The 120693-nt window shown below is 41.5% G+C and overlaps 5 protein-coding genes and 1 non-coding gene across 22 annotated transcripts; 2 read left to right on the top strand and 4 right to left on the bottom strand.

Moving 5' to 3' along the window:
• Positions 1–525: 525 nt before the first annotated feature.
• On the bottom strand, positions 526–14183 carry oga (O-GlcNAcase). 8 transcript variants are annotated; one of them, XM_040138867.1, is made up of 19 exons: positions 13081–14183; positions 12228–12279; positions 12019–12116; positions 11689–11819; positions 11392–11563; positions 11194–11292; positions 10789–11073; positions 10471–10629; positions 10121–10311; positions 9480–9755; positions 9186–9389; positions 8502–8676; positions 6873–6926; positions 5242–5327; positions 4044–4148; positions 3532–3623; positions 3225–3417; positions 2954–3113; positions 526–2547 (listed from the first exon to the last, which is right to left on the bottom strand). In XM_040138867.1, exons 1-19 carry the CDS (start codon positions 13244–13246, stop codon positions 2411–2413), a joined length of 2835 nt encoding a protein of 944 aa, XP_039994801.1. In that variant the 5' UTR covers positions 13247–14183; the 3' UTR covers positions 526–2410. The 8 variants fall into 8 exon arrangements, with proteins under 8 accessions (XP_039994801.1, XP_039994802.1, XP_039994807.1 ...); XM_040138868.1 differs by having other exon boundaries at positions 9495–9755; XM_040138873.1 differs by lacking the exon at positions 13081–14183 and adding an exon at positions 12869–12971.
• A 552-nt stretch (positions 14184–14735) lies between these two features.
• On the bottom strand, positions 14736–26013 carry pprc1 (PPARG related coactivator 1). Its single transcript, XM_040138482.1, has 14 exons — positions 25775–26013; positions 23336–23431; positions 23049–23198; positions 22721–22801; positions 20537–22628; positions 19868–19921; positions 18847–18907; positions 18371–18438; positions 17331–18060; positions 17019–17222; positions 16804–16882; positions 16595–16716; positions 16108–16259; positions 14736–15219 (listed from the first exon to the last, which is right to left on the bottom strand). The coding sequence occupies exons 1-14, from the start codon at positions 25853–25855 to the stop codon at positions 15119–15121; spliced, it is 4071 nt and encodes a 1356-aa protein (XP_039994416.1). The 5' UTR covers positions 25856–26013; the 3' UTR covers positions 14736–15118.
• LOC120796972 lies at positions 16350–16485 on the bottom strand. Its single transcript, XR_005708446.1, has one exon. It is a non-coding gene; the product is annotated as a small nucleolar RNA SNORA50 (small nucleolar RNA).
• Positions 26014–30573: 4560 nt separating the features above from the next.
• ldb1a (LIM domain binding 1a) lies at positions 30574–51052 on the top strand. 8 transcript variants are annotated; one of them, XM_040138484.1, is made up of 12 exons: positions 30574–30618; positions 33427–33527; positions 43610–43712; positions 44427–44471; positions 44674–44749; positions 45881–45983; positions 46377–46549; positions 46635–46757; positions 46855–46932; positions 47084–47207; positions 47418–47566; positions 48606–48830. In XM_040138484.1, exons 2-12 carry the CDS (start codon positions 33500–33502, stop codon positions 48828–48830), a joined length of 1227 nt encoding a protein of 408 aa, XP_039994418.1. In that variant the 5' UTR covers positions 30574–30618; positions 33427–33499. The 8 variants fall into 8 exon arrangements, with proteins under 8 accessions (XP_039994418.1, XP_039994419.1, XP_039994424.1 ...); XM_040138485.1 differs by having other exon boundaries at positions 30575–30618; positions 47418–47560; positions 48606–49484; XM_040138490.1 differs by lacking the exon at positions 48606–48830 and adding an exon at positions 49495–51052 and having other exon boundaries at positions 30583–30618.
• A 3645-nt stretch (positions 51053–54697) lies between these two features.
• Positions 54698–67712, top strand: prom2 (prominin 2). 3 transcript variants are annotated; one of them, XM_040140183.1, is made up of 24 exons: positions 54698–54836; positions 55743–56103; positions 58176–58240; positions 58559–58764; positions 59083–59203; positions 59697–59760; positions 59881–59970; positions 60969–61165; positions 61821–61895; positions 62198–62261; positions 62370–62526; positions 62610–62762; positions 62901–63024; positions 63116–63198; positions 63360–63444; positions 63562–63705; positions 63818–63886; positions 64050–64142; positions 64233–64286; positions 64374–64454; positions 65949–66017; positions 66140–66229; positions 66383–66495; positions 66648–67712. In XM_040140183.1, the coding sequence occupies exons 2-24, from the start codon at positions 55860–55862 to the stop codon at positions 66697–66699; spliced, it is 2493 nt and encodes an 830-aa protein (XP_039996117.1). In that variant the 5' UTR covers positions 54698–54836; positions 55743–55859; the 3' UTR covers positions 66700–67712. The 3 variants fall into 3 exon arrangements, with proteins under 3 accessions (XP_039996117.1, XP_039996119.1, XP_039996118.1); XM_040140184.1 differs by lacking the exons at positions 54698–54836; positions 55743–56103 and adding an exon at positions 56131–57024; XM_040140185.1 differs by lacking the exons at positions 65949–66017; positions 66140–66229; positions 66383–66495; positions 66648–67712 and having other exon boundaries at positions 64210–64286; positions 64374–64403.
• A 1975-nt stretch (positions 67713–69687) lies between these two features.
• LOC120796697 (Hermansky-Pudlak syndrome 6 protein) lies at positions 69688–74935 on the bottom strand. Its single transcript, XM_040139736.1, has one exon. It carries the CDS (start codon positions 74630–74632, stop codon positions 71834–71836), a length of 2799 nt encoding a protein of 932 aa, XP_039995670.1. The 5' UTR covers positions 74633–74935; the 3' UTR covers positions 69688–71833.
• Between the last annotated feature and the right edge of the window lie 45758 nt (positions 74936–120693).

The following is a 120693-nucleotide window of genomic DNA, read 5'->3' as shown; positions in this document are numbered from 1 at the left end:
AGCCCATTTCTATCAAACCCGGTTGGCAGGGGAGAAAGCTCAAGCATGGGCAAACTGCAAAATGAACCATTTAAAAAAAAAAAAGTGTGAAAATTCCGTTGTTTCAGGAGATGAACAGCAGATCTGTTGGTGAGTTTCACACCTTGCTCAAAAACAGCCAGGTAGGACGGCTGTATAGGTCAGGGCATTGTAACAAGGCCAGCGTTTTATTTTTCCTTAAAGAAAAATTAAATGTTAGCCAAAATCTTAATAAGGATATACAAAATGATGAAATTTTTATGATTGACAGTGTTAACAGACTGTCTACATACTACAGTATTATGCTCATAGAGTTGAGTGGCATGCTTATTCCTCTTTGTAGCATAAGATGAGGTTACTCTAATGTATGCCACAGCAAATCCAATACACCTCATGCACACTATGAATGTACACAGTATCAAAACATCACATTGGCAGGCAGCTACTGAAGAGCAACTGATGATCCTCATGTAACCAACAGAACACTCCTATCTATAGTCAAAGTGCTTTTTTTTTTTTTTTTTTTTTTTTTTTAAATCAACTATATAGATTTACAAAAACAAATGGGAAATGTCCAGAATATCAAACATTCAACGGGCACATAGTAAAAGGCCTAGGAATTTCTGCTTCAAACTCCCACAACTACAGTTGGTGACATTTGGTGACTGGATTTAACAACCTCGGCGATCCATAAGAGTGCTCGCCAAGCTTTAACGGAGAGGACATTCATTTGAGAGTGTGCAATGTTGAAAACAAAGCAGGGAGCGGAGGGAGATGACAGCACAACTGAAACTGCAGCCCAGGTTATTTGTTGATTTACAAGCTAGGTCATGAATTAGTGGTTATGAACTGAGCAGCTTTATGACATTGGGAGCTTGGTGCGTCTGTGTTTTTTGGATTCTTCATCATTTCACCTCATGTAATTCCAGTGTGAATGTTGAAAAATGTTTTTCTATAGCAGATCAGAATATCGGGATTTTGGTTCCACTGGGTACTGACTAATTGTGAAATGTTGATTTTGGTTTTCATTCTTCCAAAGAGCCACTGTGTATAAAGGTAAACTTGACACTTTCACTACTTATACAAACTTCCGAAAGACAAAACTTGAATTTTCCATAACATTTAGTAAATGTATAATTTTACATAAATTATCTAGATTGAGCTATTCTGAGCTTTCTCTGACAGCGTATTCCTGTCAGTCAGTTTAAGTTTACCGAAGGATGTCTGTGCTGGAGTTTCGGATCTGGTAGGGCAAAACTAAGAAATATACAATGTCAGGCTGTCTCTGGAATTTGAGCAACAACAAGGCCAATCTCCAAAATCAACCCTCTCTAGTTTTATTTTACACGTGGGGTCTGCAATATAAACCTAAAAACCAAAGGCAATGAACCAAAAGGCAACAGCTCAAAGGGGAAATAAGCAAAAAAAAATAAAAAATCTGCAAAATTATAAAAAAGAAAAAATGGCCAAAAGCAAAGCGCTGAACAGGAATAGACTGAGAACCATTTTTGTAAACTTGTGGAAGCTTTTCTATTGCTTTCCAAATGTCTACTACTACTTGAACAGTAATTCATAGGGTTTCCCGGTTGAGTCTTCAGCAGTCTCAACAAATAATTTGCTGGTCTGTGATGATCCGTTATCAAGGGTTTCACAAACCCCAAAAGCTACAATTTTCCACCCTTCATGTTTGCAGACTCAGCATTTCACATCACATTTTGTTAGAAATACGCCACTTGAAAGGCTTCTTTCTCCAGTTCTGTTGTGGAGGAACTGGAAATACCATGTTGTGATGGTGAAAGGCAAACTCTCACATAGCACCTCACATCCTGTATAAAAGGTGTCCTACTTATGTCGACAGCTGTGCTATTCTATACGTCAAAGCTGGGAAAGCAGGATGTGGGGGTAGTGCAACACTACCTGAGATGCAGACCGCCCTCATTTCACAGCTCTGCCTCCATTTCAGATACAGACACTTTGCGTTAGGGCATACGAGGAATATCCGTATAATGGCTACTGGATTAAATCAGAAAAAGGCTTATGGAGTTATCGCTTCCTGCCTCCTGGAGGTATATGAGTAGTGGGACCCCAGAAATCAATGCTGGAGTGCCGCTCTTCCATGTTGGCTCAAATCATCTGACTACAGATCACTCCTCGGCCTTTTAGCTTCAGATCTGCTGAATCCAACAGAGCCATAGCATCTAACGGCAGCACAGGGACGCTGTGTGTGCGACTGCTGTGCTACTATACACAAATCCTAAAAAGAGGTCTCCTGGGGGTAGCCCAGATGGTAATGTAGTATAAAATCATCATGGAAGTTTTTTTTATGAAGGTAGCAAACATGTTTAAGCCGCTTTGAGTCGCTCTCTGTCTTTTATTGTAGCAGGATGTTTCTTCATAGGCTGCGTCCCATAATGATGACATCTTTGGGAAAGCCTTCCATTTTGGCCACTTCAAAGCATCCCAGCTTACTATAGAAGTCCAACATTCTCTTATCAGTCTGACGAACCTTACAGAATGCACCAAGGGACCCTGGAAATGAAGACAAAAATGAAGTCAGAAAAAAAAATCCTAAAAATGATCTTTCCTGACAACCAGTTTGGCCAAATATGGTGTTTTCACTGACAATAATCTTCTACTGTGACCCCGACCGGTACTAAACCAGTTCAAGGGAGGAGGAGAAGATTATTTCAACCGCTGCTTTGATAGTTTCAGGTGCATTTTGTAGTTTGGTCTAAATTAGTTGCTAAATGGACATTAGAATAGGCAAAAGAACTTCACGATACAAACAGAACGTCTACACACAAGGTCAAATTCAATATTCTATTACCCTGTTACTAACATGACTAATAACACTAATAAAATATGTTCATTCTGTAGTTAGTGCAAGTAGTAGCAATTAACATTCTTGTCATATCTGAGGATGTCTGCAACCTACCGTTGGCCTTAAGAGAAGATAAAAGACATCCCATCATGCTTTTGGCCACACTGGGGTCAGTGACCTTGGCGTGAATGTCAACCTTGATGAGAGAGGGGAAGTTCGAGAGGAAAGAGTCTGGAAGACCCTCCTCCTCTTCATGGAAACTCAGCATCATCTTCTACAGGGAGGACAGACAGAGAGGGTAAGGTAAAATTCAACAATAGGAGACATAATCCTATGCTACCTGATATGGACTTACAATAGTAAGAGAAACAGATTAAGGTCCTACCTCAGCCTCTGTGAGGTCCTTTTGGCAGTCAGGTTTGTGGTATTTCTCTTGCATGAAGGGAATCCAGTTCAACTTGCATTTCTTGATGAAGGGCTTGACATCAACAGTACCAAGTGCATAACCGCAGATCCCTTCATCATCCTCTAGCACAAACCCATAGTCTGAGCTAAGTGTCAGGAGACCTCCAACTAACCTGTGAACAAACAGTAAGGATTTTGTTAGCATGTTGATTTGCATTGCAGGGGGGAAACCACAGTCCAGTCTTTAGTCTGGGCTGATTGTAAAAAAATTCATCTTCATGTTTTACCTGTCTCCTATGAGGTCAGGATCGTCATCAGAGAAAGGTACTTCCTCCATTCCTTCACAGTACATTTCTTTGCAGATTTTATAAACTGCAACCTGCAAGAAGAAGGACCGATACAGCTTTTATTGTGGTGGATGAGTTGAAACATGCAGGATAACCAATATCCTTTAACACTGGATATAAAAGTCAAATATAAGCCAGGAGTTTCAACCAACCAATTCAATGTGCATAAAGAAAATTTTGAAATACTCAGTCTGAAGCTGCCTTTACATTCAGCAAATATATTTGCTGATATACAGAGCAGGTGAGGATAGCATTGTGGAACAAAGCATCCCCAGCTTAAACTAGGCCAGGTCTACTAGGAATACTTGCAACTGGCCAAAAGTTCTTTCTACAATGATACTTTTATAAACATTGTTAATGTGTAGTAACTGTTGGTACTTAAGGACAAAATACCTGAGTTCTGGTAAAAATTATGGTGCAGAAGGGCATGACTAAACACAAAATCATCTTACCTCATCTTTGGGAAAGTATGGCCTTATGGAATAGATTTTGGAGGTTGGCATTGAAGGTGGAGGTTGGTAGAAAAGATCGTTTGCCCCATCTATTGGCAACAATCTCTGTGGGTATCAAAAGAAACAGGTTCAGTTTCACTGGGACCAGGCGGTGTGCTGCTTTGGCTGACTGCCTCACTGTGCATTTGCTAGAGCTGAGCCACTATCAAACCAAAAGGAACTTAGAGCAGAGAGCAAAGTGCTTTGGAATGACAAATGTTTTAAAAAATATATAAATATATAAATTGATGTGCCTTGTTGATCTGACAGTGGGCAACAAGAGCAAACATCACATCTTTCTCATTTTTGCTAAAGGAACATAGTACAACAAGCACATACTTATTTGCCTTTCAAATATAATAAAACAAGGGTGGTAATTTGGTCTGACTAAGGTTTTACTGGCTGAAGGAGATGCTCCTTTCCCTTTTGTAAGGCATCGCAATATTTCGCTGCGCAGGACCCTCCTGTTGAGAAAAATAATGATGCTGGCGCAGAGAGACAGAGAGAACTCCAGGAAAAAAACCAAAGAGGCAAATTAAATATGAGCTAACTGAGTCGTTCAATAGCATATCAGTTGCCGTAATGAGTCTTGCTACTCTCCAAGAATGGAGATACTACTTTGAGGCTGGACAGCTGTTTTTGATCATGGAGTTTTCCCATTGCAAACATGCTTGCGTACTCGCTGGCGCTGCGATGCTTGTGCGTGCGCTTGCAAAGAGTTGGCTTGGTAATTTGTGCGCTGTGCTTTCCTGCAAAGAAATGAGATGTCATGAAAATAAAACCTAGCCATGCTCGCTTGCGCTGCGTGCGCTAGGGAAAAGCAGCATCTCCTTGGGCAGTTGCTGAAAGAAATTGGAATTAATCAATCAGAAAATACCATGCCAAACACTGGCTGTAACCTATTTTGTCAGGATGGGTTTCAGGTCACCCATTCCCCTCACACAGACTGACAATATCCCAAACTAATACAAGGACACAAACTTCTTTGGAGAAGAAGTGAAGGGGATGGAACCTGGATGTTATGAAGCCTGACCCATTCCAATCAGCTCACCTTCGACAGACCAAAGCCCTTCATACCTACGCACAAATTACCATTGTCTTCTTTGCTCACAACACTCTTTTTTCCATTTGATTGCTGTAAATTCAGTGCATTAGATACCTGGAACTCTCCTGCTAGACCTCCCCTAAAGGCCCAGGGCTCTTGGTCTCCTCTAAGGAATTGTGCTGAGGACTGACTACGACACCCTGTTAGGAGCAGAGCCAAGCGGACATTGTTACCACAGGATGGGGCTCTCTGACACAGATGAAGGGAGTGGGGAGATGGGGAGGAAGGGGGTCATATGTATCTAATAGCATAATCCATATAAATAAATTTATTTTGTTTTAATCATTAAAAAAACAAAAAGGACCTAATTTTGAATGGATTAATGATATTAAGAGGAAATGTTTTATTATAAAATGGGGCTCAAGCAACTAAAGCTTACGTGTTTGCAAGACGGAATCAGGTCCAAGATATAAATTATTTAAAAAACAAACAAACGAAAAAACCTTCTCTGTGTCAATACAATGTCAAACTGGTCAACATAACGTGGTATGCAGGCCTTTAGTGACATTTCCTTTATTGCAGTGGAACGCACGCGCTCCAAAAACTGAAGGGAGAACAGAATCAAGTGCAGTTCAGGCCCCTTGATGTTTTTAGTGAGGGTAATACTCATTTGAAAAGCTGACACACTACATAATTATTGTACTGACCACCAGAACCAAAACCCATACTGCCTATGGACTACAAAAGTAAGCTTTAGCTGCCGTCACCCCACTGATCTTAGCACCCCGTGTGAAGTCACATTGTCATCTTATCTGCCTTGTCACATGACTGGGGAGCATGAATCATCAAACCAGGAAGACAGAATGAGAGGGAGAGGTAGTATGAGCAGTTAAAGGGCCTCTCAGCTTTCTGTTAAAAACCACAATCAGACAAACCGATGATGAAATAAATAGTAGGGACAAAGCATATAAAGAGGAGTATATATCTAGGACACAGGGGCTCTTAGAGTTTGTATACAGTAGTGTCGCTGCTAAAAAAGTCTAACCCTGGTTGACAAGGAGCCCTGTCATGTGACCAGACAAATGCAGCGCGCAGGCAGGACACCTAACACTGCCTTACATATGAACCTCACCCTGATACCTTAAACAATTCCTCTGATGAGCTGACAGAACACAGCACACAGATGCACCCACGGGAAGGAACTCTGAACTTGCTTACCCCCAAATTACAAACCACGAAATGGACAAAAGAATGATCTCTTAGTGGTTTGCTCCTACCTGAATTACCTATTGAGACTGCAATGTCTTAACACGATCACAGTTCTGCAGAAAACACGCAACTCTTGCTCTTGCATGGTCCAACCAACGTGTATGTGAACACTGATTGTAACTACGCAGGCAGAAATATATGCCTGAGTAGGATGAGGATCATGTGCCATGGTTAAATTTCAAAGCCAAGCGTAAATTCCCTTGAGTAAGTGCATCAGGCTGGTCTGAGCCATTTCTATAGGCCTACTGACAGAAACAAAAAAAACAAGTTAGAGAGAAGCTGCCAAAGAGAAAAATTTGGAAGTTAACACTTAGGATTCAAAACTAAATCGCTGCCCAAAATGTGACTTCATCCGGAGGGCTGCTTCCTTTCCTCCAAACCAATCTCTTACATTTATAGATCTAGTTTAAGAAAAAAATTACATAAATCCATTTCAAACATGAACAAAAGAGAGACAACGTCTGCACTGTGCATACATCGGCCACTGTCGATCCAATAGCAGTAGAAACTTGTACTGTGGATTCTTCCATCTGTACATAGTGAAGGGAGAAAACAGTAGAAAATAGTTATTACTAAGAGTTCTCAGTACAATAACCAGGGAGGTTGTGACTAAGTGCCGGCTGCACAGCCTCTATTAAGGGGAAAACATGGGGACTGATTTAAAAACCTGCTAATAGCAGAAGTCAACAGTTAGGCACTTAAAAATGGAGCAGTTACTAAGAATAATATTCAAAGATAACTATATTTATACACTCGATTTCCACAATGTTGCTAGAGTGGTCACAATTATTTACAAATTGGATTTTTGATGTGGTTTTGCCAGTGCGGGTATGCTGCCTGCTGTGTACTGTGGGCTAAAGTCCTCAGCTTTACCATATAGCCGGACAGGACAGAAACCTGTGAATGAAACTGGGTTACAGGGAGTAACCTACAGGCCATGCTGGTGCTTCAGACTATTCAAAAGAACACTCCGAAAAAGTTGGAGATGTTATCACAAGGCTGAATGTCACTCAAACTGCATCACAGTGCACCATCTAAAAGAATGAAAGAAAGTGGGAGGTGAAGGGAGAGGGACGGAGTGGGAGAGAAAGAGGGAAAGAATATCCTTGCTTTTGCAAGGTGATGGATACCACCCTGATACAGATTGAGCAAATGATCTATGATAAAATCCATCAACAGCCTCATTTTAGAGACTACTCAGTGAGGCAACAACACAAACCTTCCTGTAATACATTCATGGGGTTCATTTTAAAACCAGCTGAAAAAAAACAAGAGAGCAATTCAGACACTTCTGATTCAGTTTATGCACCAGAATGGCCTTCCACAGTCAGTCAGTCAACTTGCTCTCCAAGCTCGCGTGCGCGCTAGGGCATGGAGGTGGGAGGGGGGGATGGGGACGTCCCCCTGGCGCCCATCCCCACATACAGAGAGATGGAAGCAAGTGTGTCTGTGTGGGAATGCAGCAGTGATGTTACTGGATACACAGCAAGCAGCAGTAACCCAGCTGGGACGTTGGCCACAGGTACCCAATTTAGATATCACCAAGATGGAGCAGCTCTTAATGGAATAAATAAGGACGATGCTAGTAGTGCAAGCGGCAGTCAGTCAGACAAAACAAAAAAAAAGAAGAAAAAAAAGAAAAAGAAAACAATAGACATGTTTGAAACAAGCACACTTCATAGAATCTTAACTATTAAGAGGAGATGCATCTGGCCTGATCTGTGCTAATGTAACAGCCACTACTTGGATTCTCACCCTGTATACAGGTGTTAGCCAAGATCTCAAGTCTTTGATCAGTAATACTACCATCTGTTAAGCAAACGGTGCATGTATGCATTAAATAAATAAATAAAATAAATAAAAATAAAATAAATTTGCCTCACTAAACTACATAATCAATGCAGCTAAATAATCAATCATAAAAATATTTTTTCTTTATATAACCATCAAAACAAAACAAAACAAAACAAAACAAAACAAACAAAAACAATGTGTGTGTAAAAGTGTTCTGAAAATTGTAAAATTCAGGATTTCCAGACTTGATAAGACTACAGCTATGCCACTGCGCTTTAAGTAAAGCACCTTATGGTTCCCCTCATACATACCTAGCCACTGGACAAAAGATTTGACCATAGAAATGATGCTCTTGATGTCCCAGATGTAAGGGTAGAGGTCATACAGGATGGTGCGATTGGCTGAATTGGACAGCCGTGTGAACATGTGGATGACTGAGCAGCACATCTCCTCAAACTTCTCTGCCCTCAATTGCCATTCTGCTACCTGCCACACAGTGATTGGAAATAAGAACACATTAAGCTGAGAAAGTACAGCACTAAACCATTTCGGCTTTGCATAGGCCTTTTTTTTATAGCAGACATTTTGACTTGTCAGAGGAGAAAAGGCACAGGTGTGACTTATAACATTAGCAATGCTTCTGTCTTATTGAAGTGTCCCACTAAGCCATGACAATTTTGACATGACATCACTAATTTAATTATTTACAACTTAACTTTTCTGACTGTGACAAGAGAATTTGTCCTCTGAGAAAAGAATGATGGTTTAATAAGGGAAGCACAGAACACAGTGCTTTGTGGTGTAATCACACCCTATCTCCTGTCATAACCACACCACCCAAAGGGCAGGATGGGTAGTACACATCCACCATTTTGTTTTCAGCAACCAACACTTTCACAAGCAAGTTCAGTTAATGATGAACTAGCTTTCTCAGATAGACCTCTTACTCTCACCTCTTAATCACTTAATGTGTTTACCTCAATGCACTGACCCACCTTTTCAGTTTCCTTTCTTTTGCAGTTGACGCTGACGACGCTGCTGTTGGCTCGTAGCCAGTTGAACTCCTTTAACATCTGCATGGCCTTGGGTCCATGTTCGTAGGGCAAGTAGAAGAGCTCTGCCAGCAAGCTCAGGTCCTCCAGTGTGAGGGGCTCTGCTGTGAACAGGGGCTTCTCGTTTGGCCCAGGCACAAACACATCCTGAGGACACAAACCAACATTAATGTAACTTTGTAGGGAATTTTAAGTTGTTTTTGTCTTCAATTTCAGACATAAGGGAAAAAAACTCACAAATGTTTGCAGCACCTGTTTCAGCTGATCATCTGTCTGCATAGGGGCAATATCACTCCCAGAGTCCTCCTGGAGAGACTCTTCAGGGGACTTTGACTCTGCCAGACTCTCCTTGTCTGTGTCCATGGGCTTCAGGTCCTCAGCCATCTTGTCAGCTAAGATAGGACCAACATGCTTCTCTTCTGTGTCACCTTCAGCTTCTGGCTCTGGCTCATCCTGCTTCTCAACCACCATCTCCATGGGCTCCTCATCTGAATCCTTCTTCTCCACCTCCACCTGCACAGGTGCAATATAAAAATACTTGTAGAACCATACACAGGTGCTTTCCTCTCGAATAAACAAATGTTAAAGAAAGAGAGTGAACTTTCCGTATTGTACCAAACCACGTGGTAAAAAAAACTACGGCCAACAACTTGATCAGAAAGAATTAAAAAGAACTGATGGGTGTGCATGAATACTAATAGTCATTATGTAGTCATTAAGTAGTTGTTTAGTAAATCACAGCCTAATAAGTAAGTTTAATTGTATAAATGACAATATATTGACATAAATAGAAAGCCTGATACCTAGAAGAAGCATGCAGTACTCATTCGGGTCATTGAAGTGCTATAATTTTGTCTGATGGTGACAATAAACCTCACCTCCTCCACCTCCTGAGGTCTTTTTGTCATGGGGTGTGACAGTGGATCCAGACAGAGAGATGGCATGGCTGGAGACATGATGGGCTGCTGGAACACAGTTGTGACTGTTGTAGAGGAGCAGAGAGAGGGAGCGGCCATGGATGTCACGTCTATGGCTGTGCTTTTGGCACCACTCTGTGGCACCTGGCGGCCTGAAAGACAGAGTACAGTACCACTGCATTGTGTTCTTCAGTCCGACATAAGAATATCATTTTAGGCTATCAATACCAATATTATGAGCATATTCCAAGTTATACTGCTAGAAAAACCCTTAACATAGAGATGTGATTTAATATTGGGACTGTTCATACTGTTGTATTGATGAGGCACACCAAATTCCCCAAGCCATTCTGTGAGAGCCAGTTTTAGAGCAAGCTGTGGGCTGTAGAGCATGTCTGTCTCCAGTTCTTCATCACTGCCCTCATTTTCTAACTTGATCTGGATGGACACTGTGCTTTCCTCACCATCCGCTGGTAAAGGGCAAGATGGAGAATCAAACACAGCAAAAACAGCAGTGATGAATGACCTTCATTCTGGTACCACATGACAGAGTATAACGCCATACAGAAAGATCAGACAGTACCCAAACCAAAACATTACAAATTAGTAAATTTTAGGATCACACTTACTCATTACCACGTCCTTGCGCACCCCATTCATATTAGACTTGTACCAGGTGGCCAGAGTGTGGATCGCTACAAAGTTGGACTCAAACTCGCAGTTTGGATTTGTGAGGACTCCCTTCAGTCTCGGGATGAGCTCTGTGGAGCGGCCCTTGTATGGACCCAAGAAAAGCCTCTTCTGGTCATAATCATTGGCGTGAATGTTGTCCCAGATTACAGGGGCCCTCTTTAGGATTTTTGACACCTCCTCAATTGATTCCACTGTAATATCTTTGGACACGACCTTGGGGCCTGCAGAAAAGAAAACAGATCCCAGTTAAATCATTTTATCTACTACTCTGACATGTATGAAAGTTTGCCTAACAGTAGTAATGGTGTTAGTCAGTTGACAGGAAACTGTATTAGATTCACCTGTCCATAGCACATCAATGCTAGGTAGTAGTTTCTCTCCTACTGTGTGGAGGTAGGGGGACTGAGAGACATTTGGGTAGCAGAAAGTTCCACAGTACTCTGTATTTCAAGGCAGGAAAACCGTCAGATAATGAATAAATAAGCGGATCAAACAATTGTGTAAAATGTGCAAAGGATTCAAACATGGAACTGCGGTACCTGTGGGACAGAAGAGAAAGGTTTCAGGCTCTCCCAGATACTGGTAGATTTCGTTGGTAATGGAAACCTGAGCATGTGCAAATGAGCTGAACACCTCTTTGTCAGCAGGGCACATGTTGTGGTCAATATCGTCAAAAAGTAAGGCAAATGATTTGCAGCCGAAGTGAGACACCTGAGGGGGAAAGCAAAAAGGATTTGAAATTATAATAGAGGGTAAGATGCGCTGAGCTTTTGAAGATATGTATACAGAGTTTTAACACATTGTTCGTACTGCTGTCATACAAAATGTTGCAATACCTGATCAAGTTTCCTCTTGAGTGCAGAAACTTCTTTCTGATTGGAGAAGGTGATGTCCAGACCAGGTGAAATGGCATAGATGAACTCTATCCCATGCTCCTTAGCAGCACCAATTAAAGTCATGAGTTGCTCTAGGAGAAAAATGGGGAAAATCCCTCACTGAATGCATTCCTGTGCTTTATAAAAAAACGTATCTAAAAGCCCCCGCCCCAACTTTAACCCCTGTTAAAAACTGGAATATGCAGACTGTCCTTTAACTTAGATAACCAGGCATTATTCAGTTTCCTTGCCCCAAGACAGCTGATCCCAAGATTTGTTCTGAATAGTCACCTGCTTCTTCCACTGAGTAGAGCTCTCTCCAGAACATTCTGTGTTTGTAGTCGTCTTTGGGTGCATAAAGGTATGTATTCAGTCCCCATTTCTGCTGCCTGTGAAATGCAGAGTTGTACAAACTCATTATAGCAAATCAGATCATCTAGATATAATGCGGTTAATGTTATTAACATGTGTGCTTAAAGAATTGACATAGTTCATCATACCTTCTGAACAACTCTTTCCTCTGTTCCATTGTCCATGGTCGACCATAAAAGCCTGCATCAGTGAACAATACATTCAGTTTCCATGCAGTCTGCAGTGCTGATAATCAACTACATTTCCTGTACATATTGACCTGCTTTACTGCTACAACTAACGATTTGCCCCTAGGTGCAGGCTGAAGTTCAATTAGACTTGCAATTTTCACTTATTTTTAGTGTTACAGCGTTTCTGTGTTTACGATTTTGTCCAGGAGTTATCAAAGAGTATGGAAAATTGCCATCTTAAGTTCATTTCAAAGAGACCAAGGGTGTATCTTAAATTTTCTCATTACGTCTGACCAGAAGCCAAACCACAGAAAATACTCAATTTCTAAAATGACGCCAACAAAAGCAAATAATTATTTGCCTTACTGAAGGTGTAACCAACCAACCAACGTTAGGTATTTTTATTAAATAAATGCCTATCAAAATGAATCCGACATCAGCACTGGAATTACTCTGGATCACCTCAATACCTGTCCACCTTTAAATATGAATTCAACGATCTGCCCGTGACCGAGGTCTCACAATTTTGAATTATAACCTGCAAACATGATTAATTTGATATACGTAACATGATTTTTTGTTTGTTTTGTTTAACCGACCCTTGTCTTTATAGTCAATTCACAATTGATTTCTGACGATTGATTTCCAAATGTTATCTAATTGCACACTATTTCCAGCTGATACCAATAATCCTCTCCCCCAAGAGACAGGGTTGCTGCAGCTCTTTGGTGCCCTATTTATGACTATATGCAGGCGACAAGAGCATCAAATGTCGGATTTGGTTGTGTTAACTTTATATATTCGATGTTACCTTCCACGACTCCGCTTATGAATTTTCTGTGGCCCGTCGGCTCGACTCCAATGCCGGACTCTTCCACCGGGCCAGGGGCCTCGGCACAAGCCTCTCCGGAGACTGGGCTGGGGCTCGGCTCACCGTCCACTTGAGGCGCCTCAAGCGTCTTTTCTTTCTGAACCATTGTTAGAGATTTCCCTCAGTGTACAGCCACCAAACGCAGAAGAATGCTGAGAGCACCGAGTTTTGTTGTTGTTTTTTTTTAAATGTCGTTTAGCAGCAAATTCGCCAAACAAAACCTGGAGGAAATAAATCGCGTCACTGTCTGTCTAACGTTAGCTAGCGTACGGTATTAGCGAGTCTATCAAAACTGTTCGAAAATTCAGCAAACTGCTTCTACAAGATGTCATCGAAATTGCTATCAGGTTGTAGAGGACACCATTTATGGCAGTTAATATTTAAAGACGAACAATACGTTCGTTCGTTTTTGTCCGATCATTTTCTTCTCGTTATGGTAGATTTGCCCTGGTTTTAGTCGTTTCTTCCTGTTTACACCGAGTGCGCATGCTCCTGGGACTAGATTAAACCAGTCAAAACTAGATCTCCGTGACAAAACACTGCAAAGATGTCACCATGGCAAAAAAGATAGATGACATTTATATTCCGAAACTCGAAAACATCAGCACGTAACTAACATCATAAAAGGTAAAAATACGTTTTTGTAACCGTACATATGCCGCTAACGGACGAGTGATTGATAAGGTAAAATGACAGAATTGGCATTTGTACAAAATATCTTGATTACGGTAAATGGTGACAAAAATGATCAAGTAAAAGTACGAATCTTGATTTATTCGTGGTTACTAGGAGTCGTTATAGTCTAACTGGGTCATCAAGAAGGCAGGTTGAAAATTGTTCGTAGATCTCCAAAACTTGCTACACGAGTTCAGGCAACGTTGACATCTTTGACTTGCTCTGTGCGGACTGTGTTGAATATCTCAACGGCTCTCTAATATCTTGAGATTCCAGTCCATATTAAATACGCAGCTGAGCTCCAGCACCACATTCAAACAGAGGGGAGGTGCTGTTCATTTGTTGTGACCTGAGCCTGTGTGTCCTGTGTCAGCAAAGTACACGCGCTTTGTTCTAAATCACCAGCATATATCCAATTATACCTTCGCATAATTACCCGGAACTTCTAATACAGCAATTAACTCCCAAAGGGAACCGAAGTTTGTATTAGTTAAAAGCTGGTGCATTGTGTGACAGGTCTTTTACACGAGACATTTGGACTTGTCACAGCAGGAAAAGCACAGGGGAAATTAATCCGTTTGATAACGAGTGCATTCCACTTAGGTGAGCTAGTCCCAGGGCCATGGTATTTTGCATGGTGGCTGTCGTGGCTTACTGGGACACTCAAAGGAACTGAGCCGTCGTCAACGATGGCTCTGTCGTTACCTATATTTGTTTCACTTGTACTTTTCCTGCTATGACGAGTCCAAAAGTTTGCCACTCTGTTATTTACTCCTTTGCTTTTCATGTGACATTTCAAAATGTCTTGTGCGAAAAAGACCTTTGACAAATAACTTCCCTTATGTTTTCAAAGATCCGACCAAACATTGACAAATGCAAAGACACAGGTGAGTTTGAATGAAAGAAAAAACAAAAAAGAAAACGTTTCAGTTTCTCTCTTTTTTAATTTAGGTTTGTAGTACATTTAAATGTGTTACATCCTCTCCCAAGATTTAGGGAGCTCCTTTCCACATATTTTCCCAGCTTTTTAAAAATGATTCTCTCCATACAAGTCAAATTTGATTTTACATTTAAATAAACTTTTAAAAAATTATTTTATTTCACTTATTCCTTTTTTTTGACTTCTTTTACTACTTTCATTACAAATCTTCACTTCAATAGAAGGTGTTAGCTTGCAGAAACAAAACAAAACAAACAAAAAAAAACTAATGCAACAACTAAAATGTAAAGACAGTGTTGCAGGTGAGGAGCCAGCTGTTGGCTCTGAGGTAAGTGTCAGCTGCTTCCTGCTGCAGGCCTCCTGTTACCTCTTCAGATTCTGCTGGGCCTGCTTTAATAAAGTGTCGAAGTCTAGTGCATGAAACTTGCCTTTCACAGGCAATGGATCGTACTCTCTACTTGAATCTGAAAAGAGAAGGAGAGGAAGTCAGCATCAGATACAAAGAAAGGGGCGAGGAAAGCGGTACAATCTTCATTTGGGTCAAACTATTTCCACAGATTGACGCGACTCTCAAAACCATGGTTGTAGCCAGGATTTTATGTCGTGATGTAAAGAGTGATTTTCCCTACAGCACAACCCATCCCAAACTTCTGACTAATCACAGAGAAAAAAAATAATAAAAATAAAAAGTCTTTTGACTTCACATCCATATTTTTTATTTTAAGCAAATTTTATCTCCTTATATGATTATCTAAGTCCAAAAAAACCATTTGACTGACAAGTCAAAAACATCAGAATCAACATTTAAATACCCATCATTTATAATGTAAAATGTCATTAAAACTGGTCTGGTCAATAAAACCTCAACATTCACAAAATCAATACATGACCTGGGTCTCTTCAATGATAGCTATAGCACTGCTAGCAACTTAAAAGCCATGACTTGGTGGTGACTGTGTGTGAAAGCCAAAGAGTTGTTAAATGTTCAACATTCTATATCTTAATGTATAATTCTAATGATTGAAAATGATGCCTTTTCCCCTTTTAAACATGCACACAGCACATTAAAAGGAGAGAATGCTCAAACAACAGTTTGCCTTCCTCCTGCCGTGCGATCATCCTTTCAACAGTTGCCAGGTGATCTGCCAACTTTTGTAGTTATTGGCAGCACTTCACAAAGTACAATGGCTCGCTGTGGCATTTAGGTTCTGGTGAACACACTGTATCAGGATGAACTGCAGCCAATATCTTCAATCTTTTGCAAACCACATCAATACCCTTTAAATAGATTAACAGCACTCTGGTTAAGAGTTACAGGAACTTTTGTTTTGTCAATTTAAAGCCATGCCTACCCAAATCAGAATAGCCGGTCTGGCAGAACTGTCTCCTTCCACCAAAACAGAGATCAAACGGCAGCTCATCAGGCTTGCGCAGCTTGCTTCCATTTTCAATGGCCGTGAAAGCATCCTTGGTGTCGTAATAAGTCACAAAGCCATAGTTGTCCCTGTGAAAGACAAACAAAATATCAGCCTGTATTCGTATACAGTTTGACAGAGGTGTAGTGAAGGTCGTAAGGAGGTCTTGTAATGTTTTGAGCTGTGACTTGGTTTTAAAAGGGCAACCTGGGGATGTTGCCAGGAGGCCCCAGTTATGAACAAGCCGTTGCTTTAGCACTGTAGCTTGGCCTAAGAGGTCACAGACAAGACCAAAAAGGTTCAAAGACAGTGCAATTTGCTCATATTATAGCCTTATTAAAATTTCAACCGTAATCCTTTATTACAAAAGCAAGCAACGGAGAGAAATGTATGCATGTATAATCCTCTCTGTTTATGTACTTACCCATGGTCTCTAAAGTGCAAGGTGCAGTCTTCAATCTCGCCAAATAAAGAGAAGCGCTCTTTAAGCTCTTTTTGGGTCATCGTACCCCGAATTCGACCAACGTAAACAACCCGGCGCTCCTCCTGAGAGAGGAAAGTAGTCATCCAATTGATTTAACCTTATAATACTGTAATTTTCTTAGAACTGTGTACTCACTAAAATGAACTTACAATGGCTTTTCCCTTGCGTCTCTTCACCTCTTCCACATTTGTCTTTGCACTGTTACCATAGCCATGTTTATATGAGGGGCTGGTGAAGACAAAATGAAGCGTAGTCATTTTTTTTTTAAAACTGTGTGTCAAAGTATTTGTAATGCAGAAGTGAAACAGCTGTGAAAATCCACGTAATGACTACCACACAGATGAGCATGATTCATAAACTGTACCTGTACAATGTTCTGCTTCTACTCCACTGTGCTTGTCTCTGAGGGGATTGAGACCGCGACCTGGAGCGACTCCACGAGCCAGAACGAGAGGAGGAATACGAGTAATTCCTCCTCCTGGGAGGGGAGCGGGACACAGATGGAGAGGACCGAGATGAGGAACGGGATGAAGAGCTGGAACTGCTCTCAGAGTGACGAGGACGATACCTAGAGAAGAAAAGGAAGGAGTGCCGATAAGGAACAAGGAAAATCATACCCTCTAGAAATCAGTATTAAGATGCCGCATCAACCAGATGTTTTGAGAGAGGGCCAAACCTTTTCTTAGATGGAGCGCGTGATCTAGACCGAGATCTAGAGGAATGGGAGTCTGACTCTGAACCACTGGTCATAGGGCTGGGAGAATGGTGGGATCTTCTCTTTCTAGACCGGCCTCCAGTCCTCTCTTTGGGGCTAGATCTGGGGCTGGGTGAGCGAGAAGCAGCATGTCGACGGTAGGCCCTCCCAAAAGGCCCTCTCCTGGGGCTTCCTTCTTTAACAGTGGAATCAGTCTCCTGTCGAGCAGGAGAAGCATCGGGAGTCTCCAGAACAGAGCTTCTCTCCACCCCATCTGTCCTGTGATCCAGGGGCTCTGTCAGTGGAAAACCTTGTATTTTGGTTTTAACTGCAGGGTTTGTAGTAGACGGGACAGACAACGCTAGGGCAGCTGGGGGTGTCTGTGTGGCGGGTGTAGCGGGTTGCTTGATGGGTTTAATAGTGATAAAAGATTGCTGTTTGACATTCCAGCGCTTGCCTGACTCTCCAGTGGAAGTGCCTTTGTTGGGGAGGCAGTAGTCATGGTCCATGCATGCCAGGTCAGGGTCTACAGCGACGGTGGCAGGAGTGGGTTTACTGCGGGACTTGACTGAGGGCAGTGGCCGAGCTTCTATCTGGATAACCTTGGAGGTGCTCGGCTTGAAGGCCTCAGTGGCCTTGCTCTTCCCCAGCAGGGCCACTGGGGCCAGAGGTTTCCACATCTGGTGGGGAGGAGTGGCTGGAGGAGTCAGAGCTGGAGCAGAGAAAGAAAGTGCACCACAATTATACTCAACATTCAAGAGCACATGGCCATCTGTGTTGCAAGGTAGCAAATTTGCTGATCGCAATGTACTACTCTTAACCATTTCTAATGACTGTTTTAATGCAGTAAGCAGTGACAGCACAGAAGCCATAAAAGGGCAGAATAAAAAAGAAACACTTCTATTTAGCCCCTTTATAATGATAAAAATCTAAAAAAGTCCCTTTTAGTGCATATGTTTTTCTATTTTAATGATTTAACTTAATGGAGTCATTCAGAAGCCAAGTATAACATGCTGAATTACCTGCAGTACTTGAGAGGTCATTAGCTCTCACACGCTCCACAACTGTTTTCTCTGGAGCCAACTCAAAACTGCAGAGTAAGCACAGGAGTGTGTTAGTATATCACCGGTAAATAGTGTAGCGCTCACCTCAGTGTGTCTTTGGGTTAGAGTGCAGCCAAGTCTAGACAAAAAAACCATTAAACCACATTGCAAATTCACACCTGAGAAGGCCATCGCTGTGGCCAGACAACAGCAGGGTTTACGGTAGGTCTTGGCAAAAGGTGGACGCGTCTCACCTCCACACACACACACACACACACACACACACACACACACACACACACACACACACACACACACACACACACACACACACACACACACACACACACACACACACACACACACACAAAGGTTTCACTCGCCCAGGGTTCATCCAGAGAAACCTTTGCTCCATCACTCACACAGAGCAGCTTGAGGGCTGTAGGGTAACTCACCTTGAGTTTCCTACAGCTGCTGCTCTACCAGAGACCTCCGGCACACATTGCTCCTCTTTGGCTGAGGAGAAAAGGGACAGGGGAATAATTGCATCAGCAGAGACAGAGGAACACTAAAAATTTAGAAATTTAATGTTTTGTGGATAAAACTGTCTTTATGCTGGTTATTATTAGTTCAGTATATTTTGCACAGAAATTCACCATATAGTCAGCAGCTACATCAGCCATAGCACACAGTATGTTGGTTCAATAACACATGCACCAACATGAGTAGCGGCACATACAGTTCAAGCACTTGTTAGAGCTGGGGCTTGTACATCCGCCCAAACAAAGACAGCAGGGCGAGAGTTAAATGGATTTGCGGACGGGGCAAAATTCCAGCAGCTGAGCAGGCAAGAGCACAAAGCAGCTTCTCTGCCCCCCCACAGCACCCATCTCTTAAAGGGGAATGTTTCGGTAGGAAAAAAAACAAATCCTGAAATTCTGAACAGTCAGAACTCCCCTAAAATCTTTGAATGTTACACACACTTCTCCAGTAGGATCAGATAAGCTTCAATTTCATATGAATAGGCCAATGATATCTTTGTTCTTTGTCGAACTCTGAGATACACCCTGTATATGCTCTGTTGGTCAAAATATTAGGGAATGGTCATCTAACTTCCCTGCACAACAGCAGTGAATGTCTCTAAGTAGGCACTCGCTATCCTTTGAAGTCTTAGTCAAAGTCCTTCTACCCACTAACCCACCACTGTAAACCAAGGATGGAGCTGCAATGTTGAATGCCAATTCCCACCATTATGAAACCAGGAAAACTGATACTCTTACTACATTTAGCTTGGCACTAAACTATGTGACCCGCTAAGATGCTTCAACCATCCTACGGTCAGAAATTAAGCATGACAAAAAATACTCTGGATTGAGTAACACTATCAAACATGGAATGAACCAAGCAATTTTTTCAGACACAATCGACACACTCAAAAAAAAAAAAAAAAAAAAAGCATCAGCCATTATTGATTACCTTGGGTTTCCTCAAACTGTTCCAGCAAGCTGGTCAGATCAGCAGCTTCAATACCTACAAAAAGACAAAACAATATGTACTGGATTTTACCAAAACATAACAGAACTGTACTTATTTAACCATTATTTATACAGGGTAGGGTGGCTAAACCCACATGCTCTTATACACAAATGTTGTGTTTACAGTTACACTGAAACAGAACAAGAACACAGATGTAAATACGACACAGACAATCAACAGGATCAAGGCTCAATTAAAGTGTCGACAGAAAGGTGTAGGATGATTATAGAAAATAGTCTTGATGTACAGACGGGTTCAATTGTTCGATTTTTACAGTGACACTACATTTTATTTGATTGCACTAACAGCAGAATAAATTATTTCTGATATGCGGTTCCAGTACATCAGCTAATACTGGAGCAGATTAAGCATGGGTTAGAGGCTCTAGAGAAGCAGAGATGAGACACTGACATGGCAATTTTCCAAAAAGGGCTTTGTAAATAGATACCAGTAGCTAGTATGAGACAATCAATTGTTTAAATGTGTTTTTGTTGACAATAAAAACAGGCTTCAATCAAAAAAAGAAGGTATGGAAATAAGCCTTCATGAATAAAAACTAAAGTTTTTATTTTTTTAGCAATAAAAATTGGCAATCATCCTTAAGCTCACCTATCTCACTGGTGAAGGCCTCAATCAGCACCTGTGTGGGGCTCTTTGCCTTTTGGGGCTTCTCTGCTGTGGTGAGGTTCTCTTTAGTTTCAAGCACAACAGGTTCTGCTTTTAGACTATGGGAGTCTGGGGGATGAGCAGCTGAAGAAGAACTGAGCTGGGTACCATTGGCTGTGGGTTTGGAGGACTTGCTATCAGCTGTGATGGGGTTAATTAACGTGGTAGCAGCAGTGACCTCAGGCACCTTTTGGGAAACAACAGTGGTCTTCTGGGGGGCACTGAGTGCAGACGAAGTAGCAGCATTGGATTTGATCGACTCTGTAGTGGTTTTAGGACAGGTTTTAGTGAGCTCTATGGACTTAAAAGACACAGGCTGAGCCTGGGGCCTATCATCAACTCTGCACTTTCCTCCTGATAGCGCAGGTGAACCCCTCCCATCTGCTGACAACATGACCTGAGTGGCGTGTTTTAAAGCAGCTGGAGACTCAGGGCTCTGAGGCACAGAAGGTACTGCAGGCTGAGCAATGGTTTGTTGATGTGAGGGTAAATCCATCACTGAATTAGGGGCAAAAGCTGAGGGGTTTTGGGGTAGAGAAGGTTTGGAAGGTTCAGGTGTTTGCTGGGGTTTAGGAATAGAAGTAGCAGCTGAAACTTTGCTGGATGAAGCAACCATGTAGGCTGGTGGCACCAGCAGTGCCTCAGGCGTGGGTGGTGCAGTTGGTCCCCTTGGCTGCCAGGCAGGTCTGACCTCATCCACTTCCTTCTTTGTTGCCTGGGGGTTGGGGCGTCGTGGATCCCTGGGGCTGGGGTCAGGCAGGCAGGGAATCGGAGGAAGTTCTTTAGGAAGCTCTGGAAGGCTGGGCCACTTGGTGCTGTTCTTGTCTTGTTTTTCCACTGGTGCTGGCTTTTTCTGCTGTCGGAGCCGACGGTACTCCTCTAGACTGAGTGATTTGGGTTTGGGCTCTGGGACTGCAGTGGCCACAGGGGGGAGGGCCTCACAAACAGGTTGTGTCATCTGGGGTGTTAGGGGGCTATCAGCAGCTGCAGGGCTCTCTGAAGACAGCGGGGCAAGGACAGCAGAGGGAGCTGCTGATGAATCTTGTAGCTTCTCGGGGGCTGGGCCTGGCTGTTTCGGGGTTTCACCAGGCTGGCCGGCCCTCACTGCTGTGGGTGAACAGCTAGGCTGACTCTGCTCAGAGCTATCTTTTAGCAGAGCAGCGTCCTGTCTGGGTGGCACAAATGTGGCAATTTGCACATTCATTTCAGGCAATAGTGTTGTAGTGGCTATTTCTGTTTCAGTTTGGCATTGATTTTGTTTCTTAGGTTTTAAAGACGAAGAAGTTGGAGTCAAGGCAAGAGGAACTTTTGGGACTTTGTGTTTCTTCACTTCTTTGACTGACCCTTTTTCAGGCTTTCTTGCTGCGTTCTGCGCCATCTTTCTTACTTTGCCACTCCTAAGGACCCTTGCCTCCACAGGTTCTGGTTGGCACTGTTCCTTGTATTTCTTTTTCTTTTTCCTCCAGGAGGGGCTTTTCTCTTTAATCTCTTCCTTTTGTCTCTTGATCATTGCATCTTTCATTTCTGAACATAGGTCTGATGTTGCAGGGGCTGTAAGTTTAACTGGAGCCTCGCTGACTGTTACGTCTTCATCATCAATGACTATATGCTCCAAACTGTCAGAGGCTTCATCTCTAAGTTTCTGCTCATTTTCTGAAGACTGCTCTTTAAGTGGCAGAGAGACTGGGAGATCTATGTCTGGGATGGCCAGGATGGGTTCTCCGTTCTCCCCCCGGTCCACAACCTCGAGTAAGATGCCTCCTTCGGGCAACATCTGTTCCCCATCGTCATTCTCTACACAAATGGCCATACAGTACGGGTGCATATGCCTGACAAAGTCCCCCAGGCTAACTGAAACACCATCTTCACCCTCCTGCTCAAAGGTGACAGGAAGCGGTAGGGTCGGACCTTCCCAGTCTAACAGGTCATTGTCGGGAGATGAATCGTGCCTCACTGGGCTAAGAGTGAGGGAGCCATCATCTTCTTCCTCCCCATCACTCCTCTGAAGAGAGTCTGCCTGTATCCTGGGGAGGCTCTGGGTGCAGACAAGGAAAGAAATATCCAGTCATACTCTGAAATCTGTCAGCTGTTTAATTTACATACACAGTAATTATGAGCAAAAGCTACCTTTCCAGTTGATATGGGTCTTGTGCTACATAGTATGTCTTTCTCGGGAGGGGAACGCGACAGACACAGCAATCTCCGGAGCTGGAGAGGGAAAGATAAACAAAAGCACGAGGATATTAATACTTATCCACTTCAGAGATAAATTTTACTTTTACAAACTTCTAAAACAATGAACATGAAGTATATTCATAACCGGAAGTTGGCAGGTTGCCCTTCCAACTCCTTGCCCTTTCACTCTCTCTGCCCCAAACTCAAAGGCCACATGGGGGAAGTCGAGAGCAGGAATCTGAGACACTTTGAGAGTTATGTATGACAGCTGAGCACTAACCGGAGAGTGTTCCCTGCCCTTCTGACCTGACAGCAGGTCTGAGTCAGGCAGTGTGTCGAACGGGGACAGGTTCTCATCATCCACATTGTCAAGGATCTCTGTCAGGGCAGTTAGCAGCGTGGCTTCGCTCTCTTCATCTAGTCCCTTAGTCTAAATAAACACATGGTAGTTTGGTCAAAGCATGCACTACAGGAAGTGTAAACAAACAACTGTACAAGGCTTATACATCATAGATCTCTCTTAGGTTACTGTAATACTTAAGTTCAACCATGTAAAATAAGTCTTGCCTCTATTGTTGGTGCTTCCTCAAATATAGAAAGGATGGATGGGTCTAAGCAGCTTTGAAGGGCCTCCAGAGTTTCTCCAGAGCTCAGCCCAACAGTCTAGAGAGGAGAAAAACCATTAAATATTTTTGGGCAAAAATGAAAACATAATTTAGGCAAAACCTATCTGCCAGCAGCGACCCACAAATACATAACTGTTGCTACTAGAGTTCGATTACCATGTTGCTAGTGGATTAAGACAGCAAACAAATTTTTACACAAGTGCCTCAAATCTGACAAACATCCACTTCTTCAGTCATGTGAACATTTAAAAAAAATCCTATATTAAGCAAATACTTAAAAGCTTAACTTCTTATTTTGTGTTAGCAGTAGCTTTATTTCAGTAGAAAGTGTAATGTCTTTAATGCATGCTAGCCTTGTAGTATCATATATGGACCACTGGGCTGCATTTCCTTTATAACTGGACTTGTCGACTTTTGTTTTATATCCTCTCTTTAAAAGCAAGTCCAGGTGATTTTGACTTATATTTCTAGGTTTAAAGAGCCTTACATCAATGAATAAATGTAAACAAAATCAGTCTCGAACATCTGTTTGGGTAGAGTTGGATTCCTGTTTCACAGTGGCCATATATTTTTATTAGAAACTGCCATTTAATAAATGAAGGCCAGTCTGTGGGTCAGACAATGAAATAGGGCAAAATAGCTTATTTATCTGGTGGTTGGAACTGAGAATAAGCCTAAACTCAAGTCAGGCATTTGAAAACGAGAATCTGAAAAGGAAACCCCACAGGGGAAGGGAGGGCACGTGCTTTTAGTTCCAGCTTGAGGAAGAGAACAAAACAAAATACCAGAGGCATTTTCCCATGATCAGAAATATACAAAAATATAAGACCACATACCTATTGGACATGCAGAATTCCAACATGCACTTAAATTATCAATAGAAGTTATAACTTTATATACAACTTCAACATAAAATATAACTTAAATACCTTCAAACAATCTGTCCAAAAGAAAGACAAAGTGCAATGAAAAATATTGGTAACTATAACATGCTTACATTTTAAACAAAAGTTGAATAAATAAATATGAAATTTAAGAAATAGCTGTAGTAGTAGAAGGCTCACTTTGAGTACAACAACTTTACAGATTTGAGTCATATGCATAACACTATGTCCAGCATACAGGTCCATCGATGAAAGCAAACGTAACTGATAACATTTTGCATTTTTTCATCTGAAAAAATGCACTAGTCTCTTACAGTGATCCACGTGTTTCTGTCCATGCAGACATGTTTGATCCTGGCCTCACCCCGTCCGAAGGGAGGCTACCCTACCCACGTGTTGTACTACAACAAACCCGAGCAGGCCCCTCATCTCCACTCTCGTCTCATATTTTAACAACTGCAAACTGATAGGCCTAATTTCAGTACACAATAATGCACTACACATTAGAAAACTGCATGTAGTTATCTATAAACTCTATGAAAGGGTGTGTGCAGAGATTAGACTGGCTGACCCTCCTGCGCATGCGTGAAGGAATCCAACATGTGATCAACCACGACTAAAACCACATGTGGGTATACACATACAGGTTTTGGATGAAACGTGGCATGGTGCTGCCGTGTGAGAGTGGATAATCACACAGGTGTGCGCAGCTGTCCCGACTGCCCCCAGTTGTCTTAATATACAGGCGCTTCACTGTGTGCATCACCACCGAGCTGGTGATGACACGTTACTGCAATGTGCTGGCATGAAGCCTATAAACTGCACCATGGCAAAAAAAAGAAAAAAAAAAAAAGAAAAATTAACGTATAGCACCTTAACCACTGCCAAGCAAAGAGAACGTAAAGAACACATCCACACGGGGACGACGATCGAGCTGGAGGACTAGCATCTTGCAGTGTCTGTTACCACGTGTGTATGAATCAGATGATGGTGGGACACAGAGTACTTTTGCACATACACACACACCCACTGACAGAGCTTAACTGCTTATTCCTGATGTCGATTATACAGCTGGTGCACATGCCAGGTCGACTACCAACAAAAATACACAACTGTCACTTCATTTGTTCCAACGACTATTTATATTACGAGGGAGGAAACCTGCGTCGTTCAGTAGCCGGCCGGCCAAGCTAGACTGACTCACCAGCTAGCCTTAACCTGCAGCTAAAAACCACCAGCACCTTATAAAGAGGCATTATCCATTATTTAACAAACGTACAACAAGAGTGTTATCTGGCTGTTATCACCACAAAACACTGAGTAGTTTTTGACTGAGTTTTAGTGATACTACGGTTGCATCCACGTGTCACTTTTCCATGCGCAGTGTGCCGCTAGTACACACAGCACGCTCTGCCCTGCTCCTAAAAAACACACGCACACAACCCGTAACAGTGGGATTACATGCTAGGAAACAAAGTAGAGAGCGGGTTCTTTACCTCGTCTAGTGTATCCATAGGGAAAAAATCCATATTGCACGCAGTTAAAGTCTCCTCGCCCGCTCCCCACCGCGCCGCCATCTTGCTAGTGTACTCCCTGCCCCGGCTAGTTTCAGAGTGAAAAGTGATGAGCGGCACGTCAGAGAACAAGCACGCCGACAGGAGACACGTGGTCCGACATTCCCGGCAAAATGACGCAAAGTGACGCTGGGGGTCAGGGGTTACGTGACCACGTTTCTTTGTAGTTCCCTGTAGTACGTCCGTGAGTCCGACACTGCCTTGTGGTGGCCGGCTGTATTTATGTGCGCTGCAAAAGTATAGAGGACAGAGAGACACACCAGGCGCAATACTCAATACATGACTTTTGATCGTTTTTTAAATCAACTTAGTCATAGTAGTAGCAGTGGCTGAAACAACAGACTATCCACTTAACACATGCAGGCAGGTTACAGTATGTGATAACCATGACTAGACACAAACAGAGAGGAAAAAAATTTGCTATGTTAAATGCTTCTTTTCATCGATTTTTTTCGAGTCACGTGAATTAGAACTGAAACTAGTCTAATTGCAATATGTGCAATTAATTTCTCATCTGTTTTATAATAGTTAGTAACAGTAGTAGTAGTATTTTATTTACACGTGTGGAGCAGCAGACTTATCAAAATCACCTTACAATGTTATGCAACCCAATACAACAACACAACAAACCTCTTACAAACCCCCCAGGAATCTGGTAACGTTAGAGGATCACACAGTACGCAAAACATACAGCACTCTCGACACAACAACGCACAAACATTCAGTGTTATGGGTAATTTCTTTTCTTTGGAGAATCTACCATGTGATGGCGGACATCACAGTTTCCCGTCGCACCATTTTTAGGTTAAAATGACCTAAATAAAACAATTTGATTGTTAACAACATCTGCGTTCCTTTTCAGGGCAACGCTTTTTAAAATTCTTCATATATAATTGATAAGTTGTGACTAAAAATGAATGAACAACTGTTGAGTGATTAGCAGCAAAATGGAATCACTGGACAGAAAACGTGTAGAACAGAAAACGTCATATTTGAGGGGATAGGACAAGCTCATTCAAATTTTTAAAAAAAATTATTGTGCATTGTGTAAACATTACCCTCTAGTAGAATATCGACTATTTTACAATTTCTTTGTGTTACTTGACAATGCACAGACTATCTGATACTATTTAGTGTTAATTATGTATATCTACCTGCCTTTATAAAGCGAAATGAAATCTCAAATCATATCTTTAGTTTCAAGAATCTTTATTATCTTAGAAAAGATTATAATTTTGTAGAACAGCTTAATTGGCCTGTACCTATGCTCTTACTTGGTTCGTTTTTATCTGCCTGGCATTTCTGCTCCCACATGTTTAGTCTAATTACTTGTACTTACAATGCCTGTAAAAACAAGGAAGCAAGGAGGGCTCTCGAAGGCCAGGAGGACTCTTATTTTGTTCTTTGGTTGGAAAAACATCATTTGTGTGGAGATGGAGTCCCCTCTGGACTGAAGTGTACAGTATTTTGTGCCATAGTTAAAGCACACATCCAAAGTCTTTATAGGCAAGTCTCTCACCCGGCGGCCATCCTGGCAACACCCCGGTGCAGTTATTCTGGGCTAACAAGACCAGGCCCCTAACTAAACGAATAGGAAGAGAGCTGTAACTTCACTTTCAATGGTAACCGGGACATAACAAGTACATGCATAGTATTTTCATCAGATTTGATCAAATCAGATAAAAAATGCTTGGAAAGTTTGCATCAGTACTATGCATGCGCATGGTTTCGCTTCCGTCAGTGCAAGAACACAATTGCTTTGATACGTTTCACGTTCGGCTCTTATAAAGCGGAAGATTGGCTTTTGGGGGGAAGGGGTGGGACATGTGTCGTACGACTGCTATCTTTGCCATTATGGAGTTTTCTATTCAGAATGCTTTAAGTGGTTTGCCTCCTCTCTTATAACGGCTCTGACAAATCTCTTCTGACAACAAATTTGTTAACATTGTATATTTTTGATCACAATGTTGGGTTACACAGTGACAGTCATTGAATTTCAAACTTGTTTGCACTGTTTTTGTTTCAGATTGCTTGTCCTTCCATGTATTGTGTTAACATTGTATGATGGGTAAATTTCATAGTACATTGCAATAGATACTTACACTGAAGTTACAGGTTCAAGTTCCACATTAAAACAAGACCATGGAAAATAAAATAAAAAAGTAAAAGGCTCCTTTTGTGCAATTAAATACACAAGGGATTTTCATGCCTACTTGGTCTGTTATTACCAGTAGCTCACAGTGGCTAATGTTTAGGTACATACTTAGTAGATTATTACTTACTGTGTCAGGTTTCTGACTGTGTGACTCTTTTTAAAGCAATTATTATTATCCTACAATTGTCACTTTTGGCTCCAGTGGCAGCTTTCAGCAAAAGCTCTATAGGCTCTCTTTAATATTCTGCCTATGTAGACAAACTTTTATTTTGAAAGATGCCAACTACACTGGGTGTATATCTGTAACTGAAAATTAATAGGACATCATCTGTTTTCCAGGGTTCAGTGGATGGCTTGAGCAAAATCGAGGCAATTCACAGCCATCACAAGACCATTTTTGATCTAAGACAGATGTTACAGTCTCCCCCTATATACATCCACCTGTTATCACGTGACCAAAGTCCCATAGTTAGGTCAAGTGATGACAACTGAGCAAACTGCATTAGCTGATGAAGACTTTGAAATGCAGTTAGAGCCCTGGAAAAAAGCTAGTAAGTAGACCTTGAGTTAAGTTTTTTTTGTCAAACTCTAACTTTAGGTTTAGACCTACTGTTTGTAATAGTATAACACTAACCATTTAGAGTCAGTCACATGCAACATGAAATATGCACAAGGGAACGCCAATAGGAAACCATTTATGGCTCTCAGAGGACTAACCAAACATCACACTGAGAAGAAAAACTGTTTTCCCTCAGAGCCTTGGAGGTAAATTAAATAAAGGACAGTGGTGGATGTCTGTTTGTTACTGAATGTAATACATGAAGGGGGAGTATGACGAGTGAACAAGAAGACAGGCTGTGAAACACAGAGGTGGGGATTAAACTGGGTCAAATACAAAAGTGGGGTTGATGTGTTCCTCATTAGGATCAGTACTGCATGGCACAGGAAAGCCATAGGCAATTTCCATTGTCCCGCAGGCAGAAATGGATTAGAGGTGAGCCCGCACGCAGACACACACGCTGTTGTCTTTCATTGTGGTTTACCACTTTGTCCGCGTCTCCATTTTACATTTGTCATTCATCTCTGCTGTGTGAAGAATACGACTGCTGTGTTCTCCATATGCACAAACTGCCATTTGTAAAGTTTTTAAATCTTTCTTCATTCTCCAACAGCTTCCTAACTGCGGCAGAGGTCTTCAGCTAAATCATGCAGGCACTATGGTGAATTTGAGAAAGCTTCCCTGTTGCCAAGCAGTCTCAGAACAACAGACATGGCAGGTTACATGCCCACTGCAGTGTAGTTTTGTGTATGCGCGCTGTATCTTTTTTGATGTCTATCCAGGAATCCTCAAGGCAACAATTATGAGTCTCACTGATCAGTTGTGCCCCTCACCGCTTTTCCTTTGAAGAACATGGATTTCCAATGAAGAACAAGATCATTTCAGTTATGTGCCACGGCATATAACATTTATAAAAAACAAGAATGTAATGTTAGTTTGGTAGTTGGGTTCATCAACAATTGAAGGGTTTGTAGTTCGAACCCCAGCCCCTCCTGTCTACATGTTGAAGTATCCTTCAGCAAGACACTGAACCCTAAATTGCTCCAGATGAGTGTGGATGTATGGGGAAAAAGATGTGCTTCGCTTTAAAAAAACAAAACAAAACATGTACCAAATGCTTGTAGCCGTGTCACAACAAGACAGCTTTGCATTTGCACTGTTTTGTTTGAGGACCTCTTTTTACCCTTTGATATTTTGTGCAACTCCACACAGACCCAATTTAAGTTGTAAATCACTGCCTGTAATCTGTCTCAAATCATTGTGTTTGCCGTGTTTCACATTATCCCTGTCCTAAACTTAATGTGGTGTGGTGAGAGGACCCAAAGTATTACACGTTTACATTTAAAGTTACTTGTTCCATTACTTGAAGCTGGTGGTTCCCCGCTTTTCCTTTTGCTACATTTACACTAGAATTAACATCGTCTCAGACCTGCTTCCTTGGTGCCTGCCTCCAGCATGTCTGAGACACAACAGGTCCAAACAGTCTGCCTCTCATTATCTGTCATCTCTTAAAGAATCCACTGCCGCTCATATGTCCTCTACAGCCCCCCCCCCCCCGAGAGAAACAGAGAAAGAGAGGATCACTACTGTGCCCCAACACTCTCCCTAACTGCTACCTACCGCTGCTCTCCCGTTGCCATGGATACAGTGCCCTCTCCCCCCCTCTCTCCACTCTCTCAGTGGGCATGGAAGGATGGGGCTAGAGAGGAGAGGAGAGGAGAAGTGGCTCTGGCTGCTGCCTCTGCGTCATATTCATACCAGTGCAGCTGAGAGCTGCCCCCCCCACCACCCCCACCCCCCCTCCTCCCCCTCCACCTCCTTCCTTCCTTCCTTCCCTCCTTCCTTCCTTCTCATCATCCAATTTGCACACTGCTAGACCCCCCCCCCCATTTGTGTCTCCTATCTGCATCTGCTCATCACACTCTCCCTCTCTCTCTCTCTCTCTCTCTCTTTCTCTCTCTCTCTGCTGGCCCAGCTTGGTTTCCTCTGCGTGGCTGACCCGGGCGGACTTGTTCGAACGAGCGTGGGCGCAGAAGAAAGAGAAAGACAAAGGTAAGCGTTGAGATGGAGGTTGTTTAAGAGTGTTTCTCTGTGAGAGAGAGAGTGTGGAGAAAAGGAAAGGGAAGGGGGGGGGGGGGTCGCAAAACAGCTGCAAGACAAAAGGCTGAGAGGTAAGCATTGATGGCATGACCTCACCTGAGATAACAAATATGCCACCAGGAGCCTTTTAAACATTTTGTTGATCATTTGGGAACAACAAGGTTGTCACAGTGTATGTGAGCAAGTGGTGTTGAGTAGTAGTGTTGTGTGCCTCAGTAAGCCATGCAGTCAGTGCATCTGCGTGCAGGCACTTTGCTGTCTTTCACATAGTGTTATGGAACTGCTTCTGCTGAGTGTTCCCACAGTGGAGAGAAGGAGGCGAACGGAGGGGGAAACTTCATTATTCTCAGAGAGGTTTTTGAGCGATGTGTGGATGTGTTGACAGAGTGGGAATCTCTGTATCTGCAAGAGTAGGAGAGTGAGAGGAAGAGAGGAGAGAGAGCGAGAGCATGCCTGACAGTGCAGTCAGTGGCGAAGTGCTCAGCTTCAAAGCCTAATCGCGCCTGGAAACAGAAGCCATTTCCCAAATCACATTCACACACCCCTCCTCTATTTCTTCTCTCTCGCTTTTATCTCTTCTTTTTCTCTCTCTTGCTGGGGATGGCTCTCTCCGTTTCTCATATCTGCCTTTGTTCAGAGTTGTCAATTTTACCGTGGCAGAATCTTCTGCAAATGTCAAACCCGCAGATCGCGACCTACAAGGCGCACAAAGGACCAAATGGTGACAGAATAGCAGTGAGAGATGAGAGGACTCGGAGAGATACAGAGACAGACCTTGTTGAAACAGACAGAGACAAAAGTGTGTGTGTGTGTGTGTGTGTGTGTGTGTGTGTGTGTGTGTGTGTGTGTGTGTGTGTGTGTGAGGGGGAAATGAAATGAGGGGGGACAAGACAAGCAAGAGGAAAAGAAGAGGAGGCCCGCAGGGTTGTTCATTGTGTCTCAGTCCTAAGAACAGTGTCTGACACCGTTTATGATATTTAACTGTGATGCCTCTTCCAGTGCGCTGGTGTGTGGGGAATGTTCCTGTCAGCTTTCGTTTCAGTGGAGACAGTTGTTTGTCTTTTGTTAGTATATTGGTTGTGAGTGACAAGACAACAGAGATCTGAGGTTAGTTAAACTGGGCTTCCACTCACTTGGGGGGGCTGCTTTAGTGCAGGAGATAGAGTTTATGGATATACTAGAGCAGTGGTTCTCAACCTTTTTTTGTCTGATTTTACCCCCACAGCCCTGTCAGATGAACCTAAGAACCCCTTCATTGACACAGTCCATATCTTTGGAACATCTGTCATGATAAAAAATATTTCAGTTTGAACTTATTTTCAACCAGATGGTATTTAACGCTATTAATTATGTAAAAGTGGACGTTTTTACAGTTTAACAGTTGTCAAGTTTCCATTTGTACGGCTACTGGATTTACAGAAGCTGGATGTAATTTTACCCTTTTATCCATAACTTATAGCTATTATAACAATTTCAACTATGTTTCCATTACTTTTTAACTAACTGATAAGACTTCTCGGCCCGCTTGCTAAGTAGACTCTCAATTGCAACGTTTAGTATCTTTGTCAATCTAGCTGTCCGTTAAAACGGAAGTTGTATTTTCTTGTAACCTTTTTCCATTTTGACTTTTTCTTGTATTCAGACGCAATCACTCAGAGATACGGTTCAGTCTGTTATCCGTCTGAAAGGATCAGGTACACGAGCAACAAAGACATCTAGCCCATGGGAGTCAGTTATGTACTTGTGTGTTTGTGTAGTGAAGTGTGAGATTATGAGATTATTGGCTCGGAGAACAGGCACACTCGAGCCAACAGAAGTTATGGGATGAACGGGAAGGGAAACCAGAGACGTGGACGAGGGAAAGGAAATGAAACAAAATCACATCAAGCCACATGAAGCTGCAGAAAGGTCAAGGTAATATCAACAGGGTGAGGAGATTAAATTGACAGATTGAAGTAAGATTAAAAAGCAAGAGTAGAGTAAAAAGAGTAGAAAAGAGAGAGAAGAGGCACAGGCTGCTGGGCAAAGAGTCAGTAGTCCAGTCAGACTGTTTACATGCAGCTCCTGTTGGTTGTTAGCGTGTGCACATTTGTGCGTGCGTGCTATTCCTGCCTCCCATGAGTCTCTGGTGTCCCTGCGCTCCAGGTGGGCTTTGCATTTTTAATCGATACTGTCTGTAGTGATTAACACCAGTCTTCTCTCTGCAGCGGAAAACCAAAAGAAGGAGTGAGAGAGGGAGACAGAAAGAGAGATGGAAATCTGTCATACACGAGGCAGGGTGTGTGAGTGAGTGAGTGTGTGTGCATGTGTGTTTGTTTGGCAGTAATGACCCTCTGCCTCTGGGCTCCCACTGAGTACGTTTATCTCCCACAGCAGCAACGGGCAAAAATAGACGATGCATCACTGCCGCACACACACACACACCTTGTGCATTTTCTCTTTTTCCTCTCCTTTGCTCTAATTGCCTCCCTCCTGCATTCTTCCTTTCACAAACACACACACACACAAACGCACACACCTTCGCGCCATTCCACATTACTTACTCCAGTCTCACATACCGTTAAGGCTCTTTCCTCCTTTCACTCCTCTCTCATTTTCCCTCCCACTTGTGTTGCAATATGCCTATTAATGATGCAGCTAGAGCGCCACTGCCAACTTCCTGCCTCTGACAGAGAGAGAGGAGTGTAGTTGTGGTGTACATGCCCTGCTTTGTACCACTCCCTCTTATCTCTCCACCCACGTCTGTGTTGTTTTCCTCAGAGTTGGCCCATGCGAGCAGCGTGTGGACTGAGTGCAGCTGTTTCGTTCAGAGCAGAGCCCAACATGTGAGAAGATGTCTGTTGGAGGTTGTGCTTGTCCCGGTGAGTGCCTACTCTCTCTCTCTCTTCTCCCTCTTTCCCCCTCCGTCTCTGTGCTCAGTGGTGCTGTCAGAAAGATGACTTATGTAAAAGTGCTGCAAAGCTGCCTAGGGCCAGCGTCAAGCTGTGTGAGTCTGTGTGTGTGTGCGTGCATGTGTGTGATGGTGAAGCCATGCTACACTTTCAACACATGTCCTAAAACAAGGTTATAGACTGAGGCTACCACACTTTACGATTGAGTTGTTTCGGCAGACCCTCTCAGTCACGCTAGCTTGCTGTGCAGCAGATTAATGGCTCTTTAAGTTCTGCCACATACAGAGACACTGAGGTATCAATAAGTACTTCACTTGCTGACTCCTGTCACTCTTTTTGACTCTTTTTCTCAGCTTTATTTGGCCACTATAGGTCTGCTTCTCGATTATTCTTGCTCTTACGTGTCCAGAAGAGTTGGTAGAAATCGCTGCCTACTGTCGCTGGAACTGTTTTTCATATTTGTCCCATGGGTCAGAACTGAATGAGGCAGAAGTACTTTAATTTTCTCACTGCAAAATGGTTTAAAGCTGGTCTCTCTTGATGAGTTTAAACCGTTAATGGGGGTACTTAAGAAGATTTAACTAAGAGTTGAATTTGCTTGGAGTTAAGCAGCTGTTTGGATAGATAGCTCTTTGTCATTGTGACTTTGCATTTTGCGTACTTGCATATTTTCATTTTTTAGGCAATTGTTACATTTGGCATGGCTTTTCCTGGAGTCATGATTCTTGAACTCTTGAGCTTTGAATAAAAGTTGCATAAAGTATGGTTTGTGGCCATTAATAATGGTATCTTATTGGTTCTCAGTATCCACACTCTGATATTGTATCAGACCAAGAAGAAGGAAATGTAGTATTGTCTGAGTCTGTCTGCACATGTCAGTCTTTGGCAAGCAAAATATTTTGGCAGTTTTTATCAAGTTGATCTTAGAATCTGTTCTCTCCCATAGTGTGTTTGGTCCTTTGTGAGCAATTTCTCTTTGACGGTACCCCGGTGCGAGCAGGCAGGCCACAGAGACAGTTGCCTTGCCCACAGTGAAAAGCCTCACAGTGCCAGGGGACGGGCTCTGTGCAGCACAAGGGAACGAGTCACAGATAGTAATTGAATCGTAGCATCTGCTCGGGGGGATCTCAGAGAAGGCAGATTGAATTAGGGTGTCAGTATCATTTTAATGGGGCTGATTCATTGGTAGTCGGCTATCAGATGGAATAATATTAGAGCGGCCCCTGCTTGATGTTCTCTTCTCAGATCATTCCTTAATCTTTCCTGTAATTTTCCAGTATCTCTGCCTCCTTCGCTCCCTCTGTTGACAGACTTTACTGTGTAGCAGAAACCTTTAATGACATCCACATGTTTCTGAAGGATTTAGCAAGACTTCCACAGGAGAGATCTGCCGTGTGCATGTTGTGCACCAACATTCAAACACACACACACACACAAAGGTTTACACATGCAGGAACGAGCGCAAATATACTCCACGCATGTACACTGGCACATACACGTATACCTTCATGAGGATCCTGCTAGGACAAGTTTAGGCTGGTGGATCTCTCAGATAAACGCAGAGCAACATTGATCAACACGGCCTTCAGTTTCTCTCTCCCTTTCTGTGCATGTGCTGTAAATCATTATATTTGAAGCTGGTTTGTTTACATTCTTGTGTGATAGTGGATTGAGGATCCTCCCAATCCTTTGTGTGTGTTTCTGCTTTGGAAAAACAAATTCTCCCTTATTCTAACATCACTTTCTCTTTCACCTAGTCCTGCTCATCTTGGTTTTGTCACTGGGTCAGAATATTATTGAATAAAGGACTTTGAGCTGATTTGCATGTCTGCATGCATTTGGGAGAATGTGAGCCGTAATAAGGAACAGACTTCTCCTGTCTGTCTGGTTCATTGACAACCCGGTGACATCCTGCTGTTGTTGTGACTTTGCTGTGAATCAGCCTTTTTAAGGCTTTGTTCACCGCATGAAGGAGATCCGTCCTAACACAGTGGAGCCAATCACATCCTTTGTTCAGACTAAATGGTAAAAATAGATTGCCTGTGCGCTGAAGATACCCCCCCCTCGATTTTCACATGCACCCACTCAACCATGCACTCCCCTCTGCTCACCACTCTCTCCATCTCTCACTCATCTCGTTCTAACCCCTCCCGCCTCATTCTGCCTTCCTCATCTCACTCTCTCCCCCTCTTCCTCTTTCACCCTCTCTCCCTCTCTGTCACTCCCTCATCTTTCGTTCACTGCCTTTTGCAGTAACACTGGTGTTACCTCATGCAGAAAGTCACATGGCTTCTGATGGAGAAAAGTGACTTAAAGCAGAGCCAAAATGGCAGCCAAACAGCCAGGGCTTTTTTGATTACCGTTACACAACAACACGACTGCCTCAGCTTTATCTCACTGCACTGAAAGCCTGTGCTTCTTTTTTTTTTTTCCTCTTCACTTTCTTTTCCTCCTCATTTCTTCACTTCTTCTCTTCTCCTTGTCCCCTCCTCTCTCTACACTAGTGAGTCTCTCAGATCTTGTTTGCTAGATCAAAATGGCTGTGTGTGCAGAGGCAGAGAGAAAGAAGGAATGCGTGGGAGACAGAGATGCTGGGGAGTCAGAGAGATGGGGTGGGGGGGCAGAGTGGAGATGAGTTGTGGTGATGTCACATCTGCTGCAAGCCCACAGGATGGCAGAGGAAAGCTGGCATGTGGCATGCAGCCGGTGGGGGGGGGGACTAAATGCGTGGGAAGGAAAAAAGGGTTTTCTATCAAAGCACACCTTTATTTGTGAGAGATGTGAAAGTTGCAGAGTCTTTAAACATGAAAGCTAGTCTGATACTGAGATAGAACATGACAGCAACAGTGCTAAGATTGAAACAGAGCTGTTCTCAAAACAAGAGGTGCGAGGACAGCCGCAGTGTTGTTTGAAAACTGTGTGCTCTATCTCTGTGGGTATGTGGGTTCAAGACTATTTAAGGCCCAGGACTGTTGTGCAAATACAGTATACAAACCATTATTAGACTTTATAAATGTATCTTGAATTAACCAGCCTATTCAGGCTACTGGTTGGTGTCAAAGATGAACTGTGCAAACAGACCATGAATGGCACTCACTAGATTTGATGTGTATGCAGTTAAAGTCAAATGTTGACATTTTGCAGCTGTTTAAGGGGTTTCTGCCATTAAACTGAATATATATTGTTCCGCTAGTGATTTTGGACAGTAATGTCAGATAAAACTGAAAATCAGAGCATCAGGACTTCAATAGATGAAGTCAGCAGGTGGAGGTGCAGTTGGTGGATTTGGTTTATTTACAGTATTTGGAATTAGCGACTGAGTCATTGGCCTTATGGAATTTGTGTTTGAGATGTGACCTTAAAATCAGCATTATTTTAATATAGGACTGCAAGTTGGTTGTGAGTTAGATAAAGTGTCCATATTCTGGTAAAATCTAGTGCTGTGTCATAGTTGTTTCATCATTCATTATCTGTGGAGCAGCTCCAAGATTAGTCTCTAAATAACATCATCACTACAGTCTGTCTCTCTGTTGTTTAGTTTAAGGAGAGACATTAAAACTGAGTTTTGCAGTATTATAAGAATACAAATTTAAATTTTATTTTATGGGGGGTTTTCTTTTTTTCTTTACACAGACACATTATAGAAGTTTTGTTGAGATTTTTTTTCAGGACACGTCGTTTCGTTCCCTGGATGTTAGCAAAACAAGAGAAGCTGTAAAAACAACCATTTTTTTTGATGGGGTTCACTGCCTAAACCTACAGTTTAAACTGAACCGGATCCCATCTGTCAACAACAATCCTCTCTGGCGTACCTTAGGGTTTGGCTAATTCTGTCTGGATTCAGATCAGTGACCCTCTGTCATTGCAAGTGTCCACAACATCAACTGTCGCACAGACATTCACATTCTAACTTTCATTTGTTATCCTTCAATTTATCTCGAACACGTGCTGTTTAACTTCCTCCTGTCAAGCCACAGTAGCATCCTCTGGGTTTAGTCTGTGTTAGTTCTGTCTGCTGCCATGTTGCTATCGCTACCAGTCATGTGTCACAACTATTTCCCTGACAGGTTTGTGCTTCTGCTGTGGCGTCTATAAAAGCAGCGACAGGAATCTGAACATGCTGTGCACCAGCGCTCTCTTCAGATTTTCTCAGTACAACTTCACTCTCTCGGCCATAAGTCTTCGTACAGACACAATATGTCTGAAGGTTTTGGAAAATGTTTTCAAGGCATCTTCACATGTGGCCAGCATATGGCACATGTGAAGTCAGTTCACCTTTTTTTTTCTTTTTAAAAAAAAATCAAGGTTAATTTCTTCAAGTGTAAAAGCTGTTTGACTGTCCTGGCATTGAACAATTGCATAATTAAAATCAGATCCATTTTTTATTTTTCTGTATTACATTATTATTTTCCATGACAATACATGAAAGGCATTTCAGTCTGAACGCTGTGCTGTGTAACGCTGAATAAAATAGCACATGTAAAGTGTTCTTAGGAGCTACAGATCTATAAATACAAGAAGGCACATCAGATCTTGTGTACTACAGGACCAGTTTTCCAGTGACTAAAATAGGACTTAGTTTTCGTGTATATGACTGCCATATTCTGATTCTGCTTTTAGTGTTATCACTGCCTGCCAGCACTGCTTGCCAGGTATATGAATACAGATGAAATAGGATTCGGCTCTTGGAACTGAAACACTCCCACAGAAATGCACGAAATATCCCATATTTTGTGCCATACAGTCCACACTTCATTTGTGTCCATCTTTATTAGTTTTACGTACAAATAATAATGCAGATAATGCAGACTTCTGTCAGATGTCTGTCTTAAAATATAAGCACTATTATGTATGTAAAAGTTACTGATTTTTACAATTACGGAATAGGCAAATAAAGCTAAACATCTAACTACATGATAAAATTTAGAGATTTTATGGGTTTTATTTAAAAACAACCCTGTTTTAGTTGTGGATAGTGTACAGTATAAACTCCTGGATAAAGGTCATTCTCTTGTATTCTTCTGTGTTCTGTTCTGAAGCATGAGAAAGATGTTTGCAGCATTTGCCAGCAGAGGGAGATATTGTTCCATCATGTCTCCTCGTGTCAGTCCATTAACACTAAATAGACAACAGACTGGGGAATCATTGTTTTCAACAAGAGATCCCAGATCTGGGCCTCTGTTACAACAAAAGGCTTTGGTCCTTCTTTTATCCCCCTGTAACTGTTTAATCATTTATTTTCTGTCATAACTACAAAGGCAATTGCCTTGACTGGACCACAGTTACTTTACCTAGAAAGAGGTTTGGAGTTGCATCATATTCCAAAATGTAACCAAGTGATGCAAGATATTAATAATAGGTGAACGACAACACGGTAACCCAAAAAAAGGCTACAGCATTGAAGGGAGCAATCTGATAAGATAAGAAATTTGAAGAAATATACTCCAGTTGTGTCATTACGACATTAAAATTCCAGGTCCAAGCAGTTATATGGATTGTTGGTTTGTTTTTTTTGTTTTTTTTAATGAGATGTAGCCCACAATTTACACTAGATATTTTTGTAGCATTATCTCCTCCAATCTGAACACTGAACACAAGCTGAAGCCGATACTGTATATCTGCTCTATGCCTGACGTGGGGTTTATACAGTAAGAGTGACTGATGTGGGTCAGATGTGTTTACACTCTCAATGAAATGCACTGCTCTACCTCTCTCATCTGCACTTTTGTCTTATATAATTCTAAAAAAACTGACTGGTGACTCAAGTGAAAGCCTCGACAATTTGGGCTTTAAAAGCACTTTGAGAGTACTTCAAAAATTGTATATTGCTTGTAAACATTAGAGGCTATTGATTAAAAAAATGAGGCTGCAGATTATACCCTTACGTAATGTTGGGCTATTACAGGCTCAAGACTGTCGTCTGAAGGATTTTAGTCGTCAGTCAAGTCAATCAGTTTTCATAAACCTTTACAAAGTTGGCTTGGGTTGAACAGCCTATTTAGGTATGTAGTCATTGTCACAGATTTACTGAGCAGTGAGTCACACTCCAAGGATTTAATAAAGGGTCAATCATGCATTTCTTTTTTTTTTTTCATTTTGTGATTATTAAAGTCAGGAGAGACTGTACAGCACTGGATGAGCAGTGCTAGTTCACATAGTTCCAGCAACCATAGCAATATAACTTCACCATTCCCTTTTTCCTCATGACTGATTATTATGAGTGAATTAGGTTTCAGTGCCCCCACTATTAAAAAGCTTAATAAATGCACCAGGTCAGAAAAATATTCTCAGATACTGCAGATTTCACGGTATATAATCCTGCCAGTTTTTGGTCCAAGACAAAATGAGATAAAATGTTATTTATCCTGAAGGGAGTTTTGTGTGTATGCACAGATTTAAACTGCCCCAAAGTTAAAATTAAACCCAACCTGGGTAATCCCTGAAGATCATTTCATGTCTGAGGGGCGTCACATCTAATGGAGACTTAAATAAATGATAAGGCTAAATCCAAGCCAACGGGTGGAACCTGGGGAACGAGCCGGTCCTGTGAATGGGACTTGTAGGTCTCAGAGTTTCTGTAAAGTAGATATTTAATGTCACTTGGTAAAATCCTCGGAAGGGCTTCGTGTTTAGATTTATGGCAGTCCTATCCCCTCCTAACAGCTTTATCACACAATGTCAGATTTTAAAGACTGTATCTAGCGCATGTCATAACTCTCAGAGCAGAGTGACAGTTTGAATCTATGGGCATCATGTCTAAGACTTGCTCCAGTGAAAAAAATCCAAGGCCTCCCTTAATAAACTCCACTAATGCACCGGTTGGTCATTCACTACAAACTCACGCTGCGCAGCCTAGCCAAACCCATCAAACCTCTAAATTGCAGTGAAGATCCCAAAGTGTCCAAAAATACCCAATATGTCAAGTGTACTTTCATTTCAAAGAACAAAAAACATCTGATTTTGACAATTTGACACAGTGTAAACATCATATAGCTTCAGTGAAGAGCTGGAACAAGTGGATAGACAATACAGTATGATGCTGTCAGACTGTAAAACAAGATCTTTTTGTCAAGATCTTTTTTTTGGACAAAATCCACGTGTGTCAAGGGGAGGAATAGGCCGATGGCTATTACCTGGGACAGACAATTGGGACCCACCTCGTATCTCTCTCGGGGCCAATGGTGCACGCACGGGTCCTGCACAAGACGAACCGGGGGCCCCTTTAAGGGAGGCAGGCCCGTGTTTTGTCCCGGTCTGTGTGTCGGGATGGGCGGAGGAGCCCGGAGGAGGCGGGGCCTTTGTTTGTTCGTGTCTCGGCTGGCAGGAACAAAGGGTCCTGTAGTAGTAGTGGATAGGTAGCACCGTCCCCAAAACAAATGACATTTAAAAACACGTAGCTGGGGGTTGCAGATTGACAGGAACCGAGGGAACTAGCGGGACCGTTTTACTTTCCGCCGCTTGCCGTCTTGTTTGGGATCGCAGGACCGCATTATCAGCGGTCGGCGCTGGAGCTTCCCCCCCCCCCTCTCCCCATCCAGGCGCTCCGGCTAGCAGCGAGGCTAGCTGGCTAGAAACGCCGAGCGGAGGTGTTTCGGTGGACCTTTCTCTGCAGGTAACTCCAACTCACGGCCGCGCCACTTCAGCGGCACCGCTGGTCCGCGGTTAACCGCCGGTACCGGTCGTAAAAACAAGCACGGGGAATCGTAAGTGGACGGCGGGGGACAGCGGTAGTTTAGCAACTAGGTTAATAGCTTAGCAATGGCATCCGTCCTTTGCAAACGCTTAACGAATGCGGCCCAGGGGCTCAATTTACGCCCGGTCCTGAATGTTAGAGTAAACGCCGGCTCACTTTTTAATGTCGACGGTGCCTGTCCACGGATCGCGCTACGAGTGGACGCCAGTGGGGCAGAACAAGTATGTTGGGAGTCTTTGCACATTGCTTCGGATGTTTTATTGGCCGAGGGCCAGCCTCTGGATGCGGCTCTATTGTTCGCAATGAACAGTTTGGGCGGACTAAACTGCACCGGATGAATTAATTTAAAGTTAACCTTTGCCAGCGGGGGTCGTGCATCACGAGCTCTCGTCTGATTTTAGACGGGTGCAGGTGTGGGGGCTCGCTCGCAGGCTGCAGCGCAGGCTTGTTCGTCTGCATTTTTGGCATGTGTACCTGAACTCGGGATGCTTCCCCGGCCGGTCCTTCGTCAAGACGCAATGTTTGGCCCGTGACATTGTTATATAAATACGGGCTTCTGTTAGTCCAGGGACCTACAATCTGCAGATATTGTGTAGATAGGTGTTATGGTGGTGACTGGGCTTTTCGGGGGGGTGTTAGTTGTTTCTTACAAGTGAAAATAATTTGTATGTCAGCAATTTTGCAGACTGTATGTTTCAGAATGTGCGGGCATTATATATTGGAGACAAGATGATACATATTCTTTATTTGAAAGCAAACAACGTGGTTATGAACAAGTTTTCTAGCGGAGGATTTATCTGTTGCAGTGGAATTTGTGTTTTGCACAACGTTCGTTAGCATCACACTGAACAAAGACTTAACATGTGGGGGTGAATGCTGTCTGGGGCTAATGGCTGGTCGTGTTTTTCGAGGGGGGGTCTATAGGTCAGAGGTAATGCATAGAGAACCATTGTTGGGTGCTCCCGAGCAGGTTCGCCCCCATAGTGATGGGGAGGAGAAGATGACCTGCCATGACTCTCTCGGGTATACTGAAGCAAGGAAGAAAAGGGTGAAAGTAAATTAAGGAGGAGTTGTAGTTGTTTGAGGAGCTGAGAAGAGGGGCTGTGACGGAAGAGAGACTGATCAGAGTTCACGCAGGCACACTTAACCCACACTCATGCCTGGTTTCCTCCATTTGTATTCGTCTTGACTTAAAACCCCACCATTTGTGGAGTGGTCTGCCTGTGGGGCATTCATCAGTTCGCCAAAAGTGATGTGGAAATATTTAAGAAAATACATCTCTGTTAGGTTTGATCCTGCATTAAAGTGACCCGCGTTGGGAGTCCATGTTTCTTCCCTGGTCTCTTAATTTGCTACAGTCGCTACTTCATATGCCAAGCTGACAGTGAATGACTGTTTTGCATAAATTGTGACTGATTCAAAGTAACAGCTTAACAGAATGCTGCTTTCAGGTGCCCGTTGGGAATATCTGATTTACACCATTATCAAGTGGACATATACAGAAACAGTCAGGATTTTCTATGATCTCACTGTTGCCGATATCTTTTTACCCTGTTATGAACACACATATTAAACTCCAGATAACTTCATATTTTCTGAATCTGTGCTAAGAAGTAGGGTAACTGCAGGGTGGTCATGATGGGCCAGGCAGGGTCATATTTCCAGGGGTTGTTTTTAACATTCCCAGCCTACCACGGTCTGCTTGTGTATAAAATATCTTTGGTTCAGACCTAATTACATGCAGTTGCTGTCTGTGTGAGGTCTCATGGAGTAGAGATATAGAATAGATGTTTTCTCAGAGCCCCAAATTGTTTGAGCATGAATGCCTTATCTGGGCAGACAAGGGTTAACAACAGCCAGGGTATGGAGTAGGGGGATGGGTAGAAGAGGCAACTAGAGGGGGAGAAACACACACACACACACACACACACACACACACACACACACACAGTGCAGAGGAGTATGGTTAGGATCACATGGGGCTGTATGCGGAGAAGAGGGTTCCCTGTAATGGTACCGATGGTACAAGAACACAAAGAACATGCCAGACCATCTCCTCTGCTTGTATCCCCCCATTTCACTGATTGCTCTCTCAGAATTTCAGCAGGCTAATAAATATTAGTTTGTTTTTGTTTTTTTTTCCCTTCATGATGATTTGTTTTCTTGTCCATTAACCAGATTGAAGATACATTAGATAATGAAAGCAGCAGGAAATTGTTTTGGCTGCATGCTTTTATTTGAGTAAATCTCAACAAAATCATCCCACATTAGATTACTTAGATGATGCTGTAATTTGAATGAGCCAAATCTAAATCTCTAAATCTCTGACCCCCCACCCCCCACCCCCGGTTGTGTGCAGGCTGTTCGTCAAAGTCATTCAAGCTGTACTCTCCTAAGGAGCCCCCCAACGGCGGCAGCTTTCCCCCCTTCCACCCAGGCGCTATGCTGGACAGAGATGTGGGGTAGGTCTGGGTGATACTTTCAGGACACAGATGTTCTGTCAAAAGGAAAGGACTAGACTAAAACTAGAGCACCTTTTGCATTAATTGAGTCATTAAACCATGTAATTTGCTTTTCAGATGTCTCCTTTTTACTTATTGCAAGCTTTAAGTCATAATATTATAATTTGTCTTGACCTAGATATTTTTAAAAATAGCAGATACAGATATTTTTATAAAGAATGATCTGTATTGGGGTTTTATGACTTAATATTTTAGTGTGTTTCATAGCACATTTTTCAAATTGTGCTGTTTGATCACCCCGTCTTTGATAGTGAAATTGGAATAAAATCAAATGAGAGTGGACTGCACAGAAGCAGACTGCTTTTAAATGCGTGGCCTAAAAAAGCAAAAATAGAGTAGAAGCAACATTCAGCTTAATTTAAAGTGACAGAATCAAAATAATTAATTTTTACATTACTTTTTAAACAAATTCTTGTTTGCAATTGCTGAATATTTTAACTTTTTTTTTTTTCCTGTACCTCCCTGTTTTAATGTAATGTTTATTCTTATGAGAAACTCCATGTTAGTCACATAAGATGCAGTTCTGAAATCAAGATTTAGAGTTTGTGGCACATGATACATTTGCCATATAGTATGAAAAGCATACATGCTTTGTGTTACTGTGGTTTCTTAGAAAATAGTTGCTGATTTTCTTTTTTTTTCTTTTTTTCCTAGGCCTACACCCATGTACCCCCCATCATACATGGAACCTGGAATGGGGTGAGTTTTGTCCTAGCTCAGAAGTAATTCATGAAACGTTTATACTGGGTGCTCTCTATTCATGTTAAAAATATAGGCATTAATTTCACCTTTAATAAACTTTAGTTTGAGACTCCTCTTGGCTTATATCATTTGTTTGCACTGGAAAAGTCACCGCAGCAGTGGCAAACTCTTGAATGCTGAATGCTGTTTTCTGTTTCAGGAGACCCACACCGTACGGGAACCAGACGGACTACAGGATATATGAGCTGAACAAAAGGCTACAGAACTGGACCGAGGTGAGAGTCACTTCATCATTTACAAAGACAAAGACCTCAACACGAGCTTTTCTACAAAAACACAGCATCAGTGTTTCATTTTTCAAGTTGGTTGTGATTACAGTTTGTAATATGTGCTACTTTCTCAGGCTTCTGTGAACTACTTACTGTTGACATGTTTTCAGATTTTCTCTCCCAGATGCTGTTTATGTGTAGCTAACCATGCCAGGGATTTTGTGGGAAATTAAGCTGGAACTCACTGACTTAATTTACATTCAGAGTCTAATAGGATTATCTGATCAACCTGGCTAAAACGTAATTGTATTGCCAACTGTTTATATGCCTGAGCGCTCAACTGAATAGCTGTTAGGAGCCATTCTTTTCTGTGGCTGTCAGTCTGCACAACAAATAAACACACCAAAACCTGTGTACATTGGAGGGAGGGTAGTTATGTTTTATGTCCGGCAAAACACCTGATATTTGAGTGAACATCACATCATTAAGAAGGTTCACCCTCTCAGTAGTTTGTACTTTCTTTGTACTTCGTCATTCAACCAACAAAACATTTACTTCAACCAAACACTTTTAGGAAAGGTTTAGAGACACTTGCATGCCTCCCATGTTGTGTGGTTGACCATCTTAAAGCATGGACGTGTTCTCCTGTGGTCTGCACCAGTGGTTTACACACACCAGTATTCTCTGAAATGGAAGAAGAGTAGAAGGGTTATCGAAGTGTTAGATTTGAGGAAACAAGGATTTTGGCTTCTTCTTTTTTAGAAGTTTAATGACATTCATTATGTTTGTTTATTCCTATTATTTTATAACTCTTATCTTATAACTTATCTTGTAATTTCCTCACCTCTGCCTAGCAAACACAACACCTACTGCTTTTGATCACTGATATTTACTCCTGAATATAAACTTAAATTACTTTATTAAAAGTAACCTGAACCATAACTGTTTCATATTAAAATGGAGAACATGTAGCATGTATTCTGTGTCTTCTTCCTGTATTAGACTTGATTGATATGTTTAATTTTATTGTGATTATTAAGTTAAGATAATTAAGTAAATCGCCTTGTTTGACCAAGTTTTACTTTCAGTTTTGAAGGAACGAAAAACTTAGAGTAATGGTTCTTCCTCTGCTTTCAGGACTGTGACAATCTCTGGTGGGATGCCTTCACCACAGAGTTTTTTGAGGATGACGCCATGCTCACCATCACTTTCTGCCTGGAAGACGGACCTAAACGATACAGTAAGATGTATTCTATTTTAAAAAAGATAATGTTGAGTTTCAGGTGTCAGGTATTGTCAGGTTCTTACTGTAAATGTAAAGACAGTGAATCCATTTTTATTTTTGTGAAATGCTGTATGTGATGTATATAACATCTTCAAATTTCCATATATTTGTATCTTAACATGTTATATATGTTTCAACTGTGCTTGAGAAGTTAAGAGTAAGTTAAGCGTTGGCATATAACTGTTAGTAGCATTATGTATATCCTTTCTGCTCTATTTTTTTTAGTTTGATCCTATTCATGGCTGTGTCAGATTCTCTGCTACTGTACCCTCCCACTGTCCCTACGTGGGTGATTCAGCATAATCTTTGTGCATTCATTTTGATTTATTGATCATTTTATGTCTGTAGCCATCGGCAGGACGTTGATTCCACGCTACTTTCGAAGTATTTTTGAAGGGGGCGCCACTGAGCTGTTCTATGTTTTGAAGCATCCAAAGGAGTCCTTCCACAGTAACTTTGTGTCTCTCGACTGCGACCAGTGCACCATGGTGACCCAGAACGGCAAACCTATGTTCACACAGGTATGGTTAATATCACACTGGTTAAGTCTTTCCTCCTATGCTGGCACCATGACCTCTAACCTGTGGTCTCTCTCCTGTGGATAAGGTTTGTGTGGAGGGCCGTCTGTACCTAGAGTTCATGTTTGATGATATGATGAGGATCAAGACGTGGCACTTCAGCATCAGACAACACAGAGAGGTCCTACCAAGGAGCATTTTGGCTATGCATGTAAGTTCCAGACTCAAAAACAAAACAACACACTCACACTCAAATGCACATCCTGTACATTTAATTATTCATCCCAGCTTTTAATTCAATCCTACAGGATCCCCAGATGCTCGATCAGCTGGCTAAAAATATCACCAGATGTGGGCTGTCCAACTCCACACTCAACTACCTCCGTGTAAGCAAATTTCCCAGTGATCATTTTATACTTTTTTTTTTTTTTTTTTTTTTTTTTTTAATCAGTTGTTCAGTTTACCTTGACTATACATGCAACAATCCGCTAACACTACTTCATGTCTCTTTGGTTCCTCTCTTTATTTTCTCTACAGCTATGTGTGATATTGGAGCCCATGCAAGAGTTGATGTCCAGGCATAAGACCTATAGCTTGAGCCCCAGAGACTGCCTGAAGACCTGCCTCTTCCAAAAGTGGCAAAGAATGGTAGCCCCTCCAGGTAACACACACCTTTTGATATTGCCAGTGGCATTTACGGCAATGTCGCCCTTAGATTCATGAAGCTGTAGAGTACCCACAAACAAATCCATTTGCAGCTGCATAACTTTGTTAACAGGCTGAGAAACTGTTTTTTTTGGTAGTTTTGTTTTTTATAAGAGGTGTAAATTCTTGATTATGAAATGTATCTTCGTCCTTTCTCTACTTGTAGCTGAACCAGCCAGACAAGCTCCAAACAAGCGACGGAAAAGGAAGGTGTCTGGTGGAAGCACAGTGAGCTCCGGCGGAGCCAACAACAACAACAGCAACAGCAAAAAGAAGAGTCCAGCCAACAGCTTTTCACTCTCCAGCCAGGTACCTGTAAGCATTACATCTACTTGACCTCTATCTGCACCTCCAAGTTCAGCTGAGCAAGGCATGGGAGGATAAGACGGGGGGGGGGTCAAGGAGGTTAGGAAGTAATTTGTGGGTTTAGTGGCTGGTATCTGGGGTTGTTAGTGTCCCTAGGAGTAGGTATAGCAGCAGGTCAGGATAGAGAAAGCTTATGGAGGTTTCTGGAGGTGGGATTTGGATTCAGGTTTGGTGGGAGGGGGATAGGGGTTGATTTCTGTAATTCCACTGAGGATTATTAGATGTACTTAGTAGATCCCCTCATGTGATCCAGTGATGGGCAGTCCCTGGTCCTCTGGGGCCACAGGTTTATGGGTTTATATAGAGAGGGCACAAATGATCTCCATCTCTGAGTAATGGTTACTATATTTTGGAGCCATGGGGTAGAGTTACATAGGTCTGATTTCCAGTGGGACAGTTAGGTTTTCTCTCTAAATCCACTGTATCAATTTTGGTTTTAGAGTTACCACTAAGTCTATCAGAGCACATGATTCACACAGCACTGCTGTCTTTGCTTACTTGGTTGCTTGATTGAGCGAACGAGACCCGAGGTGGAACCCCCCCCCCCCCCCTTCCCCCCGCCACCCTGTGATGCAGCACTCAAGGATCAGGGATGCCCACTGCTGGCCAGTAGGGAGGCCCCCTGGACCCTGGTTCTTGGAACAGAGACAGGGATTCAGGGCCAGATGGACTACTGAACTGTCAGGGTAAATGCCCTGACAACACATTGACCTGTTGTGCTTGGGCTCAGAATGAGAGGACACTAATACTTCAGGATTTCAGCACTTTGGGTACCTTGTTCCCTAAATCTTAGCTTGAAATATCAATTATAATGCAGTTCATTGGTTAAAATTAATTTGTAAAGCTGGAATTGAACCCAGTTAGATCGCTCCTAGACCACAGACAAAAAAAAACCGTTACAGTTAAAACTCGTCCGTGCAGCTAGTCATTCCGCGCACCCCCCTGTATCATGGGGATAATATGTACCGGCCCTTGCTGTCCCCTTTAGGACGTGATGATGGTGGGAGAGCCCACTCTGATGGGAGGGGAGTTTGGTGACGAGGACGAGCGTCTGATCACGCGGCTGGAGAACACGCAGTACGATGGGGCGAATGGCCTGGAGGATGAGGACAGTTTCAACAGCTCGCCTGCACTGGGGGCACACTCGCCCTGGAACAACAAGGCCCCCTCCAGTCAGGAGAGCAAGAACGACAACTCCCAGTCGTCCCAGTAGAGTGCTGAGGTCCCTGCCAGCCCCTTTTTCAATGCTTAAAACCTACTGGGACCCACCTGAGCCAACACGCTAGCGAGAGGAGTCAGGGAGGGTGGCCTCGAGCACTTGTGTTCTATTAAATTTTGTTTGTTTTATTCCGTTCTGTTATTTTTAAGACAAAGGGAGAGTGATTAGGGAAAGGGATAATAGCTGACGGACTGATAGAGCTCTTTGCTGTCACATGAAGGGCAGGGTCAGCAGATTCCCACTCTCGCTCCCTCACATTGTTGCACATGATCAGTGGTGCTCAGCCTTGGCCCTTGTCTGCTCGGCTCCAGCCAGTCCTCTTAGATGTGTGGTGAGACTGGCGGGGTGGCGGTGTGTGCATGTGTGTTTACCCCCCATCGTCGCTCACCACAGTGTTTGGGCCAAAGTTGGAGTGTCCTGATGTCCGAGTGCTTGCCATGGCGACCATGTCAGTGGGTTCTTGTTCCAACCTCGGGTCTCTCAGGCGTGCGTTTTCCTTGACGACACACCTCGTTGTTTCTGTTGTGCTCATGTCACAGGGAAGAAATGCTTAGCTTTTATTTAACTTATTTTTTTGCAGGCTGCAGAAAACTGTGTGGACTCTTAGTATCAAAATTCAACATTCGGTTTTTAAAAACTCAATTATTTGTTTTTGTAGGACCTGGTTGGAACAAAAACCTGTACAGTGCCGGAGCTTGAGGACCGGAGTTGAGAACCACTACGCTAAATCTTAAACACACACACACACACACACACACAACACACACAGACACGCAGACACACATGCATACACACACACACACACACACACACACACACACACACACACACCTACACCTACAGCATAAAACATTGAGGTACTGGAGAGAGATGGTACGCAGCATGTCTGGACCAGAGCACCAGACGCTACAGAAGTGTGTTTTCATTTTCTATGTTTTAGACTTGTTTTGAATTTTTTTTTTTTTTTTTTTTTAATTTTTGTAAACAATTTCTTAAAAATAAACAGACAAGCAAGCAAACAAAAACACCCCAGAATATTCTTTGCACTGTTTTCCACTGTTAACTCCAATCTATTTTTCTTATGAATTGACGGTGTATTTTTTTTCTTTTCTATTATTGCTAATGTAAGAACTGTAAAACATCTGAAACCTGCAGTATATTAATGTATAAGTATTGCTGTTAGATCATTCTTATTGTGATGGTAATAACTTTCATGTAAGTCTATGCTCGATATGTCATCCATCTGTGTCAGACATCACACTTTCATCAGGTCCAGTGGCTTCAGTGCTAGAAAACAGGCCGGGGAGAGAGAGGCTAGTGTTTTAATACTGTACTACATCTTGTTAGATGCGAGTCCAATGCAGCACACTGGAGTTTCCCCACTAAATTTCCATCAAGCGCCTGGTTTGGAACTGTTGTCTCGTCATTGCAGAACTGTTTGCTTTGTCTCAAAATCTCTAACTGGGGATCCTCTCTTCAGAGAACATAATGACAGAAAACTTCTCAAATTTGCTACTCAAATATTTTAAAAACAAGTTTTGACAGGATTGTAAAATAAGAAAAAAAGACTTTTGTATTAACTTAAGTTTCCCAGAAATGTTTTTAATCACAAGTAAGAAAGCTGCAGACCAAGGAGCTACATGTAAAGATTCTTTAGATATTGATTACACTGCGCTGTTTTATGTTTTATGAAGAATCATTTTGTTGGCTTTACTCCTCATGTTTGTGTCTGTGCTTGTATATTTTTAGCTAGTAATTTCTGTAAAAGTTATTCTATGTATTCCTCCCTAGAACTATGAGAAACTCAATCTAATGTAAAGAGATGAAAAACCTCTTAAAAGTTTTTTTAAACGTGATTTTTAATGGTACAATCACTGATAAAAGAATTTTGCCCTCATTTTAGCAAACTGTATTTATTTTTCTATGTACTGACATTCTGTTTAGGTCCATCCCACCTGTACAATACTCATGTTAATATATGGAGGAGTTTGTGGGGCTGCTGAGTCAGTTAATGCTAATAGAGGTCATTCAGTTACTTTTCTTCTTTGACATGCGGCTCCCAGGTCATCCTGACCTGTTTATTACAATGATTCAGTATGTTCACAGTAAAGAGATATTTAATAGCCATTTTCTGCTGTTTTAGGTTTCTGGTCTATCTGAAAACTTGTCAGATGCACTGAAAACCAATAAATAACCACATTTAGAGAAAACGTTAACCTCTAAGTTGTCCTTTTTTATTCTCTTAAGTTGCTCAGTTTTATGATGAGCTCTCCTCTGATGAAGAGCCTCGAGCTCTCCACATGATGGAAGTGTGCCACATTGGGGCAACCTTTAGTGAAATTTAACAAAAATGTACCTAAACTTTCAATAATCTGATTTTTATGGTTTTGTTTTTTAAGGTGTTTGATAGGTATTTTTCAGATACATTTAAAGTATGTAACTAGTGAGGGAAAAAGGCAAAATGCACAGTCAGCATTTCATTAATACGGAAATATGCTGACTGCTGACATTACATCTTATTCTGGATGAAAGATTCACTGGAAATGACCTTAAGCTGCAGGGTTTCCTGTTTACGTACATACAATAATTGCCTAACTCTTGGGCTTCAGCATCACCCGATTCCCAGCTGACATCTATTGGATAGTAATTTGCAGAATCTCCCAGCAGGGGTCTCTCGGAGCGCCATTACAGACTGAGCAGCCTGTCAGAAAGTCCTCCATCACTGTATCTGGCAAAGAAATACTGTCTGTATATCCACACTGAGCTGCAGGCTGTTGTGTTTAAATCCTTATTCATTGTCTCTAGCACCCCTAGTCTACTTTTGTGGTTTATCAGTTCAGCTGGCTGACACAGAATTTAATCAAGGGGGAATTTATCAACACTCTGTGTCTCCTAAATTGACATAATTTAACATGAGGGTTTGTGAGACAGATGAAATGGCAATGTACCCATGGCTCGCTCTTGTAGCACCTCATCATAGGGGTGATTTTATATCTATATTTTTTGCCAGGTTTCTGTCATTGATAATTCATGTATAAAGATGAATTTTCACTGAAAAACTCTTGTCTTTCTTGGACTCAGCTGTGATGATTCTTTATACAAAAATACTTTGCAAACTGGTGTGATAATGTGTTTTATTTATGTTTGTAATGGCACAGAACTAGAACATGAGAGAATCCCACAAAAAAGACCTAAAAATAATAAAACGGACATTTTTCTCCAGTAATCGTGGGAACACAATTAAATCAAGCATGCTTTGGTAAATCTGACCTTGGTGAAGTCTTAAAATCACCAGCCCCTGCAAAGAAAACATTCTTACTGAAACAAAGGTTGAAGTGGAATGGGAGCCTTGTTTCTGAGTTAATAAACAACCAATCACCGAGGATGCATTTCTCAGTGTAACCCATTTCTATCTGCCAGTTGTTTTTTTTTTGGCAAGTTAGTTATTCTTTCTTGGTAGGGGAGAACTAATTTAGAAGACAGTAGCCATGTTGGATGGCAAGTAAAGAGGACTGATAGATAGTGACAGAAACTGTTACACTGGCATAGTTGTAGATAGCTCATAGATGTGTCTATTTTCTTGGCCAAGCTGGTGAATCAAATTAGCATCTCAGATGTACTGTTTAAGAAAAGGGCAAAATGAAGACAAGAGAGCAGAGTGCTGACACTGAGGACACTGTAAGTGATACATAGTTTCTGGTATTTCAGCATGGAAGCCAACATCCTGAGTCAGTATCACTAAAATGTTAAGTAATAACAAATCCCGTCGATTGAATTAATTTTATTCATTTTTAGCCAAAGCCCCAGAAGAACGAATCAAATTAATTTGAAAAACAGAAATGTGTAGTTAAACTATAATGAAAGGTCCTTATTTTACAACCCATTACAACGAAAGTCAGTACACCCTTCATTGTCCGCCATTGTGGTTGACAGATTCGATTCTCCTGGGCATGGAAGATATCAGTCTTGCACAAATCTGTGGAGAGATGTTCTGATATTCTTCACATTTCAACTGCTCTGTATTGCTCTTTTTTGCACTTTGAAATACTCCAGTGGTGTTCTGTTGGATTCAAGTCAAGGGACAGACTTGGCCAGGTCATAGTTTTAGTCACTTTTATTCTTCTTTACAAATTCTCGTGTGATTTTTGCCATGTGTGTGGGATCATTGTCATGCTGGAAAATTCTTCTCCTGCCAATCTTCTTGGGGCAGTCACTGTGGTAGTACTTTGAATCATTTAACATTTTAATGATGTTGCACAGGGGGGTACTCAGTATTATTGTATACTGTAGTTTCTGTTAATGTATACAGCAATTTTGCACCAAAGTCAGTCAGAGATTCAGCTTCAATCCCTGGCAACAGTGGCTCTATAAATCACAATAATGTTCACAGGTGGGAAGCCAGTGAGGGATCACGTCCTTGTGTCAACACAAACGGAGCCAACAGTAGGTTTCACTAGTGTGTAAAGGGCATGATCCCTCACTGGCTTCTCAGCTGTGAACACAGTGTTGGCAGTGAAGAGAACTGGGAGAATTGGTCACCCAAATTGAGAGAAAGAGCAAAAATCATGTCACACTCATTTTTTCTCAAGCCACCGATTCAAGTGTCTTTTACAAAGGTATTTAAATTAGTAACTTTTTATATTTCACATGGTCTCCGATTGCCGTTGGTTCGGCAGCACAGAATCATTGAGGACTGTCACCGAGTGACAGCGCTGCAAGGCCTTGATAGTCTTCACGTGTCAAAGCCACTTGGTGAGTGCTCTCCTGGCAGCAGATTAAAGGATCAGCCTGTAATCGATGACTTTGAGTTGAGGTGAACCAGGGATGAGTGATAGGCAAGTGATTGTGTGAAATAAGAAAAGAGGACAGACACGAATGTACACCTCTTTCCGCTTTATGTTCATCAGTAGAGTTTAAAAAGGGAAATCAGATTCATCTCTGTGGTATGATATTGTTCCTTTTTGTTGCTAATGTGTTTTCTGCCCTGTAACAGAGGAGTCCACGCTATTCCCTGCCCTTATCACACAGGGCAGGGAATATCACATTGCTCTGCAGATTAGAGACCAAGATCACACACTATACAGAAACGGATAAAGAGTCTCAGTGAGGTTGTTGTTCTCCTCAAAGTACTTTAATATAAAAGCACAGTTAAGTCTATTGTTTAATTCTTTTCTTGGTTTGTTTATCTGCAGAGTTTATCTTTTTTCCTGATAAGAGTGATTCATTTTTTCTGATAACAGCTGAGAAAATATAATTTCTCAGCTGTGGCAAATAACGTCCGCTAAGATATTGCTAAGGATTTTTTTTTGGCACCGTTTAAATGTGTTTTCTCAATACTCTCTTCCGCAAATAAACCCTTCCCAGCTCTCTTGTCCTGCATATGTGGGCTGTGAGGTTTAGACACCACACCATTGCAGATGTGAACAGATGTACTTGGAATGACTTGATGACTGAAAATTTATTTTTATCTGGAAAACAAATATATCACCCTTTATTAGAATAAATGGTAGATTGGAATTAATGGTCATTTCCCGATTTGAACTAATCCCCCCCCCCACACACACACACACACTTGATGAGGTAAAACTATGCGACATTTTAACTAGTACTAGCACAACTGTTACTAGCATGTTGGCTTGACAGCTGCCTCTTTTCCGCCCGGACACAATCCCGCAAACAAAGTGGGAGAAATCCCATTTTCTTTTTAAGGTAGCCCTGCCAGTTATTTGCTTCCTTCTGGAAACACGACTCTCCCTCCCTCTCTCCCTGTTTCTCTCTTTAGGACCCTCCCTTCTCCCTCCTCCAATCTCCTCTCTCCCTCCCTCTCTACTTAGAGTCAGTGTTCTCCAGGCAAGCACACAGTCAACTTCAACCTGGCAGCAGCTGCAGAGCGTATCACGTTTCTACAGGACTGTAAGAGTCTGTGAGATACACACACCCCTCACTGAGTTACTGGAGATTTGAGCAGTGGAACTGTCCTTCACTGTCCGGCCAAGGAAGGTGAGTTGACTGAAAGAAAACAGCTAAATGCTGATTCTGCTCTCCTACGTCAACATTTTGTTTTCCTCTACATTACTATTTCCTCTTTATCTGTCCTCTTGTCACTTTGAACTCACTTTTTTACCTTCTCACTCACACCCTTACCTCGATTAGTGTCCAGACCTGCGGGAACTGCTCAGACAGCTTGTTTCCAGAGTCCCAGTATGTACAGCAAATACTCTCTGCTGTGTGCGAGGTTATAGAGGGTTATCATGTCATCTAATGATAGTCTCTTATAGAAAAAAAAAAGAAGAAAAAACTGGTAGGCTTTTTTCTCTGATTTCAACAGCTTGTTTTAACCTTAGGAGGAAGTAGATGTGTTCAGTTAACCGGAGTGCTTTGAGAGAATATGCAAATATTGTCCGGGAGTTCCATGCAGGCAGAATGGATGGATACGCAGAAGCGATGCAGGTATCTGAGGCGGCGGTAAACCTGGCAGTTTTTCTGTGTTTACACTATGAACACAGCACTGACATCAAAGCCACACCGGTTATATTTGTTTTTTATTTGTCATATCATGTTTTCCAAGACTCCTGAAACTTTTAAATGTCAGCACCTCCCGTACTCCATGACAGAAAGTCTCTGGATAAGTATAGCATGAAACAGAAGCTTAAGGGGCACCCCTTATTCTCAGAAACTAAACAGGTGTTGGCTTAACATTTAGATTTCCTTTTTGGAAATCTCATTGTTGCGTTTCTTCTGCAAAATAGCAGGAGTTTTTTTTCCCCTATTGCCATTTTGTAAGGAACAGTGTTGCGACATCTTTCTGTGTGACTCAGTCTGTGGGTTTCTGTGGGTTTCTTCTCTAATCACTAATTCTCCTGTAAGAGTGTGCCATTATATTCAGTCTTTTTGTCTTGTTTCCAGATGCATCAAAACAGAGCTTGTGCCTTGAGGTGATCACTTCATAAACCTGCTTTCTTCGAGGCCAAGTCTTTCCCCACCTGTCTCACGTGTAAACATAGGTTTACTTTTTGTGAGGGTATGAGGGGTTGGAGGTGGCCGGGCAGTGCTGGACAGCTCGGCGCTGGTGTAGGAGTGATGCTGCTAGGGCTCAGCCTGGCCCAGTCTGTCCCCCCACAGACAGCCTGTGCAGCAGCTGCGGCTCCGCAGAGCCTCAGCCAGCCCCTGTACCAGGACACGACAGGGAAGGAAACCGACGTGGGCTTTATGTCAGCTCTGGTCCAGTCCTTCCTCCACACAGTCCAGCCTAACCCATTTCCTGGAGGTCAGTGACACCATCACTAAGAAAAGATCTCGAATCTCTCCTGTCATGTTCGGATGCATAGTAACCTGTCTACTTACTCAGTCCACTAGACTTTGTCAAGGCTGTAGCTCACAGGGCAACCAGGTGCAGTTTAAATCACAATGAAATCTTTTGGCTTTTGAGCTCTGTGCTGGTTAACATTTTCCTACAGGGGCAAAGGTAAGCCATCAGTTTTTACCTTTACTTCTGATCTGTGCTAATAATGCCCACACAAAAAGATGACAGGATTGGTAAATGAACAAGTTCATGGAAATTCTTGTATTTTTCCCAGTCAATCTTTAACCTTTATGTCCTGCTCTGATTTTTTTAGACCAGGGTTTTTACTGCTACTTGAGGTGCACCTGTGGTCTTTTGTCTGTTCTTGTGAGGTTTTGTAATTGCACCATAAACCCTTCTCTGTTTCGTAAATTACTTCCTGCTTGGTACTGATTTCAAAAGCCAAACAAATTGACACACACAAAAAAAGGTTTGTTAACCTTTATCCAGTTCAAAGTCATTATTCTCAGTGGCGATCATATCAGATACGGTGGATTGAATGTTGACATTGTGGAAGGGTTTCAACCGATAGGCACTTAATGCTGTATGCAGAGACTTGTGTGTCACTTTTAAAAAGCTTCCGTGTTAATCGGTAGATGTCCACGGTTGTTTTAACACACCTTCTGCTATCGCTCCATGATAAGGCAAATAGCTTGATGGCCTTTTTTAAACTGATATCAGATCTCTCCTGTCATGTTCGGATGCATAGTAACCCGTCTACTTACTCAGTCCACTAGACTTTGTCAAGGCTGTAGCTCACAGGGCAACCAGGTGCAGTTTAAATCACAATGAAATCTTTTGGCTTTTGAGCTCTGTGCTGGTTAACATTTTCCTACAGGGGCAAAGGTAAGCCATCAGTTTTTACCTTTACTTCTGATCTGCGCTAATAATGCCCACACAAAAAGATGACAGGATTGGTAAATGAACAAGTTCATGGAAATTCTTGTATTTTTCCCAGTCAATCTTTAACCTTTATGTCCTTGCTTTTTTAAACTGTAGGTTTATGCTACAAAAAAAGCCACTAACCCTGAAGTTATAAATGTTAGTAAGTAAATAAAAAATGTTTTTTGCTCTACAGCCTTTTGTAAGAAGACAGGGGTTTATTTCTTAATTAATTAATAGTATAATAACAATAAGTGTGAAAATAACAAAAGAATTGCTAACTCACTGGTTGAAGGCTCACAGGTCATCCTCTATTTTGCATACCAGCCTTAGAGCATGGTTCCTGACTTTGACCTGCTGGTGAAACAGCGACATCAATTTTTAGACTCTAAACACATTGTAAGTTTCTCAAGAAAATTACGAAAAAAAAAAAATTGAAATGTCCTCCAATAAATGCTAAGATGACAAGAAAATATGACAAGTCACAGCAAATACTCCAGCAGCTCAAAGTTTCAGGTAATGTTTGTTCAAACCTCACTGTAATTCAGAGACTTTATACAGAGTTTAATAGTAAAAGTTAAGCTTTTTAAAGTAAAATACAACAGGTTAAAGGAAATACAAAGCAATGAGGTAAATTTCCAGAACGTTTATTCCATGTGTCCGTCTGATGTGAAACAGACAGATGGTGAGAACCACACAAATAGATCGTGTGAAGAGCACCTGAACAACATGTCTTCTCAGTTACCTGCTCCTGTGTTTTTGTGAATAATATCCACAGGGTTAGGTGGGAACACAAACGGCAGGCATTGTATGGTATTTTTTTGTGTGTAAAAATCTAATCTCTCCTGAAAGGTATCCTGGTTACCTAGTAACCACATCATGGAGGTATCAGATTTCCACTTTTACAGAGCGAGAGATTAAAATGTTTGTATAGAGCACAGGACACATTGTCCCTATGGTTGGGCTTTTGTACCTGGATGAGAAGGACAGAGACTGGCAGTGGAGAATAGTAATTAGCTCTTCCTGGCCTCTAAAAGCTGTGTTTCTGTGTCTTCTTAAGTTTTTCAAAAACACAGCGCTACGAAAAACTTTTTTTCTCTCCCACCTCTTTCTAGATCTAATCTTGAAAATAGTCAATGATTTTGAGCGAGAGCCGTCAAATCAAGAACTCACCCGAGAAGTAAGTGAATGTACATGAGCTTTACATACCAATCATACACACATGGGAAAAAACAGACACACCCTGCTCAGAGCCCCTCGAGCTGGTAATCTGAGAATGTTTAATGTTGAGGCATCCTTGTGTGTATATATACCAGGCGACTGAAGTTACTGAGAGTCTTACGTGCACTCTGATTGTGGACTGGCACCACGGTAAAGTAAAACTACTGTTTGGTGATGTCTTACTGTTTTGCTGCCACTATACACCACCAAGACCTGCCGCAGTACCTTGAAATTGATATTTGTGCCATACTAGTTGTAATGTTATTTGTCTGTTCAGGCCCTGGTGTATCAAGTGGGTTTCCTGGTATGTGCAGCCATTGGCATCCTGTACATCTTTATGATGCCCATAGTTGGCTTCTTCTTGGCGTGCTGTCGCTGCTGTGGGAACTGTGGTGGGAAGATGTACCAGAAGCAGACGTCCTGCATCCCTTGTCGCAGAAGAACTCTCTACTGGAGTGCATTCGTCACCACAGTCATTATCCTGTGAGTGTGTGTGTGTGTGTGTTTGTGTGCGCTCTCATGTGCGTTTTTGAGCAGCATAATGATACGTTATGTAGAAAAAGAAGACAGCTTGAATTTGTGTGCCTCAATGCCTGTGTGTGTCTCCCTTGGGTGAACATCATGTTCACACACAAGCGTTTACAGACATATTTATTCATGTCTGTGTGTGTGTGTGTGTGTGTGTGTGTGTGTGTGTGTGTGTGTGTGTGTGTGTGTGTGTGTGTGTGTGTGTGTGTGTGTGTGTGTGTGTGTGTGTGTGTGTGTGTGCGCTTGCGCGCCCCTGTGTTTGTGTGTTGATAGTGCTGGGAACATCTGCATGTTCAAGAGCAATGAAGCCCTCAAAGTGAGTGTGGATCACAGTACAATGCAGCTCAACACAACTATAGACAACATCCACACCTTCCTCACAGCTGTCACTCAGGTAAGAGAAAACCTCCTGTTGAAAGGTCTGGGACCTCAGTGTGGCAGCAATTATCAGTACTGGTTCACTTATTACTCTTGATCTTTATTCTTAAATAGTTACGATGCTAAAAATGAAAATAATCTTGTTAGTGTCTATTTAGGATTAGTCACATTAGTCCTGCCCTCCCCGTCATCAATCTACTTTGAGTCGACAGCTTTTGTTTGAGATGCAAACAGACCCCCAGTTCTCCAATCAGTCCACTGACTGAGGACCAGCCCTGTTCTCCGTAGTGTCAATACCCTTACCTCAAGATACATGGGAGAGAGAGGAAAAAGGTGGAGGGAGGGATAGGGCTGTGTTCTGTTTGCTCTTCTTCTTCAAAAAAAGAAAGCTTCTATGTACTATGAGCTCATGTAATCAGCCAAATTAAAGACATACTGTATGTTGCATTTCAACCCATATCTTGTGTGCACACTTTGAAATAGTTTGTTTTTCCTCTGCCTATCTCCAGCAAGTTGACCATGTGGTAAATGAGAGCTACAAAACCATAAAAGAGGTTTCCAGAAACCTAGATGGTAAGAAGAGGGAAATAATAATGTACAGATAGAGGAACAACTTTTGTTAAACTCTAACCACCGCGGTACAGTGTCTGTTCTTGTCGTAGGATTAACTACCTCTTTGTCTGTATGAATTAGACATTGGACGTCAGTTGGGAACAGAGATTCAGGAGCCATTCAACAAAACTCTGAGCCCAGCGCTGCACGCAGTTAGACTTCTGAACCAAGGTAAGATGTACCTGCATGCTCTGTCCTGTTTCAGTCTGAGCATGTAAATGCTTGTGCGAATATCTGACAGGAGATCAGTAGTCACATAGGTGGGATCCTGCTCATACGAGCACTGTGCAGTTCCACTGGATTTTAAATCCTTACCCCGACACTGAAAAGTGAATGAAATGAAAAGACATATACAGAAACATAAGTACAAAAATAATGGTCCTAGTGATGCCCTCCTCATGGACGGGTACTGCACAGGCCCACTGGGCACGGGCCCAGGGACTCAAAAACAGGACCTCTGTTTGGAGTGACTGCTATTTACATGTCTTCCTGGAAAGTAAAAGAGCTCAGTCAAAAGCAAATGTGTCCTAAACACAAATTTTTTTTTGCTGTAGACAAGTATCTGCCAACACTTGGGCTACAGAAAGCCGTAGTAAAAATTAGTAAAGCATTTTAACCTGTATCATAGGCTTCCTTAGACTGTTTCCTATTACATTGTACATAGTGTTCCATAATCTGAGTGTAAGACTGGCACTTTCTGTGTCAGGAAGCTTTGGTGAGGGTTTAGACAGCCTATCGTCATTAACAAAAAATTCTTAGTCCACCATAAAATCATCATTTTTTGGCAGTAATTCCTCTTTTCCTAAGATGACAAATTAAGGGGTGATACATCACTCATCAACATGTTTCTTAACACTGCTCGTCCAGTCTTCTAGTATCTGAGACCAGGCTTAGCAGAGCAAGGTGGAAAGAATTTATAATAATGTACTAAAAGCAGCTGGATTATATGTCCCATAATAATGATTTTCCTGCTCTTTCTCTTCTAGTGCTCACTTTTTGTTTAGAACTTCCATTCAGCTTTTTAAACTGCTTTTGATTTCAAAGCCATGTAGCATTAAAAAGGATAGATGAATGTCTTAAAATTATTTATATATATATAATTTAAATGTGTATATTTTAAATGTGTATATACTGACTAGTATTTGTGTGTTTTTCATTTGTATGAGCAGAGACAAGAAAGACCAGCATTCAACTTAACAAACTGAACTCATCTTTGGCCCAGCTGCAGTCCAACGTGGACCACCTCCAGGCCAATGTCACTGCTGTTAAAAGTCGCATCAGTGAGACTTTATCCAACCCAAACTGTACTGGCTGTGACAACCTCAAGCCAGAGCTGCAGAAACTAACACTGGACATCTCCATCACTGTAAGTACTGATTTTGTGTAACCTAGTATGTAGTATGGGATGTTCTTGTGTGTTTTCTTCTTGAAAGGATGAATTCAACAACCAGTGAGGTTGGTCGGAACATCCTCTACTGTCGAGTTAAGTGTTTCTTGCAAAAAAAAAAAGAGTCAGGCTTTAGTTAAGAACTCACTGAAGAACAGACTAAGAATCAGCCCTGTTGCTGGGTTTGGCAAGACATTATAATGAAGCAACAGGAAGAGTGATTTATGCCATTAAACTACCTCTGACGCAGGCTGCGACAGTGTGATGCATGATAATTGCTCTTCATTTTTGGCTTTGTCTAAACAGCTGATTTGTCCTCGTCCCATCTGTTCTTCTCTATTCCTCCTACACTCCTCTAACTCAGACACATACTGACTAACCTCCTCTCCTCTCCTCTGTTGTCCTCATCAGTATTTGAGGGAATGTGCCTTATGATATATAATCATCACCATGAAAACAGGAACGAAACATTGACAAGAAATAGAGATACCATTCATTATTCTTTGGAATCCACTCATTTAATTGTGGCCTTGTGACTATTGGATCACATCAAAGCAAACTTGCAAGTGCTTGTTTTGCTGAAGTCTGCTGCCTCCTTCTGTTAGTTTGAGGTCTAACATGTGATTGTTCACAGATTCCCGGCTTAAATGAGCTCCAGTCCACAGTGGATGAAGTCATCAATATTAATCTCACGTCGAAAATCGAGGAGGTCAGCGACTTTTTCCCTACGAATTTCCCATGATAATAAAATCACCAGTATTTATAATATAATGCCTGCTTTGTTAACAGATCAGCATCAGTGGATAGATAGGGGGAAGAGCGTGAATAAGTTTTAACCAAAGATAACGTAATAAAATGTGACGAATGGATTTTTTCCCAAGTGCATGAAATGTGTGTAAAAAGAGATAACTCACTTTTTTCAAATTGTTTTCTGAATGTAGACGGATAAAGACAATATTTCAAAACCGTATGTGCTTTATGAAAAGGATTCTCTACTTGTCTTCATTTCAGCTGGAGGACTATTTAAACAGTATACCCCAGAGGGTGATCAATGACACCAAGGATGTAGTTCAAAGTAAGTGACCAGATTTACTGTCACAAATGTTAAATATTAGTCCCTTAATTAACGTATTAAGTTGCATAAGGTCATTTTTAAAAAGATATGCGTCTGTGTGTTTTTTAGAAAGCAAGCAGCTGCTGGGTGACATAAAAGCACAATTCCCACGGGTTACCAGTAGCATCCCTTTATCTGCCCTGACCAATGTGTCGGGGGCTCTGAACAGGGTGCATGGAGAAATTGGCAGGGTCGCCCCAGTGGTCGAGAGAGCTGAGCACATTAGGTAAAACGGCTGGAAGTGCAAACACACATGATTGACGGAAGAAAAACCCACAAATCACTCATCATGTGTCTATTCCTCTCCAGATGGAAAGTGTGTGTTGCCCTGTGCTGCGTGGTGCTCCTGGTAGTAGTGTGCAACGTCCTGGGTCTGGTCCTGGGCCCTCTGGGTCTGACACCCAAAGTGGACCCCACAAAGCGCTCCTGCACAGCCAATTGTGGAGGCACCTTCCTCATGATGTGAGTACTGAGTTGTAATGTTGGTTTCACCTTTAGTCACACAGCTCATGCCTCTCATCCAGAGGGGAAACATCATAAACTTCAAACGGTTTCAACTCCTAAATGCTTGTTTGACCTCTGACCTGGATGTGGCCGCAGGGGTGCAGGTTTCAGCTTCCTCTTCTCCTGGCTGTTCATGATAGTGGTGGTGCTGCTGTTCCTGCTGGGTGGAAACGTTTACACTCTGCTCTGTCGGCCCTGGAACAACGGACAACTGCTAAAGGTAGTGATATATGGTAACACGTACTATAAAGATGTGATAGATGCTGTGTTAGATATCTTTGCGTTCAATTTACTGCCTGTTCTCTCAACAGTTTATTGATACTCCAGGTTTAATTCCAGACATAAGTCAGACTTTGGGATTGAAAACCAACATCAGTTTCTCTGATATCTATAGGTATGTAATGCTAGTTCACCTCTCATACAGGAATAAATGCACATATATACGGGCATGCATACACACTGGCATGTTTTTTTTTCTCTGCATAAACGCACTTAAGAAATTCGAGGATGTACGAATAAGTTACACTTGATTTCACGTGATGTTAATGTTTACAGAGACTGTGAGGAAAACCAGCCTCTGTGGACAACACTCCGCTTGTATGAACTCATAAACCTTGGAGACCTCCTCAATGTATCTACAGTGAGTTTCCTTTGCCGTCATTGTCAACTGTTCAAAATCAGTAACGTTCAAACCTTATGTGCATTAAACCTATATCGTCATTTACAACGTCTCTCCTCTCCTCTCTGTCTCACATAGTACACAGAGCAGATCCGGCAGCAGTTTGAGAGTACAGACATCAATCTCTCCATCATCACTCTCCTAAGGCCTGAAGTTAAAAACCAACTCAGCAGCTTCTCCAACAAGGCTAAAAATTTTGACTTCACAGCTATCAGACAGCAAGTAGGCGTTATACATGGGCTTACGTGTATCTTTGTGTAGTTTTACTGTCATTACATGTTTTCATTGTGTAACATGTAATTGTAATGTGGTGCTTCTTGCTTGTCTCTCTCAGATGAACAACATTTCCAGGATCAATCTGAATGGAACGGCAGATGAACTTGATAAACTCGCTGCCATTCAAGTGAGTGACAAGACATAAATGTACAGAACACATGATCCCATGTTAATATTATACACCTCACTCTGTTTTTCTGCATTATAAACACGTCACATGAGTCCTAACTCATACAGATTTTTCTCACGCCCATGTTTGATCTACTAACAAACCATTTGCTTGTTTCTAGACAAACACTGATACTCGAAAAGAGCTCCAAAACGAGGCCAGGGACCTGAGGAAGATCCAGAACAGCATAGAAACAACCACCATCCCACAACTGGTGAGCAGCTTTTCCTTATTTTGGCTGCCATCTAGCCCTAATATCCTCATTCTGAATTCAAACATAGACATCTGCTGCTTTTGCCCTCAGGAAAACCTGAACTCGACCATCAAGGGCCTTCAATCCCTCACAGAAAAAATCCATGTGGGTACCACCTGGAACTGCCAAGAATAGAGATCATTCTCCTCTCTTTCTCGCTGTGGCTTAATTTCTCCTCTCTGGCCCTTCCAGGGAACAGTGGGGGAGGTGCTGAACGACCTGGGAGCAGCACAAGACTTCCTGAACACAAATACGACACAGATCGTCAAGACCGTGAGTAGAGCCATGAGTCACATGAGTTAGGAGAGAAAGTGCTCCATGTGGTCTGTTAATGCCTGTGGTCGGTCAGTCATTTAGCCAAGGGGGCTAGGGGGGAGGTGCAATGGCTCAGCTAGTACGGGTCTGCTGCTTGTAGTTGAAACAATGTGCCTGTTGGTTCCACATCCACAGGGCATGAATTACATTTAGCGTCCAATCGTATTTGTCTTCAGTAACTGTTATGCATGCATTTTAGCAATTATTTGCTGGTTGCTTTGAAGTGAAGTAAATGTAATAAAGGGGTCTGGGATGACACTTCTATTTTATTTCTGATATACATTTTTGTATAATACAAACATTGCTGGGAGGATCCTAACAAAAACAAAGAAAACTTAACACACTAGACTAATTCTTAGGTGTTTGCATTAGCTTCTGCTGTTTCATAGAATAGGGTTTAAAGTACAAATACCTCTCTGACTGTATTCTACCGTGTGAGCTCTAAGGTCATCTCACAGCGGTATGCTAACTGTTCTCAGAGCTATGCACCCCAAAGCTGCAACAAACAAACTGGATCAAACAGACGTGCCCTGAATTTAACAACCTTTAAATCCACTGCCTGTGACTCAAACTTCAGCATACATTTTAATTATCCACATTCCACTTGCATGTGACCTGTCTAATAATCATCATTCTTTTTCTATTTAAAGGATAAGGTTGGCATTGTTCTATATTTTTTAATGTCAACAAATCCCATGAAAAGATCTGAATTTACCGTGTGCTAGTCTCATCTTTCCGTATCTTCTGACTTCCCTAATCTGTCTGTGGCTCTCAGCCCCAAGCAAATTCGTTTCTGCTGAAGAGGAAAATCTTTAGAAAAAGCTCATAAATATGTGTTTTTTTTGCAAGAAGACTCAGTAATTTCCTAAAACAGCCGGGCTCTGTAGTTTTTAGCAAGTGTTGCTCAAACAGCAATAGAGAGTGCATTTGTTTGGGACCATTTTAAGCTGTAATACACGTTTGTTGTTCTATTGAGTATGTATAGCTCCAGGACTGTGACACAAAATAAACCAGTTTCCAAGTTCATTGTATTGAAAGAACATGTCACCCAGTGCAGCACTGTGGCTCATTTATGTATTTCTGTTTTTGATCATTTATTTTGACCATAACGGAGGTCTATGGCACAGAGGGATAATCTCTATCCAGGTGTGTCTGCACAGGCAATACAATTATTAATTGACAGAAAATATAGATATAGAATATTTCAAGACTTATCCTTGTTTTCATGTTTTTAATGCAACATGCAAAAAACTTTGAATTGAGTATGACATGCGTTATATAAAATTCCTCGCCTTGTCGAATCAGAACGCTATTGGAGTTATTTACGGTTCACTTACCCAGAATTCCACACTGCTGATATGGCTAGGCGTTCCACTGATTCCTCATGACTTCCCCGGGAGAAAATGTGTGGAATTTATTCTCCTTCTTTCTCTCTCTCTCTCTTGATCCTAGGAAAGCAGTAAGTTTGTGGACTGTCAGCTGGGTTACTTCATTACTTACACTTACTGGGCCAACGTTACGGTAAAGTCTGTTTAAATCTTTGCCTGCACTTGTTAAAATACAGTACAGGCCGTGTGCCTGTGTTTGCGTACACCCATGAGCTCACCTTTTGCACTGCGGCTGACTTGTGTATTCTCCGTCAGATCACACAGCAGGTGGGCCGCTGTCGGCCGGTGGCGGGAGCCGTGGACTCAGTGGAGATCATCCTCTGCTCACACATGGTGAACTCTCTGGTGAGGATCAGATGTTATTAGTATCACCTAGAGCATGGAGAGTAGGGAGGGACCAATTTCAAGAAATGGCCATTTTTATGTACGTCAAACTGTCTAAGTCACTTTCCTTTTTATCGGTTCTGCCTTGTATTCACTAACACTCTCTCTATTTAGAACACGTTCTGGTTCAGTCTGGGCTGGTGCATGATCTTCTTCATCCCCAGTATCATCTTTTCTATCAAATTGGCCAAGTACTACAGGAGAATGAAGTACTCTGATGTCTATGAGTAAGTCGCACTAACAAAAAAAAACAACAAACACGCATCTACTAGAGCTATTCACACACACACATATCCACATGTGCACATGTTGTGCAAGAATACAAGACCGATTCTTTTGTCTATGCTGGCCTGTCTTTCACCGCTGTTAACGTTTCCAGTGACCACATAATTATGAACCACATCCCGTTGGGCCAGATGAATGTCACCTGAGAGGCGGAACAGCTTTAAAAGACGGTGGGCACGGCTGTGGCATCCCCTTGGCAAAATAAAAACATGTGGTGCACTCCGGCAAAGATGTGGCACATTGTCACTCTGGCGAAGTCTGTCAAACTGAAAAAAAAAAAACGGGTTACTTCACCTTACGTTACTTTTTTTAAATTCCATTTTTCACCTTTAGGTGGACAAGCAAAGCCACTTATTAAATGACTGCAGTGCTCATACAGTACATTTCATACACCACACACAGCCTCTCTGAATTGACCTCAGGGGGACACAGGGCATAAGGGAATCTTCAGGGATTTTTTTCATTATTTTAAATGAACGTTTAAAGAGATTTATTTAATTCATTGTTTTACATAAATGTTTTGTGTATATTTAATGTATGAACCAAGCCTGCAGCTGGATTATGAGGATATGTATTTCATTTTTAAAAATGTACAGATGATTTTCCTTGAGAGTTGGTCAAATTTATACATTTATATACAGTCATGTCAGTGTGCAGTGCTTTCAGAGGACGCAGCAGTGTGTTACTGTGCCAACAGGCATTTGTAATGTGCCAATCTCTGTCTGTTCGTCACTGTTGGGAACCTAATTCCAATGGGAAACACTTTTTAACTAAATTCTAATTATATTTGCACTACTGTTGGAAATCAAAGCACAATTTCCTCTGTGAATCATGAAATGAATACACTGTTTTTGTGTAACAAAGACTGAAACTATCAGTCACCATATCATTGCTATTTGAAACTACACAATGCAACTAAAAGTGTTTTGTTACCATTTTGTTTGAAAATATGCTTTTGTAAATTTTGATCTTGACTGATGTGATTCATGATTTAATAATGATGATTTTTGTACTTTGTACTACTCTGTACTCAGTAGTAGCTCATGTTTTATCTCTCTGTCTGTTACACAGCTCTTTATGTGGTCTATTCAAAAGCTTGTGAACATTTCTGCCAGCTGTGTACTACTGAGTAAAATTTGTTACTGACTGACAAATGAAATGAGTCTGCTGTACATTTTTTTTTTAACCTTTTACTTGTAACATTAACAGCAACATGTAACTGTTATTTCAACAGTACATGCAAACAGATCAAGAATACAACTCAAAGTTCCCTGCTCATGTGACCTTGAGTGGATTAATTAACATATGAAAAGAAGAAAACTGTGAGCTGGTTGAACAGAGGTAGAGATTTTTTTTTTGTTATTTGAAGATTTCACAACAACACAAACTTTGCTTTCCTTTGTAAATTAGACAATAACTAACAGACCTACCTTGTTGTTTCTGTTATTCTGCTTAAATACTTTTTTAAGCGCAGGAAGGCTAAATTTCTAAACTGCATTAACCGTCAGGTATAATAGGTGTCACGATACCTCTGTGTTGCTTTTCTGCAGGTGATTCCGACCTGCGTGAAATATAAACTAACTATAGCCTGAGGATCCCATTATACAAAGTTAGGTACATATGTATTCGGACAGTGACACAATTAACTTAATTTTGCCTCTGTACACCACCACAAGTATTAGAAATAATCCTCATATTTATAATTATGTTGGTTTGTCAAATTACTTTTGAGCCTCTTAAAATGAGGGACGGTATAAAAATAGCTGTAATTCCTAAACAGTCCATGTGATATTTTAGTTAAACCCCTTGAATTAAAGCTGAAAGTCTACACTTCAATCAAATCTTGATGGCTTTGTTCCAAATCCACTGTGGTTGTGTACAGAGGCAAAATTACAAAAATTGTGTCGCTGTACAAATACTTATGTACCTAACTGTAAGTGATGGAAACCTCCTTTAATGCAGGTAGCCCTCTACTGATGCATTCATCCCTGAAGCTCCGTAGGATCTAGTCAGCTGTTTCCGAGACCAGCAAGTTTACAGGCAGCCTGGATCTATAATGAGAACGAGTGAATCGATGGCATTGCAGCACCAGCACCACTGAAAAACCTTGTAATACCAGAGGCTGGACAAAGGGAAACTCAATATGATGGGGAAAAAAATTGAGACAAAAAGAGCAAAAGAAAGAAAGAGGGAGGAGGGGGGAAGATAGAGGGACCGGCTGAGGGATGTTAGGTATCAGGTTATCTGCTGTTTTGTTGGCCTTCGGGAAGACTCAGCCTCTTATTACTACACTACCCTCCACTTTCCACCTCTGCATTTGTTTAATGACTTTGATTAAACCCTCACATTCCCATGTACAACCTGCCTATGTGCCGTGAGCTCCAGCAGCCACACACAGGCACTCAGTGACCTCTGCTTTCGTTGTTATCAGTTACTTATGAAGGCAGCCTCTGATTCAGAAGGTTCATAGGTAATGACTGAACATTCCTCTTATAGGCTTTGACCATGGAAACATTTTTAGTGCATTTACACGCTCAAATCCTTCAACTAGAACACATACACACACATACGACTGCAGCTGTAAGTGGATTTGTCCATGGAGGGGACATGGTGAAACTCAGAAATGGGGGCAGTTGATCATATGAATGAATGATTGTGTGTAAGCCTTTAGATCAGTCGACTGTTTTCTGCTACCTACAGCTAAAAGAGCTCATTTGCCTTGACATTTTAGCTGTTTGAGATAGAATAGTGTGCGATCTGTCAGCTGGACCTGTTGTTGTGCAGTAGCGTGAATGGAATATGCTGACCTGGCTCAGCAAACCAGATCTACAGCGATCTGTGGGAACACGGACTTGGCAGGCAGGTGACACACGCTTGGAACTGTCATTAAACGGAGTTGCCTGACATATGAATTTATTGTTAGTTGACTACTGTCGCCTATGCTGCGCGGAGCGCCGTAGCAGGAACAACAAATCAAAGCTTTCAAACGCTACCAGAGTGCAATCGAAACCCCAGTCTCAACAACACTGAAAATAACGAGCTTCACATTTTTTGCCGAGTTTTTACTATGGATTGTACCAATGCAGAACAGGTCACTTCATATATAAAACTCAGCACAGCAAACAGAGGTTTATCTTCAGTTTAATAGCATTCAGCATCCGTTCATAAATATTTGTATACATTGTGTCTTACTTCAAACATAGGATCAGCAAAATATTAACGTACCAATATAGATGTGTAACTTTTCCAGGCAAATCCAGGAGGCAAATCCTATTTGTTGACAGAAACCAGAAGCAAAGTTTTTCAGACAATCAATATTTACCATCTGAACAGTCATAACAATGGCCTGAGTGGCCTGTCTGGGGAAGTCAGGGAGTTCCCAGTTACTCTCAGATGGACTGAAACATGTCTGGTACACGGTGAAACTCGTGGCACTGAACTGAAATCAGTTGCACAGATTTTGTCATGCTTGCTCAAGCGTACAGAGCTTGGAATCACACTATTAATACACCAATCAGTCCAGAGCAAGATATCAGCAGGCTTCATATTGAAATGAGATAAATACAGCGTTTGACTGTAGAAACCAAGAGCTGTTCCTCATAGAGAGCTAATTACAGTAAAACAAAACAAAACACTGTACCCTACAAATACAGAGAACAGATCCTCTGATCTACCTCCAGTTCTTTCTCTAGAACATCACTGAAGCTGAGGAGACGGAGCAGAAATGTGACACAACCCTGTAAATGAAGAGCAGCACGGTGAAAGGCACTCTGATTTTTCTGCAGCATTTTGGAGCCTTATCGTCACTCAACGCTTTAGAGATGTCACGGGAGTTTCTCTGTCGGTACCTCACCCATGTAGAGCCTAGGGTTGTCATTTCAGTAGTCTTCCAATGATTGTTACAAAATAAATATCATTTTGTTTCGGAGGGCTCCACATTTACGTACAAAAAGCACTTTCTGTGACAAAACAAGCCACGTAGCCTGCTCAAAAAGAAAGCACTAACAAAGGCATCGAAGACAGTAGGCACTTAATTATACTTGTGTTTACAGCACTTACTCAGAAAACATTCATTTCAAGAGACGCATTAAAAGCCTGGTACAAACAATACTGACTGGGGTGATTTAAAAGTGCATTCAGTTTCAGAGCATGGAGAAAGATAGCAGGGGCAAGACGGAAGGCCTGACGTCTCTAATAACATTACCCTCACTGGTTTCATGAGAGAAGACGTACAGTACATTACCTTATACAAGCAGCAAAGGCGCCTGTGTTAGTCACAACGTGCCCAACCCACACCAGAATCCTAACCGAATTATCCCAAAAATTTAATTTAAAGTAGAACTGTGAGTCAGTTTTACTGGCTATTCTGTCTGGAATGTCCTATGAGGTGGACTGCGAGGGAGCAGGGAGGACAAGATGGAGTCTAGAGGGCAAAATGAACGACAGGAATGTAAAAAAAATATATAGAGAGAGGCAGCAGCTGGACAGGCAGACTGTTTGGAGATTTGTTCACAAAAGTTACATGGTCCGGTTGAGCCCATCAAAACCAGGATGTTTAAGCACTCATAATGTTACAACTATAATACTAGAAGTAAGTAAAGAAACCTTGGACCCCCTTCCTCTTCTCTACCAAACCTCACTTAAAGCAAACATTCAAACACAAAGGCCAGCTTGTCTGGATAAAACTCAGTAGATCACCCGCTGCAGGAACACACTTTGACATCAGCAAGTGAAAGGTAGCTATACTTGGCTACAATTAGCAGACATCAGCTGCTTTAGACAGCAAATATTCTACACACAGATACACACACAAGAAGGGGAATTAGTGGTTTTTGTTTTTGATGGGGCAGTTAAACACTTAACTTAATATATTATTTATTGATATATTGATAAAGGCTAAGATTATTCAATGCAAGTCTATGCAATAACTTTCTCATCCACATGCAGTTAAGGCTTGAGAGATAAATAACTTTGCAGATACAGTATATACACATTAAAACTTAAAATGAATTGCAGTATTTACACCGGTCAGATTGTCAGTACTCATTTCATACTTTCTAGTTGTCATACTTCATCTGAAATTACCAATCTGTTTAAAAACATTATCAAATAACTGCATGACACTGAAGATACCTGTAACATACTCATGTTATTCTGTTTTAATCTGATTGGCAACACACACTGCTTCACAGTTTGGTCAGATTATGTGTGGAATGTTTTGAGGAGACAGGTTTTTTTGTTTCTCCGTTTTTTGAGTTTGCTTGTTCATTTTTATGTGAATCAGAATGGGTTAGCAGGTAGTGCCACCCTGGCCCTTTGCACAGTTGAGTGTGTGGACGACTGCTGTTCAGGTGTTTCTGCAAGAAGAGCTTGGGAGATGTTGCTGCCAAGAGCAGAGCCTGTATTGGGATCTGTGACAGTCCCGGGCTGGACTGCAGGCTGACGAGGAGGTGCTGGAGGGGGGAACAACGGGGACTGGAGGATGTCAGCATAGCGCTGGCTGGGCTTGGTCTCTCGCTGAAGGACTTTTCTCAGCAGAGGTTTCAACAGCCCGATGGTCAACTGGCTGCTCTGGGAGTCTGCAAAGGGAGCAGGGGATGAGGAGGTTGTACTGGAGAGGGAGGAGGAGGAGGAGGGGCTGTTAGGGGAGGGGAGGCTTTTCAGCACCAAGTTGAGTATGGTGGTGACAGTGAGGTCCTCAGGGCACAGAGTCCACAACAGGTCCAGGTATGGGTCCAGATCTCTGTGGTGGGCCACCTCACACAGCAGGGTAGTGAAAATCTCCTTATTGAGCAGCGGACTCTGTTTGCAAAACTTCTGGGCCACCTGGGTGACCCGCTCCCACTCCTGCTTGGCCATGAGGACCCTCATCGCCTGCAGGATGGCGTTAGGCCGCCCACTGACCAGCAGCAGCTCAACCTCCAAGTCCTGGTGTAGGTCTCTGTCTGGGCTCAGGCTGGACAAGATCCAAAGAGCTCGTTTGTACAGCGGCACATTGTTCTCCCCTCCCTCCCCTCCTCTCCCACCTGAGAAGCTCCAGGAGGAGGAGGCCAGACTCAGTCCCAGACCGACTGAGCCTTGCTGCTGCTGGGCGAGCTCAAGGAACCTGGGCAGCCAGTGGGGCTGGAAGTGGAAAACTGAGTGGCAGAGGAGTTCAAACACAGGCAGAGCAGTTGGGGAAGTGGAGCTTGGAGATTTGGCTTTACAGTTGGCACTGTGATCACTTTTGAGGCTGTGATTGTGTTTCGGCCCGCCATTTGTAAACCGGGGGGAGGCTGGGTTGCTGGAGGCTGAAGCAGGACTGAGGACAGTTTTCCACACATCTGGGTGAGCCCTGCTGGACAGGGAGCCCTCCCCGTTGTAGTGTAGTTGGAGGGCCGCCTGCGCCGCCCTCCACGCCTGGCAGGGGAAGATACTGAAAATGGAGTTGAGGTAAAGCAGAGCCTCTTTATCCAGCTCTGAGGATGACAGCAGTCTGGCTACTTCTTTCTCAACCAGACTCTCACACACTGCCTCCACCTCTTTAACACTTCCCCTCACTAAACTCCCCTTCACCTCCTCTAGAGAGGCCAGAGCCTTCAGCTCGGCCTCCAGAGAGCCCATTAGCTTGTCTTGCCCTGCCATACATCCACCTCCTCCATTCTGGGACAGCTCTGCTCCCTTCTGCCTCGACCCAGCACTGAAATAGTCCCTGAGGATGGCGGCTAAGGAGATGGGAGCCTGGAACCTACCTCCTTTCTTGAGTGTGTCCACAGTGAGCTGGGTGCTGCTCAGGCTCCTCTGCTGGTAGTATTTACAGGCCTCCTCAAAGACAGCCTCTACTAAGAGGGCTCCAGGATGAATACCCTCCGCTGTACTGAAACTAGAGGGCTTCATCCTAGAGTTGCACTCTCTGGAGTCTGTCTCCCTGTTCACTACCACAAAAAGTCCAGTTTCTGAGAGCAGGTGAGGTGTCCGTCTTTCAGCTGGGTTTGCATATAATAACCCCTCTCTCTTCAGCACAATCTTTTCCAGCTCCCTGCCACAGTTCACGTCTATGAGATGCAGGTTTTGACCTACCAGCAGCGCCAGAGTGTCCTGGTACATGCAGAGGCTAGTGTGAGTACCATATTTTACCAAGCATTTGTCTGCCTGTTTGTATACCTGCCGCAGCGTCCCATCTTTCTGCAGGAGACACAGCCAGCCTGTGCTGAGGAGCAGTAGCAGGCCTCCACATGCTGTGGGGGAAAAGTCGTAGATCTCGGGTGGATCAAGAGTCGATAAGTATCCTAAAGAGTCTGTCACCAACCTCTTAAAGTCAGACTCCTTAGCGGAAAGCCTTTTTAGGGGAGTGTTTTTACATGTGGTGCTGATCCTGAAGGAGTCGTGGCCAGGGGACCAGGAAAGGAAAAATTTGGATATGCTCAACAGTGGCTTCACTTTCAAGTCAGGAAGAAGATGCACATATTCACCTGAGCTGACCACAGTGAATTTAGGATTGTTGTGGAGGGCTATTTTTACTCCTCCCAAGCTGACAGCCGCCTCCTCCACTTCAAAGTCACGTCTGCAAACACAGTATCTCAACTTATTCCTCGTAGAGCTGTGGGCAGGGGAGCTTTCTGAGGCCGGCCTCTCCTCACACCAGATGATGAGATTGGAGCCAGCACAGACAGAAACCACTCTGGCCCGGGGACTGTTGCACAAGTCTGATGTTTGCAGGAGATGCCAGCCAGCTGTGCACTCCTGGAATTTCCAAAACTCAGCTTTTCCATTCTCATAGACCACTGCCACGGCTGCTTGATATCTGCTGCTGCTGCTACTATTATTATGGTCCAAATATACAATATCCACAATGGGCACGGTCCGTGCCAGCCACAAATCCAGCTTCCTCTGGTTCTGGACCGGCTGGGTTCTTTCATACTTGTCAAAAGTCACAAGACCAGCTTTAGGCTTGCGGAGGATGACATGGATGTGACGACCATCTGGGCTCAGACGGACGTCTGTCAGACTGTTATTAGTCAGTTCAAGTATTTCGGTTAGCTCTTTCCTGCCAGCGTAGTCCCCGAAGTCTGACAGTTGCTCCAACACTAACCGCGCCATAAGTCCCCGTTTGTAATTAACTTTCCACAACGTACTAACTAGCCAGCTAGCTTGTGTGGCACACGAATGTACCCGGGAGAGGCTAACTGAACGGCATCCCTTTAGGTCCGGCGAGAGGCTTCATCCCGTTGATTTTAACGTCCGGGCGGAAGGATACATCCACCGACAGCCCTCGAACCCATGTCGGTAGACGACAACGGACCTGAACTGACTACAACCGCGGAATAAGTGTTTTAAAACCCGAATCGAGGAAGGCACTGTGGTCATCCCACTGCTACTCGAGCACTCCCCTAACATCACGGGATTGCTCATTTCCGGATACCGAGCGTGTTTAGCATAGGAGGAGGAGCGGAACGACGACGCGGAGGCCTTGATCGAAGATCGTGTGCAGGCAGAGAGAAGAGCAACTGCCCGCGCGCGCGGGTCTCCAGTCGGCCATTTAGTCCGGCTGGCAGGTCGAAGTCAACCGAAGTTAAACATCCCAACATCTTAACGCCTTTCTCCAAATGCCAATGCACCGTTACTATTTGTTTCATGAATTTAAAATATAGAAAAAAATAAATAAAAAATAAACAGTGATTGTGGCATATGCAAAGGTTTGGGCACCCGAGTAAGTAAGTAAGTACTCATATCCCTTTTTTTAGATTTAGCTCCACAGACAGCTGAAGAAAAGGATAACAGTAACGGCACTTCTACATGTCGGTCTCTTTTATGCATTTATCTTCTTTCCCCCCCAAATAGGATGTGTATCAATTTATCGCTATTGTCTCTCTGCTTGCGGTGACTTAGCAGCGTGCTTGATGGCAGTTTTTCTGTTTTGGCCACGTGCAGATCTGGAAACTTCTCCTCCGTCCAACATTGCGCACAGCTTTCCTCCCAGTATCTGTGTCTGCTTTGATAAAACTTGTTTAATGGCAAAATGGGGTCTAGAGCAGGCCTACCTCACGTGGACGTGAAGTGTATTTTCAATGAGTTCATTATGTGCTGGGCTTTTGTTTTGAGTCATAAATAATTTGGTGTCCCTTGCTTTGACTAGTCAATGATTTATCAATACATCTGTACAACCAGGTGTTTCCCCCTCAGTTGACAGGTGAAAAACAGTGGGGAAATTGCACAACTACACAGAGAAGAGCAATTCAGTAATAAGTCACTTTTGTGGCAGTTTTGGCAATGCTTAGTAGGCGCTGAAGTGGACTTATGTTGAGCAAGATACTGAGCTGCTTTCAGGTCCAGCTTCAGTATCTGACCTCGACTTCTGACCTTTCAACAGACAGTGCAAACAAAAAGAGCGTGTCCCTTTGGGAATCAATACAATTACCCAGTCTGTTTTATTTTTAAATTCAAAAGAATAGCAAAGAATATATGCAGTAATGCTGGCACTATTTGGTTGAAAAACAGCTTGAAAGTCGCAGCAATTGAGTTGAAAACATTATCTAGATAAGCAAAAATGAGAGACTGTGCTAATTTCCTTGTCTGCTTCGACAGCATACACTTTGGATGTTGACAGACCTAGAGGCTAATGAATCAGAGAAACTGTTTCACTACATCCTTCTTCATTTTGGCGAGAGGCTGTAAAAAGAGTGGCTGCTCAATAATAACCTCAGCTGGGTTAATACCAACCTGAGAAACGGAGTCACTTTAATCACCGTCGGGAATAAGAGCCATCCTGCTTCACACCACAGATGTGTTTGCAGGAGGATTTGAGAGGGTGATGCTGGTCAGGCTTAGATGAGTCTGCAGAGGACAGACTGGTAGGCGTCTTGGGGGCCAGCTAACATATCACGCAGAGGTAAAAAACCTGTTTTTGTGCTGAAGGAAAAGACCATTTGTTTTGATGGGAATGATAGGCTTAGTGTTGACTCACAGTGTAAGTACATGTAACTTTCAATTCAGCCCACACTGTGTCACTGCATTGAAATTTACATCCTCAGATTCAGACAAAGCACTTCGCCGGCAGTGGGACACACCAGTTAGGATATTTTACTTGATAGGGCACATAGCACCAGGCTAACTTAAACAAATCTGAGAAGATGCCAATTACATTTCCTTTCCATCATAGTAAGTACAACCAGAACTAAATGTTGTTTGAATTTCTTGTCTCTCCATTGACTTTGTGGAATCTCTCTTGGTTTGTCTTTGTCTTCTTCCCAGAAAACGACTTTCTTGTGATTTTAAAAATCATGTTCTCTTACGGATCTTTTTTTTTTGTTTTTTTTGTTTGTTTTTTTTGTGTTTTTTATACTTATCCACGAGTTAAAGCTTTTAAGCTCACTGCTGTGATTGAAAAACCCCAATGATGAAACTGAGGATACATTTGCTTGTGTCTGATATTAAATTAATTAGCAGACAAGCTTGTGATACCAATAACATAATCAAATCATAATGAAAGTCCCACTGTCTCTGTCTCCCTGCCTCATTATTATCTATGGCACAAGGATTTTTTGACAGGTCTTCGTCTGATGTTTTCCTTTACATTTTGACAAATTCGACTTTATAACTTCTAAAATGTTGTCTGATGTATTTAGAAAACTGGATCTGAAATTTTCTGCTGGTGTCTGTCATGTCGGTAAGTACACTTCATTTCCAGGAGGAGGCAGTCTTGATCTTCAATCATTGCACAAAGGCAGCGTCTAAAGCACTACGGACAACACTCATTGTGTTTTTCAGTGAATATCACATGGCTATACAGATCCAGCATCACAAGGCTGTTGTCTCCTCTCACAGTTAACAGTTAACCCACAGTTAACTGAAGTTGTCCATCAAATCTCATGACTTTTATTGTACCCGTTTCACCTCACTGTTTTTCCACTAACGTTTTAGGATTTAAAGTAATGATTTTCTGGTCATAAAAGCTGAATCTTTTGCCCTTTTTCCTCAGATTCTCATGTTCTCATGTTACTTTTCTGCTACTGGCTGGAAGTAGGAGGTCACATTGTCTTGCGAACAAATGAGGGAAACAGTGAAATTTGGTTTTACTTGCAAGTTCTTTTAAATTTTCTCTGACCTAACCAGCTCAACAATATCCTGAATGAAGTTCCTTGTGGTTGCTCTTTCAAACCTGTTGATTTTCTTGCTTTCAGCGTTCATATATTTATATGGGCTGTCTATGTATTATTGTGCCCAGAAAGCACTTTAATGGAGGCAGGTGTATTTGTGTCCATGTATTTATGTCCTATCATGTCTCTTCGTCATTACTGATAAAGTATGGATGCAGTATGTTATTCAAACAGTAGATTGAAGCCCTGCCACCTCCAGACAGGCTTTCCTTGGACAGAAAACACCCTCTATTAAGAGAGTGTGTTTAGTCTGCTGTGCCTGTAGACAGGAAGATAAAGTGCTTGTCTGGAGACTAGAGGGGGTTGGAGGCAGGGGAGATTTCCTTTGTGAGTTATATGATGTAGAAAAGAAAACCAATTGCTGCAAAATTTTACTGCTCAGGGTTAAGAAGATGGGTAGGCTGTCAGCATTGCATCCAGTCAGGAAAGAATTATTTTAATTTGAGCACAATTTAGAAGAAAGTTCAAAAGTGTGTGCATGTGTGAGAGAAGAGAGACATTTCTCAGTTTGTTTGGAGTGTGAGTGAGATGCTACTTCTCCGCATATGCGCGGCAAATGCAAGTTGCAGCTGCTTGTCAGCCTCCTGTCTCCTGGTAGAACGGGCAGATATTACTGTCAGTTTGCTCTCGCTGTTGTATAAGCTGTCATGTGCGCAGCATCTTTCTCACCGTATCTCCCTTTGCCTCTGTAAGTCGCTCCACCGGAGCACTTTTGTCTTGAGCTTCGAGGGTCTTTCATTGACTCTTGCTGGCATACAGTAGCATTGTTGGAGCTGAAGTCATTCATCATTTTTTCCCCCTTCTGACACATCTTTTATACTCGTATCAGAGAAAAACAAGAATAAAAGGAATAGACCTGAAGTAGAGGAATGGAGGAAAGATGGAGATGAATAAGACGTTCATGTTTAATTCATTTAAATAACTTCAAGTTCCATCTTAAAATTGTAGGGGTTTTTTTTTTTTTTTTTTTAAATTCTTTTTTAATCTCTCTGAGTGGCATCGTTTTAAGACTCAATATATTTCAATTGTCAGGTTGTCAGTATATTTGTGCTAGTGATAAACAAAGGGCAACAGACAGAGTATTTGCCAAAAGGATTATGGTACAGTCCAGATGAAATATTAAAGTGTTTAATGGACTTGAAAACTTAATCTATATGAGCAATTTATATGACAAATGTTTGAATGGTTCAGAGTACTACAGTCGCTTGAAAGTTAAATCTTTTTTCTCTCTAGAGCTTCATTTCCGCCACCGTTGGAGTCCTTTTAAGTGGTAAATAATTTTCAGACAGATTATATTCTAATATCCAAACGCATACCTCAGCAGCATCTCTACAATACTGGCTACATCATGAAATTGTACGATCACATGGAGTGGCAATTCCTGATAGACTGTAGTACCCGGAGAACAGAGAGGATGCAGAGAGAGGGAAACTTAGCGGTTCATTAGGAAGACAAACAGACTTGTAGGTAAATGAGCTACGACTGACTATATCTTCAGCTCAGATCTCTTAACAATAACAAGCTGGATGAGGTGTTAACAGCCGTAGTGGAAATGTTATTGGCCATGATTTTGGAATAATGAAAAAATTTGACACATTAAATGAAAAGAACGCTGTGATGAGAATACCCCAGAATTAGTGAAAACCTTGAAAAGAAACTCCAGATGAGAAGTCATAGCAGTGCTGAAATGTCTGTAGCACTGTCGCTGATAACAGATACCCCGCCTCATTGGCTGATTAGATAACAGGCCATTTACCAATGGCTGTCCCTCCACATTTAGCACCGGCTCTTATCTCAGTGATCCATACCCTGACTCTGAGCATAAATAGCATTGGCTTTCACATCACACTATTAATCGGATTCATGGCCCTTGGCTCATTGCGGGACGTACTGATGTTTTGAGAGCACTCTGCCTCTCTTGCTTGTCTCCCATCTCGGCATTTCTTCTTCTGTCCCGTCCTCATAGTAGGCACACAAAAAGACACACACACACCTGGCTACTAAAGTGTAGTACTGAGTGCGACCACAGATTGGCAGTATGTGCTTTGGCTTTGATGGTACAGCCGAGGTTGGTCATGTGAGGATAATAGAAGGTCGTGCCATCACTGCTCTTGCACACAGCTTTCTGACTGAACTATTTAACCATGTCCAGAGGGTTTAGAGTAGAGCATATATACTCTACCATCAAGTCCTCCCTCTTACTGTGAATGTGACAAGAGAGCTTATCAGCCAGTGACACAATTACATTTCCTCTCTGTTTTATAGCTATTGAAACAGGTGTGAATCACTGTGCTTGCTGCAGCTTTGAGTGTACAAAGTCTTGCTGAAGCAAAAGATCAAAGAACAGGATTCAGCCTCGGCTTCATTCTAGATTTCCTGTTCATTTCACCTCACTGCCTCTTCATTAATCAACGTGGAATTGTATCAAGGTTTCCCTCCACCACTGGTATTCATGCTCTCTCTCTCTCTTTCAGTCTCAGCTTCTGTTTGTCTCTCCGGCTTCCATCTCTCAGTCCCAGGATCTGGTATAATTGCTGTTGAGATAAACCCTCCGATGCAATTTCTCCTTTTTGTCTCTGAAAACATTCGCCTCGCCTCAGCAACATGGAAAAGTCAAACTGGTATCAGTGGTATCAGCCTTTGATCACGCAGAGCATCCTCTCCCCAGCTTTGGCCTAATTTAACTGGTTCTGTACCCACAAAACCTTGATGCTGTCACTTAAAAGCCCTCCACCTTGGCTGCATTCTGAGATGAATCTGACAGCATCTCCGCATGATCAGACCCTCTAAACACAGGTGGCGTGTGCGCACGTGTTCCTTACACGTGTGTTTATTTGTGTGTGTGTGTGTGTGTGTGTGTGTGTGTTGAGAATGTTGCTGGTTGTTTCCTCTTAAGTTTTCCCCACTTGCATGAAAAGAGAAGCAGTGAAACCTGCGACGATGTGCTTGTGCTGCGCTAGACAAGGGCCTCCCATGATGAGCTGTGAAATGATAATGTCTTGCTACGTCATTAGAACTCGGTGGAATTTGAAATCGTCTGCGCGTGCTTTCAGAAAATCCCTTTATGTGCCTGTAATCTTTTACAGGTGGTAATGATAGCTCAAACAGATTCACTAACAACAACATCTGTTTCCCCTGCTCTGGCACACAGAGGCAAGCACATACAGACAGGCACTGTCTCCTTTCTCTTTCCCTCCCTCTCTCTCGCTGCTGCTCTCGTTGATCAAATGGTATATTCTGCTCTAAGATGCCTCTATATGGCACTTTTTTTTTTTTTTTTTTGGCTGATCCAGCATGCAAACATTATACTGGAGACAGCTTATTGAAATACCAACAGTCGGCTGCCATCAGATCAGAATGAATATATAAATGAAGTGGACACTAATGCGGGTGGATACCTGGTAAACCCTCCAAGCTCTCTGGTATTTGTTACAGCTTTAGGAGGATCATTTAAAGACTCCTGTTTTTTACAACTTGGGTCTTATTTTCATCATTTTCACCCATCCTCCATATCAGTAACAATAACATTGCTGAAAAAAAAGCATTACTAAATGAGAAAAACTAGGCTTTAAACAAAATTATCAAAACTTTTTTTGAAGAGAAAACAAAGATAAATGTTTTTTAAACATCGGTCACACAACTCGATGTGCTGCAAATTTGACCTACTGTGCTAACACTGATGGGTGCACACAATTTCCCTATTCATTGAGAGACTACTCACTTTTTGAACTCACCTTATTGTGATCTTACCTCCAAATGAAGAGGTTTAGGTAATGTGGCTAAACTGTTGGCATGACAGCCTGTCTAATTGTCTCACCTCTCATGTTTCTTGCCCCGTCCGACTTTGTTGTAGTGATGTCCCAGGTCTCAACAGTTACTTCTGTGAGTACGGTGTTATTTTAACTGATAGAACTGATTGGCAAAACCAGGCCACAAACACCCATGTTTTAATAAATCAGAATTATCAAACAGTAACAAGGTGAAAGCGCTGGGTTAAAACTCCTAAAAAAAAGCACTGTCCCTGCTGAAGTGTCGAAGAGCATTGCCACCTTCAAATGTGCTGTCATTTTTCTCCTTTGAGCATTATTACAACACTCCTCACTCACTCTGTCAGAGGACAGCCGACCCAATATTCTCTTCGACCATCAGGGGTGTGAAAATCTGGCGAAGAGGCAGGGGGCGCTTCCAGTCCAGTCGCTTATCATCTCACTAGAAAGACCGTTGTTGTCATTCTGGCCACTTCCTGATATATCTGACCGCTCCGACATCTGGTGTCTACTTTTTAGATTTTGGCTCGGAGAGTGACAGTCGCTTGGCCAACAGTTGCTCAGGGAATAGCTGCAGTAGAGCTGGTTCTGTGGTTTTTTGTTGAGGTAATTTTCATCCCTTTTGCCTCCTAGGAGGGCAGACATGAGAGACAAATAGAGAAAAATTAAATTTGTCAACAACTTTTAGTCCTTTTTTGGTATGGTCTTTGGGTCTGTGGGTTTGTCTGTACTGTTTGTGAGGTGGGGGTGGTTCTCAATGTCTAAAAGTATTTTAACCTTGGCATTACAAAAGTTATTCAGGTAATGGTTTCAAAATTAACAACAGGACTGGAATGATGAAATACACTCACTCTATTAAAGCACTGGTTTGCACATGTCATGCATGTTTGCTACAAGACTGATCCTGTTAAAATCACCCTTTAATCATTCATATTATGTTTTTAATGGGATGCTCTGCTGTGGGCTGCCATTTAAGGTTTCTAGATTTAAACAAGGCTCCACTGCAGGACCTTCACATTTGTGATCATCATTATTGACAAAAGGAATTTTCCTCTTCAAAACAAAAGTGAAAATGGAAATTGCTGTCATACTGTAGCCCTGAAGAAACGAACATTTTTAGGCTCATTTGGAGACACAAACATACACTCCCCTTTAGCATCAGTATTGAGATTACTACAAAATCATGAAATATTCACATATTAGATGGAGATAAATCAGCATTTTCCAGTGATAGACCTGTCATCTTGCATTATCCTCCCTCCAGGCCTGTGCATGCCTGTCCCCTTTGTTTGACCTTAGCTTTCCCACGAGTGGAAGGTAGAGGGAATACAAATACGTATGGCTACACCTTGCATTACATTACAGCCTCATTGAATCATTCGCTGTGTGGCTGCATCTCACGAGGAAATGGCTTTGACACTGTTGGCCTTTTGCTTGATAAATTGGGTCCCTGGGTAGGCATCCAACATTACACTGCATATTCATTATGGGCTAAACACAGGCGGCAGGGAAAGTGCTTTATCACCACACATTAGCTGGGCATTATAAAAAACATTGTGAGCCACAAAGTTCCCTCCAGCATTTGAAAAAAACTTTTCACCTGTCAACAAAAAACAACAATACCACTGTTCATAATCACATCATGTTTTGGATATATAGGGCATAGGTATACAGGCTGTGTAGTCTTAATTGGCTTCCGTCATTAACCACTGCAAAATCTAGAAACCTTGGGAGTAAAGAGGAACCAGTTCGTAGATGCAGTGGCTAGAAATCAGCCAGCACACCACCTAATTGGAAGAAGGTAGAGCTCAGGGGACAGAGGCGATTGGTACAGTTGCTCTATGGATGTAATGATTTCCTGTGGGCAGCAGAGGAGCCAACAGCAGGCCCGATCAGGTAGGTGTCGAAGGAAGGGAGGAGGAGACAGTAGGAGGGATCAGAGGATGAAGCAGGCAGCTATCTTGAGACTCATTTGTGTAGCAGCTCTGCTCCAAGAGAAAGGGGCACCAAAGACTCGTGGACCTGGATCAATGTCTGACTTCTTCCCCCTCCTGCCCCTCTCTATCAGTGTGTTTGTATGCCTCTTAGGTTATTCCTATGAACTTTTAGCCTGTGGAGCTTTTGGTGAGAAAAGACTATCTGACCCTCTGTCTCTCCAGGAGTCCTTTTAGGTTCTTTACAGTTTGCGTTGTGATTTTACTCTTCCTCTTGTAATTGATAAATAACAAAAAATTATTGTATTCCATTTAGGTGAGGTAGTTCCATGGTCCTGATACTGTGCATGCTGGTTCACTGGCATGGCTTACTGTGAGACTGTGTGGAACTGAGGCAGTGTTGATGAAGTAGGAAAAGTGTGGAGTAAAACCAGCAGAATAATAAGAACTGGAATTTACATTCAAAGTACATTCATTTACTGAATCACATTTTTGAATTCCCAGCTGTATATAACTGGGGCTATATGTACATTTTCTTTGAAAAACCAAGTGGGTTTTAAGCTTCAGTCATCTTTGCATGTTGGACTGAGGGCAGACTGGACACTACAGTTACTCGCTATCACTAAGTGACGAGACGGGCCAGCTGGGCCAGGGCTAGCTGGTTGCCATGTTAACTTCAGTAGAAGGAAAGAAGTGATAGAATAGAAACAAAACAAAAGTTAACATCAGCATTACTCTCCATTGCTGGAGACAGCTCTTGGCAAGTAAAAGAATGAAGTTTGATGCTGAACTCGCAACGTTTCTTCTAGACTGGTAAGTAAACAGCTGTTAATGCTAACGTTAGCTGTGTAGCGATAGCAAAAACATACATAAAGCCACTTTAACTGATTAAAACCTGTCTAATTAAAGTCCATATATGAATTTTATACATATTTACATATATTGTACATCTATTTTCCATCATTTCAGTTAAGAAAAACATTGTAAATGAAATTGAAATGAAATACCATTTCATGGTATGCAGGTAACATGTAATGTGTTTTAGCGATACTATAACTAATGTCACTGCCTATGAGAGGCCAGAAAAAATATTCAAGACCTTTCTAAATGATGTTTAAGACATTATGATACATTCTCAGGTCTTTAAAAAAAAAAAAAAAAAATGAATTCAGTACTTCTTTAGACTTTTAGACCTGCAGATTTCCGGCGAAATGTAGATCACAACCTGGTCAGATTTGTATCCCTGTTATAATAGATATAAATAATATATTTATTTTTTCCCCCCATTTCAGAGTATTTAGCTATGCAAAGATATTGTACTGCTTTTTAGGTACAACATTTAACATTTGAGAATTTTGGTGTCCTCTGTTAAAAGAAAAAAAGGCTGTTGTAGAAAAACATGTTCCTCAAAGTAAGGGATTGAATATTTGCTATGTTATTGCTGCCAAACTGATATCATACTGTGAAGGCATAAAAAAATTTCAAATGAGGATCAATCCTGTTTGCCTGGAGGGTTGGGTTATTTACTATGTGGTCACAGCATCTCTTATTCAAGTTGTCCCACCTCTGTACCATCATTTCCAGTTGAACAAACAACAATTTAAAAAATTAAAAATGAAATTCAATCAATACTGAGAAGTATTCCCTGATCTCTTGCTCTGTCTATGAGACAGCTGTTTTCGGCCTGGTGCGGCAGAATTGCCTCTCTTCTGCCTCTATCTCTTATTTACCCCTTCTTTATCCCCTCTCCCTCTTATTTGCTCCTCCTTCTCTTTCCCGTTTCCTCATGCTGCTTTTGTTGTGCCCATTAGTCCTTGACATACAATCGATACATGGGGCTATAGCTCTGCTACCACAAAAGCGATGAAGGCAATGGGGAAAGGTGTGAGAAAATGAGAGTGTAGCACAAGGAGAAGACTTGTGGTGGTGTCTCTTAATGTAGCTGTTGTCTATGAAGCCCTAGTTTTCTCCTGACTTTTAACTATCATTGTCACTACTGTTCCTGATCAGATTTAAGCTTTAAAATAAGATACTAGTGTGCTAATCAATGCCTAATTTTTAATATCAGTCGTGGATTACTGGTTCACTTCCTTCCTTCCTGTCTGTCGTTTAAAGGCTTATTGCATAATATAAAAACTGTTGCTGGATATCGACCAGTGGGACTGCAACAGTGCAGGATTTGTAGATTTATAGTTGTGGCCCCTGTTTATGTCAACAAGGGTTTTGAGAGGGAGGAGAGCTGCTGTCTGAGGTGTAAATTAGACTGTAGATCAGGGAAACCGGCAGACACTGATGCTGCAGGCTTGATGAATGGATAATGGTGCCTCTGTTCCAAAGAGCCCTTGGCATATGGCAAATAAACCAGCATACACATGGAGGGCCAACAGGCAGACAGGTGCGTGCACATGCACACACATACACATACAAACATGCACACAGTTTCAGGTCCGTGCCAGTACGCTGCAGACAGGTGCAACTCAGAGTGAATACAAAACAGAGGGCCAGAATGAAAAACTTGTTTTGGGCACCTGGAAAATTACAGTTTATAAATAAACATTAAATGATTAATGCATTAACATACAGCTCTCATTAAAGGATGTCTTTTCAGAGGGAAATTAAGCATGTTCCATGCCATTATAGAAAAAAACTATTACTATTTCATTCCAAAAGATTGCAGACATTCAACAATTCACCTTCACTACCCTTCACTGTAAGACTAAACATTTAAATATATCAGTATTCTTCAACATCTCAATCACAGTTAAATATATGACATTAGCTGCAGGGCTAAAAGGCAACCAAGATGCTTAGCTAGCTAGCTAGGTTGTACTCGTGCAAGATGAAAATAAAATGGACACAGGCAGACTAATTTCATTTATCTAACACATTCTAAGTTGCTGTTATAAGGACAACTAAATTAGCCACTGCAGTGGTCTTAAAAATGTCATTTTTAGAAGTTTTAAGTGAGTAAAGTTAGCTAGACAAGCAAAGGTTGCCAACAAACTAATGTTGGACAAGGTGCCGAAATTATAATTTTTTTTTTTACCTTCAACGTTGTCTATGTAACCGTCTATGAGGTTAGTCCTTGGAAGGGAAAGCATACAGGACCATTCAGCACTGTTAATTGTCCAGTCCTTGACATTACTGTTGGTAATTAGAGAAACATGATTGTAACTGTACATCATTGCCATGTTTTTGTTCACATGCAACATTTCCCAGTTCAATGCCATAGTCAGTTCACGTCATATCATTTGGACTGAGATGAGCAACCGAGTGGGGAAAGACTTCTCACGTCAGCCTCTGAGTTCTAATTCTGAGTCAGAGATATCAGGGATTTTTGATAGCAATGATATTTCCCACTTGTCAAATTGAACTGCAAGTGTCAACAAACCAATAAGGTAACATAGCTGCAAAAACACCATTGCTGGCAGTTACATCTAAATAAAATCCAATTTTGAAACTATGTATGTAATATGATGTGTCCATTTTCACTTGTTACCGCTACAAAAACGTACAACAGCAGAAGTAGCCAGTTTAGGCTAGGCTACCTCGCGTGACTACAAGGCTACCAGTGGGCATCTTGGGATAGTGTGTGAATGCTCTCAAGTCAGAATAAAGAGTGTTTTCCTGTTCTACCCATTCTTTTGAAATTGTGTGAGCGCAGTACATTCCCAACCTGACCTTGTTTTTGATTTCAAGATCGAACCGAGTGATTAGAATGAGACAACATTGACTACTAATGAATTTGTCAATATTTTCCCTGCAAAGGAAATGTAAAAGTCTCCTCTACACTAGATATCCGTCACTTTATAAATCCCTATCGAGCTGTAACTATGACTCAGCCGGCATCTTAGATAAGTGAAAGATGGCTAGAAAGACAACATGTTGCTGTGAGTGGCTTCTAAAAACAGCCAGGTTATTACAACAATTTGAGACTTTAATCTAATCTAACAGACACATTCATCATACTGGCATAAATCATACACATCCCTTCTAAGAAAGTTCTTCAAATAATTGAAATTCATTGGATTATTAATTTTTTTTTTAAATGCCACCATTAACCAGAGAGCCTCCTGTCATGCCCTGCTGTACTTGTTTTGGTTGTACGATAATAAAGCCTTTTTGATAATCCTATGAAATAGGGCCATAATAAATAATGTCACTTCCTCTGGTGATTGATGATGTTTATATCCAAGAATGATGACAAAAACAGATGTTGTGATTAAGCAGACATTGTCGCACACACACACACACACACACACACACACACACACACACACACACACACACACAAACACACATGGATATGCTTGCGCACAGATAAAAAACTTGTGTTGATTTTTTTCCACATATTTGACAGATGCTTAGCTAGTAACGTGATACTGTAGGTATGATGTCGCGATAAAAAAAAAACTGATCTACGAAATGTGGAACATTCTGTTGGATTAAACAAGTGAACCCAAATGCAGAACACAGACTCCAGTTACAAGTGATCAAGTTAAACATTTTTGCTTTGTTTCAACAGATGAAGAGGAATGGTGAAATGTGTGTTACGGCAGGTAAAGTTTGATGGCAAAGCAATGATCTGGCAAAGAGTGAGTGAAGAACCGGAGTAGATATATACTGCAGGGCTGATGAGTTGATGAATGGCAGGTGCGTAGACAGATTAGCAATCAGGCAGCCGGGAGGGAGTAAGGAGCACCATGACCACACCACAGATACACATACACCGATCAGCCACAACATTAAAACCACCTGCTTGATATTATGTAGGACCCCTTTGTGCCGCCAAAACAGCTATGACCCATTGTGGCATGGACTACACAAGACCTCTGAAGATATCCTGTGGTAACAGGCACCAAGATGTTGGCATCAGATCCTTTAAGCCCTGTAAGTTATGAAATGGCGCCTCCATGGATTGGACTTGTTCTTCCTGCACATCCGACAGATGCTTGATCGGATTGAGATCTGGGGAATTTGGAGGCCAAGTCAACAGCTTGAACTCTTTCTCATGTTCCTCAAACCATTGCAGTGGGGCAGGTCGCATTATCCTGGTGAAACAGGCAGCTGCCATCAGGGAATAGTGTTGCCATGAAGGGGTGTACTTGGTCTTCAAGAATGTTTAGCTAGGTGGTGCGTGTCAAAGTAACATCCACATGAATGCCAGGAACCAAGTTTTTCTAGCAGAACATTGCCGAGAACATCACACTGTCTCCGCCTGCTTAGCTTATTCCAATATTGCATCCTGGTGCCATCTCTTACCTAGGTAAATGAAGCACACGCACCCGACCATCTACATGATGTGAAAGAATTGTGATTCATCAGGCCAGGCCATCGTCTTCCATTGCTCCATGGTCCAGTTCTGACGCTCACGTGCCCATTGTAGGGCTTTAGGCAGTGGATGGGTCAGCATGGGCACTCTTAAAGGTCTATGAGGCTATTCAGCACCATATGCAGCAAACTGTAATGCACTGTGTTCTGAAAGCTTGCTGTCCTAACCACAATGAACTTTTAAGCATTTTGCGCTACAGCAGCTCTTTTGTGGGATTGGACCACACAGTCCAGCCTTTGCTCCCCATGCGTATATGTTGCCGACTCACCAGTTAACCTTCCTTGGACCACTTTTGGTAGGTATTAACCACTGCGTACTGGGACAGCTCCACAAGACCTGCCGTGTTGGAGATGCTTTGACCCAGTTGTCACAATTTGGCCTGTGTCAAAGTTGTTCAGATCCTTACACTTGCTCATTTTTCCTACTTCCAACACATCAACTTCGAGAACTGAGTGTTCACTTGCTGCCTAATATATCCCACTCCTTGACAGGTGCCATTGTAATGAGATAATCAATGTTGTTCTCTTCACTTGTCAGTAGTTTTAATGTTGTGGCTGATCGGTGGTACATGCACATACACAGAGAGAGACGGGAAGACAGGAAGAAGAAGACAGGAAGAATAGACACAGGGGAGAGGGAAAAAAACAACAGAAACACAAGGGATAAACTACAGTCATGGCCGAGACCATAACACATTCACTAACTATGTTTACATACACAATAATATGGAGTGACAAAAATACTAACTAAATGATTAATATGATAAGTAGCAACCTGTTGAACAACTGAAGTGTGTGAGATTGCATGAGTTTAGGAAAGCGGCACACTAAGCAAACCTTCGGACACAGTTGAACTTTTCTTTTTTTCACTAAGTTGTGAACAAACTAATTAAATAATTCTCACAGTCACAGTACAGCCAGTAATGTGATTATATTTTGTACATGCATCATCAGTGAATATTCAAACACTGGAGCTTATTAAAGTGAGAAGTTTCACAGTGACTGACAGTCTGTCTTAGCTCAATACACGGCTTATGTTACAGCATGGTATACTGATATGCCTAAGAAGCAGACACTCTGCTGTGTCATGGTGTTCTGTCCATGTTTCTTTTAAATCATTTCTTGATTCAGCAATTTATAGCTGTGCTGTGGAGATAATGCTGTAGCTTTTAGGGAATTTACACAAGTAGGTATTGCTGCTTCCTCCGACACTATGGCAGGGTTTTCACTGTTGTGTTCTAGTGTGAGCTGCCAATGATGACACTGGCAGAGCGGGGTAAACATGGGCAGCAGTCTAATACATTGGCATTAGCTGATACTGTAACTGAAGGATTTGATAGCCCACTAAGCTAATATCTGGGGATATAACAAGTTATCGGCCAAACTGATTTCAAATGCTGTGTCTAATTGAAGAGGGGTTTTCCAAAAGTCACTCAGTACAAGTTTGGTCCCCTGTCATCGCTGGCCAACTGAATCTCTTTCCTTAGGTAATTATAGCTTCATAACAACAGCAGTTCTTTCCATGTTGATTGTATTTTACGGTGGAAATGAGGCAGATTTTTTAAAACATCAATAATAGTCCTGATGCAATTGCAAAGTAAAGCACTTAATATTTGTACAAGTATTCCCCTGCTACCAGAGTATTTATGGCTTCCTTACAATGGAGCTGATGAAACTTGATAACATCCACACAATGCTTTAATTAAAAAGTAGAAACAGATGCGAAAAGTGAGAGCAACAGTTACTTCATGTTGGACATTTCCTTTGCGATCGATTAAATGAGTGGCAATCCGTCACAATATTGTGAAGCTGTTAGTCACTAGATGTAAACATTCTCAGTTAGCTGACATTGTATTAATAAACGCTCAATTGTTTCCTCCATATTATATCATACACCATGCGTACATCAAAACATATCCTGATAAGCAGTGCTGTAGTAGGATGATATTTAGCAGCGTGTGTCTGAATCAGCCATGCTTAACTTTCTGAGAGCTTTAACCAAAAAACAATCTAGTGGGACGTCATTAGGATAACTTGGCATGTTTGTAAGTGTTTTGAAGTAGCAGAAAAATAAGTATTATTAATTTATGAAGCACTTTTAGCACTAGCAGTAGTTTGCAGGTTCACCCAAAGTTAAGATCTGAGGCAAGTGGATCAAAGTGTGTGTATGTGTGTATATACAATTAGGTACATAAGTATTTGGATAGTGACACAATTTTCTAAATTTTGCCTCTGTACACTACCACAATGGATTTGAAATGAAGCCATCAAGATTTGATTGAAGTGTAGACTTTCAGCCTAATTCAAGGGGTTTAACAAAAATATCCCATTAAGAGTTTAGGAATTAAAGCTATCTTTATACAGTCCCTCATTTTAAGAGGATGTAAAGGAATTGGACAATTGACTGACAATTTGTTTCATGGCCAGGTGTGACCTATTTCATGACAAATAAAGCAGATAAAATTTCTGGAGTTGAGTCCAAGTGTTGGAATTCTCAATATGTGGTCCAAAGAGGTGCTGATGCAAATGAAGGAGGCAATCATTAGGCTGAAAAAACGAAACACACCTATTAGACAGATAATCAACAATTTGGTACATTCTTAAAAAGAGGGAATGCACTGGCGAGCTCAGCAACACCAAAAGGCCTGGAAGACCATGGAAGACAACTAAAGTGGATGATTGTAGTTTTCTTTTCTTGGCAAAGAAAAACCCCTTCACATCATCTAGCCAGATCAAGAAGACTCTCGGAGAGGTAGGTGTATCATTGTCAAAGTCTACAATCAAGAAACACCTTCATAAATGTAAATACACTCAAGAGCAGAAAGGCCAGATTAGACTTTGCCAGAAAACCTCTAAAAAAGCCATCCCTAATTCTGGAACAAGATTCTTTGGAAAAATGAAACTAAGATTAATTTATACCAAAATGATGGGAAGAGAAAAGTATGGAGAAGGAAAGGAACGGCTCATGATCCGAATTCATACCACATCACCTGTCAAACATGGTGGAGGCAGTGTTATGGCATGGGCATGTATGTCTGCCAATGGACCTGGGTCAGTGGTGTTTATTAATGATGAGACTGCTGATAGAAGAAGCAGGATGAATTCTGAAGTGTTTAGGGCTGTACTATCTGCTCAGGTTCAGTCAAATGCTGCTAAACTGATAGGACGGTGCTTCACAGTAGAGATGGATAATGACACAAAACATACTGCGAAAGCAACCCAAGAGTTTCTCAAGGCAAAGAAATGGAATATTCTTCAGTTACCAAGTCAGTCATCTGACCTCAACCCTGTTGAGCATGCTTTTCACTCAGAGGCCTGCAAAGCATCTCAAGGGAGGAAACTCAGCATTTGGTGATGTCCATGGTTTCCAGACTTCAGACAGCCATTGACTGCAAAGGATTTTCATCCAAGTATTAAAAATTAATCCTCCTAATATTTACAGTTATGTTGGTTCGACCAATTACTTTTGAGCCACTGAAAAATAAGGGACTATGTATAAAAATGGTTGTAATTCCTAAATGGTTAATGTGATATTTTTGTTAAACCCCTTGAATTGAAGCTGAAAGTCTACACTTCAATCACAGCTTAATGACTTTGTTTCAAATCCATTTTGATCGATTTGAAAGTCCTTCAAAGTCCAAATACTTATGTACCCAACTGTATATTGTATACGAGTGCATGTGTGTTTTCATGTGTGCATCAGGGAAGCAGCAGGGTTCTGATGGTTAGACTTAATTCAGAGTCTGATTCTGACACTGGCTTGAATGTTTTAAAAAACGCTACAGATAAAGTCTTGCATCCTTTGAACAGAGACTCCAAAACAGTTCTACAAAAAGTGTGTCAACTACTGGGGGAAATAAGCACAACTACTCTGTCAAAAATGCTACGGAAGAAGAGCAGCAGGTGTACAATACGGTCAAACATATGGGCTGAGGGGATTCATCACGTCATAGTTTAACAGAAATTTCACAAATTTCACAGTCAAGCAAGGTTATTATTTCTAAGGACACAGGGCATGAGCCAATTAGGAACGCTTTAGGCAATTTTTGAGTCTTTTGGCCAATTACTGAACTCTGCTTTATTATATGATTTTACCCTCATCATTTTTGTTGTTGACTTATTTTTAAAAAATGCTAGAGACCAATTCACTCGGTCTCTTGTGCAGTTCCTCTTTCAGGTAGCTGTAAACTGATGAAAATGGTTTCTTTTGATTGGACCATGATCCTCTTTCTCTCTGTCTTCCTGCCCGCAACTTCCTCTCTATGTCTGCCTCTCTCTCAAGGCTGTTTCATGTACAGGCCCTCGACATGCTCGACCAAGCATTAACATTTCACATTTTTTCATGTCACTCATACACCCACCCACCAAAACACACACACACACACACACACACACACACATACACACACACACACACACACACACACACACACACACACACACACACACACACACACACACACACACACACACACACACACACACACACACACACACACACACACACACACACACACACACACACACACACACACACACATGCAGGCATGCACACCCAAAATACTGACTTTCCATCCAACTGACAAGCTGTCTGCTGCACTCCATCCCTAAAAATACCTGTCAAGTCTACCCCATCTCACTCTCTCTCTCTCTCTCTCTCTCTCTCTCTGTCTTACTCTCATACACACTCACACACAGTCGCAGCACACCAGTTCACTAAATGTAGCTGCACAGACAAAGCTCCATGCTTTAATGGTGGCAGCATGCTGGGACTTGGTGAGCTAAGAGAACTCTCCCCCAATTATCCCTGAGGATAATAAGATATGCATGTGTGTGTGTGACCATGCATGCTTACGGGGGTGACTTTTTGCCTATCATCCGGAGATCATTAGAGAACCACTCAGTTCTAACAGATAACTGTGGAGGGAGGCAGAGGCAGAAAAGAGACGAAAGCAAGAGATAAAAGAGTGAAATGAGCTTTTTCTTCTGTGAAGAAAGAAAACAAGTTTGTCTGACTTAGTTAGATTTATTGTAAGACTGCAAATCAGCTGAGGAGTTCTGGCCTGTTTGGGTGACAACGTGCTATCTAGTTATGAGATCAAAAACAGCTCTCATCTGTCATCCTGTATAGACCGTTCAGCTTTATAAGAAAGAAAAAAAAAACTCATTCTATATTATCTCTCAATCAGCAGCGTCCCCTCCCCCCACAGCTGAAAAGTAATCCAGCAGTACATGTATGTATCTGCCTGTCACATTGCTGTGATAAGAGGCTGATATAAGGGAAAGCCTGGGGAGATGCTACATTAATACTGCCTCTGATTAGCAGTGCAGTGAGGGAGGGCTTCTCTGTTGTGTTTGTATGTGAGGTGGAGGCAGATGCAGCCAAAAGAAAAATGGTTTAGAGATGATATCTACCATCTACTTTTATAGAAAGCTAAATCCTGGCAGTAACCGAGCTGTTCACAGCCAGATACACACATCTGCATCCACATCCCCAATGCATTAGGCCAAAATGACAAACAAGCACACAGAAAAGAGGTTGTGAAGTGTGCCTGCGGTGCAACACATGTACAAACTACACTTGACTGACATTTGTGAAAATGCTGCGACATACTGTATCACAGAGCAGCTTTAAGGAAGCACAGCACCGGTGTTACTAATGATATTAATTATGCTTTGGTACATATTGTCAAAATGGCCTCTGCTTGCTCAGCCATTAAGTGTGTTTCCATTCACCTGTTTTTATTGCCCTTTCAATTTGCACATAAAAGAAAAGAAAACACTCAAAATATTGCAAAAAAATTTTGTTCGTGTTGCTGAGGTGGAAAAGTTGGTTTATCAATAAAGCGCAATCAAACCGACTTAGTGAATGAATCAAGACGGGTGCTCTTTTAATGACGTCATCTCATTGTGCCACCACCTGTTTATCTCAATGCACATTCCAGGGTCCAAGGACAGAGGATGCCGTAGAACTATACAGATTGTTGAGCCCCTAGTTAATGGATTGATTAATTATTTCATTTACTGATGAATTAATCAATGAATCCTGGGTCCCATTTACATCTTCCTGTGCCTGTTTAATGTCCATGTTTACAGACTGGCTTCCTGTTTCAACTCTGACCTGCTGTATTTGCTGTAGTTGTGCAAACACATTTTCTACTAAACCAGAGTAGTTCAAGTTCACTTTATTAAAAACTTAGGTGCAACTTCCATCGCCTTGTCCTATTTGCCCTTCTGATACGGTGCTCAGTGTAGATGTCCTGGAGGGGGGAAAGCTCACCTCCAGTGATGTTCTGTGCTGACGTCACCATTCTCTGCATGCGTTTCTGATCCTGTGACGCACATTTCCCAAACCATGCGGTAATGCCGCTAGTCAGGATGCTCTCAATGGTGGTGGTGTAAAACGTTCTAAGGATTCTGGAGCTTACTCCGAACTTCTTCAACTGCCTTAGGTGAAAGAGTCATTGTTGGGCCTTTTTCACCAACTGGTTACAGTGATGAGACATAGGTAAGATCTTCAGTGAGCTGTTGTCCTAAGAGCCTGAAGCCTTTACCTCTCTCCACTGTGGTGCCATAGATGCCCTCCTGGTTATGACTCCTCTCTCCCTTCCTAGATAACCTTTTAATTGCAGTATAATTGTATTAAAAGGTTAATACTCTCCCTACAATGAAGGTGATTTATACTTTAGCTAATAGTATAATAATAATCATTTAGTTACACCATACTTTTAAGAAGCAGATTTCATTAAGTGTTTTGCAGTTGACAGTCTAATGACTGACAGTGTTAAGCCATCTCTTTCTGGTTTAGCTGATAACTGACAGGTGTCTGTGTCTTTGTGTGCCTGTAAACATGAGTGTGCAAATGTGCTTTTGTTTTAAGGTTTCAACGTGGGCTTATGTAAAACATGAATTTATGTGCATGTGTGGGTGGCGAATGACTGTAAAAGCTGAAAATAAGTGGACTGATGGATTTATATGTCCTGTATGTCTTGTTCTTGGAACACTACGCATCTCCACCGCTGAGAGGCACGGGGTAGAAGTAGTGGTGTTTGCTTCTACTGTAGATCTCTCTCTCTCTCTCTCTCTCCCCATGAAGCCTTGTTTGCTTTGCATTTAGGCTCATTCTCACCAGCCTCAGAAGAGCTGTTTGAGCCACAGAGTGGGAGATAAAGTAATGATCATTATTGCTTCAGTGAGAGCACAGTTCTCTGTTCTGCTGTACGCAGATAATGTCCACATGCTTTCAAATGTGCAATGATGCCCAAGGGTAAAAGTGACCGCAGATACACCGACGTGAATGCCCTCTTTCTTTCCCTCCTGCATGCAGAGACAAGCTCCCCATGGTTCAGTTAAGACTTATTAAGGTTTATTTTTCTTCTTTGCTTGACACCAGTGACTTGGGTCCGACCCAATACAGCAGGGAACCTGTCTCAGTATAATGAGGAACCAGGGCTTGGCTTATCATCACATCTATCCCCACATGACATTAGCTGCCCTGTGCTTCAGTCTAATTTTATTATGCTCGAGGGGAAATGGGGTTTTGATGCAAATGGAAAACATACTAAACCATGTGGGGAAAGAATTTTGAACGACAGGTACAGTGTTTCTTAATGTTCGGACATCACAGGTCTTTGTGCACCCTGCTTGATAAAAATCACATTAGTGTCATCCTTTCACCTTGAAAGCTTGTTTACTGTCCAAGTGTTTTTACAGAAGGAGCTATTAGAGCAGCCATTAATTAGTGTCACTCCGAGTTAGCGTAGGAGGTTCTCAGGCAGTCCTTGGCTTGTCTCCCAAACACACACTCTCTCTCTCACTCACTCACTCACTCACACACACACACACACACACACACACACACACACACACACACACACACACACACACACACACACACACACACACACACACACACACACACACAAACTGTTGTGTTGTGCACACGACCGCTCAAGCTTAATAGATTTTATAAGTGTTTTATTTCTGGCATACTTGAAATAACAGCCAAATTAAAATGTCAGTCCAAAATTTTGTTTTATTTAGATCTAACGCATTCATGTCAAATATTTCCCTCGCTTCTCTCGCTTCCTGGAAACATTTACACCTTTCTTGGCCACCAAACCCCACAAGAAAGAAGTTACATTAACAAACCTTTGTTGCAGGACACAGATGAGCTCCTTCCTCATAGTTTGAAAGTTGAATTGTACCACCTGGCCTCAGTTGCTGTCTGTCCATGGTGTTGAGGTCAAGCTGCCCTATTATGCATATTAGGTATTTTCAGTGGGAAAAAATCCCTCTCCCCAACCCAGGATATATATGGAAGTGGCAAATATCTTTTTGTTGTAAAATGTGTAGAAAAATATTACTACTTTGGGTAGTCGTAGGGGCCTGTACCAACTGTTTTGATAATTCTGTTTGAATGGGACCATAGTCAGGATGGTGGGCTTGGCCTGCAATCTGTCTCAGAGTCCACCAAAATTGTACTTGAGGTGAAAAATTTATTTTGGATTTACACTGCCTCGGTTGCTGCGACTCCAATGGAATATGACTGGCCCTTTAGTCTGGAACTGAAACATTTTACAGAGGGTTTATGTCATAGCTCAAGGCTCGTTGGAATGTGGGGTCGATGATCAGATTTTTATTTATTTGATTCTCACAAAATTATTTGGATAGGTTATTAAAATGTCTGCATGCAGGAGCAAAAGACAACATGCAAATTAAATAAGAGCAAATGTCAGGGAAGTTTATGCAGAGAATATATGAATATTCCAGACAACTATAAATCAAGATTTGCCTTTCATTAGAGGACTTTTAATTATTTAACTCGTGCCTCTCTCCTCCTGATAGCTTATCTCTGTGCTGCTTTAGGTTTGGATGGTTACTCTGGGGCTGTGATTAAAAAGAGAGAGAATGCCAATGCCTAGGAAAATAATTGGGGTGTTTTTCAGCGTGTGCCAAAGACAGTGAATTGTAATAATCTACTTCAGCTCACTATTTTGCTCCATTATTGTCACTCACTTCATAGATTAATCAAAATACAACTTTCACTGATGCACAGATCCTGATACAAACACTCATACTGACAAACATACACACGCAAATGCACACAGGGGAAAGAGGACTACATCTTTCAGTTGAAATATTTCAGGAAGGAGAGAAATAATGGGCTTTTGCAGACTATCCTAAGGACCGAAGCGATTTCTATCCTCACAAAGCCAGAGTACTTTTCAAATGAATCCATCCATTCATCTTCAGTTAAGGTGACAAAATGAAACTGGTTTTTCAGTTGGCTTCGGGCATGTCCTGGAGGTTCTTTAGCATGCTGCCCCAAGCTTACTTTCTGCTCTGAAAACCATGTTGTGTTTGTCTCTCGGGGTGCAGCCTGTGCCCTTCAGTTGGCTGCAGTAGACTGGGTGGGGTGGGGCTGCCATTGTGGAGAGCTGGGCGAGCTCCTGGCTGCTATTAGAATTCAGTGTTCCAGCGAGCAGGCATGGAGAGTGAACACAGAATAATGTATGAAGTGCTTCTCAGCTGCAGGTTAAAGTGCTGCAGAGTGTGGCAGAGTGAGAGCATTTGGGAATGTGCGTAGGTTTGGGTGGGCATAAAATAAATGCAGACAGACTAGATTTGAAATGGCAAAGACTTTTTATTTTTCAGAGGAAAGTGGGTGATCTCTCATGGACTTCTGCGAGCAAGATTTGGGGTCAAACTGAAAGAAATTGCATTTTTATTTCAATCAGATCAATACATTTTCTTGATTTTTATCCTTTTGTCTTAGGAACACTTTTAAAAACGAATAACCCCCCTGAAAAGTTGTACATCAGTAGGTGTTAAAGCCTTTGGAGGCTGTATTAGTAGACATCTGCTTGGCTGGCTGTCATATTCATTTTCTGCATCCCACTTCATATCATTCTCCTCTCAGCATTTGATCAGCAATATTCCCCAGTGCTCTCTAATATTCGTTAATCAGCTCCATTATTAAAATGTCTGGGGTAATTCTGAATGTAATTTGCTGTAATCATATCCCTGTGGATGTTTCATGTTCCATGATAAACACTATTGGGGGAAAACCATGATATTGTGGTTTGATTCACAGAGAATAACATCAGAGGTTTAGAGACATTCATACTTGAAGAATGCGCACACATACACACACAGACAGACAAAAGGAGGTTTGTATATAAAGAATAACAGGAGACCCCGAGTACAGAGAGGCAGCATGTGGCAGTGTGTTAATGAGTTTGATGAAGCAATAGAAATCAATTACTACAAAATGATATGCAAATAAACAGTTAGAATTCAGTCCACGAGTCCCAGTGTTTTCATGGGAGGAAATTATAGACCATGTACTTGGAAAGAAGAATTGCTATCTTTACTGCTGATGGTAATCGCCTGTGTACAAACTACAGGAAAACTTCCTAAGTTTGGATTTTCAGGGAGAAAGGAATCACTACATTATCTAGATTTTAATTGAATTGTAAAATAGTTTTTGACAGCCATAATTCTAATTATTCTGTAATTTTGCTCAATCTGCGCCTGGACCAGACCCAGTGACTCTTTTTTTGTGAATAATATTTTATTGAATATTTGCTTTACATAGCAAAATCAAAAATTATACGAGGAACAAACTGGAAACAAAAAAAGAAAAAGAGAGTAATAAACTATATATAATATAAATATATATATATGAAATAATATTTAAGATTAAAAAAAACTTACATATTAAACATTCTGGAAACACATATGTGGGTAAATGATCATCTAATATATTGCAGTGTTGCAGGTAACCACTTTCATATTTCCATTTCTTAAGGATACCTCTATGAAAATAAATACAGATGCACATATACATGTATATATACATAATGTACTGTCTATACACACAAGGACCCATTTTCTTCTTAAGGAATTTTTCTACACATACAAGAACCTCCCCAAACATCAAATAACAGCACATTTTCTAGTGACTTAACTACCATCTTAGTGTTTCTTAACCCCGATCCCAGTTTGTAAAGCGCCTTCCTGTGACATTAATCCTGTTTGCAGGTTCCACAGCTAAACAACAACACTCTAATGCGATTGAGGTCCCTTTTCGCACAGCATTTTGTCTAAAAATACTTCTTCCCCTGCTTTCTCAAAACAGCAGTAGAAGAGTTCCTCAGACACCGGAGGAGTTTCCCCTAAGAAACTGTTCACAGGGCAGATTTTACAGTGAAGTATTTTTAGGGAAAACTGAGGCAGCTCTAACGTCTTTAGAAATATCTGTTAGCTATAGGTGTTTTTAACTGGCTGGTGAAGAGGCTACTACTGCATTAATTACCGCTGCCTGTCAGTCTTCAAATGAAATACAATATGGTCACTTTTTACCTTCAGCGTCAGCAACATTTTATATGTCATAGAAAAGAATTGTTTTATCCTCACCTAACCTCCCCTCCTCCTCTTTGGGAAATCTTTTTGTCTGCTTCAATGCTTGGAGAATTGCTTTTAGAGAGGCTTTTAAAATAATGATTGAAAATCACATTACTTTTAGAAGTTCTTCCTAAATTGGCCAATTAGGACCACCTTTTAGCTTAAGATGGCTTTGTGAATATGGCCCATGTTCATGATTATTTCATGTACTCTTATTTGGACTGATGAATTATGCAAGAGACGTCATAAGTCTGAGAGTCTGGCACTGTGAGCAACCTTTGTGTGTTTGGGAGAGAGTGTATGGGTTCATGTGAGTTTGTGTGATGCGTATACCGTTATGTCTCCACCCGCTGAAAGGGGTGAGAGAGCCGAGTGAGGGGACAGACTTGAAGCCATCTGCAGTGAAGGAAATATTGTTATAGACAAAAAGGAGGGAAGCCAGTATTTAACACCCCAGAGCTTTAAGCCTCGTGGTTAACTTTCCAAGTTGCAAACACAAACAAGTGCACAAAAGGCCACGCACGTGTCAGACGCGTGTATTAGATGTGTGTGCGTTTAATAATGTAACAGCTCGCCCCTCTTTCCTGTTTTGTGTTTCAGAGATTAGGCAAACTTCCAGAGAGCGCAGTCATGAACTGTATTCTGTGGTACACACGCATGAAGGGAGACAAACACTGACAAACACACTCACACACCAATCTCACTTCACATATTTAATATCTACAATGGCTTTGCAGAACTTTTAATTAGCAGTACCAGTGATGTAATGGAGGATGACATAGTTAACCAACCATTTTAGATATAAAATGTACTTTTAATATAACACACACACACACGCACACGCACACACAAAACCCAGTCAGCCACATAAATTTACAGTATCTCATTAAAACCAATATCTGTTATACAAGAATTTGGAATTCACATAAGAATTGGGACAAAAGCTAAAATCAGTGTGTTTTGGCAAGTTTGTATGTTAGTGTTTGTTTGTGCTCTGATGATCAATAACTATATGGCATAATTTCCAGAGCTTTCAATCACCCACTGTAGTTGAATAATCACTGTAATGGAGAGCCGAAGTCCAGACGTCACTTTAAAAGTTAAACAATGATTAATTTGTGAGCATTCCAAAGCGCTCCCATGAAGTTATTTCCTTCCGTACCCTCATTTCTGCTTTTTCTTATGCTTTCAGAAACTTCTTTTAAAGGCAAAGTTTGAAATTCTGGAAAGACACTCTTGCTGATGCAAAGATTGATGTCCCTTCATTATGAAGGTTAGCTTAGCTTAGGAAGTCACTGCAAATGAACATGTTTGACGTTTATTCCATGGCGATCAAGGGTTTTGTGGGAAATGGTCTTCACTACAAGCTGCAAAAATTACATATTAGATTTACAGTGATATTGAATTATATTAAGTCCAGCCACAAAATAAGTTTTTACCTTGTCCTATTAGTCATTTGTGTCATTACAATTGTCAATTGTGAATTTGATTTTGAATTAAACATCTAACCAAACCCAGAAGTTCCTTTTCACTTTGACCCTCCATCCTGAATTGTAGGTGCTGAGAAGCTGTTGTAATGGTGTCAGGCCCAGATGACCAGTAGTATTCTAGGTGAACCCTATCCATCTATTTTGTTCTCTTTCTATATGACTGTCTGTTTCCTGTCCGTCAATTAATACTTGTAAGAGCTGTGGGAGGAAAGCCTGTGGGCTTACATTGACTCATCTCTCTCCAGGAACATCTACATTTACCCTCCTGTACATGTGTGTGTGTGCATGTGTTTGAGAGGCAGAGTTAAATCCTATATGTGACATCTATGTTAATACCCACGTTCCCTGGGGGTAGCAAATCATTATCACGGCATGCACATACAACAGGGGTCCTGCCAGAGCACTGTATTTGCTTGTAATGTCTTGCGTGCAGTCTTGTTGGCAAACCCAAGGCTACAGCACGACTGGCTGTGTTCATTTCTCTGTGTTGTCTGTTCAGACACAATCAGGTTCACATTATTACAGCACCCGACAACAACAGTCAGAGCATGATTTCAAAATTTCACTTGAATTGAAGGTTTAAATGCTCTTTTGTGGGAACAGAACATTTCCAGGGCCTCAAAAACCAATTTGTCCTCCATTATATTACAGCGAAAACTTCTCTGTCATCATTTTGAACATTTTTTTTCCTAAATGCTGAAACCCATTTGAGATTTAATGATGGCAACATTATGAAGATAGTAAGCTGCAGTTGTTGTGACAGGGAATGCGAGTAGAATAAAAATAAGGGTTGCAATATTTTAGCCATCTCTGTTTCAGCTGATCAATTCTGATAGTTGAGTCATTTATCTCCCAAGAATTACCCTCCTGTCTGAGGGCTCACAAGTTACTCTAGACCAGTAGAAACCTACATGGATGAGATGTGTGGCAAGATCTAGCTCATTTTCTATGGATCATGAGCCTTATTAATGACTTTTGTCAGATACCATGGATGTGATCATATTGATCATATTGAGAGGGTCAATCATATTGATTGACCCTGAGTGGACTCCCTGTAGACTGTGCTCCCATCCATCTTCTGATGAAAGAAAATTCAGGAGCAGCCTTTCTTGACTCGTCTCATTTTGAGACAGTGAGCAACATCATGGAACCAACTGGAAAACCACGGTGTGGAGGTGAGGAGGATGGAGTAGAAGGCTTTGGGATACACCTCGGTAATGAAATGCTGCTGTAGAAAAATGAATCTGCCGGCCGCCCAATGTGAGGGGGGGGACTCCTACCAGAACGGTTGCAGTGGTTCCAATAACTCTTTTTTCATCAACTTCACCAACCCTGGTGATTTTCTTTTCGGTTTTGTTTTAAATTTAATGTAGATTTTAATCTGAAGCAGACCTTTACAGATCAAATATATATATATTTTTTCCAGGTTTACTTTTCAATTAATAGTGACAACTGTAATGGCCTTTCTGCTACAACAGGTCCATTCAGAAGACAATATCTAATCTTTCTAAATTTAGTTACATTAAGTAAAATTTAACACCTCTGTCACACCCTCCACCTCCGCCTAGCCTGCAGTCTCTCTCTCTCTCTCCCTCTCCCTCCTCTCTCTCTGTGTGTCCGAGTGAGTGTTATATTGTCTTGGCTGGAGACGGGTGTGCTGGAGTTAGAGCGGCACCCCACCAGCTGCATTCCATCCTACAATCAAGACTTCTACAAATACCCAGCTCTGCCACAACCACCCTGCCGGATCATAGTAACTGCTCTGTTAGTTTGTGGTCAAGCCATTCAAAGAGCTTTTGCTTGTTGCTTGTTACCTGTTACCCAAACCTGTGCTCCTTTTCCTGCAGTCCCATCTGCTCCAGCCCTTCGTTGCATCAACCCTGCTCCTCTGCCCTGGACTCTGCTCAGCTCAGCTTCCCGAGCTTTGGATACTGTGCGTGGCCCATTAGCCCCGGCCTCCTCCCCTCCTGCTCAGGGCAACCTGCCAACAGCCCCCCCATGCTCTGTCGTCCCCTCTGCCCTGCTCATCCTCAGCTCTTCTCCCATTCCCTTTATCCTGCAATTCTCTTTTATTCTTCTTGCATCTCCTTGCCTCTCTGTGTTTGCATTTAGGTTCACTAGCCTCACCCTAACAACCTCACTGTTAAGGCATTCATAAAAGTAAGCTGGTTTTGTCTACACTTGGTTCCAGGGAGTTAAAAATAACAACCTTTTAATGACTAATTGCTGCAATCTTGCTGCAAAGAGTTACAGGAGAAGTTTTGGTATGGACAGGAAGAAGAAGTGGTTGTTATTTGAAAACAGATTTCATGTAAAGTAATCATCCTGGCAGCTCTACTCAACAGTATGTCAGTGCATGTGGCACAGCTGTCTCCTCATGGTAGGTGTTTTTTTTTTGAGACTTTGCAAAGACAATTGTCATCTTCCTCCTCCTATCCTGCCAGATGCTTATCGATCATTCAGATCATTCCCCTTGAAATTAAAATCCTACCAGGAACTCCTCTAGTGATCGATCGTGTTGCACAAGAGTGCAGGACTGCTGTGGATGGATAGATGGGGATTAAGAGTTTATGTTATTGGGCAAGTTCACAATTAAATTCTCTCTCTCTCTCTCTCTCTCTCGTACACACACCATCAGTTTGATTCATGAGTTTGCATTGATCTGTCTGTAGATAAATGTAAATGATATCTCACAGTAGGAGGTGGTCAATTATTCCTTCCAAACAGTGCTTTTCTCCCAGAGATGCTGGGTTAATATATGCCAGTCAAACTGTATACGCAGAGACATTGACGGGGAGCCGAGACAGAAGGTTTTGTTTTTTTGTTTTTTTTAATTGCCTTGGTTTTTCAATTGGACTTGTTCACCACAGTCTTTGTATTTTATTGTTTGTGATTTTATCTCTTTACATCTGTGTTTCATCAGAAAGCAAAAAATAGAACAAAAGGAAACTACTGTAACCACAATTTTGGACACTCTTGCTGCATTCCCAGTATTAGCTTTTATATCTAAGAGGCTAAATCCCACAGCTTCGTCCCTGGCTATTAAACCCTGGACCTCCATTACTTTACCTGTAGCATCCCACCAAAACAAACACAGTTTTGTGCTGAAGGTGGGGATTTGTGGAGGAAAGAAAAAGCAATCAATGGTCAGAAACAGAGAGGGAGACCACAGGGAGGGAGAAAGAGGAAGGATGGGGGAAAAAAAAAACAACCTCAAGGAGCCTGGGAGAAAGGCGGAGGGAAGTGATACAGATAGAGTGAAGATGTTTAATTTGGCACAGTGTTCCACAGAGACACTTAATCTCCTTCAATCCTTGTGGAAGGTGAAAGCAGGGTGGCAGGGGATGTGAGGGGTTGACTCAGCCAGGTGGAAAACCACAAATGACCACTGAAAACCTGGTGTATGTTTGCTGGTGGCTGACTCCTATCTGCCCCTCATCTGTCCTGTGACTGCAACTCACACATAGATGTATATCTTTGATCCTATATAACATCAGGAATGTATTTAATTTTACAAACAAAAAAGTACAACATGAACTGAGTTGAATTCCTACAAATCTGGTGATTCTGCAAGGAGATTGACTCCCATTGGTATGTCTATTACTGACTCTGTATGGGTATGTATACGCGTATGAAGATTTATGAGTATGCCATTGGTGACTGTGACAGTGGCTCTGTGATGTTGTGATGGAATTCCTTGTGATTATGCTGCAAACCAATTTCCCCATGGGGACAAATGAAGTATCTACCTATCTGTCCTCAATCTCAAAGTGAATGGATGTAGAGGAAGATATATTGAGCTGTATTCTGAGCCCATCATTCAAGACATTTAAGACATAGCAGCAATTTTAATGACAATTAATACTCAATTAACAGTTAATGGCCCTCTTCCTCCTTATAAGGTTAAGTGGATAGTATAATGACTGTGTATAGAAGGCGATAATATATGTTGAGGAAAGACACAGAAAGCATGTGAAATGTGAGATGCAAAGTAACTTGTGCATTCGGTAAATAGCATTGTGTAAATAGCGTTGAGACAAAGTCAAGCATAGCATGAATGAGGATAAGTGAAATCTTTGTCTAGCTAGTTTACTTACAAGTCCTCCAACCGTGGTTCTCACATTCCATCTAGTGTTTCTTTCAGTTCCGTGTTTTCATTGTCACTAACTCTCATGTCATGTCAGACCCAGCCACGCCCCTCTGCCCGGTTTCCCGCCGGCTGGTCGCTCCGCCCCTGCACACACCTGTTCCCATTTACCTAATCATATCCTCTGTATACCTCCCTGTTTCCACTCACCAGTTGTCAGATTGTCTTTGTGCTCATTACCAAGCTCTCCAGACCTTAGTTTGCATATCTGCATGCTTCTGGTTCCTGACTATTTACCTGCCTGGTTTGTTTGCCTTGTTTTGGGTCTCGAGTTTCTCAGAACATGATAGAGCGACCATATAGGTAATGAAGTGGCTGAGGTGTTGGAACCGTCATGGTACAAACAAATGCTTAGTTAGGTTTCGGGAAAGATCATGGTTTGGGTTGAAATATGTACTTTGTTAAGGTTAGAGGACCTTTGTTGCCTTGGTTACGATTACAGTTATTGTTGTGGAACGGTCATGGTCAAAAGAAACAATTATTTAAACAGTTTTAAATGATAAACGAACAGTGGTGTCAAAGTCCTGTGTTTTGTTGAACCCATCCACCCTGACCTCTTTCTAAAGCAGACTTTTTTGTTCTTTACACTATGTCACCTGACGTCCTCCTTATCTCCCGTCATAATTACGACAGCTGCTAGAGGTCACCTAACAATAAAACGTAGAGATGACTCATAATAAGCTGCCTGCACAGACTAGCTATAAAGTTTTTTTTTTTTTTAGTTGAGATGAGGGTAAGAGTAAGTGCAAAGGAATGAAAAAAAAAAACAAAACTTGTACACAGGAACAACAAAAGTGAAAAGCTAAAAAAATGTAAGTAGCAAGTTTAAAAATTGTGTCATCTGTTAAGTCACTTTTATGACTCAAACACTAAGCCACTGAATTCACCACGATGTTAACACAACTCGGCTATGGGCAGTTATCATGAATGCAATTAAAATGCAATGCAAATTATCTCATAATGACAAAGTTCTTCATGGCTAAAGCATACAGTACAGACCACTACAGACAATACAATACATATACAATACGGAAAAACAATGTAATAAGGAAAAACATGAAAGTGTTAGACATGTTAGTGTCTGAGGTTCCTCAGTTCAGCTCACTCAGTTAAAGGAAAACACTCAGAGCATGCATCAACCTTCCTTTAGACCGATAACAGAAAAGCCTCATAACGAAAAATGTTAAACTTTATAATTCAACTGAATTCAAATTAAATGAAAAGTCGAATGTGTTTCAGTAACAGTTTAGAGTAAATGTAATGCAGATTTTATGCTCATGTATGTACACAAAAACACAATTCATACAGTTGGTGCAAAAAGTAAACTTTACCTTTTTTGTACAATCATTTTTGTTATTGAGAGATTCCAGTATTAAAATGTGATCACTAGGCCTGATATGAAGCTACTGTCTGCTTTCACTACTGCCCCCCAAACTGGCCTTTAGCCACTGAAAGAGGCTGGTATTGGTTGTGTGTGTGTGTGTGTGTGTGTGTGTGTGTATGAACTCATTTACTCAGTGGTACTAACACACACACACACACACACACACACACACACACACACACACACACACACACACACACACACACACACACACGTGAGTCACACTTTGATCCATACATGTGAGGTACAGTGGCATCTGTACCATATGGTTGTCAGCCAAAGTGAGCTCTATCTCCAGCGGAGCATATGTGTCCACTTAGCCTGGTCCAGTGCTAAGTTTTTTTTCCCACTCTTTGATGTTAGAAAACACTTCCATATTTTTATTTTCACCCAAACTGTGAACTGCTTTTTCTAATTTCAGTGTTTTGCATGAGCCATATAAATATATTTGGACTGCTATTACTCTAAAGTCAGATAGAGGGATACATATTTTGGAACTTAAAGACAAGATAATTATGCCATTCTTCTTTATCCGTTGGGAAAGTTGTATTTTCCTTACACAGCATCTGTGGAGCTGGTAGGGATTCAATGCCTTGCTCAAGGGTGCTTCAGCAGGGCAGAAGTCTTACTGACATGGGGCTTGGTCCTGGGCATCTCTCACCCCTATAGGTCACCCTGATAGCCTACATGGAGTGATCACCGGAGCTGTATGTCGTGCTGCACCTGCTGCCAGTCTCCTGTCTGCCAGAGGGTATCAGTGGGGGTTTATCCAGCTTGATGGGGGTACAGATGGCCAACAGAACAAATTGCCTCATGTGCCTGTGTTTGCAAAAGCACTGAGTCACACAATGTGATTCACAAATGACTGACTTTAACTTCTTCAGTGCCAAAGAAAGCATCTAGAAGAAAAAAACAAAACAAAAGAGATACAGCATCTGCTTATCTCATGGTCTGATGGTTAAAGTCCTTTATAGTTTGAATAACAAACATCTGAAATATGCCCATCTAAACTGAGTGGCCTTTGAGTCAGCAATCACTCATTTCATCTGACTCAGTGAAAAACAAAATCTTAGGAAATTTGGTTTTCACATAGAATTTCCACTAAAGATATACAACATTCAGAGTGCTTCCCTTTACCAGCACTATGTAGTTCTGAAGATATCGATAAATCCGATTTTCTTAAAAGTTTATTACTTATTCTCTGCTTGTTATCCTTGTTTTTGAGACATGAATTATGTACAGTATTTGCTAAGTCAAGCCACTTTTAAAGGTTCACTAATTAACAATGGATCAAATTACTACATGTAATGTGACAGGTATCACTCAGTGACAACCTCACAGAGAATTAACACCCAATTCTGCAGTTCTTCTCAGCTCAGTGGAGCCTTTTAGCATCTTTTTTGTCATTGTATTGTTTTAATGGCTGCATTAAAGGCACTGCTCACATTAACCTTGTTTCCAGCTACAGCAGGAAGCTATTTTTGGAGAAAAAGCTCTAATAAACCCACTGGACACTACCTGCTCAGCACCAAACAACTGACAGTAAAAGTTAGCAACTACCACCAGGTGAACATAGTGGAGCATTTAGCAACTAAAGAGCCAGATCTTTCCTATGGGGCCTAGTGGAGACCAAAACAGAGCTAAAAGGAGAGTGAAGATTGGACTTACCTTAGTCAGGTTCCCAGAAATATGACTCTAAATATATGCTAATGCTGTGTCTGCTGAATATGGAAATGCACAACTGTTTGGTAACACGCTAACCGAATCAACCTTCATGTTTATAACTTGTTCTGTGACTGACCTCTAGCAGCCATAGTAATTATGGGAGCAAAGGAGGAGGTCGGGTGATGAAGTATAAAGCGCGGCAAAGTCTTTGTTAGGAAGGGGATGGATCAACAAAACACAGGACTTTGACATGGAGACCTCTCAATAGTCATGTTTATTTGTTTTATCCATGACCGTTCCACAACCTTACCTGTGTTTTTGTTAATGTAAGCCTGATGATAACGGTCCTCTAACCTCTATGAAGTACTTATTTTAACTCACACCATGATCTTTCTTTAAAACTAATCAAGTTATTTTTGTCCCTAATCTTAACCAAATCATGTCTATTCCATAGGCTCCACAGTATGTTTATTATTGTGAACATGACAACAAAGGTCTGGTATGTTACACTCTTGCAGGACCTTTTGGGATAAGCACACCAGGTCTCATGATTTTATGTAAATGATTTAGAGGCTACATGCTTTTTGTGAGACATTCTCCTCCTCCCTTTGAACAATGTCTGACTTTGAATATATTGTACATGAATTATAAATGTTCAAAATGCTAAGTGCTCACACAACCTAGATTCCTTTACTTCTTCCAGTAAGGGTTACAAACACAATCAGAATGCCTCCATGAATTTCATGACCAGTACACATGTACATCATCTGTGTTCACTTTATGACTATATCCTTTTGATTTCCATTGACTGTATAACCACAGAATGATCATAGATGCTTTGGCTTGGAGATAGGCTCATATGATGTTTTTATTGATTTCAGTTAAAAGGCAAATTAAGTTTCTAGTGTCGCAAGCAGATGGAGGGTTCTTTTCAGTTAAAGCCTTCATCAGTTTCTTTGTCAACTTAGAGACCCCTTCCTGGTTGTATTAAAAGGGCTATCAATTGCAGCTGCTCTTTTTATTGCCCTGAAAGTGGCACTTAATGATGAACACACCTACACACACCTACACTCTCACACAAGCTGTTACACAAGGGTAAGTAATCTACCTGTTAAGAGTAAACATCATTCAGCAGAGTTTGACTGAGGTTATTTGACGTGTAATCGTTCATACACTCTCCAAATGCAGCACATACTGAGTTAAAGTTATGATTCAAAACAAAAGAGACAGCTTGAATCTAAATATACCAATAAAAAAACTGAGTCATATGCAATAGCACTTTCGTAACAAAATGGGGAGAGAAATGTCAGTGCCAGATAAACAAAAAGTATCCTCTCTAAGAAAAGTGTTATGTTGCTATGACTACACACCTACAGCCCTTATTTATGAAAGTAATTTCATTTGCAAATGAAACCAACACCACCGTAGCTCATCTTGAGAGAGTAGACAACAGCTTCTTCTGTGCCTGTGGTTTATGGCATGTATATTTTTAAAGTTCAAAAAAGTGAAGTAGGCTCTCCACCTTTTATCTATGGACTCTTTCAAGCGGTTGTTGTAGCTGGAATCATGTCACAGAGTGCATGGGTGGACCTGAATGTGGGTGAGAGTTTGCCAGGTACAGAAAGAGAATGCTGTCTGTAGGTGGAGGTTCAATTCTGTGTTTAATACATCAAGAATCAGTAAGAGAGCGACAGAGAAAGAAAGAGGAAGTGAAAATGAAGGTGACAGCAGTTCAGCATGTAGTCCATTAGCATACTTGATCCAGCATGACTCAATTTCAACAAAGGTGATTGTTTTTTCTGTCCTCAATCTTTTGTGTTTGTGTTTTAGCAACCAGCTGCAAGCTTGCACTGCAGCAGCAGGTCTGATGCAGCAGCAGGTGAGACAAGGAGGAATAATAGCCCAGTTGAGCACCACAGTGCTACTGATCCCATCACAGCTTGAGCATCACAATGAAAAGTCAAGCAGGGAAACCACAAGAGGAATATCAGAGAAGCCAATATGAAAATCAAACGTAGAGTAGCTGAGATCTTCCTAATTGGTAGAAGACAGGTGGTCTGAGGAGTCAGATCCCAGCCATGTCAGCGACTCCCAGCCCTATGGAGTTACATGGATGATGTCACCACCCTCCTTCAGACCGCAGCATGCACCTAAAGACTCCTGAAAAGGTTTGAGGAGCAGCTAACATGGGCCCGGATCAAAATAAAATCAGCCACGTCCCCCAGTCTATCAATCCAGAATGGAGTCAGGAATGATAACAGGAGATGTTCCGGTATTAAAGGGGCGAAACAGCGGTGAAGTGTGGCTAAAAACCCTGCAGCTTGCTCAATGGCACTGTTGGAGGTCCATCAGGCAGAAATACCCAGCAGGTGCACCCACCTGTGATCACATCTGTACAGGCTGTACTGTGATTCATTGCTCTGTAGAACAGTTTTCAATGTGAAATATGTAGTTGAAACTGAAATAACAGCCACAAATGTTTGGTTAAGATTAGTTTATCACATTTCCTTCACAATAATGCTGTGGATGATCAACACACAGGAAAAAAAACTAACAATTAATGAAGGAAACAGCTCATAAAGAGTTTTTAGGAGGGAGGAGAAATGAGAGAACAGATTAGGAGGGCAGATGGGTGGAGTAAAGCATCAATGAGGAACGGCATGGATGAGAAGAGAAGGAAAAAATGGACAGCAGGATCTCCTGAGGACAGAGGGTGTGGAAGGAGGTTTAAATCTGGCTTAATGGACAGAAAGAGACCCTTTGGTGGCACACACACACACACACACACACACACACACACACACACACACACACACACACACACACACACACCTGCCGCGAACTCAGGAGGTAAAGTGTGTGTCTATACTTGTGGGGCTGTAAAAGTGCATGAAGCTGGAAGGGGGATCTGTGGGAGGTGTGTTTTATGCAAAAAAGACAAGGTGTATTTTATGGGATCGCAGATTAATGAGTATTAATGGGAGATGTGTGATCAAAGATAGCTGGCTGGTGCGTTACTGCTGAGAATGAGCTAATAAGAAACGTGTGCCTCCTTTTATTTCACTTCGTTTCCAGCTGCAGTAAATTCACAGTCCCTTTTCTTTTACCCTTAAATATAGACCGGAATATTTCTACCCTTTTGTATCTTTAATATTTCTGTGTAACTGTGCATGTGTGTCGGTAGGTCTGCAGTTTCAGATCGTAAAGCAGAATAGCATTATATTTGGGAAAAGGAGATTAGTGTAAGTTGCAGGAAATTAATGTAAGTCATTGTTATGTCCCCAAAAGTTGATCAAAGAGCAAATGCATGCATGTGTGTATGAGGCGTGGAGTGCTGTTTATATGTAATCCCTTATGCTGATGTGGCCTTTGTTTAGTGCAATCTTTCTGAATCAAAATCCTATACAGGATGAGGACAGAATTTCAATCAAGACAGACTAGCTAATTGAAAGAAGAATGATGATACTATCAATATTGTTTTGTTAATTGATTGTGTATCAGAAATGAATCCAGACGAATGGAGATTTTAAGATAGAGCTCTTTGTGAATTTTACCTCACAGGGTGGTAACCCTAATACGAGGAAGCCTGAACACTGTAAGTGGCGGTGAAAAACTGACTGGGCTGTATCCCACTGTGAGGATTTGATGATAATGACAATAACATGGGAGTATGTGGAGTAGTTAGGGGAGGAACATGGCACTGAAAATAAGACAAGAAAATGACCGCAGCAAGACAAATAATCAAGAGACAACTGACAAAAGTGAGTGGAAGCACAGGATTTATACATTATAAACTCTCTTGACTAAGACTTTGCCAAGCTGTATTTCATCTATAATACCTCTGTCAGTTTTTACAGTTCAACCCTGGATGAATGAAGAGAGGTTGATATGGCGTGGCAAAGTCAAGAATGCCTATTTGCAAGGATTATCTCCTTATACCAAATGATTGTTGAACAACAAATGTTGATTAGAAGATTATTTTTTGCTTTGAGGGAGTGAGACTTGTTTATTGATCCCGTTTAGCATCAAATCAAGTTTTATTACAGTGTAATTTTCGCTCAGCCTGTCCTCTTTTCCCACTGGAAGATTGATGGTTATGTTAAATGTGGGGTCAAGAAGTTGAATGATACATGTTTAAAAAATATCAACAATACTTTAGTGACCCATCTTGTATTCTCCATCATTTTTCTCCTTAACTCCTGACCCTTTTTCTTCCATAAACGTGAGAATGACACTTTCTCTCTCCACTCTTCTCTTTGATTTGAGTTCTGCCAAAAAATGTCTATGAGTCACAGTTGGCGTTCTGCTCTGAAAGTCTATTTTCATCTAGACTTTCTGCCCTTCGCTTTCTTTCTCTGCTGATTCCTCATTCTCTCTTTTTGCTTTTTCATCCTTTGTTTTGCCCTTTCTTCCATAACACTGTAGCACAGGCATGTGTGTCTTTTATTCCCTGTGTGAAACTGGGCCTGTGATCAATGTCATAGGATTCATAGGATCATGCCCATTGCACATGCAAGCAAACACAGAAACAGAAAAAGAAAACACTGACACACACGCACTCAGTCTGTTCATGGCGTGCACAGTGCACAATATAAAATCATGAGGGTTAATGTGACTAGTGTAGTTTAATTGTTTAAGTGATGAAAAGATGATCCTCTAGAAAAAGTGCAAAATTAATTGAGACCAAAGAAATGTAAAGTGTTATTTAACCATTTTGGTTTCTTCTTTTCCACTCTATTTAGTCTCTCTTGCACTAAGTCTCTGTCTCATCCTCCCGTGCGCCCTCACCCTCTTACACACAAACAGTCTGCACCATGCAAGGAGCACTTCATCTTTTTTGAGAAATTGCTGTCATAAGCAATCAAAAAAGACGAAGAAAGAAAACATGACCTATTTCGAGTCTTGATTTGAAGTCATTTTTTCTGCAAACCTTAATGGATATTTCATAAGGCAAAGGAAAAGGTGCTGTGTGTGTTGCGGGAGGGAACGAGATCGGAGTGCATGCATGAGTTATAAACCAGTGTGGAGGATACTGAAATACTGTAGATGGCTGCTTTAGTTCAAAAGAACATCCTGGAAATATAAGTCCAAAAACGTGAATATGAAACATGGTGTTTTGGTTTGTGCCTGTAGCAGTCCAGGACTGGCCCATTTGAACTCTTTTTAATTTAACTATAAAAACACAGTAAAATGGGACAACAAGTATAACATTTCCTTATAATATGTCCAAAATGAAATGTGCTGATATGGGTGTCTGTTGCAGAGAAATAAACATTACAGACAGCTTCCTTTGGAACGGCTGCACCATTAGACATACATGTTAAGAAAAATATGTGTTCACAAATATGTTCACAAATTCCATATTGTAATGTATGTCGACATTTTATATTTCGGTAGAAATGTATAATTTAAGCAACGAAGACTACCGATAAAGAAAATCTATCTCTTTGAAAATAACCAGTATAACAACAGATAGCCCTATGGCTGTGCCATCTGCCCACCAAATTTTCTTATCTCTATGATATCTATCTGACAGATAAAACAAGCAATAGTATTTTTTACCATTACGTCCATCGTGGAGATTGTAAGGACACTGATTTCAAAGTTGAATGGTAATCTTGTACAAAAGTATCAAAGTAATGACTTGATGATAAACAATTAACATGTATGTCAAATAATTTATGTGAAATGTCTTATTTTTGTATACTTGTTACTATTGTAATCCCACTATTTTTTTAATGTCCTCACTAACATAAAAGTCATGTAACTTAATTTAATTCTAACAAAGTTATATGATGTTTTAATGGCACCAAAACTGATTAATCAATATACCCACAAATTGGATTTGTGTCAATGTTGATAGCATTTGGCAGCTGGAGCTCTTAACAATTTGGTTTTTCTGCTTTAACTGTACCAATTGTATAAAGATGAAACAATTAGTTGATTAATTTATTAGTTGACTGACAGAAAATTAATTGGCAACGATTTTAATGATTGATCGATTACAAAACTGTCAAAAAATTAATTGGTGCCATCTTCTCAATTGTGAATATTTGGCAGATTTAGTCTTTTATGATAATAAACTTAATATCTTTTGGTTTTATACTGTTGGTCTGAAACAAAAAGCAATTTGAAGATATCACCTTATGCTCTGGAAAATTGTGATGTACATTATCACATCTTAATCTGCAGATTAATTAATAAATAGCATAATCTAGACCCTACTACTGTATATGTAGAAGTAAAGCTGAATTTAATTTCGACCTTATACACATTACTCACTAAGAGCAAAAACAGTACACTTTAAATTACCCAGAAGCAGCTATCACTCCACACACACACACACACACACACACACACACACACACACACACACACACACACACACACACACACACACACACACACACACACACACACACACACACTAAACAAAAATCATTCATATAAATATAAAGTAGACATTTCTCCATTCCTTTCCCCCAGAGACACTTCAGGGAGATAAGTGCAGCAGCAGCTGAGATTTGATCTTTGTGTTTATAAGTTCCATTCACACCAGCACTCCTCATTTCCACCCAGCCGTTTTTCCTTGGCCCTTTAGAAATCCACTGTGCATGGATAGACTGTGTATGAGTGACATTTATAGGCCATTAACACCTATTGCCATTCCCATTCAAGAAATCCAGTGATGAATTTTATGGAAGTCAATCTAATGAAATGGCATTTAAGCCTTCTATTTAATTCAAGCCCTTGAAGCTCTGACCTCACGTGAAATGGACTCATGTAAGAAACAATGAAACATGATGCAGCGGCTGATAAGGTTAATTTTTGTTAAGCAATGAAGAGGGAGAATAACTCTCAGTGTTGCTGGGTCCATTGATTCCACACTTCCTTTCTAAATCCTCTACATGTTGGAGTCAGTTTTGCAGCAAACAGTCAAGGCCTAACTACTATAATGAGAAGAACTACAGGTGTTATGTAAGACCATGACAGGGAGAAGCTCAATTAGACATGTCACATCTGATTTGGAGTTCGAGAAGTAAATTTTATTGAGGGAAATCTTTCAGATTCATATAAAAGTGGTGCTGAAGGGCCTTCTGTAAAACCACAACAGTTAAGGAAGGAATGCTTTTTTTCCTTTCCTAAGCATAAATACATGCTTTGGGTTGAGGAAATGTGAAAAATTAAGCGCATCTACTCTGTCAGATTCTCGCAGAAACATATCCAGTCAAGTCAATTTTATGTATATAGTGCCAAATCATAACAGAAATTATCTCAGGGCATTTTTCATATACAGCAGATCTAGACCGTACTCTTTATAATATCTACCATTCCCCCTCGAGGAAGCACTTGGCGACAGAGGCGAGGAAAAAATCCTTTTGACAGGTGGAAACCTTGAACAAAACCCGGTTCATGGTGTGCGTCTGTCTGCCTTGACTGGTTGGGTTGAGAGAGAGAGAGAGAGAGAGAGAGAGAGAGGGAGGGAGGGGGAGAGAGAGAGAGCAGAGGGAAAGACAACATACCACAACGCAGATCCCATATAAAGATGTATAATAATAAGAAGATGGATAATAAAATTAATAATAATAATAATAATGGGGCTAATAATAACACTACTACTAATAATAATGATAATAAATATAAGACTAAAGATATTAATTGAAGCAGTGGGTGTTGAGCAGGATCATGGGGGCGTCAGATGGTTTGCAGTCACAGATCCAGATTATGCAGCACCAGGGGCAGAAATACCTGCAGAAAGCAACAGGAGGAGAGAGGAGAGAGATGAGTAAGCAAAAAAAAGACGGGAGATAGAAGAAGCCAAGTTAGTAAGAAGCATTATAGGGATATAAATGCATACAGATGGAGAGGGAGAGGAGGAAGAGAAGAGCTTGGTGCATCATGGGATTTTTGCATTGTTATGTAGGTTAAAAAAGGCAGCCCTCAAAGTTTGTTTTATGTGGCAGTTAGAGGACATACTGTGTTCTGGTCAAAGATAACTCTAAGATTCCTAACGGTGGTGCTGGAGGCCAGGGTATGTAAAGTAACTCTTTCATTAGATAATGTGTTTCTGAGGTGTTGGGGGCCAAGTGCAATAAATTTTTGTCTGTGTGCTACAGCAAAAAGTTGCAGGTCATCCAGCTCTTTATTTTCTTAAGTCATGCTTGAAGTTTACCCAACTGATTGGTTTCATCAGGCTTGATTGACAAGTACAATTGGGTATCATCTGCATAACAATGGAAGTTTATGGAGTTTTCCTAATAATATTGCCTAAAGGAAGCATATATAAGGTGAATAAAATTGGTCCAAAAACAGAACCTTATGGAACTTTGGAGTGTATGTAGGATTTATTGTTAACATGTACAAACTGAAATCGATCAGATAAGTAGGACTTAAACCAACTTAGAGCGGTTCTTTTTATTCCAATGAAATGTTCCAGTCTCTGTAATAGAATGTGGTGGTCAATGGTATCAAGATCTAACAAGACAAGTACGTAGACAAGTCCTTTCTTCCTGATGCCATTAGAAGGTCAATTGTAACTTTCACCAGTGCTGTCTCTGTGCTATGATGCACTATAAATCCTGACTGAAAATCCTCAAATAGAATATTTTTCTGTAGAAAGTCACACAAGTGGTTGGCGACATCTTTCTCAAGGACGATAGAGAGAAAGGGAAAGTTAGATAGAGGTCATTATTTGGCTAAAACACCTGAATCAAGAGGAGTTTTTTTTAAGAAGAAGTTTGATTACAGCTACTTTGAAGGACTGTGGTACATAGCCTGTTAATAAAGACAGATTGAATTTATCCAATGAAGAAGTGCTAACTAAGAGTAAAACTTCCTTAAGTAGCCTCTGACAAGGTTGATGGGAGAAAAGCAGTCTAAATATATACCAGACTTTACAAATGCTTCTAAGGATCCTGTACATCCTGTGTGTTAAAAGACTTACTACTGGTTAAAATACTTCACGTATCAAAAAGATGGACCATAAGTTTATCCTCATTAAGTAAGTTTTTACAAATAAACGGACTGTATTTATACAGCAATTTCACTCACAGAACTTTATTATGTGTGTCTCTTTCATCTGTGTACAAACGTACACACTGATGATGGTAGTATAGATGCTGAAATCAGATACAATGACTAAAGTTACAATTTTGCGACTCTTCTATCCCAGATCTTGTGGATCTTATTATATAGTCTTATTATTGAGTGTTACCAGTTCAGTATCAAAAACCCACTTTAGAGAGCTCTATGAACTTTCCAAATTCAGAGCCTGACTTGTAACTTGCCACACACACACAAACACACGCACACACACAGTCACAATGATCAATCATACACAAGGCAGCCAGGTGATATATTGTCAGGTTCATTTATCCTGATGATTTTGCAACACTGGGAACTGTCATGCCAATACTGCACACTGAAAGAAAGAAAAGAATAAAGAGACGTAAAAAAAGTGTGTGTATCTGTTGGGACGAAGCAGGTGTAGGAGGAAAGGGGAGTGATGGGGTTTCCCTATTTGTGGTCTGGCTGTAGACCTTTCGAATAGCCCAGGCTTCAGAGCCTCGTTTTTCATGTGGAGAGCTCGGCCTATGGCTCTGACACTCTGTGTTTGATTGTCTGTGGTTGTACGTGTGTGTACGGAGGGTAGACTCTGAAGGGAGACCATTTGCATATCCCGGCACCCAGTGGCATTCCCCGGTGCTCTCTCGCTCAGACATTTTTTTGGATTTTGTTTGAATAATGTAAGTTATGAGAGATGGGATTGATTCACAGCCAAATTGAGCAACAACACAATGAACCCCCTCAGGTGTGACTGTGCGCGCGTGTTTGTGTGTGTGTGTGTGTGTGTGTGTGCATGTGCTCGGGTTGTGATGGTGTTTGTGAAAAGCTATTACAGCTGATGGGCCAGAGTGATAGCCTGCTTACAGCTTTAGTGGCTGATGAGTGTGTGTTTTTGTGTTTGCGGGTGTGCATTATGCATGGATCACAATCTACGGTGATAGCCTTGGGTAATTAGAAAAATGCTATCACACTATTTGAATACAGAATGCAATTTTTCAATGTTCCTCCTGTGATCAAAGCGCAAATCTCTTTGCATATAAATGTATGGTATTAACATTAATAGGCCTGAATGTTTTCTGTCTAGTTCTGTACCAATATACAATACTTTGTGTGTACATGACGCAGTATCTCTGTGCGTGTCTTCTATTATTATCTGCTACTCCCACTTTAATGTTTGTTTTCACTATCTCACTGGGACTAACTGTGTGTGTGCATTTGTGCAAACACGTGTAGTATGCTAACAATTTCCTCAGAGTACAGTGTCAACGAACACTCGCTGGGGACCAGACAGCAGCCCAATGAAGGAGGCACCAGGGTGTTTTTTCCCAGTCACAGCAAGAAGGCTTGATGTATTTGTCTAGTGTGACACAATTGTGTGCACATCATTGTGTGTGTGTGTGTGTGTGTCACACTGTCGTCCTCAAAAGAAATAGGTTTCATATTCTCTGTTGCTTACCTTCTTTTACACCCGCTCCCTCCAGATAGATGACTCTTCATAGTCCCGTCACCGTGTGTGTGTTTGTGTGTTTGTGTATGTGTGTGTGTGTGTGTGTGTGTGTGTGTGTGTATGTGTGTGGAGGGGGGTATCCTCATGTGAGAATGTGTGTATGGACAATATTTGTACGTGTGTGTGAGGATGGAGGACAGATGAGGGACAGAAAACAAGACAGGGGGTGGAAGCAGTTGAAATCATTCACATACTTCATAAGAAAAAGCAAAAGACAGTGGAAGATTTTCACATTTTCCACTTCCCTGTTTCTTCTTGTCCCCTCTCACTCTGGCTCTATTTTTAGGCTCCGTGTTCTGTGTTTGTTGTTATTATAGAGGTTCAGAACAACAGCATGAAAAACTGTAAAATCTAAAGCCCTCTATCGCCCAGCAATAAAACCTAATTTTGTGAAACTTTTAACATCAAATATTTGATGATTAAAGCTGAGGTCCAAGAACTGGTTTCATTTTGAATCCAGTTCTATGTTGGTGAAATATCCAGATTTCTTAACAAATTGAACCTTTAATTTCTAATTTGGTTATTTTATTAGCATGAACAAATGAACAAAATATTTAAGTAAGTGGTTTCTCTTTTTTAGTCGCTGACTAACTATTTTGAAGGCTCAAAATGGAATTTGGCTATTTAACCTGGTTTCTGCAGATGGCCAGATACTGTATTGTGAGAGAAAAATAAATCCCCACTCTCACAACTCTATAATTTATGTGGATTGTGTTTAATTTATTCAGAAAGACAAATGAAAAACAAAATGCTACAAAAGTGGGACCGAGGCTAGCCTGGATTCGATACTGAACTCAGATTTGATAAAATGCTTCTGAATACCCACCCTACTGACTCGTGAACTGTGTGTGGGAAAATAGGAAAGAGACCTTATGATATATTGCAGTAAAATACCCTCCAACAATACAACAGATGTATCCATAAAAAGTGAACATTTGTATGAAATATTTTTTGAATGTTAACCTCTACGTGACTGGAAATTGTAATTTAGGACACTAAGACTTTCTGAATGTACAGTATCATAATTACTTCTTACCTGTTGCAGTTAATGAGACCTCTACTGTTCGCGGCATAAAATCTTACGGCTGGTACAAGTATCACATGAAATTTCACGGGACAGTTAACAGTTGACTGATGCTCCAAAATGACTGCTTAAGGGCCCTTTCAGGTACACATCACTCCAGCCAGTTCTTGGACTGATTATCCTGCCATCAAATGATCCTTCACTCCATCATCAACAATCTGCTGTCTTGAAAAGTCATATGCAGTCTAAAGAATACAGGGGTTTTAGCTACATGCCATCGT

The sequence above is a fragment of the Xiphias gladius genome, chromosome 11, assembly GCF_016859285.1.
Source record: "Xiphias gladius isolate SHS-SW01 ecotype Sanya breed wild chromosome 11, ASM1685928v1, whole genome shotgun sequence".
Taxonomy (NCBI): Eukaryota; Metazoa; Chordata; class Actinopteri; order Istiophoriformes; family Xiphiidae; genus Xiphias; species Xiphias gladius.
This window is presented reverse-complemented; position numbering and strand designations above follow the sequence as displayed.

Bases quoted from the DNA above. Each gene is read 5' to 3' on its own strand.
- oga (XM_040138867.1), bottom strand. From the start codon at position 13,246: ATGGTTCAGAAAGAAAAGACGCTTGAGGCGCCTCAAGTGGACGGTGAG. The intron at 11,564-11,688 runs GTATTGCAACAT...TTTCCCCCTCAG, and splicing joins TCAAGAGGAAACTTGATCAG to GTGTCTCACTTCGGCTGCAA. The intron at 9,756-10,120 runs GTGAGGTTTATT...GCACCTGTGCAG, and splicing joins GACCTCAGGAGGTGGAGGAG to GTGGAGGTGGAGAAGAAGGA.
- pprc1 (XM_040138482.1), bottom strand. From the start codon at position 25,855: ATGGCGGCGCGGTGGGGAGCGGGCGAGGAGACTTTAACTGCGTGCAAT. The intron at 22,629-22,720 runs GTAGCTTTTGCT...GTCTGCACCCAG, and splicing joins GACCCATATCAACTGGAAAG to AGCCTCCCCAGGATACAGGC. The intron at 16,260-16,594 runs GTAAGTACATAA...TGTCTTTCACAG, and splicing joins TTGCACTTTAGAGACCATGG to GGACAACTATGGCTTTGTGA.
- ldb1a (XM_040138484.1), top strand. From the start codon at position 33,500: ATGTCTGTTGGAGGTTGTGCTTGTCCCG. The intron at 44,472-44,673 runs GTGAGTTTTGTC...TTTCTGTTTCAG, and splicing joins TACATGGAACCTGGAATGGG to GAGACCCACACCGTACGGGA. The intron at 47,208-47,417 runs GTAACACACACC...CTCTACTTGTAG, and splicing joins AAGAATGGTAGCCCCTCCAG to CTGAACCAGCCAGACAAGCT.
- prom2 (XM_040140183.1), top strand. From the start codon at position 55,860: ATGAGGGGTTGGAGGTGGCCGGGCAGTGCTGGACAGCTCGGCGCTGGT. The intron at 61,166-61,820 runs GTAAGTACTGAT...GATTGTTCACAG, and splicing joins CACTGGACATCTCCATCACT to ATTCCCGGCTTAAATGAGCT. The intron at 64,455-65,948 runs GTGAGTAGAGCC...TCTTGATCCTAG, and splicing joins CGACACAGATCGTCAAGACC to GAAAGCAGTAAGTTTGTGGA.
- LOC120796697 (XM_040139736.1), bottom strand. From the start codon at position 74,632: ATGGCGCGGTTAGTGTTGGAGCAACTGTCAGACTTCGGGGACTACGCT.